General features: G+C 39.7%; 2 protein-coding genes and 1 pseudogene across 8 annotated transcripts; 1 reads left to right on the top strand and 2 right to left on the bottom strand.

Moving 5' to 3' along the window:
• Window positions 1-1285: 1285 nt before the first annotated feature.
• LOC307184517 (golgin subfamily A member 7-like) lies at window positions 1286-3083 on the top strand (annotated as a pseudogene). Its single transcript has one exon. The product of its transcript is annotated as a golgin subfamily A member 7-like (transcript).
• Window positions 3084-3381: 298 nt separating this feature from the next.
• LOC307184470 (uncharacterized protein C5orf47) lies at window positions 3382-22910 on the bottom strand. 3 transcript variants are annotated; one of them, XM_079917995.1, is made up of 5 exons: window positions 22559-22910; window positions 9908-9993; window positions 8052-8142; window positions 6529-6567; window positions 3382-3587 (listed from the first exon to the last, which is right to left on the bottom strand). In XM_079917995.1, the coding sequence occupies exons 1-4, from the start codon at window positions 22848-22850 to the stop codon at window positions 6548-6550; spliced, it is 489 nt and encodes a 162-aa protein (XP_079774121.1). In that variant the 5' UTR covers window positions 22851-22910; the 3' UTR covers window positions 3382-3587; window positions 6529-6547. The 3 variants fall into 3 exon arrangements, with proteins under 3 accessions (XP_079774121.1, XP_079774122.1, XP_079774120.1); XM_079917996.1 differs by lacking the exon at window positions 8052-8142; XM_079917994.1 differs by lacking the exons at window positions 3382-3587; window positions 6529-6567 and having other exon boundaries at window positions 7857-8142.
• A 22714-nt stretch (window positions 22911-45624) lies between these two features.
• CPEB4 (cytoplasmic polyadenylation element binding protein 4) lies at window positions 45625-106281 on the bottom strand. Of its 4 annotated transcripts, XM_079915356.1 has the most exons (9): window positions 103789-106281; window positions 86591-86672; window positions 68005-68055; window positions 57133-57306; window positions 52417-52506; window positions 51934-52052; window positions 50425-50539; window positions 48728-48909; window positions 45625-46251 (listed from the first exon to the last, which is right to left on the bottom strand). In XM_079915356.1, exons 1-9 carry the CDS (start codon window positions 104911-104913, stop codon window positions 46024-46026), a joined length of 2166 nt encoding a protein of 721 aa, XP_079771482.1. In that variant the 5' UTR covers window positions 104914-106281; the 3' UTR covers window positions 45625-46023. The 4 variants fall into 4 exon arrangements, with proteins under 4 accessions (XP_079771482.1, XP_079771483.1, XP_079771484.1 ...); XM_079915357.1 differs by lacking the exon at window positions 68005-68055; XM_079915358.1 differs by lacking the exons at window positions 86591-86672; window positions 103789-106281 and adding an exon at window positions 79751-81645.
• Window positions 106282-130694: the final 24413 nt, after the last annotated feature.

Here is a 130694-nt window from a genome sequence, read left to right as displayed (position 1 = left end):
AAATTTAAAGATTTAGAGGAAATATCTAGAACATTCATTTTAGTAAGAGTCTTCATTACTCCACAGTTCTAGAACAGTGAGACCAAGCTTGTATCCAGCATTAGACTCATTTCTAAAATCTAATAAATATTGACACATTTGATAAATTAAAACAGACTACTTCACTATGTCAAGTAGTATAACTCACATAAATATAAACTTACATTGAAGCAAACCTAACATCCTCATTCATGTTCATCACAACACTTTATGCAGCATAAATTGCAGTGTAAACAAGTAAATGTCTCATTTTACAATGATTTAAATTGTATTAAGCTAAAATTTGAAGCTTTACCCAAGAATTTAGCAGCCTGAAAATTTGCCCAGTGCATTCCAAAGAAGTTGCATGACCCTCGCTGCCGGGGGACCTTTGGACACTGCATGGCAAGCAGGGCCCATTCACTCAGGCAATGTATCCTTCAACGGGAAACAGATGGATTTGGTAAACAGTCACAAGTACATGTTACCACAAACCCTAGTCTGTTCTAGGCTCATGGAGTAGTTAACTTATAACTAGAAGAAACAAAATTATGAATTATTTTACAATCCTTACATCTTGTACCATTTCATGAGAATTCTGTATTACTGCCACTGTGTAATGCCATTGTAAGAGAAATGAGGAGGCTCACCCTCTCAGTACCCTCAAAAATAATGGATGTCACTGTCATCATCCTGGATAAAAAAAGAGGACCTTCACCTCAAGGAAAGAAGCAAGGAGTGCACATGGAGCTTGATTAAGGGAAAACCTTTTGTCTCCTCCCTCCCACATTTTCAGTTCCAGCCTTTGATACAATTTAGGGAGAGAGACTGCATCAGCAAAAAGCAGAACTTATGTAGGTACTAGATGATTACTACTAATATTGAGTAGAATATAAAGGGACTTCACTGAAAAACACTTCTAAATTATTTTCAGAGTTCTGAATCTCTCATTTACTGATATAAAAATAATGTATCTTAATTAAGGGCCTGGAAAGGAGAATGTCTCCTCTGATCTTTATCCAGAAATTTCCCTAAAATACTCCACTTTACAATACAGACTCTGCATAAATTTACTAACTTTCCCTAGGATAAAAAGATGGCTTAAATAACTATTAAACACCCCAAATAACTGTTTGCTATGTAAATGGTAGGTCTTTATCATAATTGAGAAATTTAGAAAAAGTGAGGAAGCCAAAAATAATTTAAATGAATCCAAATTTAACTTAAAACAATTAAATCTATATGAAGGGATGAATAAAGCAGTGGAGGTGTAGGCGGTGCGACAGCCGCTGGAGGGCAGCGGAGGCGGGTTCGTGTTTCCCGGGCCGAACGGGGCTCTGGGGTGCGCGGGGCCGGGCCCGGGAGCGCGGCCCGTCCTGTCCTCGCCATGAGGCCGCAGCAGGCGCCAGTGTCCTGGAAGGTTTTCATTCAGTGAGACTACAGCAGTGGCACCCGCTGCCAGTTCCAGGCCAAAGTTCCCCGCGGAGCTGGAGAATCGGATTGATAGGCAACAATTCGAAGAAACAGTTCGAGCTCTAAATAACCTTTATGCTGAAGCAGAGAAGCTCGGGGGCCAGTCCTATCTTGAAGGCTGCCTGTCTTGTCTAACAGCGTACACCATCTTCTTGTGCATGGAAACTCACTACCAGAAGGTTCTGAAGAAAGTCTCCAAATACATTCAAGAGCAGAATGAGAAGATCTATGCTCCCCAAGGCCTCCTCCTGACAGATCCCATGGAGAGAGGACTTCGAGTTATTGAAATTACTATTTATAAAGACAGAGGCATGAGTAGTGGAAGATAAACCATAGGATTAAAGGCCCGCCTCCAGCTGGGACCCTCACCTGTGCACCGGCCGACCGCAGAGTGTACCCCACCTCCTCTCCAGAGCATCATTCCTTCGTATCTGCTGCCAGAGCCACGGTGCCATTCACTCCAAGGACTGACTTTGTAAAATTCCACACCTGGAGCGACCTCTAGTCACTCAGCATCCACTTTGTGTCTCCAAATTGTGTAGGACTCTGTAATCTTTTGATTAGTTTTTGAGAAAACGCAATGAAGCATTTCACTTTTTTTATTCAAAGCCATTAATAAAACATGCAGTTGGTCAGCCCAACACAGTTTATTTCTTACCTGCCACCAGTGCCAGTGGTTCTCGTCATTCCTTGGGCTTCAGCAAAGTCGTAAACTAGCCAGTGCTCAGTCTTACTCCCCCAAATTCATAAAATGCTTTTCTCCAGGATTTTGGTGAAGGGTGGGCTGTGTCTGGTTTTGCTAATGCATCTCCCAGATTTCAGAGAATTACCAGTTTTGCCATGACTCAAAGCTTAAGGATCAAGTTCTGCTGTTCAATTTCTCAAACCAAAGCTCATTGGAAAAATAATGTATAATGTTACTTGTTTTATTATAGCAATTCCTGATTAAAGCAGTATTTAATGCAATTTCCAGGTTTTTGTTTTTTGGGGTTTTTTTTGAGAATTCTGTTATTACTGCATTACCTTGAATATTGGGAAGATGTGGTATGTGTTGCTTGTTCCTTATAAAAATAAGTAAGCACAATAAAGTGGATGCTAAACCATCAAACACAAATGTCCCTGCTGTGTCCCTGAATAAGCAAGTGTTAATAAATATTTTAATTATAGTTTTGTTATAAATATAACTTAAGAGAAAAAATTGATAGGGATAATACTATATATTGCTAATTTTTAACTATCCCTACTGGCAAACCTTATGATTCCTAGACTTTCCTCATATACAGTATTCAGTGCACAGAAATATTATGATTGGTTCAAGTTCAGTAAGTTAAGTGATTTCCAACTAAAAGTCTCAAGTCTGGGTCACTGTTTCTAGTTCTTTTTGGCTGTGTGTTCTTAGTATTGGGATTTCCTGTGCCCTTCATCTTTGGGGTTTGAGAGCACTGTATTTGGGAGAAAGTTAGGACATATACTAGGAGAGAATGAAACGGTTAAAAGTTTTACTTTCAGAGATATTGTAGGTGCTAATACTGGATTTAACATTTCAGATTTAATTTCTTTTATGGGTCTGTTAGTTATTCAGTAAATCCCATAGGTCTATGTAATATTTTAATTGTATGAAACTTGTTACTTTATAGCCTATAATAGTGTCTGTCTGCCTTTTAAACCCATTGCAATAACTTTGCTGAAATATTAACACATTAGTAAAACTTTTCTTAAACAAACAAAAAAAAACCAGCAGTGGATGCAGACTCACTAATAAAAGGGAAAAGTTGGCAATTTTAAATGCATGCAATTATATTGATATGCTAATTTAAATTTTATGTAAAATATTAATTTGAATGAGTATGGAATAAGTATTAATTCTAAAAATAACACTTGTATGCATATAATAACAATATTTAACTAAAATTTTTATTAATTTGCAAAGAAACACTACTAATTGATAAAGAACATAGTTTTTTCTATTCAACTATTAAAGTTCCAATTCCAACAAAACACATCAAAATTAACATATAATTATAATTCAATTTAAAGTTCCATCTTTAAACTCTTCATAATCTTCTTTGGTAAACAGATCCAAAAATAGGTTAACCCTAAATAAAAGATGACAAAATTGAATCTTGTTAATACAAAATGTCATAATCAGTAGTCACTGCAAAATTTTAACATTTCTAAAACTGCAAAGCAACAGTTAGCCACTCCCTGCGTTTACTGTTTGGATTTTTACTTTCTCTAGTTGACCATGAAAAGCTTCTGATGGACTCAATATGTAACTCATATTTTCTTCTCCACTCCAACTCCTGCCAATACCCTTGGTGACTTCAACAGTCCCAATTACAAGAACTGTGACACAAAAAAGACTATATCACAGGCCTTTATCTCCAGGCCTCTCACAAGCACTCACAAGCAAAGTCACTCAAAAGCAAAGTCACAAGCACTCACAAGCAAAGTCACTTCAGCCACTCACAAGCAAAGTCATTGCTTGGATGGTCACTGTCATCACTTGGAACTTCTACTTTACTTCTAAGCACTGGAACTCCTAAAATATTCCCAACTGATATACATATACTTCTATACCCCTACTTTTTTGTACCCCTATACTCTCACTGAACAAGGTCACTGTCCTTTAAACTGTTGATCCCTTGATCTCCCACAAGCTTCATTTGTATCCCCCCAAACTGACAATCATTTCTCTCATTACTCCTAATTAAGCCCCTAGAATCCCTCTTCGAGGGACTGAGACTTCCTCTTCATCCTAGACGTTGCCTGACATTCTGTTCTCAGTCCTCTCCTCTCCCTCCAACCCCGCATTGAGGTTTCATCTGCATCTACTGCTAGAACTACATATGACCTTTATGCAGTATAGATATCACACTGGATCTGATATGACACTTCCAATTGCTTACAATTTTCACCTGAATACCTATCGTCTAAAATTGTACGTGCCAAAATAAAACTCAGTAGCTTCACAAAACCAGTTCTTTCTCTTGACTTCCTTATTTCTTACCTGCTCATTCTCAAACCTTAGTATCATCTCTCATACTGCCCTACATCTAGTCATCTGTATCCTCTCCACTCTCACTAAGTGCATTTCACTTTTCCCTTGGACTGCTGTTACAATCCCTAGATTTTCTTGTTCACCTCTTATCTTGCCTCTATTCCAAACCTTTTTATAAAATGACACTGGATTCTTTCTAAAATGCAGATCTGATCAACCCACTGCTTTAAAATGTTCTATACTGATGATATACAAGATATTTGCGTAATTTCTAATTATCTTTCCATAAAATACTTATTAATTACAAAATGAAAAACAGTAACTATATATAGTGGAGAAATGGACATCTTAACCAATAGATCAAAGTTAACATCCTCAATAAGGGATAAATGAAAATCACATGACTCCAGATGTGATGTTCTGAGAAGGAAGTAACATTACTTATATAATGTTCCAGCCAAAAATGCAAAATATGAATCAAATCATGGGAGGTATCAGCAAGTCCAGAGGGATAATCTGAAAAATAATTGGCCTGCATTCTTCAAAAATGTCAATGTCATAAAAGACAAAGAAAGGTTGAAGAACTGTTACAGATTAAAGAAGACTAAAGAGACATGACAATTAAATGCGATACATGACACTGGACTAGACCTGCTAACAGGAAAAAAATCCCATTAAAGACATTATTGGCACAAGAAAAAACTGGAATACAGACTATAGATTACATAAAAGTTTTATACCAATGTTAAATTTCCTGAATTTGATAACTGTAGTGTAGTTATAAAAAAGATATCCTGGTTCTTAGGATATACACACTAAAGTATTAAGGGGCAATACTTGATACACATAACACACAGAGAAAGACAGAGGGGGAGTAGGATAATGATAAAGCGAAGTGGCAAGATGTAAAAATCGGTGAACCCAAGTAACGGGTATTCTGGAGGTCTTTGTATTCTTCTTGTGATTTTTATGTACATTTGAAATCATTTGGAATAAAGGGTTACGAAAATGTTCCATGTTTCTTCATTGCCTACTGAACTGAGTACATATCCTTGGCCAAGTATCCATGTGAGACCATTTGAAATACATTCTCAGTACATTGTATACCTTTCTTCACTATGACTACCTTGAAAAGCTTTAATCAAGCTGTATATTCCTAAACATTTTCTGTGACTCCATGAATTTTCTCATGTCCATGTCTTAAAGTATACTCCCTTCCCCCACATTCCCACTTATAAAAGTCTAATTTCTCTGTTCCAAAGCCCATCTTACTTACCTTTTCTACTACTTTCCAAACCCCACCAAACTGGGTGTAACCTATTCCTAAGAATTGAATGAGCCCAGATGATTAGTAAATCAGGGCACAATTGAAAAAAAAAAAGTGGGGGGATGACATGCTCAGTTTAAACCATGTGGCATTTAAAAGTAACTGTAGAACAGCCTAAAGAAATTCAGAGGCACATGACCAGAGGTCAGAAGTAGGATAGAGATTTAAGGGTCATACACCCAGAAAGAGTAACTGAAGTTATAAAATGGGTGAGTTATCTCAGAATAAATATGTAAAGAGACAGCAGGACCAACAATTACTCCTAGGGAAGCATTTGTTATTAGATGGTAGCAAAAGGGACAAATAAAAAATACATAGAAAATATGGTCAGAAAGGTAGAAAGAGAACCATGACATAGTCTTCAGGATAATAAGAAGAAAAATTTGAACAAGTAGTAGTAAAACAGTATTAAATGTGACAACATGTTCAAAAAGAAAAGAGAACTAAGCAGAGACATGAAAAAGAAAAAACATAAAACTTGGACCATAGAGAGAGTAGTTTCAATAGCGTTGTGAATATGAGGCCCAAATGAAGCTTATTAAATTTCAACAAATATTTAATGAGTGCTTTCTATGTGTCAGACACTGGGTTTAAGGAAGGAAACAGGCTAGAATTAGCAATGGGTATACATTAAAGGTTGGAGATGGTAGGATGTAAAGGGGAAGGAAAAAGTCTACACCTTTTCATTGTTATCTAAGTGGATTCTTACCAGAAGATGACAAGAAGATTCATTTTGTGTAATTTGAATCTAGGAACAACATAAAATATAAGGAAAATTCAAGTTGGTCTCTGGCATTGGCTTTCCCATTAATAAATATATAATAAGGAACAAGAATTATAATACATTTTTAAAATATAATTATTAGTTTCCATAATCAGGTTAAAAATTGTAATAAAAATAATGAATTACAAGGATACCTTTCATTTATAAGAGGCTATTTCTGGAAAACACAGCATATTATTTTAAATTGCTAAATAATCCTTACAAGATCATATTACAAGATCATTGATATTTAATAGAAGGTCTATTGCTGAGGCACAAAAGAACCCGACAAGTTCAAGGTAATGGCCAGAGCAAAATTAGATGTGATCTAGTACATTTATTAGAGTAACTGGATCTGGATTAACACTCAGAACAATGTCCAGGGTTTGTGCACATTTCTCTGCCTGTTCAAACACCTTTGTCACCTAAGAAACCACTGACAACTTTTTTCCTCTTAAATGCCCTCTGCTTCATTCTCCTTCTTAAATGGATAAGAAAAATAAAACAGAGTATCACTAATGTGAACATTAGTTCATGTACCATGATTGCAAACAATTTATGCTATTATGGATGCAATATTACAATAACAGTAATGAGTTTCCAGTGTTACACTGCTTACAAAATGGCATTCTGTTTTAATTATCTTACGAAAATATTCTTCACAAAATCAAATTATGCAGATTTACTGACTGTCAATATAAAAGTTGTCCTTGAGTGATTGCACTAAAAACTTCTAGAAGCATTCAGCATGGTAATATATGTATTAGGACATGCATGTAAAGGAAAGAAAATGCCTTATGATTTAGCAATTCATGTTACATAAATTTTATCCAACTTAACTGTTTGAGCATCCAGAACTTCCAATTACTTTAATAAACATACTAGATTACATCTAATGCTCTGGCCACAATATCAACTCACTGATGCAGCTTAAAACATGGTTTAATTTATGAATTGTTTTCCAGGAATGAAATAATGACATCAAGGCCATAACTCAAGGGCAGATTTTGCTAAATGCATTAAATTGGACTGCAGCATAATGAAAAGGAAGTGACTGTATGAAGCAACACAGAATTTATACTTCTATAATACAATTAAAATGTTTTTCTTCATCAATATGGATGAGTTTTGTAATCTGTATTAAAAATTTGGCGTTTTAAAAAAAAGTTGGCATTAAAATTCAAATTTAATAGACAAGCGTGTTCCCTTGACTCAGTCAGTTCCAGTCAACATTCACCTTCTTCACTCTTCCACACACACATACACCTGTGGTCTACTCTACACTTAATGCTTTACAATGCATTGACTTTTCATTACAATGAACAGTGATAATATGGTAGCCTTTTTTCTATAGCTCTATACATTGAATGTGACAATTAGGAAAACTACTGGTCTAATGTAATCCAAAGGTAACTAAACTATTAGAGAAGCAAGTTCTCTTTAATACAATGAAAATTGTGTTAACTTACTTTCACTACATAATTTCAGCCTAAGTCTGTATTTTTCATTTTCTTCAAGCATTTTAGAAATGACTTTGTACACTCCATTCCATACTGAAACCTTAAAAAGGTAAGCACAGTTAAGGAACACTGGGCAGAGAATCTGGACTACATTGTGATGTAGGCAATTGGGAGTGAGCCAACTGTGTTGCATGCCAGTTTTGATATTATCATTATAAAGCAATATTACACTTAGAGATCTAAAAATTAAACATGATTGTTTTCCCATATTCAGTGAATTCTCTGATATCTTTTTCCAACTTCCTAGCATTTCCTCTCTGCAGTATTTAAATTAACTGTCCTGGTCGAAGGCAATGTCTTTCAAAGGCAATATCTAGTAAGTCCTATGGTTTCAACATACTCAATTTTGTTTTGAAAGGTAGTAAAAATAGCGAATTTCTATTCCTATGTCTATGTCTAAACCACTGGACAATGATATGATTTTAAATGTGTTTTATTCTACTTAATAATTAAACATTTCTCCTAGGACATACCAAAGCAAACTTACTAGAGAACGTGAATATACTAGAATAGGAAGAATGGAGACTATAGAAGCAGATAGATCTAGGCTCAAATTCTGGCTTCACCACTTAACCAGTTGCTTGACATTGGGCAAGTGTTTTAATCTCATTTAGGAATAACTTCAAATACTGGATTATTAGAATTAATGAAAAATATAGGTAAAGCACTTACCCCAGTGTCTGGCACAAAGTAGTTACAGGTAAATATTGGCTATTGCCCAAGAGGAATTGGTTCTTAGAAGAAAAATTTCTTAGTATAGTGGGAAGAGTAAATGCTCACTCAAAATACACTTGCTGCAAGGATTAGTCACTTTGAATGCTATTTTATACTATACATGTATTAGAAATCAAACAAACTCAAAGCTCAGAAATAATATAATTTTATGTGTCATTATCAACTAACAGTTTCTTTAAACTGAAGTGTAAAATATATAGTGGTAAACAAAGATTAGTAGAGTAACTGATCTTGAACATGTTTAATTAATTTTACTTATTTATTTATTTTTCGCTGAGTTGGGTCTTCATTGCTGCGCGCGGGCTTTCTCTAATTGCCGCAAGCGGGGGCTACTCTTTGTTGCGGTGTGCGGGTTTCTCACTGCGGTGGCTTCTCTTGTTGTGGAGCACGGGCTCTAGGCACACGGGCTTCAGTAGCTGTGGCTCGCGGGCTCTAGAGCGCAGGATCAGTAGTTGTAGCGCACGGGCTTAGTTGCTCCGTGGCATGTGGGAGCTTCCTGGACCAGGGCTGGAACCCGTGTCCCCTGAATTGCAGGCGGATTCTTAGCCACTGAGCCACCAGGGAAGTCCCTTGAATATGTTTAAAACACTCAAAGTTACCATGACATCTGGACAGCCAGACATGAAAATGGTTCAGCATAAAGGTTCATGCTTGTCAGCTTTCCTGCTAGAAACTTGTACACCCCTTGCCTTTAAAAGAGCAATATGACACCAATAGAGATGCTTTTTCTTTTCTGTGAAATCCATGATTTTCTTATGTAACACTATCTGAGTTTGTTATATTCTATGGAACATATATTTTCATGCTTTGAAAAAGCTCACAGTCAGCTACATTTTGATTAAAATGCATTTTATGTCTTCAGACACTGGAAGGACTACTCTTTATGGTTAATAAATATTTCCAAACCCAGTTTCATTACTGCTAAATTAATTCTATTTTCTCATCTCAGTAAATTAAATTTTTCAAAAGATGGCACTATTTTTAATGTCTTGAGTATCTTCACACGTTTGTATTTAGACAGGTTAATCTAAAATTCAAAATATCACTCATTCCCCTTTACAATAATATACCTTTTTCTTTTTCTTCACTATTTTGGAAGCTTCATTCACAGGTATGGGGAAGTCAAACTTTTTAGCTAAATTCTTCTGGGTTAAACCTAATTTAAAAAAAAAAAAGAGAGTCACAAGGTAAAATATCAAGGTCAGCACAGACTTTAAAGGATTCACTATCCTGAGAATTGACAATTATAAATGTCTCTTGAGCTCTCTTTGGGGATATTTACACTTGTTGGTATATTTCAGATCACTAGATAATACCAGTTTACCAATTAGCTAATACTATATTGGGAAAAAAGAAAACTAAGGATAAACTACCTTGGGGGTAACTAGGAGATCTCCTTCCTTTACTGATTTGAAAGGTGAGCCCCCAAAAGGACAGCAACAGAGTAAATAAATAGCAAAAAACACATCTTGCCCCAGGCTATCTCTATAGTCTTTCTTCTCTGTTCAACTCCAGGTACACATTATGCTTCCAACTGCACAGGAGACCATGTGGTTCCTCAAATACATCTTGTTCTTTACCCCTCCCAGTCTTTGCACATGCTGTTCTATTGGGCTAGACCACTGTGTGCATGCATGCCTGTACACACACATACAGACATACACACCTGCCAGGCAAATGTCTACCTGCTCTTCAAGACTCAGCCCACACATCACCTCCTCTCTACAGCCTTCTCTCAAACACCCACAGCCCCACAAACAGCGGGGTAGACAGCACTGGTTCCAGGAACAGGTTCCAGGGACACTTTGTTCACAGCACTCAGCACACTTTTATAGCATGTGTTTATACAGTTTCTGACACTAGGCTGTGACCTCCTGGAGGGTCAGTGTCACTGTGTGCCTTATTCATCTTTCTATCTATGCTACCAGACACAGAGTAGGTACTAATAAAGGTTTGTCAGAGTGATAAGCTTCCTGACTCTACTCACTAAACCATGCTGCCTTCCCAAATATTAACTGTGAGAAGAAAACCTAAGGGATTGTGTGTCCAAAGACAAACCTGTACAACAATGAGCATGTGTTCCCTGAAAGCTTTTATATTTATTCTCCTTTTCTCTGTAACACTCTATATGTACCCCAACCCTTCCCCACCTCATTCCTGCCCTACCACCACTCTATACCTGGCTTTCTTCTACTCCTCCAATACTTAGCTTTCCAGGGGTGGAGGGCCTTCTCTGATTCTACAAAGCACCCTATGCTCAGTTATCATAGGAATTATCACATTGTTTACTTGAGGAGTATGTTCTATTCTTCATTAGAGGTCCAGTACTGTATAAATTAGATACACAATAAATATGCTGTTTGTTGAGTGAAATAGAGTATGTTCTAAAATGGTATGTCCCTATTTAAAATGATGAAGGGGAAAAACCTACAACCAAAATTACTCTACCCAGCAAAGATCTCATTCAGATTTGACAGAGAAATTAAAACCTTTAAAGACAAGCAAAAGCTAAGAGAATTTAGCACCACCAAACCAGCTTTACAACAAATGCTAAAGGAACTTCTCTAGGCAGGAAACACAAGAGAAGGAAAAGACCTACAATAACAAACCCAAAACAATTAAGAAAATGGTAATAGGAACATACATATCGATAACTACCTTAAGTATAAATGGATTAAATGCTCCAACCTAAAGACGTAGACTGGCTGAATGGATACAAAAACAAGAAGCATATATATGCTGTCTACAAGAGACCCACTTCAGACCTAGGGACACATACAGACTGAAAGTGAGGGGATGGGAAAAGATATTCCATGCAAATGGAAACCAAAAGAAAGCTGGAGTAGCAATTCTCATATCAGACAAAATAGACTTTAAAACAAAGACTATTACAAGAGACAAAGAAGGACACTACATAATGATCAAGGGATCAATCCAAGAAGAAGATATAACATTGTAAATATTTATGCACCCAACATAGGAGCACCTCAATACATAAGGCAAATACTAACAGCCATAAAAGGGGAAATCGACAGTAACACAATAATAGTAGGGGACTTTAACACCCCACTTTCACCAATGGAGAGATCATCCAAAATAAAAATAAATAAGGAAACACAAGCTTTAAATGATACATTAAACAAGATGGACTTAATTGATACTTATAGGACATTCCATCCAAAAAAAAACAGAATACACTTTCTTCTCCAGTGCTCATGGAACATTCTCCAGGATAGATCATATCTTGGGTCACAAATCAAGCCTTGGTAAATTTAAGAAAATTGAAATCGTATCAAGTATCTTTCCCAACCACAACGCTATGAGACTAGATATCAATTACAGGAAAAAACCTGTAAAAAATAGGTCTTCCCTGGTGGTGCAGTGGTTGAGAGTCCGCCTGCCAATGCAGGGGACACGGGTTCATGGCCTGGTCCAGGAAGATCCCACATGCCGCGGAGCAGCTGGGTCTGTGAGCCATGGCCGCTGAGCCTGCGCATCTGGAGCCTGTGCTCCGCAACGGGAGAGGGAACAACAGTGAGAGGTCCGCGTACCGCAAAAAAACAACAACAACAACAAAAAAAAAAACTGTAAAAAGTACAAACACATGGAGGCTAAATCATACACTACTTAATAACCAAGAGATCACTGAAGAAATCAAAGAGGAAATCAAAAAATACCTAGAAACAAATGTCAATGAAAACACGATGACCCAAAACCTATGAGATGCAGCAAAAGCAGTTCTAACAGGGAAGTTTATAGCAATACAATCCTACCTTAAGAAACATGAAACATCTAAAATAAACAGCCTAACCTTACACCTAAAGCAATTAGAGAAAGAAGAACAAAAAAACCCCAAAGTTAGCAGAAGGAAAGAAATCATAAAGATCAGATCAGAAATAAATGAAAAAGAAATGAGGGAAACGATAGCAAAGATCAATAAAACTAAACGCTGGTTCTTTGAGAAGATAAACAAAATTGATAAACCATTAGCCAGATTCATCAAGAAAAAAAGGGAGAAGACTCAAATCAGTAGAATTAGAAATGAAAACGGAGAAGTAACAACTGACACTGCAAAACTACAAAGGATCATGAGAAATTACTACAAGCAACTATATGCCAATAAAATGGACAACCTGGAAGAAATGGACAAATTCTTAGAAATGCACAACATTCTGAGACTGAACCAGGAAGAAATAGAAAATATGAACAGACCAATCACAAGCACTGAAATTGAAACTGTGATTAAAAATCTTCCAACAAACAAAAGCCAAGGACCACATGGCTTCACAGGCGAATTCTATCAAACATTTAGAGATAGAGCTAACAACTATCCTTCTCAAAACTCTTCCAAAATATATCAGAGGGAGGAACACTCCCAAACTCATTCTACGAGGCCACCATCACCCTGATACCAAAACCAGACAAGGATGTCACAAAGAAAGAAAACTACAGGCCAATATCACTAATGAACATAGATGCAAAAATCCTCCACAAAACACTAGCAAACAGAATCCAACAGCACATTAAAAGGACCATACACCATGATCAAGTGGGTTTTATCCCAGGAATGCAAGGATTCTTCAGTATACACAAATCAATCAATGTGATACACCATATTGACAAATTGAAGGAGAAAACCCATATTATCATCTCAATAGATGCAGAGAAAGCTTTCGACAAAATTCAACACTCATTTATGATAAAAATCCTCCAGAAAGTAGGCATAGAGGGAACTTACCTCAACATAATAAAGGCCATATATGACAAACCCACAGCCAACATCATTCTCAATGGTGAAAAACTGAAACCATTTCCACTAAGATCAGGACCAAGACAAGGTTACCCACTCTCACCACTATTATTCAACATAGTTTTGGAAGTTTTAGCCACAGCAATCAGAGAAGAAAAAGAAATAAAAGGAATCCAAATTAGAAAAGAAGAAGTAAAGCTATTACTATTTGCAGATGACATGATACTATACATAGAGAATCCTAAAGATGCTACCCGAAAACTACTAGAGCTAATCAGTGAATTTGGTAAAGTAGCAGGATACAAAATTAATGCACAGAAATCTCTTACATTCCTATACACTAACAATGAAAGATCTGAAAGTGAAATCAAGAAAACACTCCCATTTACCATTGCAACAAAAAGAATAAAATATCTAGGAATAAACCTACCTAAGGAGACAAAATACCTGTATGCAGAAAATTATAAGACACTGATGAAAGAAATTAAAGATGATACAAACAGATGGAGAGATATACCATGTTCTTGGATTGGAAGAATCAACATTGTGAAAATGATTGTACTACCCAAAGCAATCTACAGATTCAATGCAATCCCTATCAAACTACCACTGGCATTTTTCACAGAACTAGAAAAAAATTTTTCACAGTTTTTATGGAAAAACAAAAGACCCCAAATAGCCAAAGCAATCTTGAGAAAGAAAAACGGAGCTGGAGGAATCAGGCTCCCTGACTTCAGACTATACTACAAAGCTATAGTAATCAAGACAGTATGGTACTGGCACAAAAACAGAAATATAGATCAGTGGAACAAGATAGAAAGCCCAGAGATACACCAACGCACATATGGTCACCTTATCTTTGATAAAGGAGGCAAGAGTATACAGTGGAGAAAAGACAGCCTCTTTAATAAGTGGTGCTGGGAAAACTGGACAACTACATGTAAAAGAATGAAATTAGAACATTCCCTAATGCCATACACAAAAATAAACTCAAAATGGATTAAAGACCTAAATGTAAGGCCAGACACTCTAAAACTCTTAGAGGAAAACATAGGCAGAACACTCTGTGACATAAATCACAGCAAGATCTTTTTTGATCCACCTCCTAGGGAAAGGAAATAAAAACAAAAATAAACAAATGGGACCTAATGAAACTTCAAAGCTTTTGCACAGAAAAGGAAACCATAAACAAGACGAAAAGAAAACCCTCAGAATGGGAGAAAATATTTGCAAATGAAGCAACTGACAAAGGATTAATCTCCAAAATTTACAAGCAGCTCATGCAGCTCAATATCAAAAAAACAAACAACCCAATCCAAAAATGAGCAGAAGACCTACATAGACACTTCTCCAAAGAAGATATACAGATTACCAACAAACACATGAAAGAATGCTCAACATCATTAATCATCAGAGAAATGCAAATCAAAACTACAATGACATATCATCTCACACTGGTCAGAATGGCCATCATCAAAAAACCTACAAACAATAAATGCTGGAGAGGGTGTGGAGAAAAGGGAACCCTCTTGCACTGTTGGTGGGAATGTAAATTGATACAGCCACTCTGGAGAACAGTATGGAGGTTCTTTAAAAAACTAAAAATAGAACTACCATACGACCCAGCAATCCCACTACTGGGCATATACCCTGAGAAAACCATAATTCAAAAAGAGTCATGTACCAAAATGTTCATTGCAGCACTATTTACAATAGCCAGGACATGGAAGCAGCCTAAGTGTCCATCAACAGATGAATGGATAAAGAAGATGTGGTACATATATACAATGGAATATTGCTCAGCCATAAAAAGAAACGAAATTGAGTTATTTGTAGTGAGGTGGATGGACCTAGAGTCTGTCATACAGAGTGAAGTAAGTCAGAAAGAGAAAAACAAATACCATATGCTAACACATATATATGGAATCTAAAAAACAAAAACAAAAAAAGGTCATGAAGAACCTAGGGGCAAGATAGGAATAAAGACGCAGACCTACTAGAGAATGGACCTGAGGATACAGGGAGGGGGAAGGGTAAGCTGGGACAAAGTGAGAGAGTGGCATGGACATATATACACTACCAAACGTAAAATAGATAGCTAGTGGGAAGCAGCCGCATAGCACAGGGAGATCAGCTCAGTGCTTTGTGACCACCTACAGGTGTGGGATAGGGAGGTGTGAGGGAGGGAGATACAAGAGGGAAGAGATATGGGGATATGTGTATATGTATAACTGATTCGCTTTGTTATAAAGCAGAAACTAACACACCATTGTAAAGGAATTATACTCCAATAAAGATGTTAAAAAAATAAATTTAAAAAAATAATAAAATGGCATGTCCCAGTTTGTGAGAAACATGCCACTGATTCTGAGTGGGGCGCAGACATAGCACTAAAGAATATTAACTCACATGGTGAGAAACTCATTCCCTTTCAAATTCTTTTTCAATCTTCTGATTACAGCCAGGAGAAAGTCTGAGTTTGTAACTATTATGTCATTAAGACTTTTCTAAGACTTGCTAATCTCTCTTTATGACGGCAGCAACCTCCAGCAGGCAACCTATTTGGCTAGAATTTAATATTGTTTTACCTTTATTAGATTGTTTTTAATTAATTTCTATTTATGGAAAATGATACATGTTTTCCACTGAGGTAATGATGTAACGTGTTCTAAAAAGAAAAGTAGTTGGGAGGAAAAACATGCACCTATTTAAATAAATACATTAAGTAAATGATAGTGCAGATGATGTGCAGATAAAACATAGGAAAATAACTTAAGTTTGGGAAACTCAGCTCTTCATATACCCATATGTATCCTTCCCTCTAAGTACCTACAACCTTTGGAATACTATACCAGCATTACTTCCAAATGTTTTCTGTTTGTTAGTCTTACATAACCTAGACATATACTCCTTGAGGTCAAGACAGGAGCCATCACGTCTATCTGTATTAGTTGGGAATATAAAATATGTCAAGGAGTATAGCGGATGGGAAAAAGAAAAAAGGCAAAATTATTTCTTCCACTTATTTTGTGTACTTTACTGAGGCTATGGCTCCAGTGTATACCATAGATTTTTGTCCCAGCTTATGCTTCAAACCTGCCTCTCCTCCTCTTTCCACACACTCTGACCCAGTCAAAACACACTTCTCCTTCTTCCCAAATCATTATCCATCCCTGATCCATACTCAATGCTTCACTAACATGTTTTTCCTACCTGTAATCCCCTCCTATCTCAGGAATATGTGTAAATTTCATGGAGCTACTTCCGCCACCACGAAGCCTTCCTTGATTTCTTCATCCCCAAATTATTCACCACCTCCAAAGCATTTATTTGTACCTCCACAACAGCATTCAACATCCTCTACTATATATAAATTATGGGTATGTATCTCAAGTTCTGTGAGAACAGGGAACCAGCTTGACTGATTAGTCTTGTTTGAAACATTAGAAGAGTTACCTGACTTGGCTGCCCCTGGATTTCTAAACTATAAGACATCTCAAACGGCTTAAAAGCTTATCTTCCAGAAGTGTCTGTATCTCTGATAACTCGACTCCACCATTCAAAAATCTGCAGTGATTATAAAATTAGAGTCCCCAAGGCATTCCACAATGTGGTCCAAAACTAATTTTTCATTCATTCAATAAATATTTAGTGTATGCACTATGTGCTAGACACTGGGCTGATCACCTTCTCTTCCCTTAAGCCATTCCTGCTGAGTGTGCCAACATATACTGGGCACCTACTCTATACCAAACACTGTGCTAGGCATTCTGCATGCATTACTTCATTTAATCTTCACAGTAACTCATTAAAGTAGGAACTATTATCCCCATTTTACAGAAAGGGAAACTGAACATCAGAATAGTTAATTAACTTAGCCAATATTACACTGCTAGTAAATGAGAAAGCCAAGATTATGACTTTCTGACTTCAAAGCCAATGCTCTTGATAATATCCACTGTCCCACTAGCAATTTCTCCATTCATTACCTTGATTTCTTCCTTCTATGTCTCCCTTTTCCTGAACTACCAAAGCCCTTCTAAGTTGTCTCTCTTAGAGCACTGATGTCTGCTAGCTTATATTTCCATTATTCACATTATTCATTTGTAAGTCCCTTGAGAATAAAATATTTGTCTGATCTATCTGTGTCACTAGCACCTGACTTAGTGCCTACAGTATGGTAGATGTTAAATAAATGTTACTGAATGGGTAAATAATTCACCTTTGTTTCCAACAGAGAGCCAGACAAAAGTATGCAATGAATGTCCACTTAACGTTAATACTAAATACATCCAAGAATGAGTAAAATCATTAAGCACTTAGTGATTTTACTCATTTTACTTAATGAGTAAAATCATTAAGCACTTAAGCACTTTCTGGCTTGATTGAAATATAAGTCTACCTCAGGACCTCCTTCCCTTGACTCTACTGTTGGTTTCACAAGCACAGCAGAGTGGTCACCAAAGTTAATGGCTCCATCATCCACCCAGCTGCCCAGCACATAAACTTCAGACTTGGCCTCAACCCATCCTTCTCCCTCTTCCAGCCAGTCATCAGTCCTGTCCATTCTGCCTCCATTGCCACTGTCTTAGTTCAGGCCTTCTATCTTTCTACTTTATTACTGCCTCAAAACTGGTTTCTGGCTTCCAATCTCTCCCAATCCCACTCCCTCCCCGTTATCCTCCCTCCAGCTCTGATCATGTCACCCCTGCCGCAAAGGAACGGCAAAAAATTCCAAAATTTCAGGACCAAACTTCAAAACAAACTGCATTATTGTTTGTTTCCCAGAAGAGAAGCCAACTAGAGGAAAGCCATTCTAGGTCAGCACAAACCAGCTACAAGAGCAGAAAGCTGGTTTCACAATCTCAGCTCTTTGCCATCCTGTTATTTCTACCTGACTTATGTGGGGATCTCCAGCACTAATTCATGCATCCTTTCCCTTCCCCGATGAGCTTCTTCACCTGTTTTTCAATGTTCTTCACTTCCAATCCACTATCTTAGTGCTGGACTATTATTTGTCTCTTTGATCTGTTGGTGCTAATGCAATACCAGATCCATTTTATTCTTTCCTCACTTCCTGCTCTCCCCCCTTTAAAGGTGAAGAGCTCACCAACACCACCATACTCTCTCCAATTCCTAGAGTAAATCTTTTATCTGTTTTTATTATTCAAAGGAGGGGGAAACCTAGTGCTAAAGTGTCTTATACTACCCCTAAAATTTTTTAATCACCAGCGCAGGGGCCAAAAAAGACAAAAAACCTGAGTGCCTTTTAGCAATGGGACCTTTAGAGGAGCATGAAGTCTAAAATAGTGCCCCTGATGAAGGATCTCTGAAAAGCTTATTCTCAGGAGTCAATCAAGTTACACAGAGTACAGTTTTATACTTCCAAATTATCAAAGTAAATTTAAGTAAGTTAAATTATCAAAGTAAAATTAAGTAAGTTCTGAAAGGATGCCAAAAAATATATTTATATATTTTTCAACTTGCGCTTCAGTCTTGCCTGCCTCCAATGCAATCTCCCCTATACAGCATGAACTAAGTAAATCTGACCCTATTACTTCTCTTGTTCAAAACCTTTCAAGGCAGAACTTCTGGGTAGCTCTAGACGATGTGATGGGGTTGGGGGGCGAGGCAGGGTATAGTAATCAACTTCCCAAAATTTCTCCCCAAACAACTTTACATTACAAAAATTCTACACAAAACCACACCCTCAGCATTACTTGAAGACAGAGAATACTGGAAATGAAAAATAAATGTAAGCAAAATGAGAAAAGTCATTACATCGTGGCACTATGATCCCATTTGCTCAAACCTCACCCTAAGCAGGGTTTTGTGGCCAGCAAGGAAGAGAAAGGAGGGACCCTAGAAAAGGTGGCTGCGGGTGAGCTGGAGCAACCAACAGCAAATTGAAATCCACCCTAACTCTGAAAATACTAGAAGATAACCAGGCAGATCACAGCACAGACTACAGGAAAGAATTTCAATGTACGATTTAAAGAGCCAGACGCCAAAAACGTGCACTTTAATGAGACTGATTTGGTTAAAGGGGCAAGCATGATTTAAAGGGATAAAAACAACTTAAAGGGACAGTCTTCCAATCTCTTGGCTTATGGAGGAGAGAAAGAACCAAAAGGAAAGCTCATAAATTAGGTAACAAAGAAAACATCAGTAACATCCATAAAGTGGAGACATTACAAACAACACTCTGATCACATGCAATAAAACTAGAGTTTACTAGGAAAAAAAAAAAAGAAAAAGTCCTGGAAATTTTTGAAAAATTAAATCTATTAAGCAACTCTAGAGTGAAAGTGATAATACAAACTGAAATTACAAAAAAATATATTTTTAAATGGTGACAATAAAACCACTATACATTAGAATCAGTGGGATTTAAAGTAGTGGTTAGAAGAAAACTCATTGCACTAAACACTTTGATCAATAAAAAGGAAGAAAAAAATTAATTAAATTTCTTGCTCAAAATAAAAGCACACAAGAACAAAGTAAACCAAAAGAAAGTATACATAAGGAAATAATGAAGTTTTATCTTTATTATTTACCTTTATTATTGAGGAAGAGACTAAAAAAACAAAATACCTAATTAACAAATCAAAATCCTGTGTTTTTAAAAAAGTTAACAAAATACTGGTGAACTTGATCAAGGACAAGGAAGAAAGTACATACATCAAAAAAAAATGAAAAGGGGGAAATAACCATTGAAACACAAGGAATTTTTAAAAATCAAAAGACACTATTTTGCAGACCTCTATGCAAATAAATTTGGAAACCTAGATGAAATGGATAATTTCCTAGGAAAATACAGATTACCAAAATTGACCCATTAGAGTTGGAAAGTGTAAACTGACCAATTTCCATAGAAGATACAGAAAAAGTTATTAAGGAATTATCCCACAAAAAGCACTAGACCTAGATGGTTTCACAGAAGAATTCTACCAAATCTTCAAACACCAGATAGTCTCAATGTTCTATAAATTATTCCAGAGCACTGAAAAGGAAGGAAAAGTTCCTAATTCCTTTTATGAACTAAGTATAATCTGATACCTAAACCAGATGAAGAAGTACAAAGAAAGAAAAACTACCCTGTCTCAAATTCCAATGCAAAAATCCTAAACAAATTATTAGCAAAGAGAGTCTAACACTATATTAAGAAAAAAGTACATCATAACCAAGTGGGATTTATTTCAGGAATGCAAAGTTGGTTCAATCTTAGGAAATTCATTTGTATCATACACCATGTTAATAAATCTAAGGAAAAAATATTATCTCCATAGATTTAGGAAAGCCTCTGACAAAATTCAACAGCCAAACTTAGTAAAAACATTGAATAAAATTAAAATTGAAGAATACATTTTAATGTTTTAAACATATACCCCCTTAGTCTTAAAGCCAATACCTTATTTAATGGGGAAATACTAAAGGGATTTCCCCTAAGATCAGGAACAAGGCAAGAATGCTCACTATCTCCACTATTTATTCAACATTCTATTCATGGTATTAGCCAGTGCAATTAGACCAAAAAAAAAAAAAAAATCAATTGCAGGCATAAAAATGGGTTAAAAAGAAATAAAATTATCTCTACTTACAAATAATATGATAGTATACCTGGAAAATCATGAGCATTAATGACAAAACTAACTCAAATAATAAATGATTTCAGTGAAGTACTAGGATCAAAAATTAACGTACAAAAATCAGTAGGCTAAGTGAAAGAAGCCAGTCACAAAAGCGCCAATATTCTGTGATTCCATTTATATGAAATAGGCAGAATAGGCAAATAGGCAAATCCAGAAATTTGCAAATTTGGTATTTTCCAAATTTGCCTATTGTCCAGAATAGGCAAATCTATGGAGACAGAAAGTAGCTTAGTGCTTGTTTAGGGCTGGGGTTGGGGGCAGTGAAGGGGCACGGTGAGTGACTAGTTGCTAATGGGTACAGGGTTTGTTTGAGGGGGTAATAAAAGTGTTCTAAATTGATTTTGATGATGGTTGCACAACACTGTAAAAAAATATTGAATTGCCCGTTTTAAATGGGTAAACTGAGCGGATTGTAAATTACGTCTCAATAAACTATTTTTTCTTCCTTTTTTTTTTTTTTAAGCACAGGTAGAGGGATGGGCTCTCAAAAAGAGGTAGGACTTTTCCAGGTGATGGAAATGTTCTAGATCCTGATTGTGGTGGTGTACTATCAGGTGTATAACTTTGTCAAATCTCCTGAAAGTTGTTGGGTTTGTTTGTTTGTTTGTTTGTTTTAATCAAGAGGCTTTATATACACAAACAATGAACATCTGGAGGACATTACGTAAGAGGAAACCCCACTTACAACAGCAGAGAAGATCAAATACCTAGGAATAAATTTAACAAGATACATGAAAAACCGATAGAAGGAAAAATTTTAAAAACATTCCTGAAAGACACAAAAGTAGAGTGAAAATGGAAAGACATCCTCTCCTCTCTTTTCAAAGAGGAAGTGACATCATTAAAGATGTCGGTTCTCCTCAGGCTAACTTATAAATTCAGTCAGTCCTGGAAGGAATATGGACACACACGCCAAGGCCCCCATCATTCTGAAGGACTTCAGTGGCTCCGTTCAAGAGACCCCCTCTCGGATTCGGAACTCAAATGACCTTCACTTGCACTTCAGCGCCCTCTCGGGGCAACACCGAAGCGCAGGTCGGGATTGTCTCTCAGCCCCCGGACAGACAGGAGGGCGGACCACTGCCCGCGGCCAGCGCCGAGGCCTCTGAGCGACACTACGAGCCCGGAGCGGCCCACCGGGAGGGAGGCTGACCGGAAGCTGACAGGGAGGCCGCGAGCTGAGAAGCCGACCGCCCTGAGACTCGGACCCCAGGCAGGACGGCTGCCGAGGAGGACGGAAAGGCGGGCTGACCAGCCGGCACCCTCCACAGGCCGGGGGCCCCCTCCCGAGTCCCCGCCCGCCCGGCCCTTCGCGCCACCTGCATGTGCCTCCTGCCGAGGCCGGCTCCGCGAGCTCGACGCCCGCGCCGGAGAGGAGGCCGCGGGGGCCCTGGGCGGGGAGCCGGGGCACAGCTCCCCGCCGCCAGCGGCCCCCGGCACAGCCGCCTGCGGCTCCTCCCGGCTGCGGCCGGCCCCGAGCCCGGGCCTACACAGACCCTGAGCCCGGCGGCCGCCCAGCTGAAGGACGGCGCCGCATTGGTGCGAGCCGAAGCGAGTCACGTAGACGAAGCGCGTCCGGTCCCGCTCCTGCTCACGGCTCGCCGCCGTCATCGCTGCCTTTTTCGCGCAACCGCCGCGCAGTGCCCTCAGCAGCCAGCCCAGCGCTACTGGGGGCGGGCGACGCGCAGAGGAGGGGGCGACCTGGGGGCCAGACCACTGTGTGTGTGAAGGGGGGACGGGTAGAGCTGAGGGGCTGGACCACTGTGCACTGTGTAGGGGGTGAGGGGCGAGCTGTGGAGCAGGACCCTGGGGGCGTGGGGGGCGGCATGTGGGTTGGGGAGAGATGAGGGATGAGGGAACAAGTAGGGGAGTGAGAGAGGCTACAGAGACCGGTCACCCTGTGGGCAGCGGGAAGAGGGGAGTTTGGACCACTCTGCACGGAGTGGGGAGCAAGAAGGTGTTTGGTTGGGGGGTGGATGATGGACCACTCATCTGAAAGTTGGAGTTAGAGTTTGGAGACCAGATCACTTAGGGGTGGGGAGCAGACCATGACGGGCAGATCTCTCTGAGAAAATGAACTGAACCAAGAACAGGATGGGGGGAGAGGGAAGAGACCAGGTCAAGTAGCTTTACCATGGACCATCTCTAAATCCATACAGCATTTTACAGCAGAGGATTTGGGGCTCCAAAATGTAGAGTGACTTCCCCAAAGTAATAGACAGTGACAGAGACATACTCTCTTAAACTTCAAGAAATTGGATTATAAATATGCGCAGAAAAGTGCACGAATCATCAGTATACCTTTGGATAGATTTTCACGCAGTGAACACACCCACGTAGTATCCGCTGAGATTAAGAAATGGCGCACTGCAGAAGCACATCACGTCCTTGCCCAGTCCCAATCCCTTTGCCTTCTTTCCTGATTTCAAACAGCATCAATTAGTTTTGCCCATTGTGTTTGACTTCTTTTACTCTGTATGTCTATGAGACACAATTTGTTGCATAAGTTTATACATCATTTGAATATACTACCATTTATTCATTCATTCCACTGTAGAGGGAAATTTGGTTGTTTCCAATTTGGGGTAATCATCAATCAATAGTGCTTCTGGGAACAACTATATATATATAGTTGAATATATGTTATAGGATATGTACCTTAGTGTGGAATTGCTTAGGGTATTCATATGTTTAGCTTTAGCAGCTACTGACAGACAGGAACCTGAAGTGGTTGTACCAGTTTTCACTCCCACCAGCAAAGTATGAGAATTCCAGTTGCTCCACAGGTTCACCACCCTTTGGTGTTGTCAATCTTTTTCATTTCAGCCATTCTAATGGATGCGCACATTAGGACTCTCCAGAAAAAGAACCAATAGGATGTGTGTGTGTAGACAAGTCCATAATCTTCAGGATAGGTCAGCAGGCTGGAGACACAGGAAAGAGTTGATGCTGCAGTTCAAGTCTGAAGGCCTTCTGCTAACAGAATCCACCCTTCTTCAAGAGACATCATTCTTTTTCTGTTTTTTCTATTAAGGCCTTCAACTGACACCATAATGAGGTCCATCCATATTATAGAAAGTAATCTGTTTTACTCCAAATCTACTTGTTTAAATGTTAATCTTATCTAAAGAATACCTTCACAGACACACGTAGCATGTTTGACCAAATATCTGGGTACTGTGGCCTGGGCAAGTTGACACATAAAATTAACCATCACAATGTGGTATTACTTTCTTATAATTTGCATTTTCCTGATGATGTGTGAAGCTGAGCTCATTGGCCACTTGGATATTATCTTTTGCATTTTAATCTCTTGCCTATTTCTCTTTATTTTTTTGGCTGCACTGGGTCTTTGTTGCTGTGTGCAGGCTTTTCTCTAGTTGCGGTGCACGGGCTTCTCATTGCAGTGGCTTCTTTTGTTGCAGAGCACGGACTCTAGGTGCACAGGCTTCAGTAGTTGTGGCATGCAGGCTCAGTAGTTGTGGCTCTCGGGCTCTAGAGCGCAGGCTCAGTAGTTGTGGCACTTGGGCTTAGTTGTTCCGCAGCATGTGGGATCTTCCCAGACCAGGGCTCAAACCCATGTCCCCTGAATTGGCAGGTGGATTCTTAACCACTGCACCACCAGGGAAGTCCCTCTTGTCTATTTCTATATGGGGTTCTCATAATGTTCGCATTCATTAAGAGGAGTTCCTTACATATTCTATATATTTGCTATTTGTTAGTTGTATATATTGCAAATTTTCTTCTCATCTGTGCTTCACCTTCTTATTCTCTTTATAAACTCAATAAATAAAAAAGTTTAGGGGCTTCCCTGGTGGCGCAGTGGTTGAGAGTCCGCCTGCCGATGCAGGGGACATGGGTTCGTGCCCCGGTCCGGGAAGATCCCACATGCCGCGGAGCGGCTGGGCCTGTGAGCCATGGCCATGGCCACGGAGCCTGTGCTCCACAACGGGAGAGGCCACAACAGTGAGAGGCCCGCGTATCACAAAAAAAAAAAAAAAAGTTTAACTGTAACGTAGTCCAATATATCAATGTTTTTCTTTAGTATTATACTTCTTGTGTTTGGTTAAATAAACCTTTGACTATTCCAAGATATTCTCCTCTGTTATCTTCTAGGAGCTTTACTGTTTTATCTGTACATTTAAATACTCAATCCACCTGGAATTGATTTTTTATGAATAGTATGATGTAGAGGGACAAGATTAATTATTTGTCCGTATGTATATCCAGTTGATTCAGGCTAAAACTTCCAATATAATATTGAATAAAAATGATGATAATGAACACCCTTGTCTTGTTTCTGATCTTAAAGGAGAGTTTCAATGTTTCACTATTAAGTATAACATTTGCTGTAAGTTTGTTTTTTGTCATATCATTTAACAGATTAAGGAAGTTCCCTTCTATTTTTAATTTGCCAAGAGTTTTTGGTAATAAATTGGTGTTAAATTTTATCTGATGCTTTTGCTAAAATCTATTGAGACAATTATTTTACTTCTTTATTCTGAAAATGTGATGTATTACATTGATTGATTTCTAATGTTAAAACAAACCTGCATTTTGGAATACGTCCAACTTGTTTGTAACATATCATCAATTAATATGTTTGACATACCTCTAAATTTGATTTGTTCGTGTTTTGTTTAGATTTTTTACTTCTATGTTCATGAGAGAGAATGGCTTCTTCCTTACGTATTTCATGGAATTCATCATTAAAGACATCTAGTCATGAAGTTTTCTTTGTGAGTAAGGTTTCTGGTAATCATAAGATTATTCAGATTTTCTATTTCTTTTTGGGTCAGCTTCAATAAATTGTGTTCTATGAATTTGTTCATTCCTCCTATCCTTTAAAACTTGATGGCAAAAAACATGTTCAAATATGTTTTCATTATCTTCTTAATGTCCCTAGGAGCATTGTGATATCCCTTTTTCATTCCTGATACTGTTACTTTATGCTCTCTTTTTTTAAATTTGATCTCAACAGTAAGTTATCAATTTTATTAATCTTTTCAAGGAATCAACTTTGACTTTGTTGATTCCTTCTATTGTTTTCTAATTATTTTTATACTATCCTGTGATGGATACCTAAATCATTGATGTTAAGCCTTTCTTCTTTTCTAATGCAAGCATGTAATGCTATACATTTTCCTCTGAACATAGCTTTAGCTGCATCCCACAAATTTTGTATGTCATATTTTCATTACTAGTCAGTTCAAAATATTATAATTTTTATAAGACCTATGGGTTATGATAAATATATTGTTTCACTTTCAAGCATTTAGGAACTCTCTACTTTTTGTTGTTTATTTTTATTTTTATTCCGTAGTGGTTAGTGACCATACTCTGAGTGATTTCAGTCCTTTGAAATTTTCTGAGACTTGTTTTAGGAGCCAGCATGTGGTCCACTTTTGGGAAATATCTGTATGCATTTGTAAAGTATGTGTATTCTGTAGTTGTTGTGTCTAGTGTTATATATATACAAAATTAGATCATATTTGTGAAGTGTCTTATCTGGGTTTCCTATTCCAAGTATACTTGTTGATCTTTCTTTGATCTATTTGCCCTATCAATAGGTCAGATTGTTCTATCAGTTACTGAGAGGGGTATGCTAAAAATTTCCCTCTACGGCTCTGAATTTGTTTGTCATTTTGGTTATATCAATATTTACTTTATATGTCTTTAACTGTTGTTAGGTGCCTACACATTTAGAATCATTTTGGTAGTTTGACTCTTTTATCTTTAGGAAGTGTTTCTTTGTCTCTAACGCTGCTTCTTGTCATATATTCTTGTGGTTAGTGTATCATGGTGTTATCTCTTTCATTCTTTTACTTTCAACCTTTTTTCATTCTTATGTTTATAATGTGTATTGTAAGCAGCATATAGATTTTTTAAAATTCTAGAATATATTTTAAACACCATGAGACATTAAAATTATTATTGTTTTATATAGTCAATACTCATTTTTATTTTCTGATATAGTTACACTTTTCATTGTTTTCTTTCATTCTTACATATCCATTCTTCCAAATGGGGTTATTTTCCCTCTACCTAAAGAACAACCTTTACACATTACACTAGTATAGTTCCACTGGAGATGAAGTCACTTAGTTTTTGTTTACTTGATATGTCTTTTTTTATAACTGTATTTTTTTTTTATAACTGTATTTTTAAGCAATCATTGCTGGGTATAAAATTCAAGGTTGCCAGCTATTTTTTTTCAGCACTTTGATACATTCTGTCTTATGGCTTCTACTATTTCTATTGAGAAGTCAGCTGTCAGTCATATTACTGCCCCACTTGAAAGTAATACATTCGTTTTCCCTCTGCCTGTTTTTCAGATTTTCTTTTTGTCTTTGCTTTTCAGACATTTTACCATGATACAACTGAGCATGATTTTCTTTGCATCTATCTTGCTTAGACTTCATAGTGCTTCTTGAATATGTGATTTGTTATCATTTATCAGTTTGGGTGAATTCTACTCTAATCTTTCCCTTCTTTTCTGAGACTCCACTACACATTTTAAATCTTTGTACTCAGTTCCATTTATCTCTTTTGCTCTTGTCTGTAGTCTCTGTCCTTGTTTCTCTTGAAGCTTCTGTCTAGTTATTTTCTACTGATCAATATAGCAGTTCACTAATCCTCTCTTCAGTACCATCTAATCTTCCATTAAACTCCCTTACTGAGTTCTAAATTTCAATTATTATAGTTTTCATTTCTAGAATTTCACTTCCATTCTGCTGAATTTTCTTCTTCAGAATTTCTTCAGAATATTTTCTAGAAATGTTGATCAGAGTTATTTTCAATACCATTATGATAACTATAACAACTTTTTTCTCTCTTGTGTTTTGGTTATCTGATTTTTTTTAATCCTGGTGTGATAGGGAATTTTTTTAACCAAATGCCAGATATTGTATAATTAAAACTGTAGAGTTTATTGAGGGGTTGGGATGATGTTATCTTTTACAATTTACTTTTGATTCTGGCAGGCACTTAAGGTAGGGGGAGCTCATCTTAATCCTATCAGAAATTGAGTTGTTTATAGCTTGGCTTCAGTCTTTACATAGGCGAGTGTATATCTTGTTTGGTCTTACTCTTTAGTGCTTAGCTCTTCAGGTCTCCCAACTTAAAGTCTCAGGCCTTCGCAGCGCTCCACCCGCGATCAGCATGGATGGATACTGACGGGGTGACCAGCAGGATGACAAGAGAGCCTGGTGGGTGAAAGGGGTTCACATAGCCAGAACCTTCTCACCGTTCAGTTCTCAGCCTATAGGCCCCTCCTGAGAGCGCCCACCCTGGGACCCTCTGTCCAGAGCAGCCCCTGTCCCCAGTCCCTCCCTCATACATGGTCTCCACCATGGCCTGAAACTGTCTTTCTCATTTAGTGGTTTACTTGTTTATTGAGTGCCACCCTCTCCCCACAACCCCACAATTGCTACATGAAAGTGAGGACCTTGGCCCTTTTGTTCCCACAGCATGTACCCAGGTGCCTAACACAGTGCCTGAAACACACAGGCCTTCCACTTTCATTTGTTGTATTAATAAGGAAGTACAGGCAGACCCCAGAGATATTGTGGGTTCAGTTCTAGACCACCGCAATAAAGCGAATATCGCAATAAAGCAAGTCGCACGAATGTTTTGGTTTCCCAGCTCATATAAAAGTTATGTTTACACTATACTGTAGTCCATTAAGTGTGCAATAGCCTTGTGTCTAAAAAATGTACATACTTTAAAAATACTTTATTGGTCAAAATTGCTAATCATCTGAAGCCCTCAGCAAGTTGTAGTAGTAACATCAAAGATCACTGATCACTATAATAGATATAATAATCATGAAAAAGTTTGAAATATGGTGAGAGTTACCAAAATGTGACACAGAGATAGGAAATGAGCAAATGCTTTTGCAAAAAAAGGGAGTGGATGGAGTTGTCCAAGCAAGGTTGCCACAAACCTTCAATCTGTAAAAAAAGCAATATCTGTGAAGCGCAATGAAATGAAGTGCAATAGAATGAGGTCTGCCTGTAACTAAATGAACGGGCAGACAAATTACAAAAGGGCAAGAGTAGAAGGAATGAACGGCAAAAATCCCACAAGAACCATCTCTTCCACACAAGACCTTTGCAAAGAGCAAGCTTCCTCCTTTCCTGGGTCTTGCTCTCTTCCAGCCCCACCCCTCCCTGCATGCAGCCTCCTGCATATCTCCCAGAACTCACTTTCTCCCTCAGAAAACTTCACCCTGCCCAGGAGGAGCTTATCCCTTGGTCCCTTCTTGTGTCTTGGAATCCCAAGCAATGCCTTTGGTGTCCGCCAGGCAGGCGGTGGCCTTCTCCGCTCTGTCCTACCTGATGGGGAGGATGGTGGTCGGACTTGAGTCCTAAGAACCAGGGTGGATGGGAGTGTCCCAATCCCAGTTGGGTCTCTCTGTCAGCACAGCTGCTTCTCTTTATTAAGTCACTTAGCGAAGATAAACATTCATTTTCTGTGGCTACATACAGGTCAAAACTCTGTGGAGGAAGAGCTGTTTATTTCCCCTGCTAGCATTAGAAGCCAGATCTCTAATTCTCTCCTGTTCTCCACCTCACCTTGCTGGTGCCATTTCAAAAGAAGCCACCCCTGTCCTTAAGTGTGTTTCCAAGGGATGGTACCAGCTTCCGCATATCAGCTCCACCAGCTTCCTTTGACTTTAGTCTTCTGATAACAGGGGGAGAGAGTGTGCTTGTTCATTCCACAATTTACCTAGCCAACATTTCCTCCTACGTAATCAACCCTTTGTACCAGGGTGTCCCACCTCTGCCATTCCACTGACATGACAAGGTCATTCTCCACTTTTGACCTTGCTCTCCCGATTTAACCTCACCATGGCTCCCCGTTGCTCTGAAGACAAAATGCAGTCCCCTTCATGGGCCTCATAGGGCCCTTGCGGAGCTGGCCCCTGCCTGCATCTTCACCCTCATCCCAGCTCTCCCTTGGTCTCCAGCCCTACCCAACCTCTGTCAGTTCCTCAAAGGCACTGAGTCTGATTTCACTATAAGCCACCGCGAGCAGCGTTTCAACTCTGCTCGAACCCTCTTCTCCTTGCCTCAGTTGGCTACTCCTTCTCATCCTTTGGAACTCAGCTTACAGCCTCCTTCTTCACAAAGCATCCCCCTCCCCAGGTGTTAGTTGCTCCTTGTGTGCTCCTAGGGCACTGAGGACCATCCTGGAATAAAGTTATTTCAAATTATAATCACTCGTTTACAGGTCTAACTCCGCAGCTAGACCCTGGGGGTAAGGACCATGTCTATTTTGCTCTTCTTGTGGTTATTTGCTTGCTTGTGCCTGAATCCCTCCAGACAATGAACTCGATGAGATCAGGGCAATGTTTCTGCTCACCATCATATCCCCAAGGCACCACAGCATGCCCAGCACATAGTAGGTCCAAAGGTGCCCACAGCCCCATGTTTTTCTCCACACCATACCACCAACTAACTTTAACTGAATGCTTTCTGTGCACCAGATTTGTGCTAACCGTTTGTACGGAGCGTGTAGTTTATGTCTCACAATCACTCTATGAGATAGGAAGTGTTAGCCCCACTTCACAGATGAGGAAGTAGAGGCACAGAAGAGGTTTAGCAGCTCAGCCAAAGTCACAGCAGAAAAGTCTTAGAGCAGGGAATCAAACCTGGGTGGTGTGGCTCCAGCACTCACGCCCTTAACCCCTACTCAAGACTGGCCCTATCACAGCATCCATCCCACTGTGCGGTGGCCAGCCCTCTCCTCCCCTCCACGGAGCTTCTCCGCGTGAAAACAATTGAGAAGAGGGAAGAAATGACTGAATGGCTGACTCATTAAAGTAAGCAGCCCTTTTAGTTGCTCAGTTAGCTTCATCCACCAGGTGGCAGTCGCACCTCCCAGATAAAATCATCTTTCCCTTTATTTCCCCCCATTTCCAGAAAGAACTCAATTTTTATATTTACCAAGGAATGAGTAGTCTGAATTCAAACCTCGACTCTTTTCGGTTGAGCTTTTTGAAAATGGTGCTTGGAGAAAGTGCGTTTCTAATCCCTAGGCGCCGTGGAGTGCGTGGCCCCCGGCTGCTCCGCCAGGCTGGTGGAGAAGTTCAGCGCCTGCCTGGGGGGTGCCCTGCATAGAAAGACCACCGGGAGCAACTGTGCGAGATGTCTTTTCAGCCAGCAGAAGAGATGATTTGCTCCTCCCCCACCCCTCATCAAACTGCTGCAGGAGCAGAAAAGCAAAAGATGCATATTCCTAGTCGTGAATTCCATTTGGCCAGCAGCAGGCGGGGACATACGGTCCCCTGAGGAGATAGCCACAGATGACTGTCAGAAAAGGGCCTTCCCACCTCATCTGCGCCTGAAATGTTGTTCCTTCCTTCTCCACTGGCTCTGCCACACGCTTCTGGCAGCTTCCACTGTGTTCCTGAGAGTGGAATGGGTTTGGGGACTGAAATGGTTCTTGCTGCCAAGCCCACCTTGACTTCCCAAAAGCTAACCCCAGGACTTCGAGAAAGAAAGAAGCCCAGGCCAATTCCATAGCAGGAGGAGGGAGGCAAGGGAAAAGGTATACTTTATTTTTTATTTATTTATTTGCGGCACGCGGGCCTCTCACTGTTGTGGCCTCTCCCATTGTGGAGCACAGGCTCCGGACGCGCAGGCTCAGCGGCCATGGCTCACGGGCCCAGCCGCTCCGTGGCATGTGGGATCTTCCCAGACCAGGGCACAAACCCGTGTCCCCTGCATTGGCAGGCAGACTCTCAACCACTGCGCCACCAGGGAAGCCCAATATACTTTATTTTTAAATGAAGAAATTGTGATATGTTTTAAATGCTTACATCGAACAAATAAATGCTGTTAACCCCCAAAATACAATGTAACAGAATTATGCTTTTCTCTAAGAAATCCCAGGAGTTACTTTTAAGACTGGATTCTTTGTGTTACAAGCAGAGGAATGGCCCTGAGCTTAAAGGGGTGTGATGGCTCGATTCTGTTCTCCTACTTGTCATTAGATCTCTATGGCCATTGTTTAATGTCAACTGTCTCCATTTTTGGCCTTTGTGAACGAGAGGATCTTGGGTCCCAGGGGACCTAGCCTAACACTGAGTTTGTTGGGACCAAATGGATGGGAGGACCCCACCCTATGGGGAATTGAGAGAGAATCCTCTAGGCCTGGTAGCAGGGAAACTCAGCCCATTCCCCCTCCCCTGCTGCCTCACCATCACTAAACCAACACAGAATTAGAGCCTGTTCAATGCCACTAAGTGCCACTTGTTACTTGTTAAAGCAGGATCTCTTGTGCCCTTTCATACAAGCCAAGCATTTCAATGAGACTTCAGAGGACAGGAGGGGACTGGGGTAAAGATTGCCCTTTGTAATCGACACCCTCCTTTCTGAAGCTTCTGTGTATCTGGGTAGGATTAGGACGGGCCTTGTTTCCTTCTGCTTTCACAAAGGTTTTGCCTTTGCCGAAGTGTTCCGAGGGAGTGGGGTTAGTACTGCATGGTAACTTGTATCTCCTCCAAAAATAGTGCAGCATGTGGGATTTTGCCAAAACCCAAGTCATTCTCAGATATCTTCCTCACTCCCCACATTTCCTCAAGCCAGTGTCATCCACTGACATCCACTGACATTCACCGTCATCCACCATTATCACTCACAGAGACCACTGCCACCCCCTCCTAAATGGTTCTTCTGCTCCCACTCTTGCTCCCCTGCAATCTATTCTCCATGCAATTGCCAGAGTGATCACTGATCACTTCCCGTCCCTCTGCTGCAGCTACTCTTCAGTGGCTCTCCATCTAATTTAAAATAAAATTCAAAATTTTTACCCTGGCTAGCAAGGCCCTGCCTTATCTGGCCCCTTGACCTCTCTGAGCTTATCTCATGACCCCTCTGTCTTGTCACAGCCTTGATATATCAAGCTCAGTCTTGCCTCAGGACCTTTGCATATGCTGTTCCCTTGCCCAGAACACTTTTCCCTCAGATTTTGCCATGGCTAGTTTTTCTCGTATTATTCAGATCTCAGCTTAAATCTTACCTGTCAGAGATGCCTTCTCTAATCTCCCCAGTTCAAGTAGCCCCTTCCCAGTCTCCACCATATTATCCAGTTTCGTTTTTCTCATAACATTAACAGTAATAACATTTTCTTGTTTATATATGTGCTTACTTGGCGATTGTCTGATTTCCTCTTCTGAATATAAATGCTAACAAGATAGGGACTTTCATGGCTTTGCCCCCATAATATTGCCAGAGTATAGAACAGGGCAAACACTTAGATGAATGATTGAATGAGTAAGAAAACTCCTTGATACGATTCTCCTTTGCAGATTGCCACCTTTGGCTAACAGAGAGCAAGTTCAAAATTCAGATTAGTGGTTCTGTGAATAATTATAAAACCTTATCTTTGTAAGGCATTATCTCCTGAGATCCACCCAACAACTCCCAATGCTGGGTGTGGGCATCACATTTCACTAGGGCTCAGATTACTGAAATGACTCACCAAAATCACATCGACACACACACACACACACACACACACACACACACACACAGCTTAGGGCTCAAATCCACGTCTTTGTCCCCAGAATGTAAATGCCAAGAGGACAGAGACTTTATGTGTCTCATCCCCACAGTATCCTCAGAATAATGTGCAAATATTTGTTGACGAAATGAATGAATAAATGAATGAGCAAACTCCTGGACAGAATTCTCTCTCTGGGACTAAGGCAAATTCTAAGACATAGCAGCTCCCAGCCTCTTGCTGTATCTGGCTGGTCTCTTCTAGCCTCAGGAGAGACCAGCTCTTTGCTCCTCCCCCTACCTCCACCCGGGGGCCTGGGTCCCCCAGTCTCCAGTCCACCCAGCCAGACTCTCTTCTCTCAGCACCCACACTATCCCTGTCCTTGTTACTCCAAGGCTTCCACAGGGACTTGCTTCTTTCTCCAGCCTCCAGCGTGGTCTGAGAAGCTTGTTAGAAGTGCAGAGTCTCAGGCTCCCAGGGGGGCTGAACCAGAACCCACATTTGAGCAATATCCCCAGGTGAACTTGGCGCCCGTTAGCATTTGAGGACTCTGAGCTGCCTTTATCGAGCATTCTGATCTCTATTTTGCTTGGGAAATACCTTAGGCTTGGGGCCCCATTGCAGCACAGCCATCCTCTTAGTGGCAGTTTTGAGAGCCGGCCTGGGAAAGAGAACTAACGTCAGGATCCTGTGCGTCACCCACTCAGCAAACATTTATTAAGCACTTACGATGTGCAAGGCGCGTGACAAGTCCTAAGGACACAATATGATTAAGACAGCATTTGTTTCCCCTACCCAAAAACGCAGGTACACAAATTACATAGCGTGATAATTAGTGTAATAAATGCTACTCAGAAGGAGCGCTTGTGATAACAATCAAGTGTGATGATGGTGAGTCGCGGCGGGGGGAATCTTTAGAAAGGGTGATTCAGGAAGTTCCCTCGGAGGTGATGTTTAATCCAAGTCCCAAAGGGTGAATGAGGAGCCTGGTCTGTTCTGAGTTGAGTTGAAGCGCGGGAGAAGGCAGAGCAGGGCAGGTGGATAATTTCTCACAGGAGGAAAAAAACGAGAGCGAACACCCTGCCCGAGGAAAGGGGGCTTGCGTTGGAGGAAGGAGAAGTTCGTCCGCTGCGTGGCTGGGCATGATGGAGACGGAGAGAAAAAGGAGAGGAGGTTGAGGTGGGAGCCGGGGCTAGATCACGCTAGGCGTCCGGGCCTGGGGAAGGGTGCGGATTTTATCTCCAGGGCCAAGGGAAGCTGTTGGAGGGTTTTAGCAAAGCCTGGCAAAGCCAGATTTCTGTTCCACTCTAGCTGCAGGGGGAGAATTGCAGCAGGGTGAGTGTGGCAGCGGGGAGGAGCCGCCAGGAGGCGCTGCTGCAGCCCGAGGGGCACTGGGCGTTCACATCACTTGATCCTCACCATCCCCTCCGTACAGAGATGGGTGGGGTAGGGTGTAATATCGCAGAGGGGAAGGGACTTTGCCGAGGTAGTTGCTGCCAGTAATGGCCAGATGTGGGGCAATAATGGTGACGATAATGAGAGTCTCTAATGTTTATAGTTGTGTGTGTGTGTGTGTGTGTGTTTATGACTGCCTCATTTAATCTTCACCTCAACCCGATGGAGGTATTATTATTTGTGCCTTCTGATGAATGAGACCACAGACACTCAGAGGTTACCTACTGTGGCCAACGTCACTCAGCCAGCGGTGGCAAAGAGACAGAAATCCTGGGCGTCTCACCCCAGAGCCACGTCCTTAACCCTGGTGGTTCCTGTCTTTGGGGTTTGAACCCAGCTTTGCCTGACTTCAAAACCCATGTGGTCTCTACGATCCCACTCTGTGCCTGGGTCACTTTGCCTACAGTTTGCCACTCATTAGGGCAAAGGGGAAATAATCGAGGAACTGAAAATCGTATTTTCTCAAAAGCAGTATAATGGAGCTGTCAGCTGAGAGACCCAAGGTCTACTTTCCAGCTCCACTCCTCTTTTCCTGTTTCTTTCCCTAAAGAGAAAGATTCCAGACAACCAGGGTCCCAAGACATAGCCCCTTGGAGTTCATGCTCATGCTGGTAGCACGGACTCAGCCCCTCTGTTGCAGAGTGTGGTCGCCCCATGGGAGGATCCCTGTTCCTAAGATGGGAAGGAAAATAGCAGGAACTGAGCACAGCAGCAGTGGGCACTGGGCCTGGAGTCTCTGCTTTCTCCGTCACCATAGCAACTCTGCCGGGGTGGATCTGGTTGAACCGTGAGAATAAGCAGGAGGTGGGAAAGCAGCATCAGAGGGTTCCACCTGCTGCCAGTGACCCTGCCGCCCACTCCTGCCCCCCCCCACCTAGTACAGGGACTTGCAATTCGTAAGGGTGTAGATAATAATAATAGCACAACAACTGTCATTATGATGCTACTAATTACAGGTAAACATATTGAGTACTTACTCTGTGATAACACGCACTAACTCCTATCAAAAAAAGACATGGCTGGAACCCAACTTTCGAGAATTATGGAGCTCCACTCTTCATATGTAATTCAGAAAAGAAACTATTATGATATAAAACAAGTATAAGGAAAGCCAAAAAAGATTCCAATTTCCCCCCTTTATGGGGGACTACAGCGTCACTACAAAATCGCCTCGCCCTGGGAGAGAGAGAGATGAGATTGCGATCAGGAGTGTGGGATGCTGTGTCCTGGTTATGGGGTGTATGGGGGTGGAGGGAGGTGCCAGTGGCTTCTGGACACTAAATTGCACCTGACAGTTGCATTCCACTGCCCTTCTCCTCCCATCCTTCCCATTCCCTCCACGCCCGCCTTCACCTACCCTCCTCCCCACCACCTTCTGACACCCCTCGAGGAGGGCTGCTGATCCTGATTTAAGTCGGACTCTTTAGGGCAGTAAACCTGCGTCCCCACTTGCATCCCTTCCAATTTTAGAATTTTGCATTTGGTCCTTGATTTGAATTCTTTGGGTGGCAAATAAAAAGGAAGTTACTGATGACTGTGTTTGGCTATGGCCTTAGTATCTCCCTCAGAAGAACCATTGTGCTGCAAATCTATGTTCCAGATTCTAAGTTGGTTCTTCCAGGCTCCACAGTGTCACATCTGTTCAGGAACAGCTGTTCAGGCTGCAGCAATGATCAAAGCTCTACATTCCAGAGCTCCGGTGCTCTAAAAATGGCAAACACTTCTTCTTTCTTTCTACATATATATAAAAATCAGGAACATAAATTCTCTGTAGAAATCTATTTTAACGATTCTGACATCTCAGCCCAGAAGCAAAATACTCAAGGGCTGTTCTGAAATTCAACAGGGCACACCAGTAAGAAAGCCTTTCCCCCGCTCCTTTGGATTTTCAGGACTATTTTTGTTCTGATTACAGAGATGGTGCAGAGTCTCAAAGGATGAGATTCATGAGGAGGCTTGATTTCTATATAGAACGTGTTGTTCAATTATAGTTCTACAGAAGGAAGTAAAACCCTTTCTCTTTGGTGGGATTTTCCTTGAATCTCAAAGAAAATCTGATGTATAGTTCTATACCTGTGTACCTTATCTGTATCTGTCTGTCTTGTCTGTCTGCCTACTTACCTACCTACCTATCCACGTAACCATCCATTCTCCATCCGTTCATCCAACCATCTGCCCATCCATCCATCCAGCTAACTAGAGATCCTTCCTTGGCACCCACGTGATAATGATTGGTTGGACCACTTCTTCGTCACCCGACAACTTAGCGGGCAACATAACAACCACAAGGAATAGCCATCACCTTATCTTTAAAGACATCCTTGTCAAACAAAATAAAGGAAAATAATTTTTTGATGGGTTTCTAAAATGGTATGTATCCTTTCGGTATAACGTCTTGGTGATTTCTTAGTCAATGCAGGGCGGGGAATAAAATTTTACTAAAATTTCTTTCTTGTTGGAAACTTACAAGGGGTGAGGAGAAACAGCACCTGGGTGTGAACCCTGATTTTGAAAACTGGTTAACCTTTCTAAATCTTGACCATGTTTAAAAGGAGCATGCTAGCAGTACCTGCCTCATAGGACTGTGGGCAGAGGCAGAGAGGCACGATGCCTGCACCTGGTAAGCACTCCATCGATGCTAGTAGATGTTATCATTATCATGATTATTATTCTCACTGCCAGAGCGGCTTGTGTTTCTGGGATCTGGGGGTTCACAGTACTAGAGAAAAGGCCCTTCCTTCTTCCTGCCCCCCAAACTGATATGTGTCTTTTCCTGGTGGTGAAGTCAAAGAGGGAGGATATGCACTCAGGAGTCTGTAGTCCCTTGAAGTGAATAGAAATGACATTTCAACTCCCTTGCCCCTACTCCTGGAAATGTATACCCCAGTCTGGCTGCTGAATCACATACACACATTTAAGGGAGGCCAGCGGGGCAGACAAGAATTGTAGAGGTAAACAGGAGCCCCCTTTGGCCTCATAGATGGAAGCGCTTTGGCCTCCTTACCTGGCCTCCCCTCCCCACCTATATGACCTCGAGCAAAATCCTTTAAACAAGAACCAGTTCTTGGGGGAGCAAGTGACCTCATGCGTGGACTCCAATCAAAACTCACCTTCTCTCTAGTGAATTGCTTCATCACCCTCTCTCTATACTTTCAAATACGAGAGCTTGCACCTAGATTAGGTTTAGGAATGACATTTTTTGTTTTGAAAACAAACCTAACTTAAAAAAAAAAAAATCCTGTCCATTGCTATTCCAGGGGCAGTGAGGTTTATAGAGGAAGAAGGGTTGTGGTAGGTGGGGACTGGAGTCCAGGCTTCACCACATACTAGCTGTGTAAGCTTCCAGGTCACCCAACTGCTCTGGGACAGGACACAGTTCTGTATTCTGTTCAGTGCCTCACGGGGGGAGGGGGGGAATGGGGGTTAACCTGCCAAAGTACGTAAGTGCCTGATGCACCACAGTCAATCAGCAGTCGCTAGCTTCCTCTTCCAGAACCAAACCATCGATCGTCCTCGCGGTCATGAAGCCATTCCACATCCCCTCCCCCACCCCACACAGTTAAACACACAAGGGGCCACTTGTCTTTTCCTTCCAATATGAGAGGTGAATTATGCCTCCATTCGTTCAAATAAGGAGGCTCAGGTCTTTCCTGGATTCTGTCTAAAACCTTTTACGGTTTCACAGACTTAGGTTACTGCCAGTTCCCTTCCTGCTAACAAGTTTTAAATGCCCTCTTGTGTTCAGTGGGGATCCTTCCTGGCTATGTTTGGTTCTTCTCTCTTTTGGTGTTGGGAGTAGGGTCGGAGAAGCATTGAAAATAGTCTCTTTAAAAATGGTGACATCTGCTTTGATCGCAGTGACATTTTGATGGTGTCAAAGCCCTGCTTACTGAAATAGAACTGCAATGAAAAGGTGAAGAAAGTGCAGGCTGAGCTTCTGGCATTGTATTCACTGATTCACCACCCTCCGCCTCCCACTTACCCACAAGCAGGTTTTTACCGACGCTTAATCAGATTATCCGCAATAGCAAACACTGCGGGTTTGGGCACACGTTGGATTTTGACGCTGCTGTTCATTTTTAACTTCCTTGAAACAAACTGTACTTTGCCAACTCTGGTCACCACAGTGAATCACAGTAAGACAAAACAATGACACCCAATTTGACTAGAAAAAGATTCCAAGTTAAAATACACCAACAAGACTCAGCAAGCCAAAACAAAACGTTCTCTAATAAAAGAGACCGAATGGGTACTGCTAGATAAGGGGCTCATAGTAGGGTAGAAATATTCGTTTTCTGAATTCTTAAGTGTATTTGAAGCCTGTGGTCCCTATTCTCAGAGCATGGGGTGTGGGGTGTGTGCTGGGGGAGGTTGGCAAAGGAAATTTCTGATGGAGGCAAATGATATGCGTTATCAGAAAGGTAGACAGTGCACCACAGATTCAGAGTACAGGTTGCTTGGGTGACGTGGTATTTGTGGCACTCGTGAGAAATAAGGGCCGATCTGAGTCAGCGAGGAGCATAATCAAAATAGCATTGCAAGGTGATAGTTTCTGCTGCAGAGTAAACTCTTTTTCTCCTGGGGTGGGAGCAGAGGGAAGAGGGAAGAAAGGAGGTGAACTGGAAATGGGACAGGGGTCAGAGGCTAGGCAAGTATGTCGAACCCAAGTTCAATGCAGACCATGGCAACAGCCAACGATATGACTCAGGCGGGGCAGGAACAGGAGCCCTTGCAGAATACAATCCAAAGTGGGGTTCTAAGGCTGACACCAGCAAACGTACTACCAAGTAGAGCAGTGCACCCAAAGTATGTGCCATGGGATCCTGCATTACCTGGAAGCAGAGTCTACGGTCAAAGCAGCTCAGGGGGAAAACGCTTGAAACAAAGCAACTAGGTTTCTTCACTGTAGAACTTCTCAAAGCCTTAATAAGTCAATTGCCTATTTTCCAAGAAACAGGATGCTTTATTTTCAGTGCTAATTTAATGACAGAACTTTTTATTTTTTTTGTCCTTTTCTCGCGGTAAGGACTATCTTAATGCTCTGAAGATGAGAATCTGGGAAACAAATATTAAGAGTTTCTTGTTTATTATTCTGTCATTACATACTTCAGAAAAATAATTACCCTTTCAATGTGTTTAACTCACTTCATTGACACCTTCAATGTTCCTTAATTTTTAAAATCAGGAACTTATTTTCCCAAGGACTTTCTTTCTCTGACTTTAAGTATTTCTCAAACTTAAAAAAAAAAACTTATTTTCCTTCTGAACTGTGTATGAATACAAACCCATTACCAAAAGAAGTTATGACATAACTTCATTGTTAAGGACCGTTAAGAATGTAGTAAAGAGCTTTCCTTGTTGGGTGAGTTTAGGTAAGCTACCATTGAATAAAATAAGAAAATGCAGCCCTTATAACCTCACACAACCTTTCCAGATTCACTATTCCATGACTTAAGACACCAGAAGTACTACACCTACATATTATTTCAAGATACCAGTTACATCACTTATAGTTGATATATCACTTGCCTAAAATAAATATTTCCTCAAATAAAGAAACTAAATCTACTCATGTTTTTTTCTTCCTCCCTCTCCCACAGTGCTGAAACCATGCCAGCATGCCCAGGGATACAGCAGAGGTGGCAACCAAATGTCACCCACATCTCCTATGTCCTTGGGGCTTTCTCAGGGGCCCTTCACTGAACTCTGAACTTAAGTTTTGGCTACTGCCAGCCAAAGCTTCTGTGACCTAGTACTCCTGGGGGCTCCTATGCACTGCTGGTTCAGCGTGAACTCTCAGAAACCCCTACAGTTGGAAGAGTTGTATATTGGGAATATTTAGACAACTTAGAAGCAAAAGACCTCCAGAGTCCGTGTGTCTCAGGACAAGAACTGCTTCTTCTAGTCTTAGGAATACAATACCCAAGGTAAGAAAGAGCAGAAATTAAATTTGACAAAGCAGGATATATTCAGTGTTATGTTTTATGCTATAATAAACCCTTAAAAGCTTGAAAATGCACTCTAAAATACAAATGACTAACACATCACAGTATTCAGTCGTCCACATGATTTATGGACCAACCCAAAGATACTACTTTCAATTCACATGCTCTACTGATTTTAATCCCAGAGGCCACATCCTGTGACGTCAGGATCTAGGGAGGAACTGGGTGGTTAAAATTCCAGAGAGACTTGTTAACAACCCAGATCCTCTTGTTAGAGTGGCCAGAAATCAAGGTTCTTCACTGACAAAGACCCAAAACTAAACCTCTCAAATACTCATCTTCCCTATTAAGTAAACACGTGTTCCCTTACTTTCATTGGACATTTGGCCTTAAAGCAGATGACTGAACGCTCGGATCCTGGGCTTAGGCCTCACACACATGCTGAAGGCTACAAATGAAAAGACTTCTGCAGGGCAGCGTGTGAACTAACAGTGCAGGCCAAAGACGACCACCCCTGACATTTATGGGTTTACATAAGCAAGGCACACTTGCCAGGAGTACTTATATGACCGGACATCTTTTCATTTCAGTTCCTTCTGCTTTGGCCAAAGAGTACATTCCTCATATTTTTAAATGTTATATCCCCAACCGTGGAAGCATAATCTACTTATGTTGAAAATAAATAAGTATATTAAAAGAAAGCTGAGTTAAAAGTTTTATTCATTCAACATCTCACATTACAAATATTTAAAAATTATATGCATACTGGTATAAATAGTCATTTGCAAACTATTTAATAACATTAATTTTCCACTAGCACTTCAACAAATGAACTCTTTTAAAAAAGGAACTGTGTTATATAACTTAAGAGTAGAACATACAAAAATAGGAACTTAACGTGAAAATGACTTTAATAAAAAATGAATTACCCTTATTTAAAATGCTATAATAAATACTACAACCTCCCCATACACAGTAAAAACTATATGGAAATTCAGCCAAGTAGTACAATTAACTGACATACTTAAATAACTTTTCCTTCTGATAATATGAGCAATACACTGGAAAAAAAAAATTAGGGATTAGTAAAAACTAGACACCCACTTGCTAAAAGTTTCACTTCCAAAAAATATAACAAAAATCTGATGAAAATTATAAAAACTAATTATACTTTAAATTTTAAAAATATAAAAAATAAAACAGTTGAATACAATATTGTCCCAATTCTTACAATGCTATCAATCACAGTAGCTTTAAAATAAGATAATAAAATAAAGCAAATGACCAAAACCTCTTTTATTCCATTTTTAAAAATAATCTCAAATTTACATTAGTAGAAAGATTGAGTTCTGATTCTTTTCTTTAGAAACACCAGCAAGAAAGAGGATTACTCTTAACAGTAGAAAATGACATTTTTAAATGTCTGTAATTAAAAACAAAGAATTACACTGCAAAGATCTTTCAAAAGTTTGAAATAAGTATTGCACATAACTTGAAGTTAACTTGCCACAATTCATCACATTCAAGTTTTAAATCACCTTTTAACAGAAGATTCAACTCTTCAAAACAAAAAGGGTGAATTATCAAGTCTTTCCAACAGCACTCTCATAAAATGCTAAATTCATTCACTGCAAGTTTTATTTTGCATTCTGCAGAGGTCTGTGTATGGAGAAGTATATATATTTTACCGAAGCTTGGGGACCAGAAGGGGAAGGGAGAGGGTTCCTTTACATAGAAAATAATCAGAAACACTTTATTTTACATTGCAAAAATAACCATGTAATTACTCTGTAACTACATTGTAAGTACATGGCTGGTGCCATGCTAGTGCGCTAGAACTACATGCTTGGTACATTGAAGTGATACCCTAAAATCTGTAAACTAATTACATGTTAATTATGTTTTGAGTTACATGGTAACTCCCAACTACAATCCCATGTAATCTGAAGGACATGTAATCAATAAAGTCCAGAGTAATAGATAATAATTGTTTATGCCCTGTAAATTGAAGTGTAACCAAATAATCTGTAAACACGCTTGTCACACAATCACAAGTAAATATTAGTAGAATAACAATTTCTTACATTAGTCATGCATACTAACATTACACACCTGTCCCACGGCAGGCTATTTTTTTTTCTTTATATATAATTTAAAAGAGCAGACATCTCTGAATCAAACACTTAACACCAATTTATTAATATTAAAAATGGCTAAACATTCACCAAAAATGTCTGCGTTATGAATAATTTTAAAAACTTAGTAAGAAGCTGTAGACAATTTTGTTATTTTAAATTTCTACCCTATGCTTATGCATTTCATTTTTTTTTAAGGAACTACAGTGTTATCTGTCATTTTCATGCGAATTTTTTTTCATTAATTTGTGACTTTACATAGACTATTTCTTAAATTATAGGTACACCAATAGCTGGTGCTGGGGAAGGATGTTTAAGCAACATGCTTTCTCTTCTCTGCAGACTCTAAAATAGCATTGCCAGTGCACAACATTCATAATTTAAAATGTATGCAGAGCACTGAAATGTATAAAAAGCAGAATATAAGAAAATAAAATTTATTAAAATTATTTATATTAAAAAATGAAGTATATGAAGATCTCTCAGTAATAAAAGTACAAAAAGCTACTCTTTGCAATATGAAAAATTGAGGTATTGCATAAAGAGATATCCCGTCAGTGAAAAGTGTGCCTAAAAATGTTCACTGTTGGAAAAACAAGATATACAAAAGTAGTGCATAACAAATATACATTATGTGCATGACAAAATAAGTTAGCTACAAAAACACTGTACCGAAATTCAGCAGGTCATGTACAAAGGGAGAAATTATTATTCAAAGCTAGTTCTTATTTCTTGTTAGCTCATCACACCTGTTTACTGAGTAGGAACAGCACGATAGCACACCCCAAGCCACCTACAAGCACTGAAAAGAATAAGAAGAGGCAAATGAACATTCCAATTAGAATTATGTCGTTCAGGAGAAAAGAAAAAAAAGTCCCTGACCAGCTACGCAAGAGCACCCTCCATTCACATGACCGCTTTCAATATTTGCAGGGGATTCTTTCAAAGCAGCTCCCTTTCTGTATCTAACAGACAGCAAATGCCTCCATTTTGACCTTTGGAACTTAACAGGTATATAGTTCATTAAAGCCTGGATTAAAAATAAAGGACTGCTTTTCCAGATCAGTAGGGGTCATCAGCCAGGTGGTTCCACCGCACTCCTGGGGCAAGTCTTTGGTTTTGAAGGATCCAAGATGGTACTGTTAGGTAGCACAACTAGCAAGATTGCCATTAGATTTTTTTTTTTTTAATGTTTTGCACACTGATGATAATCCTTTTCATGGTGGATAGGGCATTTCATAAGAGAATGTCCATAAAAATAAAAGTTACTTCCATGACCAGGGCTTCAAGAGACTATTTTCAATTTACCCCTGAAGCATACTGTTCAACACATCGTAACGCCTTTCAAAAGCTAGTTTTATTTATAATAAAGCATGCATTACTTGATGAAGTTGGCACTTCAAACACTGACTATGTCCCATGCTAAGTTCTGAAACTGTAATGTTATTTTATTTTATAGGAAGAGTAAGATAAACAGACGTACCTTTGCACAGATTTACACAGTTACTTAGTTCAACAGTGCAAAACACTTTGCAACTACTTAACTTTTTTTAAACTTTTTTTTTTCGTTTTCTATGTTACAACTAAATTACAGGATACCCAAAGTAACTTTAAATCTAAAAGTAAGCCAATCGACAGCCAATTTGAATATTGGTTTTGTCTTCCAGTTTGGGCTACACACGGTAGTCTAACACAAAATCAAAAATGATATCCTTGAGGTATCTCTAGATCTGTTTGTTTTTTTTTAACGTCAAAATGGAGAGCAAAGGCTGACACCTGATGAGTGTTAGTAAATTAGGATATAGAGTTTATATATAACATCAAAAATAAAATTTATATATTTGTTCTTTAGGAGAGGAAATGCTAGTTTTCCCACCAGTTGTCATTAACTCTAGCTTTGGTAGGTTTCCTGGGGCTGTGACCAGATAAGTAAAAGTTTAAAATAAATAAGTGCACTCCCCTCAGAAGTAAATGTACCCAATTTTTATATTCTAAATTTAAAAACCTGTTTAAAAGAAAATAAACCTAGCTCTGCCTACTTTACTATTTTTTTTTTCTGATGTGGTAGTAACTTTGCGGCATAATGAAATCACATTCCGCCTCTAAACCCTTAAAATTAGTTATAATGCTGCTTCAATCTTGCTCATGCATTTGTGTTTGCTTTAACACGCTCTCTCCTGTTAATAATTGTTAACTTCTTCCATTGCTGTTAAAAGAATAAGAAGGGGACGGAAAAAAAGAGAGAGGCAAAAAATATGAAAGAAAAGAAAGAGAAAGGCAAAAGCACTTCCCTGGGGGAAACCCCGCGTCAGGAGAGATTGATAGTGTTATTGTTATGTGGTTATTTTAATAAAAGTATTCTTATCTGTTACATTATTAACAATAATTTAATTAAAAACCCAAAATACTCTATTGTTTCATTTCTCTTTTAATATTTCTCTCTCTCCTCTAAGAAAATGTTGCGGGAAGTTTGGATCCTCTTGGGCTCCAGCAAAACAAGAGAATGAAACTTCCATGCAACATGATGGCAATACGAAAAAGGAGTTCATACATATTGTTTTCAGTGACACGAGAATCTACAAAATGCCTATATTATAGGTCATTCTTTCCATTAGACTTATTGTTAAGTTACAGACTGCACAAAAGGACATGCCAGCATGAAGAGGTTGAGGAAGGGGGCAGAATTAACAGAAGAGTGCACTTATTCTGAGGCCTGAAAATGAGCACTGTAGTTATCCTTTAGTTCCAGCGGAATGAAATATGTCGAGGACGGTCACCGCCTTCCTTCACCAGGGGCTTGTGGAATTCCCTGCCAGCGCGAGAATGAATAGCAGCCCAGCAATATTCACAGTAATACTGCAGACAGGTAACATTAGCACAGAAAAATGGAGCAAATTTTCCCCCACAACGGGCCCCCTGACATTCATCACACAGCTGATCGTCCAAGACATATGGCTTAACTTCCACCTGCAATCAAAAATAAAACAAGGGTGTTTACATTTCTCAGTGAATGGACCAGGCAACTCTTATACCGTGTACGTACATTTCCATCCACTGTCTGAATGAGTCTGTGCCAAGGTACCCCAAAGGAAGAGTCAATAATTCTTTTACTGAAATTAGCTGTCATCATTTAAGAAATAAACTGGTAAGGCTTTTATGCCCATTGTTTTACATTTTTGTCTTATTAAATAAACAGTTTTCAAATGAAAAGCAAGATCCCAGCAGAAAGTTAAGAGTGAAGCCAAGTTAACGTTTACGAACATTATGAGGTTAAACCCACAGGAGAGTTTTCATAGACACAAACCGTCACTTTAATTAGTGGATCTGGATTCTTGTCATATGTGGAATTATAACTTACACAAGACCAACTGAGAGATTCCCAGTGCCACAAAATAGCACTTCAATGTACAAATCAGAGGGAAGCTGCCTGCCTTCTGCATCACAAGCCTCTGAGCTGTAATAAGGTTTGGGTCATGGTTTCTATTTACAGTGTACACATCTTGGGTTATAATCACAAACCTCGAACTCCAGGAAAACAAGATGCAGCCATAGTACTCATAATCTAAAACCTTGCTTTGTTCTTTGTCAGGAAGAATGGTTTACTTCAGTCTAAAAGTCAGAGGTGAATTTATAAAACTGGGTCTGTTCCAGTGTTCAATAGGCCAATGTCATTTGAGCCTCTCAAGCATTAAAAATAACCTGGCTATTAATTCTCCAGTGGGAAAAGAGTTGGTTATTTTTAGTCTTGGAGAGACTCATGATTGAAACTCCCTTATACCAGGCTATGACTACCACTGGTGCCATCCACTTCTGACAAGGAATCCTGAACAAGGTTAGCTGTGAACAAAAAGAGAAGAATGATATGGAAGGCAGGAAGAGCAGATGTAATCAGAGGATTAGGCTTCTGGCCCCGAGGCCATTCCATAACATCTACAGAACGGCAGGAACACTGGTCAAAGAATTGGATCCTGGAGGAAAACAAATTACGTCTGAATTTCTAATGGCTAACCTTACAATTCTGAAACCGATGATGGAATGAAGCGATGAGGTGGGAGTGTCCGTTTACTCAGATGTACATATTTTTTAGTGTGAATAAAAAACAAGGAGGCATGTTAACATATACTGCAACTAATCCTGCCCCCCTCCTCCATGTTTACAGTATAATGTATACCTTTCTCCTTAATATATTCACAGTATGATGATCACTACCATGGGAAACTTTCAGCTGCCACCGATGTGGAATGTACATGAAATGGAACATAAGCAGTAAGTGTAAACCACTAGTGACTTGACAGTTTCTACGTACTGAATTGAGAAAGGCACAATACAGTCAATCAACAAAGACTTTTCTGAGCACAATGCCTTGGAGTGTTGGATACCTAAGTCAGCCCTAATGAAAGTGCCAGTCTGCCACGAAATGAGGAGCTGACACCAGAATGTAAATCAACACATTGCTTTCTTCATCAAGAAGGTCTTTCTATGAAAAAATCTCAACTGAACTATAAACACTGTGCTTATTAATGCAGCAGATTCACATTCTGGTATAAATTCCTATGTCACCACAAACTCCTAACAAACCATTTACCAACTGGCAGTCGGTTCACAAGCCGTATTTTGAGTAGTACTGGTGTAGGATAGAGTTCCATCCACCAGAACATAAATCCATGAGGACAGGGACTTCTTGCCCTAGGCACTAAAATGTTTGTTGAATGCATGAAACACAAAAATAAGAAATTCGTGAATGCAAAGAAAAAAGACATATACTGGAACACATAGTCTCAAATACAATACATTAAAAAACAGAAGAGTTAACTTTGAGGGTTTTTTTCCAGGCTTTTGATTCGGAGGATAAACACAACAAAGAGGAATATAAAGTGTGAAAATAATGCTAATGAACTACTACCTAATTTCAGGCAGTAAAATAGATTACAGATGAAAGGATTCTGAGTTCTACTTAATCTGTTACAATGAAATATTTCTTATACATGCCGTCCTAGAAATGAATTTACTCAATCATTTGTTACATAGGAAAATAGGGCTTGCTGAGGTATTTTTGATATCCCAGGTTTAAAAAAAAAAACCGTGAGGAGATCTCAAGGGTGTTCATGTTTGTATAGTTGATATAACATAGTACAAAGGATTCGGCAAATATGCACTGAATGACTAACTGAATTAAGTGAATGGATGGAGGTGATACCTTAGGAAAGATTAAATGGACTCGAGCAAAGTGACTGTAATGTTCTGGTTAGGCTATTCAAAAACTAAGAGACAGAAGAAATTCATATGAAACTCTTAGATGTATCCCAGAGCATGCATCTAATGGGTCCTACGGGAATAACTATCAGCTGTCAGTTTACTGTCACATAAAATTCCCCCACTCCAAGCTCGGTGATGACACAGACGGCCATTTCTAGAACTTGCCAGAATGTAGTCCAGGACTTACCCGTTTATCTATCTCTCCATGCTGCAGCTGCACGAAGCGGGCACTGATAGCAGCTATGTAACTCTGTTGATTAGAGAATGCGACTCGCCCAGCTCCTTTTGGGTATTTCAGCTCAGGGTCGGTATCAATCCCAGCATAGCACACGCCTCCATACAGCCGGTCCATTATCATGGCAAGCTCCACTACATACGGAAGGAGCAAATGGGACATGTGAAATCAGGAAAATTCATCTGGCTCTTACATCAAAAGCAGTTCATCTGTCTGTCATTACAATAATTATTAAAGTGAAACTAGTTATTATAACCAGTTGTACATGTGTTCATCTTTAACCTACTGTAACTAAGGGCAGGGACTCTGCTGAGTATTTCACATATGTTCACTTTTAATCTACACAACAACCCTATGAAGTAGGTAGTAATTTTCTGGGGAAACTGAGGCACAGAGAGGATGATTAATCTGTGCAAAGTCATGGATAGTTAAGTGATTGTGCTGCACTTGGCACCCTGGTCTATCTGCTCTACGCCACGACGCACCATATATTTACCAGTTAACAATGTACTGCTTAATATAAATGATCATTTGAACACTAGAAAGCTGATTGGCAGGCTCTTTGGGGGTCCTTTGAGCATATTTCCAACAAAATCCTTTTTACCTTTCCTTACCGTGTAGCTATTTGCCAATTTTTCACATAGAAGCTTGAAGTAGTGCTTCCCTGGTGGCGCAGTGGTTAACAATCTGCCTGCCAATGCAGGGGACACGGGTTCGAGCCCTGGTCCTGGAAGATCCCACATGCTGCGGAGCAACTAAGCCCATGCACCACAACTACTGAGCCCGCGCTCTAGAGCCCGCATGCCACAACTACCAAGCCTGCGTACCACAACTGCTGAAGTCCGTGCGCCTAGAGCCCGTGCTCCACAACAAGAAAAGCCACCACAGTGAGAAGCCCGTGCACCACAGTGAAGAGTAGCCCCCCTCGCTGCAACTAGAGAAAGCCCGCACGTAGCAACAAAGACCCAACGCGGTCAAAAATAAATAAAAAATAATCAATAAAAAAAAAAGAAACTTGAAGTAATAAATGCATCTGCTTCTCCATGAAATGTTACAATTTTGAAACTGCATTCATGTTCATTTTATGTTCTTTATCTCACTTATACTATTAAACCTCAAATTACTTGAAGTTGGGGATGAAATTTCTTCTGTAAGCACTGCTCTGAAAACACAATGCACTGCTAAGAACCCTGCTGTATTTCAGAGCTCAGTAAGCAGCTGTTGAGCACATGGGGACGTGGAAAACAAACAGCAAACATCTCGATACCTAACCCATCCCTGAAGGGTTTTTTTCTCTCAGATGATGATGAGAGCGATGAGCATTAGCATTACGAGACCGTGCGCTAAGCACTAGGCATCCACAATCTCATTTAATCCTCAAAACAACTCTCCATAAAGGACATACTTATAACTCCACTTGACAGATGAGGAAATTGAGAATTAGAGAAATTAATTTGAGCAGGGTTACTCAGCTATTAACTGGAAGCAGAGCACATGAATTCAAGCCCAGTTACTTGGATTCCAGAACTCTCACTCCTAGACATGAACTCAAATGCTTATGGAGAATTTATCCTGAAAAATCTGTATATTTCTTATGCTAACGGATAAATAGGGTTTGTTTGTTTGTTTGTTTCTTTGTTTAATCATACCAGCTCGCAATGGTCGGGGAACACCACCAACAAATATAGTTTTTCGTGGGTCAAGAGGCTGTGAACCATCCATCACAAAGTCACTGTCACTGAGATTCCAAGGCCGAATCTGTACCTAGAGAGTGTGCAAACCAGAATGTCTCATTCTCAACACAGACAATTTATGGAGAAAGGAAGTTTAAAATTATTGCAGAGTATTTTACTTTTAAAAGCAATAATCCATGTCATTACAAATCAATAAAACTGGAAAACTAGAAAAGACTTACAAGTAGCATATTCCAACCTTTCATTTCACATTTAAGAGTAGACTAACCAAGGTGGAAAGTTCAATTTAGTTGCCTATTATAACCCAAATCACTTAACACTAACATGCCCTTAATTATCTGTAAGTTAATTAACTATTTTACAGCTTATTTGGGCCCCTCTCCTACGCAGCACCCCAGTAGCCATATAATTTAAATTTAGCACGGTATTGGATGTTGATTAGTATTCAGTGCTATGTGAACTAGGACTGTGTGTCCAATCCTATGTCCAGGAAATGCAAACTACTCCTGATACTAACAAATCTGTTACATTGTTTCAAAAAGCATTTCAAAATAAAAATATTGATATCTGCAGTAAGCTTTTTATGATAAAACACTTCAGTGTGTCCATTACAATAACCAAGGATCAAGTACCTCAATTCAATTGTTTGCGTGTATAAACTGTTACCAATGCCCACACCAAAGGCTAAGGGGTTGATAGTGGGGTATTCCCAACAGGTACACCAAACTAAGTCCCAAGGCCAGAAGGTCCCAAATTTAAATACCTAAATTTAGGGACTGGCAGGGAACAAGCAAGTCAAATAGAGTCTAGCCACATAAGAATTCTGGGACAACCCTAAGACACTAAGAGGAGCTCCACAAATCAATGTTTGAGCTGAGCCCACTGGCGCCTCCATCCTGAACTGGACCCCATCACTAGGTACTGGCTGAGCGATACCAGATTGTTGGTTTGCCAGATTTGTCGAAACAGGCTAGTTGCCACTATTCCTAAAGACTAAATTTTATAATAAAGAAAAACTTCTTCAAAAAGAAACAATATGCAATGTACATTTATGTATATACATAATTCATTTTACCTGGCGAGTACCATATGCAAAAAGTTAAGGATAGTATTGGGTAAAATCTTGATCAAAGAGAGGAAGGAGAAAGACAGATCTATTTGTGATTTGAGTTCTGTCATTCAGAGGAAATTCAGCTACTTTATATTTACCAAATGCATTTCCAGGTGAAGTCTTTTAATAGAAAGATTCACCAATATTTTAACTAACCAAAAATTCAATGTCAAAATAATGTGCACAAATATACAGAATGTCAATGCTAGGAACCTGACAAAAACAAAACTTTTTCATTTCGATTCTACTTAAAACATGTCAATTAACAGATACATAAAGATGTCTGTGGGTTTTTCAGAGCTAACAAATAGAGGCAAAAATGAGAAGCTATTTTCATGCTAGACTGCACTTACTGGCTTGTCTTTGATAGTGGGACTTGATACACAAAGGTAGAGTTTTCCATCTTCTTCAATACATGCATCAATGAGAGCCTGAACAGAGCTTTCATCTTGAAATAGCAGGAATGCATAGCCTAATAAAAAAATTTTTGAAAGGTTTATATTTTTCCTATTTTTAAAATAATTCTTCGAGGGAAAGGAAGCATAAAACTAAGGAAGGGAAAAGGTGTAGAAAAAAATGAAAACAAACAGAAACCCCTAAAAGTTAAATCTCACCCTAAATCTGATAATATCAACATAAAGTTCAGTTTGGTATTATCTTGAAACCTCTTTTAGAGTAAAATTAAATCTGAATTGAAAGTACATACTAAATACAAATTTTAAAGACATATTTGGGAAAATGTAAGTTTAACAATGAAAAATTGTACAGTGAAGGTAAACATTTATGAAAAGAACATAAGGAGAAACTATGCATGTATATTGAATATTGAAAATTACCTTTAGGAGGAAAATAGGATTTGCTCTCTGCTTTATGAGGCCAATCCACAATCAAAGGGCCAAAGCGACGAAAACTAGCTGTGATCTCATCTAATAAACAACAAACCAAAAAAGTAGATTTAAGTATTTTTATGTTCATTTTTGGGAAATAGTTTAGAAAAAAAGTTTCCTATCTACTATTTACAAGAATAGTACACCAAGACCTCCCACATCTCCTTCATCTGGATTCCCCTTACTGTTAACATTTTGTGTGTTTGTCTTCCGCCTCTTCCCCTTCTATCTATGCATGAATCTATCTATCTGTCTATCTATCTATCTATCTATCTATCTATCTATCTATCTATCTATCTATCATCTTTTTCTGACATGACGCTCTATTACCCCCAAACACAACTACTGGTACCTGCTCAAAGCAAGGTCACTCCCTTATGTACCGCCAAACAACGCTGCTTCCAATCAGGAAATCAACATTGATAAAACACTCCCAATTCACAGACTCCATCCCAATTTTAAACTATCACAATATATCTCTTTTTTCCTTTCTGATCCAGAATCCTATCCAGAATCATGCTACATTTAGATGTCATGTCCCAGGTCATCAGTCTTTTTCAGTTTACAATAGTTCCTCATTCTTTCCTGTCTTTTACATGCTTAGTAGCTTTAAAATATACAGACCATTCATTCTGCAGGATGGCTCTCAACCTGGGTCGGTACTGTTTCCTCATGACCTATGCATTCCAAACAGGAAAACCACCATAATGATGCTATGTCATCCTGTCCTTTCACTAGGTATGTTAATCTTGTTCAGCTAGTCAAATTGATACCTGCCTGGTTTCTCCACCAAAAAGAAACCATTTTCCCCTTTGAATCTGATTAGTATTTTGTGGGGGAATATTGTGTTATCCATTAATATCCTGTTCCCTCATTAGACTTGGCATCCACTGAAGACTCCTACCTATATCAACTACCACAATGATTACTGCCAAATGCTGATTACCTATTTCTATCAATCCTTCTACATTTACTAGTTAGTATTATACAATAAGGAAGAGTTTTCCCTTCTCCCCCATTTATTTAGTCATGTATTTATTTATACCAGTATGGACCTATTTTATTCAGTGGGTTGTAATCTGATTCTCTCCTCATTTATTTTGATGTTCAATCTGTCTTCAAAATTGTCCCTGATTTGGGGCTTCCCTGGTGGCGCAGTGGTTGAAAGTCCGCCTGCCGATGCAGGGGACGCGGGTTCGTGTCCCGGTCCGGGAAGATCCCACATGCCGCGAAGCGGCTGGGCCCGTGAGCCATGGCCGCTGAGCCTGCGCGTCTGGAGCCTGTGCTCCGCAGTGGGAGAGGCCACAACAGTGAGAGGCCTGCGTACCGGGAAAAAAAAAAAAAAAAAAAAAAAAAAATTGTCCCTGATTTGGCCAGTGGGGGTTCCTATGTCCTTTTGACCTATCCCCCCATCATCCTTCAAGGGCTTCCATACTTCCTGGCCCAAGAAGATACTCCACGCTTTCATCTTGTTCTTTCTCTGCCCTACCCTTAGAATTAGCCGTTTCTCCCCCCACACCCCAAGAAATCCTCATTCCTTTCAGTGACAAAAGATATTCAGAAACTGAGATTTGGGTATTCCATATAGTCATTGCTAGTGGTTATTTATTATTTCTAATTCTTCTCAGAGGACCAAGCTAGGAAATATATGAATATACACACAGATACATTTACAACTGTTTCTGTATCTGTGTACATTTATAAAAATGAGTTCATACTGGCAATTGCAAAGTCCACTCCAACATCCCGTGTTTTTCTCTAGCCTTCCCCCCTCCCCATGTTTGTAAATTCCCTTCTCGCTATGAGAAACTAAGTTCTCATCATCCTCAATATGTTGGCTTCCTTGCTCAAAGTAACCCATCTTTCAGCTAGCTGCCCTGGCTGTCTCCTCTACCTTCCACCTCTGCACCCTAGCCCTTATTGCCCTGATTTATTGGGCACCATGCACACTGCTGCTGAGGCCTCCGAGCAGGCCCCTCCATGTGTATACCTACACATGCCCTCCACTTGGCACCCTCTTCCCCCTCACCAACCACCTTCCTTGGACACCAATATCTCTGAGCCTTATGAAGAAGGTAAAGGAAGGGCACGTGGGATGGACAAGGAAGACTTGATCATATTTTCCTATTAATGTAAACGATACCAGTTATGCTATATTATATATTTGGAGAACTAATGAGTAGACTATAGGAAAATAAATTTCCAGGAAACTTCTAGAAAGAGTAGGTAAGCATATGTAGGTAAGACCTGGGAGTAGGGCAGGAACAGAAAAGAGAGATGAGAAACACGTTCAAATTTCAGTCTGGTAGAACTGTTCTCATCTCCTCCAGATTGTGAAACAGTAGTCTGTTCGAACAGCTATGATGCCTGTTGCTATGGTACCATTTAGCTCGTGTGAGACTGATAAATAGGGGAATGATGTCAGTGTAACCTAGACATTATACGGGTTCACAAATGACTTTTCCTAAGCAAGGTGAGCTAGCATAGTGGGAGAACCATAACCTTCAGCAGGAAAGGAAAAAGCCCCCAGCTTGTGTGATGTGCAGGTAGGAGCCCCCTCAGCTCTATTATAAGAAAATAAAAAATGAGCACAGCAACCAAGCCTCTCTGGTCAGAGAGGTGTCCCCCCAACCTTGCAGGGCTCTTATCTCCTGCGAGTTTCCATTCCTCATCTGCTCAGAGGTCCACTTTCATCTGCATTGCCTCCAAGCTAGCAAGCCAGCATTTCTGCTCTATTGTTTTTGTGCATTTTCAATATTCCTTGAGGCAGCCTCTAACCATACTGAGCTGCTTGCCTGAACTGTCCAAGTTATTTCCAAGGTACTAATTCTCTTTTTGTTAGTGCTTCTGGTACAAAATTCATTAGGTTCTAAGTGATCTGCCTCTAGCCCCTTTTGCCCCATAAACTCTGTGATTCTTAGTGCACAACTCTGCAGAACACAGTATTCTTCATGAATAGGTATTTCACATTTTAATAGAAAGGGCTGCCTGCCTAAATTGCTACCAACTTATCAACATACATGGTCTTGAGGATAAAGTAAGATGACTAACACAATTCCCATTAATTTTGCTCAGTTTAAACCACCTCCTTTGCCAAACTGGTCAAATTTACCTGTGCCTCTAAGAATTTTAGGAACGATACATTTAAGATTGCTTAGTAATTTTCCTAAAAGATACAGACTAACTAAGCCAGAGAAGGAGCTTATCCCGAGCAAGGTCAGATAAAATTCAGTCTCCTCTTTCTGTATATAAGCACATAATTTCCTCATTGAAGTCCATCCAGGGCTCAGGAGTGTTAAAGATTTGACCTCTAAAGGCTCATAAAACCTAGAATCCATAATGCTAAGGAAAGTGACGATTCCAGCTAGAGAAAAGAAAAGGTCACACCCAGGAGCTTACTGGAGTGAACAACATCATGATGAGGTGTTCAACCCAGGATGAACACTTTGAACAGAAGCTATGCCTTCTGACGACAGAATGGAGATTGAGCCAGTCTGGCCTGAAATTTCAGCACAGCTTCCTCCAGGACATTTTATCATAGACACACATACACAAAAAAAACCTGTGTTTATTTCAATCTTTGGCTGTTTTGAAGCCATTGTTGTTTCAATCTTCCAAAAGACTGATCATCTTAAGGAAAATGTAGTGGCTCAGTAAGTTTAACCTCAATCTAAATGGGAAGTTATTAAACCTCATTATTAGACCTTATAGATTTTTAGAGAAAACTCTTCTATCCTCCGTAACATTTCTTTCCATTTCCATTCAGGAAACCAAGACAAAATAGATTAGGAACAAAGAGCAAGCAAGGATATATGGTTGCTGTATGGTCGCTACTTTGACTTTTGTCAGGGTCACTTAGACCCACAGGTGAATAAAATACTTCTGGACAATAGTCCTCTATGTCTTTTTGCATGACTGGCTCCTTATTCAGGTCTCAGCTCAAATACCATGTCCTCAAAGAGGATTTCTTTAACCACCTAATCTCACAAGTCTCCCTTCTGAGACTTCACTACATCACATCAACCTGTTTTCTTTTCAGTACTTATTCTCTAATATTTTCACACATTTTTTATCCCCCTTCCCCCGGTAGAATGTCAACTCTATGCGAGCAGGGGCTTTCTATCTTATTTACTACTTTAAACAATCCTAAGAACAGTGCATAACATTCAGAAAGCATGTAAATATTTGACAAGTGAAAAAATACTCAGAAAATGATACGACTCCAGGCTATATTTTTCAAAAGTTCAGGCTTATTCTAAGATTTTAAACAATTAACTGTACATTTATAGAGCACTCATAAAAGGTAGAAAATAGGAAAATGAATAATTGAATTTGGCCAAGGAAGGACACACAGACAAAAATGCAGTTAGCATCTGTGTTTGCCCACAGCAGAATCCTTGAGAGGTTTTCCCAGTGATGTTTGCTCTTTTTGATTTAGTCCAGCCACTTGCTTCAGCGGGTTCCCAAAGTCCTGCTCCCTTTCCTTCCGTGAACTAACCTTACGTGTTGTGTTAGGAAGACAGGACAAGAGAACAATGCAATCACAACTGAACACCTGGAGCCAGATAAGACTGTTATTATAATAACAGCAACCATTTCCTATGCATTACCTACTATGTGCCACAGTCTGGGCACCATGCTATAAACGGCTCTTTCTAAATATACCTTCATCGATGTCAGGAGGTAATCCGCCCACAAACACCTTGCGAGAATATCGTTCTACTCTTTCTCCATTCTGGTGAGTGAAGCAGTGAGGTGAACCCAGGCCACTATGAAGAGGTTGATCCCCACGGCCATCATCCAAGAATCCATCTTCCATTGGAAACAGTGAAGACTGACCTGGAACAGAAAGCAGGAAAAAAAAAGCTAACAGAAAATGTTCCTTGCCACTGATTATCTTACACAAGAAACAAGGAAAACAGCAGATCCAATAAAACTGCTGCTTTTATTTTTCTCACTGAACAACAAATCACTTAGACATGCTCTTGAATTTCCATCACCTTAAGGTCCCAATTGAGTCAGGGAGAAAGTACATGGCTCAACAGAGGGCTGCTCAACCATCCCACTGGGATCTGGAAACTTGAGTGAGGTGTAAGTACAATAGGAGACAGCACTCTTTTGAAAGCAGTTGGCAGCAGACTGCACCACCTTGGCAGGGCCCCACGGCCACTGGCAACCTACACATGTACACTAAGGATTAAATTTGACCATCAGATGCTAGATCACTTAAATTTCTTTAAAACATCATACAATATAGCCTGCCCAATTTCCTCTAAGAATGTCCCTAAAATGAACAAGTTGATTTTCAAAGTGAGCACTCAGTTTACCTTAACTAATGGCATGCCATCAAAATCCACTTGATGCTGTTATCCAATTTTGTTGGCTAGTCTTACAGAATTTAAGATTTTTAGGCATGCTAAAGATAAATTTTCTTTTAGTTGAGTAAATATCAGCTGGTACAGGTAGTGTCTAATTCTAAAAACTAGTCATTACGTTTGCTGTTAGAAAATACTATCATACAGAATATAAAAACAGAAAAGACCAGAGATGCCAATGTGGTTAATATTCTTCCCATACTTACCTGTCAGTAAACTATGAACGTATAAATCATAAGCAAAGCAAAGAGCTACAAAGAACTGTAGAATCTCTCAAGCACTGTTTTGTCACTTTTCAGGCTGCCAATTTACTTCTAGGTACTACATGAGGAATTCGTTAATGGATTCTGCAGAAATATATCTTAAGTGCTCTTCTTTTACTGAAACATTCCAATATCCTTTTGTCACCACACTTGTCTTCCTTTCAACTTTCATTATTAAACACAATTGACAGTATATTTGTTATGAATTTACCCTATAAAACCACAGTTCAAAAGAGTTATATAATGAAGATAAAAAGTGACTCTAAAATTGGAGGTTATTTCTGGATCTTCAAAAGTCACTTATATTTTAAAGCTACGTTATTTAACTGTCTAACTTACTTTCTTATAAAAAGGCAAAACTATAGTACAGGAGGCAAAAAATAAAGTTTATTCAGGCAGGCACTCTAGGAAATGAGTCTTTGAAATTTTCTAAAATGTGTAGAGCTTTCCCCCCCAATGTTTGAAATTTATAGGATTAGTCATCTAGTTAGTTAGTCTCATTTTAAACAAAATGCAGTATTATGCTCAGTAATAAATAGACAAATAAATAAAAATTTTTGAAAGCAGATTTAAGCTATTCAAGCATAACTGAACCTCCAATATAATCAGGTATTTTGGGACCAGTCACACTCTATTTTCCTTTTTAAAGATTCTTAATTTTGTTCTCCTAAGAAATTCCTTTCACAAAGGAAAAAGGGAAACAAATCTTCAGATATAAATAAGGTGAGTTTGAAATTATTTCAATTCAAACCCAAATCCTACCATTCTGACTCCTTCAAATTAGAATGTCTATGTTAACTATAACATATAAAGTATGTATTGATCACAGCTATGTTTCATTCCCCCTACCCGCTTCCCAACAAGGGTTAGAAATTGAGCAAACTTGGGTCCTCTCCAAATACAACTGATACATTCAAAAGTTAGAAACAATAATGTTACCTCTCCTTCGCCCATATGTCCTTGCTGCATGTCAAATGAGAAAACAAAAAAACAAAAAAACAACCTTTCAAACATTGTCAAAAGAATCAACTGTGATTTCATCTACCAGCTTTAGAAACTGAAAAAAATTGGCTGTATTCCTCATTTCCTGGTAAGCATCTCAAAAAAAATATGGAATTTGGATGGTGAGAGGTCAATTTAATGCATTCCTTCTTTTTTAAGTTCTTCTTTTACTTTTTTAAGTAAAAAGTGTATTGAGCCTTACTTGTTTTAAGGGAAGCTTTCTGCTCTGTCACCCAAGGTCCAAACTAGTATGAAACTAAGGGATATGTAACATGATCTAAAGCAACTCCTACCATATTGATCTTAATTTCTCCCAGAATTCCCTGCTAACTAGCCATTCAGTAGATATTTCAATATTTAATTCATGACTTTTTCGCCACTACAGGATAAACAGCAGTTTTATACTATTTCTCAATTATTCCCTAATAAAGAAACTCATAACAAATGAAGTCTTTAGGAAATTTATAAACTTCCTTTTAGCCAGCTTCTTGTCCCTAATCAAATCTTCCACCATGGCCCAAATGATGAAAAGTAAAAAGTTTGGCATTTTATCACAAAGTAGGTTCCAACCAAGAAGAGAAGAAAAAGAATATAATATAGTATAATACAGTATAATATAGACTTATAATTATTATATGTATATACCTGAATACTCAGAAAATGGCAGTATAAATTTCAAATCAGGAAACTTCTGAGAAAATGTCTTCCCTCAAACAAACTGGAACTTGTATGTGCAGTTTGTCCAAATACCCTAATTCTATTCAACAAACATTTCTTGAATGCATGCTTGATCTTGCTAAACACTATGGATGAATTGCACATGGGTCTGACTACATGGAACTTAAAGGCCAGGTGGCCACATAAGCAAATAACGGTAATGTAACCATTACAGCAGTAGGCATGTTAAGTGTTAGGTGCAACGGAAGCAGAGGAGGAGGAGAAACTCGTTCTGATTAAAGAGACAGAGAGGGGAGGGTGTGGCTCTGAGATGGACCTTAAAGAGAAAACAGAGAAAGGGCATTGCAAGACCTGGCAGTGGCATGAATAGGGGTGCTGTAATGCTCAAGGAAAGATGCCGAGAATAGCAGCATACGCAACAAGTGAGGTCTCTTGACTGGAAAGGAAGTGTAAACAGGAAGCTGGGATAGGTTTTCCAGTTAGAAATTATAGCACATTTTAAGAGATCACTACACTAACTGGTCAGGGTTTTCATTCTTAGCCCTCTCGATAAATGCTAAGTAAGTACAGCTCAGTTATAACTGAGTTATAACTTAGAAGTACCATGTACCTATTTTCCAAAATGAAATTATGTCTCATACCAAAATAATTTCTATCATTACTAGATAACATTGAATTTCACCAAAGTACTTAGGCAAATGGATTAAAACCAGTAAAATCTCCCTCAGCTGTTAGATTTTCACTTTAGTAGTTCTTAAATTTGGGGTGGCAGTGGATGTATTTTCTCACTTAGTGAACCTGACAGAGGTTAGAAAGACAAAAATATCACAGAAGTAGTTGCTTAAGAACATTCTATTCATACAACTGCTTCAAAGACAAGGGAGTTTGGGGAAATTAATTATTTGAGTATCTTGGTTCTGTCAATCTTAAAAAGTTGATTGATGCTTCTTGGATTTCTGAGAAAACAGATATTTGAAAAGAGTGGGCTTTTAAAAGCTACAAAATTAACATTAAAAAATCTCATAGCTTCCGCTATTTCAAAAATAAGTAGAGTTTCAGGAACAGTAAAGGCTATAGATCAAAAGCAAAAATCAAATACTCTCCAAGTCTTCAAACGTGTACTTTCAAACTTTGATTCTGTACCACAAAATTAAGCTGCTTAATATAAAAGAATTCATGATTAAATTCCACGATTAAATTCTAAAAACTATATTTAGAAACATTTTCCCACATTTAGGGAAAACAGGTTACAGGTGTACAATGCTTATAGCTACAAAAACTGCCTAATCAAATAGGCAAATTAATATAAAGTATTACCAAAAAATAAAAACAATGACATTCTGGAGCACAGAAAATGAGAATGTTTAAATTTTTTATTTCCACTTATTATAATGCTATACATTATTTTAATGTAGATTTTGACATATGACATATATACAGGAAAGTTGACAAATCGTAAGTGTACAGTTCAATGAACTTTCCATACCATGAACACACACCTATGTAACCAGAACCCAGACATTAACAGAATGAATGGTAAGTGGTGCCACTTCATCTATGTACAAAAGCGGTACTTAAGCACAATTCTCTCACCTATTTCAAATTATACTTGGTGAAACATATTATGATGAAATACTTATAACACAGAGCTTCACCACTTTCCTGAGGAAAATGTCAGATTTCCAATCTTATGATTGCAAGTGTTGCACATTATTTGATGTTTTTCAAATACTGGAGGAAGCGGCAGTTTAAAAAAAAAATCACTTTAAATATGTTTAAAGAAATCTATATTTTGAAAAACTTCTGGCTAAATCAGCTAAAATAAACCCTGCTTAGAATTTTCTGTGAATTACCAAAGAGTATACACTGTTAAAAGTTTTCAAAAATGCATACTATTATTAAATAAAAGCTTCTAGTTCCCATCAGAGTTAAGATTAATACTATTTATATGTTTATCTTTTATATTTATTACTTAGTTTTGATTTATATAATTTAATGTTCAGTATTAAAATGATTCAAGCATTTTTTTAATGGGCTGGAAACATTATGGCTATAAATTTTTATAACTTCTGGATGCATGTTGTTATTAGATCTATGATAAATACTTTATTTCCAAAGTGTCTTTACAAGATTGCTTAAAAATGCCCTATATTCATCAGTAAATTCCCTCTAGTAAAATTTCAGTAGTCTGGCATTCTAGACTTGCAAAAAGGTACAGAAAGACTTACCGGGTCTTTTTCAATACACATTATATATGTATTTCATTATAAAACTGAAAATATCATTTATTTATCTCTTTAAAAGTATCTTTTTCTCATTTTATAACATTTGTTAGGCACAAAAGGAACAAATTATCCATAATAGTGATATGTTCATAACAAAGAGTGCAGCCAGTTAAAAAATATGGCACATATTCATGTGTTCATATTAAAGCTCTCTAAAATGCAGTTTGCATGAGGTGCCTAAGTGTGTATTGTATGATTCTTATTACGTGAACTTAAAAATAAAGGAAATATAAACAGATATGTGGGAATATACACAAATGTTTTTTCTAGAAACAACCACAAGAACCTTTGAGGATACGGACTGGGATGGGGCAAGAAGGAATGATTCCACTTCTTGTTTATCCTTTTCTGCACCATTTAAATTTATTACTACTGTGTACACTATATTACTACATTTGCTAATGGACCCTTTTGGGTTTTCTTCTTGGTACTTACATTAAAAACAAACAAATGATATATTAAAGAAAAGCATCCTTTCCTACACGAGGGCATCTAATCAACTCTGTAAATAACAGGACTTTATGACTAGCTTTTAGTGGGCAATGAAAGACTGATCCTATTCACACTACCTCTGGCCTACCTCAGGCTCTCCATCTACCTCTCACTGCCCCCATGTTGAGAAGGCAGATAGCAATGCTACTTGGAAAAACAAGGGGAGAGGGCTCAGATTAAAAGATGTTATCAAATAACTGACTTTTCCAGTAGCACCAAAAAAAAAAAAAGTATGTGGGGGAATCAAATTAGTAAGTCAGTTAAAAAGATATAAATCAAAGGTTGGAAGCTAAAAGGAGTTAATCTGTTAACAAAAGAATAAAGGTGGTAGAACCCAAAAGCAGAAAATCATCACAAAGACCAAAGCATACAATTCAACAGAGATGCAAAGAATCATTTTAAAGGATTTTATAAATCACCTCCTAATTTATTAACGGGCTCATTGTCACATTACTTTAGATGTATGCTTAAGAGAATTTCCTATGTCACACTGGCTTCTGTTTATACCAGCCTGCTGGCATTAACAATATTCAAAGAATGTTGATAAGGTATAATAAAGATACGAGAGGATTATTTATAAAGAGCTATCTTACAGAAGGGCAGAGTATGAATGTAATTCTAGTTTCTGTATATCCCTAATCCTCAGTTTCTTATTTATAAAAATGGAGAAATGAAGAGAGAATCATAAAAGATACCACATGTATATATGATGGTCAGTCAGACAGACGCTCAGTAAATAGTTTTCTTCCTCAAAAGTAAACTCATATGTATAAATTCTTAGATTGGTGTTCAACAGTTACTTTCAGCTTTCCATTACTATTCCAAGGCTAACAACTGTAGAGCACTTTAGAGTTTATAGTCTGCTTTCATATTGTCTTTTTCAAGAAAGGATCTCTCAACATGCTCCTTACTGTAGCAACTAGAACCATATTATATACATTTTCAGCAAGTGACTATAATCTACATTTCTCCTGGGTAAATTTTCCCCTCCCTTTTCATAGATTTCTGCCCCGCCCCCATCCCCTTTAAGCAAAAATCTTCTCCCTTTCCTTCCAAAGAACTATAAATTAAGAGGTGTTGTTCTGTGCTAACCTTTAAAAGATCTCTTACTGATCTTCTCTTCTGGGAGGAGCAAACGTTTTAGCTGATGATTCTAAGGGAGAGACATCCACAGAGACTAGGAAATACACACATACATGCACCTGTTTGAAACTAATTTACTGGATTGGCCAAAAAGTTCATTCAGTTTTAAGTAAAAATGAAAGACGCATTTTTCATTTTCACGAAGAACTTTACTGAACAACGTGTTCACTGACTGAATGAACTTTTTGGCCAACCCAATATTTTGCTGTTCTATAACTTTCCCTGCCACAAGGTTCATTTTTGAAGCAGCTAATCCTAAGGGCTAAAGCAGTGAAATGGGAGGTTAGGGAAAAAAGTACCAGGCACGAGCACTTTTATACAGAGATAGTGGTGGTTAAATATTAGTTTTCTTGGATAAAATAAAGCTTCAAGTTGGGTAAAAAGAATAGTAATCATTTAATCTGATATCTATCTCAGAGCTAAACCAAGACACACCAGAGGAATATAAGGTGAGTCTGGCCTATGCTTAGCACTCCTTTCGGACTTAGCTGAGAAACTGAGTAAGTTTCAGGCTTGCTTATCATAACATAAAATGGATATTCTAACTATCTTCCTACTATGTATAAGATTAACTAGGAAACGGCATCTGTTACAGGATGAATAGTGTTCCCTCCTCAAAATTCATGTGCTTAAGTCCTGACCCCCAGAACCTCAGAATGTGACTGTATTTAAAACAGGACCTTTAAAGAGGTGGTTAAGGTTAAATGAGGTCACCGGGGTTGGCCCTGATCCAATGACTGGTGTCCTTACAAGAGATTAGGACACAGACTTGCACACAGGGGAAAATCATGTAAAGACAAGGAAAAGACAGCTACCATACAAGCCAAGGAGAGAGGCCTCAGAAGAAATCAACCTTGTTGACACTTTGATCTCAGACTTCCGGCCTCCAAGACTGGAAATAAATTTCTGTCTAAGCCACTCAGTCTGTGGTACTTGTTAACAGTAGTCCTAGCAAACTAATCCCATATCCAGAAAGTATCTAGAAAATTGTTTTGTTTTGTTTTGTTTTAATACATTTAAAATCCAAGGATTTTCCCCAAGAATGCCCCTCAAAAATATCTCTACAACTAATAACAACAATAATAATTCCCTAGAACATGCAATTATTATTTGTTGAATTATACTGGCAGTGTCTTTTAAAAGTCATGAGTGGTAATATGAAGGTAACTGCATAATCTGAAAACTGATGACTGAGCATAGCCAAGGGGAAAAAAGAAAGCAATCTGAATCTGATCCACTGGATAAGTAAGCTCTTTTTATCTTTGTACATGCAAATTCCAATATTATTCCAATATAAATTGCTGAAGCTAGTAGACTAACTACTCTGAATCTTTTTTTCTTTTTATTTATTTAGGATTTAAACCCCACTTCTTTCCAAAACGCTTTGTGATTGCTTGAAAATTTGAAAACAAGTTATACAATAAAAATCATGTCAAAATTCAAATGTCGATGTGAGAACCGTCTTTCACATTTTTATTCAAACAAAGCAAGAATGGTTCTCAACTCAACAGAGGCTTGGAAGAAAAAGCTCTGAAAGTTATAGTTGAAGCAAAGTAGAGTATAGCTATATAATCACCTTTCTAAAGGTTTTTAAAAGCTTGAGTAGACTATTTAGGTGGACAGGAAAGAACAGCTCCTGATGGTTCCTTAAAGTCTTAAAATTGAATAATGAATATAAAGCAACACAACATATCTGGCTTTTATTTTCAGTTTTAAGAAAAAGCTGAATGGATGTAAGATGCAAAGGGACTGTATTTAAAAGTAAATAAAGTTTCAGGTTATCGCTCTTAATAAGACAAAGAAAGCATGTTCGTTCATAGACAATCATAATCCCTTGTTTTGTATTTTTTTCCCTTGTAAATCTTTGGCACTAATATTCCCAATCCCCCCAAAATGACATTCTAATTATTTAATTTGACTACATGCCAGGTGCTATGCTAAATGATTGCACATGCACTTAAATCTCCACCACAGTCCTGTGAAATGGGTAGCATTTGTGATTTTTAAGTTTATCTTCATTAAACATAATGAATGGATTATACTAGATTTTCAATATGGGGATCCCCAAAACCTGAGCTATACTGAGAACAAAGCTACTAAGAATCAACATATGAATGAGATCAATTTATCTACAGAAGCAATCCACCATAGAAGATGGTTCATATATTTGACTGAAGAGAATGGGCAATGCCTAAGCCTAAATCAAGGTGACTAAAGGACTGTCTTAACATTCCTCCACCTCCACCTTGCTTTAATTTCAAGATTTTTAAGCAGTCTTCCAAAACCTGCACTTTGCTATCAGAGAATGGGTCTATCAGTAAATTCTAGCATCTGGTCTACCCAGAAGTTGTACTCCTCATTATGAATGCATAAATTGGCACCCGGTCCTAGTTGGCTTGTTATTAAGAACTAGCACTCGATCAAATCTGACAAAATCAAGTTCCGGGACCTTGCAAAGCTGAATACTGGATCTGAGAGCATGGCAGCCATAACCCCATATTCTGGGTCTTGCCTGAGGAGCCAGCAAGTTTCCCCTCTTTGACATCTCTTTGCTCTTTATCATCCTATCTTTCAGTCTGAGGTAATGTTAACCTCAGTCAGTATACTTCTATAACAAAATTTCCATGTCTACAACAGTAAAAACCATCTAGTCTCCTTCTAGAATCTATGGGCCAATAAAATTTCAAAACATAAACATTCAGAGGGGAAAGTTACCTTTCTTTTTTCTTTGCCAAGTAAGGGTTGTTAAAACATAATCTATTCTTAAAGAATATTAACGGGGCGGGGGGGAGGGGAGGTAAAAGGAAAGAATCTCATAAAAGACTCAAAAAATATTAAGTGAATTGGGCTTTAAGGAAAACCCACTAGAGAGTGTTTCTTTTTCTCATCTCAACAAAGATGACCCCAGGGGCAACTGATCTAATTTAGCGACTTCATGAAGCAATTGGGACAACAAAGAGTTGATCACTTTGCCTAAGATCACACAACAGTATCTCAAATCTTGGTTCCCTGCAATTTCCAGCACTTGACTCTGGAACTCGTTCCACAGGAAAAGATGAAACCATGCTACAATGGCAAGCCTTATATTACCCCCCCTTATCCTGATGCCACCGTCACCACTGTGTTTGGTTTTCGGTCTACACACATTTACACTGAGATATTATATTTTGGCATTATTTCTGGCAAATGTAGCATGAAAAGACGAAAGACTAATGAACAAGTGAGGTTTTTACAAACCATATAGTCTCCAGAGGATCTAATGCACCCAGCAACTCTCATAAATCAAATCTCCTTCTAACATTCTTGGCTCAACAATCTTACATTCTACAGAACACTGATTTTAAACACTAAGCAAAAAGAAATCCAGTCATAAAAGCAATTTTTAATTCCTCATTCATACTATAGCATGGACAAGCAGTAGGATTTTTTGGTTTTGCTTTGTTTGGGGAATGAGCAGAATATAGTTATTTGGTCAAGAATAATTCACAGAAGTGGTGGGACTGAAAATGAGTTTTGGCAAATGGAAGGCATTAAGAACACACAAATTTGAAATCCATATTCAACAGTAAAAGAGTGGAAATGAAGTAAACAAGACTTCCGTATTCCACCCAATTATTTTAAGCTATAGTACTACAAAAAAGACAATTTTTAATTCTTTAATTCCTTCTGTGAGTAGATGGCCCCTCCTTCCGTGTGAAATTTAGTTTGCTTCAGAATATGCACATAAAAAGAGAACTCAACAGCGCAGTGGTAATATTTAGAATAGGCAAGGAGAATTTACCGAAGGCACTGCAAAGGCTAATAAAACTTCATTTTTCTTGTTGTCATTAGACAGCAAACAGTGAATGACCTTGTCCTTTGCAGTGTCAAGCCCTGTGGTCTCAGGCTGTTTTGTCTGACTTTCGATCTCTGATTATCTCCCCTTTCTCCTGGAACACTTTTCCAACTACATGGAAATGGTTTTTATGTTGACATTTCAAAGGTCACTCTACAGAAGCTAACATTGGATTAAGCCATTCTTTATGTGTCATTATGGGAGTCTCATTTATTCTCATTGTCACCAGTTTCAAGACAGCAAATTAGCTGGCTCTCAAAGTTTAAAAAAAGTTCCTGCTCTAATTTGGAGGAATAATAATTATCCATAAAATAGGTGATAGATTAATAGCAACTTGCATATTCATTATAGAGCAAACTAATGTCATTTCTCCACCTGCTGAGGCTTAACTACTGTATTTTCTACCCAGTACTAACTTGTTACAGTTCTTTGAACTTCACTAAGGTGAATCAATTATCACTTACCATTAATAAGCAGAGAGCTATCGGATCCTGGATATGAATAGTTTAGACGACCTGAGGGTAAAAGAAGGCCGTTACTAAATTTATTTTTTTTCATAGATGGTTTAAATGTATTCAACAACAAAGCTGAATTAATTGTTTAATAGGTATTTAAAAAGCCGTATTATGAGATAAAACTTAGCTGTGCTAATAAACACAGAGTCAGTTGACATATCAAACAGCATATTCACAAACATTCAAAAAGGGAAAGTTTCAAAGTGGGAAAATAAAATGCCCCTTATATTTAACTATTCGGTTATTCTAATTTCCAAATCCCCATCCAAAGGAAATTTTTTATACCATTATGTTCTCATACCAACTCATAATAACAATCTTCATATTTTTCCCCATAAATGTGCAATTTTTCTTTCATGTGTAGTTTTTCATAGCTTTTTAAAAGTATGTAGTTAGCAGTAGCATTTTTTTATATAATTCGTAACAAAAGTGCCAGTCTTATGCCTACATGTACAGACACACTAATGGGTTTAAATGCAAATTTCGGGGAGTAAGTACAGAAGGTAAAGAGGCACATTTCATTGTACTTACACATGAAGAAAATATCAAAGCACATGGCACAATGCCCAGAGGCACAATAGCATTCAGCAAATGCTGGGTTAATTTCCTTCAAATTTTGAACCTAAAATGGGCACCCAAGACACCCTCCAGAAAAGGGTTTGCGAAAGTCTAAAATTTTGGGAGGATGCTCTACCTTCCAAATTGGTAGCCACAAATAAAGGGGGGGGGGGAATGCATTTCTGTTTTGCAAGAGTTTCTACATGCAAGTCGAGGTAGCTAGACTACACATCATGTAACTAGTTCTATGCTATAAGTTACAAAACTCACTATGACAACATTTTCATGTCTCCATATTCCCCATGCCCTTCATAAGAATGGTGGAGAACCCTCAAGTCTTATTCATCTAAGGAATGGATAGGGGAGCTTCACTGTTAGTTACCCACCACTGTCTAGCACTCTATACATCAGAAGCAGTGTGAGAATTTAAAATTGACTCAGAATTACAAACATTCCAATTAGGAAACCAGCAGTCTAAACTCTGACTCCACAGAACCACAACAGACTCTCTAAGACAATGAAAAGGTGGGTAAGCAGAGGCTCTCCCAGGCCTGGAGGCTGGGGCAAGCCTTTCAAGATGCCAGGAAGACTCCACCTAGTTCCAGAGAACACTGCGGGAGCCAGATCTAATACGTGGTCCTATCAATCCACCAGCCACACATTTACAACTCTTTAAAAAGGAACTTTAGACCACAACTATCCTTCAGTCTCTCAAAACCCTACTTCTTTGAAATAGTCTCCACAGAAATAAACTCATGCCATGAAAAGAGAAAACTGCTCTCTGTGGCTAACAGCTTTAATTAATCCACGTGCAAACCTTGGAGTCTCATGTGAAACAAAATCTGAACTTAATTTTTCTACCATTTAACACCAAATACAAGGATTTAAAAAATTAAGTTGTTAATTGCTCCACTTAAAATTTCAGCATGTTCCTACTTAGGGAAGAGAGGTAGGGATGAAGACGGGCAAGGAGGAGGTGAAAATTAATTTTAATATTTCAATTTCTTCCTAAAAATTGGCTTCATTATTTAATGCTCATATGCACACAGTCAAGTATCCAAATCCAGTGAATTCCAGCTGAACTGCTTTAACTACAAGCCCAGATCATATGACCTGTCACAAGTATTATCTTTAAAAAAGCATAGACTTGAGATGCTGGAACAAGAACATGACCTTAACTGTTAAAAACTTGGGAGGGAGGGAGGGAGGGAGTGCTGTTTCTGAATCACTTGACTCAAATAGCAGCTGATTTTCCATGATGGAACATTTGCATTAATTTTGTAGCTGTAAAACCCTCTGGTAAATGAATTAACAGCTATCACTCATACCATTTTTATTTATCATAAAACATGTTTTAAAAAGATGATATAAGTCAACACAGAAACAAAAATATTTAACAATATTAACTGAAGTTAAGAAAATGTTTTGCTATTTCTAAGAAGATACTCTAATTGGGTATCTAATTGAAGATACTCTTAACACTCCAACTGAAACCAGGGCTGTTCCATATGAACTATAATGCTTCTTACTTGATACTAAGGAAGGATAATTAACGATGAGGATCCAAAAAACAAATTCCCAAACTAGCTGGCCCAGTTTAACAAATCAAGTTCCACCTTATCAGAAACTCACCTTTGGGGTACCTTTTAAGGAGAGAGAGAGAAGAATATTTCAACTTGACAGGCACGAAAATATCCCTTAACTCAGTTCTCTCAGAGTCTGCCTCAACACACACCTCCTAAAGAGATGCCACCCTCCACCCCCAAGGTAGGTAACGTTTGAGACTTTTTCTGATCCTTAGACTTCTAAATGCAGTAGTTCTAACCTTCAGCTAAGACAATAGAGCACTGAAGAATCAGTGGCAAAATTCACAGTTTAACTCTCAAAGTGATACTTGTTTTTATTTTTTGACCTGTTCTCATGAGTCCTGTCAGGCTGGAATTAGTTCTGGCCTCTGAGTAGTAAAGATACCTGTAATATTTTGTTAAACCAGCAGCAATGCCTTCTACTTCAATTTTAAAATATTAGCAGTGACATTAAGAAACCTTTGAAAAAAACTTTCATAATGCTTCCCTATCCTACCTGCCCTTTCCTTCTATAAATTTCTTCTGTAATTAAAATATCTAGAGTCATCCACTCATGACATCTATTATGGAGAATATATATCACTTCCTTTCTGGAAATTCTCTGAAAGCTCCCATTATAAGTGCCATGGGACAAGTGCCTTGTCTTCTACAAGCCTTTCACCTTCTCCCTGTACCCCTTTTATTTCTGCTCTAATATTCTCTCTGCTCTACGGATGCTAATTTTCACCGGCATTTTTGCATTTTCTATTCCATGGCTAGATTACTGACAATCCCCTCCCTCCCTCTGAGACAGTGGCCCTCTTTCTTTGTTTCCAATGGAGGATATTTTCAAATCTTTTTTTGTTTGCTTGTTTGTTTTTCATATTTTTTTCCAGGGCGCCTTTCCCAAAACGGAAACCCCTTGTTATATTAACTCACCAGATTTTATTTCTATCTATATTGCAACAGCCAACCTTCTCACATAATCATTTCAGCTACTGGCTAACTTTCTTATCTCTTTTAAGTAATAGCCCCCTTTAGGAACTAGAGCTTTTTTTTTTTTCCCCCTGATAGAACACAGCTTGTGGGATTTCAGTTCCCCAACCAGCGACTGAAGTTGGGCCACGGCAGTGAAAGCCCAGAATCCTAACCACTAGGCCACCAGGGAACTCCCAAGAGCTTTTTTTTTTTTAAAACGTAGGCACCTCGAGTTTCCTGTTTGGGCACCAGGTAAGCATTTAATTAGTTCATTCCACTGAACTTAAAACACCAGCACTTCACAAATGAATAAAGTGAAGTAAAATAAAAATCCCTGCGATATCTAAATATGAATAGAACCCAGTGTTTGTGGGTTTTGTTTCATTGGTTTTTTTGATAACTCATCTATCTATAAACATAACTCAGGTTTGGGCACATCTAGAATTGAATTCCTCAAGGGAGAAGGAAGGCATTAGGATTTCAGGCAAGTAAACCTATTTAGTGGATAAAATTCAATCTTTGGAGGCTCTTGGTATTGATTGTGTTATAAATGCAAAGAAATACTGCCAGCTCAGCAGTCCTAACCTTAAGGGACGCAATTGACAGGAAAAGCAGTCATCTCTGGAGGCCAGCTGTGGCATTTGGAGCCAGAAGCCTGGCATACATCATGCAAAAGGCATAGACTATATTTGGTGACATGACTCAACCTAGCCAAATATAGGCAACTGATACAGTGTGACTCTGGGGAACTACACTACCAAATTCTACAGCCTAGAAAAGATTCAGACTCGAACTAGGCAATTGTATGCTAAGCATTTGCGAGTTGGAAAGAACCAATATTTATCAACCAGAATGACTAAGAATTGCTGGGGGGAGGAGGTGCTCAAAACAACAGTGTATATTATCATATTCTTTTAAGACACTAACTAAAGTAACTGAGTTAATGAGATGGAAGAAGAAAAGACTAGAAGGAAATACTCTAAAATGTTTCCATTATTTTCAAAATTAGGTAAAGTACCCTTGTTTTCTAAAATTTAACCCAGATACTATTGCTACCGATGATTCAGCAGTAAATGATACAATAAATGTTGCCATTTCAAACACACAAGCAACGAAAAATATCAAATGGTCTATAGCACTATTAGATTTCATGCTATGGCCTTCTCTTTTTCAGTCATGCCAGCATTGTTGGGGTCATGGTACAGGCCAAGGAATGATAACAGGGGATAACTCTGCAAGGTTGTCTAAAATATAGCCATGCAGTCCAAAGAAGTGACAAGAAGCATGAAATTCTGGGTTAGTATTTTTATTGACTCACAGTATAAAAATCTAGATACTCCAACAAAAAAGGAGAGGTTTTCAGTGGACATCGTTAAAAATTTCTCATAGGGAAAGGATAGGCATGGACTTAGGTCCATTTCTAAAACCGATTAAAAGGTTTATGCACATGACACAACACACACACACACACACACACACACATACATACATACATACACACATATACATTATTTGTTATTGTTTAACTAGAGCTGCTTCTCCTGATTTTGCTCCTGCTAATTTTATTTAGCTCATATCTAAGTAAGCCAAAGCTATACTGCCATAAATAATTTTTTAAAGGAGGTGCTGTAACTGCCTTTCTGCATCTGCTGTTTTCACCAACACTGCCTGAGACTTGCAGCAAGATGGCGCTGTGGGGGCCTGGATGACGCAAGCAAGGTCCAAGAAATGTGGAATAAATTCAATTTCTGAATACCAGCTTTATACTCACACAAACGCAGAACACATATCAATATGAACTAATAAAAATGTGCTTACTATGTTCTATCATTTAATGATACAAGGATAATCATTTTTAATAATTTCTTCCAATGACCTAAAAGTAACTCCCCAAATCATAATCAGTAACCTTATTCTACCCCCTGACCTATCTGTGATACAACCGACTTCCAGTAAAGATGTTTCCACTCAAAACTACAAAGGAGACACTGGCTGGGGCTGACATCAACTGGATGGAGAGTCTTGCCCCCTCCAAAAGAGCCATTTAAATTACACAGTTTAGGGTACACAAAACCCCTCTCCAGGACAGATTTGACTTTCAGTTTAAAGACCGGGGCTTGTAAAAATACTTGAATTCTCTTGCCTACCTCTCTAGGTTCATCTCTCACAATGCCATTTCCCGTCCCACATGAGGTACTCTGCACGTTCAGAACTACGAGCCCATTAACTTTTACTTCTGGGTCCCTCCCTCTGTCTGGAACGCCTTCCTTTCTCTCTGGCCCCAGTATTTCACCACTCAAGCCTCCGCCGTTCTGTCCAGGTAGCTTCTTTCTTAGGCCTCACATCCTATGGAAAGTCCCTGCCTCAAGCCACGGGCTCCCCGGTTCAGACAGCCTTGTGGGCTCCATAGAGCACGCTTTACACTTATTATACTATATATATATATATATATATATATATATATATATATATATTTTTTTTTTTTTTTTTTTTTTTGGCGGTACGCGGGCCTCTCACTGTTGTGGCCTCTCCCACTGCGGAGCACAGGCTCCAGACGCGCAGGCTCAGCGGCCATGGCTCACGGGCCCAGCTGCTCCGCGGCATGTGGGATCTTCCCGGACCAGGGCACGAACCCGTGTCCCCTGCATCGGCAGGCGGACTCTCAACCACTGCGCCACCAGGGAAGCCCTATGCTATATTTAAATCACCTATCTCTAAGCTCTGTTCCTAGTCTAGGGCAACAAAATCTTTGAGGGTAGATTTCACGTCTTGCATCCCAGAGCTTAGAGCAGAGAAAGGTACTCAATAAATAGCTGTTGAATAAGTGAATAAAACAAAGCTAGCAGCTGGTGGTCTCTCTGCAATGAAACACCCAGTGAAAAGTGCAGAGTTGGACCAATCCCATCTTGTGAGCTAGGTCAAATTACTCAGTTTCTCTGAAGTAAAACAGAGATATTTCTATTTACATGTGACAAATTCATGAGATAATTTTTGCAGAAAGCCCAGAAAATTCTCCCAGTATAGAGTATATGCTCAATTAATATTAATTCCTTTTCTGTCACTAACTTATAAGCCAAAGATAACCAACAGTTTTCTACTTGTGAGAGAAAGAAAGGAAGGATTCCTCTTAACCAAATAAGACCCAAACTGGAACCTTGGAGAAGGGAGTGGCTATCTGCGGGATTTTTGGCTTCAGAGAAATGAGAGTTTGCTAACGTTCTGAGTTACAAACAAGGATATCACTCTTCTCTGGGGGAGAGAAGAGAAAAAACCTAACTCTTTACTTTTATGATAGCCAAACAGGCAAAGTAGCAGAAATATTTTAGGAAATGTGAAAATTCAAAGGAACTTAAAAATGTTCCTTTTAACAGAAGCCAAGGAGGATCTCTTCTGTACCAATAGCTCAGATCTAATTTTTCAATTGTGATCGGATAGCTGAAAACCAGAATGTATAGTGGCCAAAAGAAAAAAAAAAGAAAAGAACCTCTATCTTTAAGGTAAGTAAAGCAATGGGATTTGTTTCTACAGATTGAGGAAGGGTTCGGAATAAAAGAAGGTTTCATAACAAAAGATGGTTTGCTTTGACTATAACTCAGGGCAGGTGCAAAGATGGAAGATCTAAAAGCATCTAAGAATTTCAGGCAGAAGGGAATGTCTAGAGAGTCACTAGCAAAGAGCTGACCCAATTAAGGAATTTGAAAGATTTCCTACTGCCAGTAAATCTAACAACAAACCAGCAAGCAGGAAGGCAGGCTATTTTTATCCCTGCCAGAGGCCTTCTGACTCTGGATGCTGCATTTAGAGGACAGAGCAACAAGATAACTTGCCTTAAGAGGATGTTATGATACCAGTGATTAATGGCAATATTTTAAGCTTTAAAAAATTAGGCATAGTTTTTATCCACAGTAAACCAGCCAAAGCCAGTTAAAAAAAAAAGAAAGATAATATAATGGAAAGAAAAGTGGAAAAACAGACCAATGGATAGTAGAAAAGCTGTAATAATCCAGAAAGAAAGCTAAGGCAGTAAATTAAAATTCTACCTTGCAAAAAGGTTGATTAAAAGAAGCATGTGTTATAAGAGACATATTTTAAAAGAACCAGTGAATAAAAATAAATAATTGTAGAAGTGGCCAGAAGGTAAAGATGATGTTGAGCAATGGCTCTCTGTACTGACATGAAGAAGACCAAGACAAACTTAGGAAATCCCTAGGTACTATAAACTAAGTTACTTGCAAATGATTGAGAACTTTAGAGATGAAATAAGCCATTCTTAACACTGGTTACTTAAGTGCAAACCCCAAAAAGCCATCAGCAAAGTCAGTAGTTGGCTTTCTGCATACATATCATCAACCCTAATCACTTACTTAATATAAATTCTGATGACTTTATTGAACCTTCATGAAGAATGCACTTGGATTTCATGCCTAATCTGATTTCATCTTTTGTTGTCTCAAAAGGCCAGTTCTTATTTTCCTTTATCAATACTAAAGGCACTGAGTCTTCCTCGTATTAATTAGCCCTCAAAACTAAAAAACAGGCTGTTCAAAGATAACTGCGAATTATTTGGAGAATAAGTTGCATGAGGCCAAGAGTCTTAGTTTTTATTTCCTGATATATCCCAACAGCCTGAAACAGTGCTTGATATTTATTTGTTTTAAGAACAGCCTCCCACAGCTTCAGACTTTACATACATATCTAAAGTGGTTCTCAAAGTAGAGTGAGGCTGAGGTTGAGGAGGGAGAGAGTCTATCTGAATCACTTCCAGAACACATATGCTTAAGTCTCATGACAGACCTGTGAATCAGAATCAGCGAAAAGAATAAGCCAGCTTGGAAAAGTTCCCTCAGTGATTCTATTTTGACCTCCACCCTCCAAGAGGCACCCTTCAATAAGAAATCAGCAGGTGTGAGATCTGAATCTTTTACAGAAGATTATGATAAAATACAGATTTTAAATTCTGTCCCCAGTCTCCTACAGAGAAATTAAGAAACCTGAATGCCTGCTCTCTGTCTAAAGTATACTAAGACAAACTTTTTTAATGTTTGTTTCCCTCACAAATGCTACACAATAAATACCTAAGCTACTGAGCCAGAAGTCAGAGGCTATGTGTTCCTATCTTGATTCTCTAGGCACCAGTTAGTCGAGTGACTTTACAAAAGCGGTTGTATCTCTCTGAGCTGCAGTTTCTGCAACCGTATATTGGAGATCGCAAAACTCACATGGAAGGTTATTATAAGGATTTAAATTAGAGATAATTCTCAGAAGTGGCAAAGAATAAAAGCCAGAGAAATGGTATCAGAAGTAACTGCCCTTTCACTTGAAACTGGTTGTTAACACTGTTTCCTATACAGAATGTCCAGGTCCACCTCAAAAAAGAAATATGTAGCTCAGCATCAAATGTGTCCTGTGGTCTACTACTACTCGGGACACGGAATACACTCAAATGTGTGTGGAGCTGGAATACAAGCAGAAGCTAAAATGTAAGGTACTTCCAAACCATGTGGTTGAAGAAAGCCATCTCCCCCTCCTAACAAGGGCTACCATGTTACTCCACTCCAGGGTGCACCCCTCCTGTCACAGGGCTCCCCCTGCCCCCTGGCACTGTGCCAGATGTAGCCTGACAAGTCCACACTCCTAGACATGCCTCAAAAGGCAATAAGATGGCTTCAGATGCCAGAGACAACATTCCAAAATGCTACTTGGTGGAGATGATAATCTAGGATAAGGTAAGCGACTCCTCCTCACTCCTCTTTGTCCTCGTCCCCACTATTTCCTCTATTAAATTCCTTTTTTTGTTATGTTCTTTTTTGGTAATGGGGGACATTCTAATGGTAGGAGTTTAAAGCGGAACAACTAGAGAAGTTCTCTACAGCAGTGTTTCATAACCTTCCATGATTATTAAGACCTACTTCAATCAAAATATTTCAGAGAGGCTCCCCACCATATCAGCTGAAGCCCTCAAGCCCCACGCCAGTGGATACTACAAGTAAAACAACCACAACAAAAACCCTTAATAATAAAAGGCTACTAGGAATTCAGCAACACCTTTAAATATATTTTCATTGTATTACATCAGCATCCATGTGCTTTTGGAAGATAATCATGCAACACATACATGACAAATCTATCATCTAACTAGAATGCTTGGTTCTAATAGGTTCCTAGACCCCATCAAGTAATTCCCATGGCTGAAGAGGCCCGTGGTCCACAAATTGAGAACAGAAACATTATATCAAGCCAAGTTTAAACAACTGCTTCCTTGACATAGTATTTTTGGGCCTATCTCAAAAAGAAAAAATGCAGTCTAGAAACAAAGCCTTCACTCAACTGAATAAATTTGATTGATTTCTGGTTCTATCCCTTCTTACAAGCTACTCAATATTAAATGCTGCCACACCCCAACTCACATGAAATCCATGATACTTTCAGTCATTCAACTATAAAAACCTTCAACTTTGTCACTGAGAAATACCATGCCAGAGAGACTGCGTGGAATTGCTGATAGCAACTTAAAGATCACTAAATTCAATCCCTCCATTTCCTCCTGCAGGGAGAGAAACCAGGATCTAGAGGGAAGTGACTGACTTAAGCCATGTAACTGTTAATGGCAAAACCAGGTCTTAATACACTCCTAAATGCTTCTCTTTATTTCTAACAATTTGGGAAAGTCTATTATAAGCTAACAACTTCTGATCTTTTACAATAAAGAGATCAAGTGGCCAATTTAAATATCTCCATTTAATTAACCATGCCAGACATTTATTATTTGGAATACTATAGCCAGTAGAAGTTAGACTTTTTTAGATTCTTTATACTAATTAACACTAATTACTCATGGCTGCTCTTCAGAATGAAGATCTGCACTTTAGTGCTGGTTTCTCAAGAATTAAAAAAGGGTCCTCTAATTGGTTGATTCCTCCTTCTCTTCCCAATGCATAACAACTGGCATCAGCCCAGTTGGATTCCGAAGAGATTATGGAACTGCTCTCCCTTCGGAATTCCACTAATGTTCTTAATTGACTGGTTACCAGGTAATACCCAGAATAAAACAAAGCCTTGCTTTTAGAACAGAGTGTGCTAGTGTGGGACTGAATTCAGACTCGGTCTATCAGACAAGATAATGAAGCCCAGAGGCAGCCTAGCCATCTCCATATCTGATTTGAAAAGTAGTAACTAGTTTAAAACTAGCTAAAAGGTATTCCTTTTGCAAATTTTTACTGCTGAACAGCAACAAATGCATCAAGTTTTTTCTCTTTTCCCTCCTGTAACTTAGGTAATGAGGATAGTGGCAACATGAGGGGAAAAAACTAAGGAGTAGTGAATAAAGAAATTCACAAATCAGGTATACACAGCTGCTAAGTAAATCAACTGCCTACAATATTCAGGTAGAAATTCCATGCCTGTCAGGAAGAAATAATTTTGTGGCACAATTGTGCAACTATTCTGCTTCCTGTTGTTAAATTGAATGCAAAGAGAATCTTGCATATTTTTATGACAGCTATGAATCAGGTGGCATTGCTTCCACTCCCTTAAAGTCAGCAAATAACATATTCCAGGATTATATAACAGGATTAAAGAAAGTCTTAAGACCTTCACAGACAACTCACCATTGTATTTACTCCATAATCAAAAGGGCTTTCATTATGCAGATTATTAGCATATAGGGCTGTCCTAGTAGCTGTCAGGAAATGAAACAGCAAGTCACCTCTCTACAGAATTTTATAATATAGAAGGAAAAAACAGAAAAATAATAAGTGACACTATCAAAAGGTACAATATATTATTAATTTGGACATGGTGCATGAACAAAACGGATCTCTATAAATGTTCTGGACCTCCTTCTACTTTTTCACACGGTAGGGAGGTCCCTAATATTTGACACTGACAAACTGCTGACAAAATCTGAAAACCTTACTACTTGAATTTATTCAGATTTTATTTCTGAATGGAAAATATTTTTGTCTGTCCACATGGTAATATCTATACTTACTAAGCTGTACACAGTACTTAGTGTGAAAATGTACAAGATCACACTCAAAAGCACTCACTAATTTGCTACCTGACTGCTGCTTGTTTTTTGATTTGGTATTTCTAAGTGTTAACTGTCACATATAGTTTATTCCTTTACCAATCCCTGCCCTGAATGTGAGTCTAACAAAATCAAGTTACAACAGCCATAAAGTACGTGAGCCTTAATACAGTTGTAAAGGAAAAAAAAAAAGTTAATGAGCTAAAAGCACCTTTGAAAGAAATCGTTAGGCTCTTCAACCTTCTAATAACATAAAAAGTTTACTGTCATTTTCCCCTCTGCCCCCCTTTACCCTCATCTCTCACCCAGGTAAAAGCAGAGTTGAAACAATGTTTTAAGATACCTACTCAGTTTTCCTGGGCTCAAGACTCTCTGTGCTCAATGTTCAGGATTAAGATAAGGGACTGCTTGAGTAATTATGGGCCCCCATCACCGATGACATACGATAAATTCCCCCTTTGTGACAACTGCTCGCATGATTTTCGGAACAAATAAGAACAAGGGTCAATATTCTATCACAAACACATGGAGGGCAGAGGACAGAGGATCACTACTTTGTACTTACCAGTACATATTATATAAAAAAATCAGGCAGATGAGGATCTGGCCAAGGCACAGGAGCATTTAGTATGAACCAAGTTGGTTTCACTTCAGAGCCTAGAGTAAGGAAGACTTCAATCCAAGGCTACGAGCACATCCGTGTTCACAAACATCACATTTTGTCCTCCCAGGCATTGCCCTTTCCCCTCCTCCCCTTGAAAAATTTAAAACAAAATAAAACAAAACAACAGCAATCCTCAACGTGGAAAAGTATAGTCACACAGTTTGAAACTGACACCTCTGTAAACTCTGCCTGCACTGTGCTGTGAGGAATCAGAAAAATCCTGACCAACAGTAAACCGAAAAGGAGACAGTGGGTCCGAATTACGAATACACCCTGCACCAGTAATACACAGAAAATCATGCCCCACCACTTTGCCCCCTTCTTCCTCACAAAGGAAGTTACCTCAACACAGAAGCCCAGGTCCCATCCTACGGCACAACTAAGTCAAGCAAAAGAGAAAGAATGTTTAGGATGTTCCATTTCAGCAGTCAGGAAAGGGAGAGTGGGGAAGGAGAGGAAACCACCTCACTTCTAATAGCCACACGCGAAGTTCAACTGTAGCCACGTTTATGAACTGTATTCTTTGCTGTGTGCCTTACTCCATTACTCATGAAGCTTCTAGGCGTAAGGCAATTTTCTGCTCCCCAGAGACTGCAGCCACTCCCCTGCTATGCTGCTTTGAATTACTTGGTATCACCCAAGCAGAGCAAGAAAGAACCAGCCGAGTTCAGGAAGGCTCCAGCCAGGTTTGCAGGGCTGCTGCCTGGAAGACTCTGAATCTTCAACACTTGTAATATTTAAAGATCCCCCAATTCACCAGAAGACATTTGATACCACATAATGGTAATTTGTTAAGAAGGAGAAATTTGATTATGAATCCAAGTAAAATTTAGCCGTTTTGCTTTATCCGTGTCTTCCTTATGGTACTTTGTATCATGGCCCATTAAATATCCCTTGAAGAAAAACATCCATCTAATCCTTTAAAAAGGTGACTGGGGAGTAGGGTGCAGAGCAGTGCATAGTTGTCTCTCCTCAAATTGCCACAGGCAAACTGATTTAAATAGGAAAAGGTTAAATACTGTAAGAGATTACATCTCCCCACAACTATTTCAAATAAATCATTTAAATAATATTACAGCAACAGAACTTATTCGGTAAAAGTCCCTTTCATTTTTTAGAACTGTATTTACTCTGAAACTCAGATTTATAACTGAATGATATTAAATTTAGTCCTATTGTCAGCAATTCTCATGGAAGGTTTCCAGAGCTATCTCAGTGTACACAAAGTCAGTATACAATATCTGTTCAAAACATCTGTATCGGTATACAACATCTGTTCTTGAAAATACTGAGCTAAGTGACTGCAATTTGGAGTATAGGAATATTAAAACAATTGTGGATCGAAGGAAAATTTAAGGTTTTCTGGTTATTATTTATGATATCTTTTTAAAGCAGCACTAACTTTATTCCTTCCCCTACTGTAAAGATATAGAATTTAAATAATTATCCCAACAGTCACTCTCTCCCACAGTGACATAAAAAATCTTATAGAAAATTAACAAAACTGGCTTTGTGTACTAAACTTTCAACTGAGTTTCATGATTTTCTTCTAGAGATTATTATAAATGGTTCTGCTTAGCAGCAAAGAAAAGAGGCACAGATGGAATCATCACTTGCCCACTCGCTGAAGCATTTGTTTCAAACAAATTCACAGCCATGAAAAATAGTTTGGAGAGGGCCCCTAATTTAATGTGTAGATAAGGAAAAAAAAATCTCAGAAGTATTTTAAAATGCAAGGTCACAGTACCTTCAGCAGTCTGGAATTAAATGCATAGCATTTTTGGAGTAGGTCCAGCTCTTAAAATAAGTTCTTATTAAATTAATGCATGAGGCAAGTGAGGCAGTAAGGTCTAACACACTCCCACTACTTACTTGACTGACATATGCAATAGGTTTCTCGGGCACAACGGGAATATGTAAAAGACTGGCACTTTAAACAACTTGCATTTCTGAATGCAATCATCATTGCCCACATGCAAATTAAGTATTTAAAATGCCTGAAACTCAGAGGGACTGGGGTAGATATGCTGAGCTTCCCCTTCCAAAAACTGGAAGCAAGATACTTCCTATAACAATATGAAGAGTGGAAGACTCTAATTTCACAGTATTCTGAGGAAAAATAAAATGATATTCTGATTCATAATTTAGTTAATTAATATCTGAAGAACTATATAATGTTTTGACAATTTACAGATTGCCTTTGTTCTCTCAGTAATTTTGCTGTCTCATTTGGCTTTCTAGTGAAATGAAGCAAACTGGATATTAAATTGTTTTCATATATATGATTTAAAACACTCAACCACTACTATGAAACTCTGAATTGTTCTACTCTGACATCTGATAATTTTCAAATACTCGTTTTTGTCTCTTTATTCCAGTGCTGTCTCCCTCTGCTTCCATTCCATGAACTACTGCTTCTTGGTTTATACATATATTCCTTTATTCCCTTCACATACAGGAAAGAAAATTTAAGAAGTCTCCTTAATTTTTAGAGGTTTCTCCTACTGTACACTGAATGTAATACCACTTCATGAATCTTTATTTCACTGTGTCCAAACTATGCTTCATAAGGGCTGAAAACAGATGCACTCGCACGTGTTTTTAATCGATTTCATGCTGCTCCATTTCTAAACAATAAGTAGCAATTTCACAGGCAGGAAAAAACATAAATAACAGTAAGATACAATACTTCCCAAATAATCATCTCAGCATCTACAATAGTAAAAGATTTTCCTGTCCAGGTGAAGAAAATACTTGATAAGCCTAATAATTATAGTAGCAATGCACAAGCTGCCATCTCAGAGATCAAAATTCAAAAATTAGTCTACAGAGCAGGCTCTTAGCTCGTAAGACTGGGTGTGCAGTGAGGAAAATGAAATTGTTCTCTGGGGAAGAAGTGCTACAGACTGTCACTGGTGTTAGTTATGGAGAAGGCAGTACATAATTTCGTGGATAAAAATACTACATACAGACATGCCAGCTGATCAGTGAAAGGACATGGAGATAAGGCAGAGGGAGGACCCTTTTCTTCTCCAAGAAGTAAACCTCTGTACATGGAGAAAATGACAGTAGCCTTAAAATTCTTATAAAAACTATTTTTAAATGAACTGTAAATATATATATATATAAATTATGAAATGAAGGCTATTTATTTGCACATTTCTTTAAAAAAAAAGGTTGCTAAACAAGCCAACTGGAATCAACAGCATATTCATAAAAGATAAACTCAAAAATTATATTTGAAAGTTCCTAGGCATATTAACATCTTGTCTGTTGATGGCAAAAATAAAATAAAATTTTAAACCCACTTCATTAAGGGAGATTTTTTTCTTTTTTCCCAAAAGGAAAAGGCAAATTCAATTTGGGGTTTCTTTTTTTTTAATTTAAATAAATAATACAGCCTTAACGACTTCATTCAATTGACAGGTCTTGTATCAATTTTAGGCTTCATTATTTAAACACATACACACAAACGACATATCTATGAGGAATTGCAAATGAAAATAAAAATAAATGAAAACAACAACAATAATAAATAAATGAAGTCATTCATAATATATTTTATAGTTATTTTTAAGATAAAACTAACCCAAATATAAAACCTGCCTCCATATGATAGTTTTTTAAAAACAATTTTCAAATTAATTTTTTGAAAGGCATATTATTCTATACTAGTCTCATAGAAATAATGCCCATTTTCTGTTTTATCTGTTTCTAAGGAAGCAGAGCACATGAAGAGGCTATTTATTCATTTTCAAAATGGACAGGCAGTTTTATATACTTACTTTAAAAGGACAATGTGTTAGATTTTTTAAAGATATTCAGCTTTTATTATCACCTTTAAACAAAATTTCACAATAGAACCACTGTTAAAATCAAACACAGTTTTCCTAAAATAGCTATCTAAATCAGAGGCGAGTTTGACAAGAAATAAAGTATTCCCCTGAGCAAAACTGCATTGCGATAGACTACAATGGTATAAAGTTCATCATCTTGGTTTAAAAAAAAAAAAAATCAAGCATAACTGCAGTCTGGCATTTTAGGACCATGAACTCATCTGTGAATTCCTTACTTCTCTTAGAAGGAAAAAATACACAAAGTTCATTTAATATGCTTAAGTCTCCTTGGCACTCATACTGAAACCGGTTTTCTCATTTGATAAGCATGAAAACAGAACTTAATAGATGTTTAGTAATACTCGATACCATTTATTGAGTGTCTTCTCAATGAACTGGCAGTATGCTGTATTTTATAGACACATGATATCATTTAATCCTCATAACTACCACAAGACTATAGTGGCAGAATGGCAATTTATTTTTTTATTTTTTTTTTATGGTACGCGGGCCTCTCACTGTTGTGGCCTTTCCTGTTGCGGAGCACAGGCTCCGGACGTGCAGGCTCAGTGGCCATGGCTCACGGGCCCAGCCGCTCCGCGGCACGTGGGATCCTCCCGGACCGGGGCACGAACCCGCGTCCCCTGCATCGGCAGGCAGACTCTCAACCACTGCGCCACCAGGGGAGACCCAGAATGGCAATTTAAATCCAGGTCTATGTGACTGCAAGACCCATGGTCTTTCCATCATGCCACACTTCCTCTTTTATGTCATAATTTCACAAAACATTTGTGTTCCCACGTTAGGTCAATCAGTTAATTTTTTGTCACCAGACTTAACTTTTAATTAACTTTACAGAATCAGCCTAAAGAAACCTAATTTAGGTAAAAAGTGGTAAGAATAAATTTAAAAGGGAATATAGAATAAAGGCAGAAGTTTACACAATGAGCCACTTAGCAAACTAGAAGAAAAAATAAACCTGAGTTGTCCTCACTGTATCCGATAAACCAAGGAAATGTTGTTAATCCTATTAGAATAATGTGTGCAAACTCTTACATAAATACTAGTTAGAAGCTTACTTCTTAGAAGCATCACATAATAAAGTGTTTATACTGCTGCCATTTGTAAACTGTTTTCTCTGATAAAAGACATAGGTACTTATCATGAAAATGAGTTCTAATTATTATCCCTATTATCTAGTACATAAGAGAAGAGGCTCTCAAAAAAAAAAAGTTGCTGAGGAAATCAATTAAGGAAAAAAAGTGTCCTTTAGAAACTTTTTCTGTACTTAACTTTTAATTCTGAAACAATCATAGATTCACATCAAGTTACAAAGAGTAGTACAGAGAGATTCTGTGTACCCTTTTTCCAGTGTTCTCAACTGGGAACATCTTACATAACTATAGTACAAAACCAGGAAAGTGAGACTGTATAATTCACAGACTACTCAGATTTCTCCTTTAGCTACTTTATTTTGAAGTGTGCAGTTTTTCTGGTGCTAGACAGGGCCTTAGACTCTCCTAATTTTTCTGATGGGAAAACAAAGGTTCGAAGAGGCTGAAGGACTAGCCAAAGTCAGAATGCTAAGAAGTGACCAAAAAAAAAGCCAATTCTGAGAGACCTCTTTCCTCAGAAACAAAGTATGCAATCAGATTACAGGCCATCAGAATTCCCTGAGGAATTCAGTCAAGCCCTTCAAAATAATCCCACTTCAAAGTTAGTTCATCAGATGGACACATTTTTTCACATATTATTTTTCATTTCTCCAGACCTCAAAAAAATTCCTCATAAAAAAATTTATTGTTATAGGTTTGCTGAAAAATAGTTTTACTGCATCAGTAATATGATAAACCAAACTCAAAGGAAAACTAGGCCAAGCTGGTTACCACTTGAAGTCACAGGCTCTTTGCCACCTTTGATCCCAGCACAAAGCTGTGTTGGCACAAAGCAGGCTCAGAAACATTGGATGAATGAATGAATGAATGAATGAGCGAACAAACAAACAACTTGTGACAGGACCAAATATATCAAACAACCCAAATGTCTTTAAAAAATAAATAAATAAACTCTTCAGTCTAGTAAAACGAGATGTTTTGCAGAAAAATATTTTATTTTGTGGGGTAGTTTTCACAAAATCAGAGCTAGAATGGCCCTTAGAGAACATCTAATCTGCTCATTCTCAACTCTGGCTACACAGGAACATCACGTGAGACACTAAAAAATATCATAAGCCCCACCCCACACTTGGGATGGGGTCCAGGCACCTGTATTTTTAAAGCTCCCCATTATTAAGTCCCTTACCATAAGAGTGGTTCTAAGTCCCCTATTAAAGATGAAGGAATTGAGGCCTAGTCAAACTGCAATATCTTATTCAGGGTAAAAGAATTGAGACCAGAATCCAAGTGGGAATAGCACTATTTTTTTTTAACATAATACAGAAAAAGTATTTCAAGAACTACAAAGCTTCATTTTAACTTTGAAACTGTTGGCCATTTTAAAAAACATGAAACTAGGCCAAAAAATCTATCAACATTTGAACTCTTCCTAGTGTATAGGCACTGTCATTGGTGAACAGACATAAAGGTTTTGCGGCACTTAGCAGGTTTTGCCTGAGAGATAAAAAAAAAAAAAATTAGGAGTATGGTTCCCATCTTTCCAGTTAACTGCCCTCCCTTAGCAATAACTCTTGTAGGTAGTTCCCTTAATTGGTATTGTGAAGGGCTTACAGCGGATGTGCATAAAATGTTTGTTTTTGAACAAAAAGAGGTACATGTATAAAATTGATGGAACTGACTGGATATAAAATATGAATCTATAATATTTGCCATATTGCTCATCATGTTACACAGATAATACACATTTTAAACTATTTACTAAAATCAAATAGTTACATTTGGAAAATTACCTTTAATCGAATCATTTTCAGCTCTCATTATGTCAATGAGTGAACTCTCCAGTGAGTGCATGTCAAAAGTCCTGGGACGATCCTGTAAACACAAACAGCCACAAACCACTTTTAAGACAGCATTTAATTATAAAAGAGGATAATAAGCTGTATTTGATGGGACACATCAAAAAGTGGCAATTTTCCTCCCTCTCTGTATAAGGCACATTATTACTACATTTTATTTTTAACACTTCCAAAACACCAAAACCACAAAAGTTAGGTACCCAGGGCTCAGCAAAGATTGATTTGATTTCTAATAATAATTTCAATAAAAGCATAACTTTCATGAACAAAGCAAAAACAAACTAATTTTCATATGATTAAGAATATTAAATAAATGTAAAAATAGAATTCATAATCTTTCTCTGTCACTTAAGATTGCAGTCCTGTGGCAAAGCTTCCCAAACTTGCTCCAGCAGTAATCTACTAAGGTGGCATCTACATGTGCTATTCAGAATAGCTATATTTACTTATAAGCCAAGATCTGAAAATAATCATCAAATGTCTGTAAGACCACTAAGTGGTCTTACAAAGTATTCTTGTGCAAGTATGTGCAAAGTATTCTTGATTTTTCTGCCATTAAAGGAAAGACAGGGTGTGGAGAACACTGCTGGTCTAAACCCCGGCTTAACGAAATGCACTTCATGAGTGGGTGAGGAATCTGAAAATATACAACCACCCCAACTGCTGGGGCATTCTTCAGGACAAAAAGTACTAGAGATAACTAAAATTAAAGTTTAACTTGACAGTGAAAAGCAGATGAAAAAGTTTTCAAGTTAAATACTGAAGGAGAAGAAGTAATACATGTTTCTGACCCACCTTAAGAATAAATAAACACATTAACACATATAAAGACCACAGCAAGGGTATTAAAGAAAAGGAGGTTTCCAAAGCCCTCTTTATTACATTTTCTCTCTCATTACTTTTTTTTTTTTTTGGCGGTACGCGGGCCTCTCACTGTTGTGGCCTCTCCCATTGCAGAGCACAGGCTCCGGGCGTGCACGCTCAGCGGCCATGGCTCACGGGCCCAGCCGCTCCGTGGCATGTGGGATCTTCCCGGACCGGGGCATGAACCCAGGTCCCCTGCATCGGCAGGCGGACTCTCAACCACTGCACCACCAGGGAAGCCCTCTCTCATTACTTTTTAACTCAAAGCTTTGGCTTTTTAAAAGGATTCGCCTCATTTTATCCCTTATTTTTTTTTCCACGCTTGTTGGGATCTCACTTTTCCACCTTCCAGCTTCTCTAGAACTTTAAGGTTGATAGGGCAAAAGTAGTCCTTTTGATCATCCTGACATTTCTCCTTTGGCCTTCCATAACACTACTCACCCTGTACTATTATTATCCTTCCATGAAATAGGGACCACCCCACCTGACCCCACCCACCACACAGATATCCAGTAATATTCACTGAATTGTTTTAGGATACAAACTTTTTTTTTTACTTCTGCAACCTGAGGGGTCCAAGGGCAGTTACACTGGGATATAATCCATATTTAAAGTAGAGAGCATTACAGGTTTTTTTCCCCGGGGTGGTGGGGGATGAAGATGGGAGGGGAGCAGATGCCTTAACATGCTCTTCGGCTCCAAACTGGTATGGCTCTTCCAGAATATCTTTCCCACTTTTCCTCCTGATCCTTTCCTCATTGTCCTCATCTTCTCAATACGGTCCATAGAGAGGCAGGAGGACAGGTGGCCAGAACGAGAATTTCTTAGGTTAGTGTTCACAAAAAGGAAAAACTCTTCTGTTTTTATCCTTCCTCATCTCAAGCCCTGAATTAAATCAAAACTTTATTGCACATTCTTTCGGAAGCCAAGTGGATTTGAGGCATAACTGGAGAAACAAGTTAAGACAAAATTCCGCTATCTCTTTCTGCAGTAGCTGGATTTGTCCTCCCTCCAACAATCTATGCACCACACTCAAAATCAGGCCAGCCACTATCTCTTCTCCACAACAAAACCAGTCTTGGAGACACTAATGCTCAGTGTCTGTTCCCTTGCCTATGTTCTCTGTCAGTTTCCCAAGGGTAGGAAGTATGTCTTACATCAAAAGTTCCCAATGTTTGTAACTCCCAAAGGGTGATGGGTGTGCCAAGATATCATCTCCTCAACCCACAGGACTGCCCAGAGGGCCTGATGTGGCAGGAACTCCCTGGCAGATGATTTCTATTTCTATATTATCATTTTCCATGTGTGCCATGATGTGAAACAGGTTGAGAAGCCTTGTTCCACATATCTGTATCACTGTGCCTCACACAGGGCCTGGCAGCTTAGAAAGCCTGCATTATGTTTCCTCAATTGAGCAATGAATGAATTCCTTCAAGTAATTTATTTTAAATGTTGGAAATAATTCTTTTCTCCTATTTCCTTATCTTGAGGTTTGTTTTTATACATCCCCTTTCCGGCTATAGAGTTGTAGGGGGTTTTCTGGGTCAAAATGTAATGGTGGTGGGGAGAGATGAAAGAGGAGACCTCAGCCTTTTTTTTTTTTTTTAATGCAACTAAAGTAGTTAGCAACCTGTGAACTTCCAGAACTTGCATTTTGCCAATCACTGAATGACAAGAGCACCCAAGAGAATCAGTCGATAAAGAATATTATGCAGTGTTTTTGTTTGTTTTATGACAGCTGTTTCCATCCAGTAAGTAAAGAAGCCTCCTTTTCACCTACAATTTAGCGAAGCCACTTCATACCGCCCCCCACAGCCTATCGCCTAGAATATAAAGATTTTTGCTAAAATAACCACTGACTTCTAATTGGTACATTAAAACTAAAATCCTAAATGAATATTTAAATTTTCAGTAATGCTTTGTGGGATTAAAAAACAAACAAACAAAAAGCCCTCTATCCTTTTTACACTTACACTAGCTTTCCTTTCATTCATCACGGTTTAATACAAGGATGATAAATAAATACCAATATACAAACTCTGATCAACTGGGACTGACTCTCAGATGCAATGTGTTGAGAAGAATTTTCAGGCTCTGAATGGAATTAGAAGAAAACAGTGTCTCAACAGACACTTGTAAGTGCAAGATACAGACCCAATGGCACAAGCACCACATTTTTGCCAACCCTGGTCTAATATGTACTCCTCCCCACGATCCAACCTTATTCGCAATTACAATTATTATAAACTACTTTACATTTGTATAACACTTTGTTTCTTATGATGCTATGGTAATTCAGAGTTTCAAGCCACATATTTTGTCAAGTAAACATTCTGTTCTCAGAGAGGGTCCAAAGTTTATCATTCTTGATTTCTCCCTCACTGACTTTTTTCTGTCTATTTTAAGTATCTAATTTTACAAAAAGGACCAAAATGTAAATGTCTGTGTCATTAAGAAGTAGGTGGAGGGGTACAGACACAAATAAACCCAAGGAATAAGAACAGCACAAACAATGTTGGTTTTCCTGCCCAAGAACCAAAGTGACAAGTCAAGAGTGCTTTGATTTCTATATTTCATCCTTTGATTTTTCCTTTCTGGCTTGCTAATTGAGCCAAATATCAAAACCACTTACCTGTTTTCTAGAATCCATTTCCCAGAAAGTAAACTAACTATAAAATAGAAACCTTGTTAAGTGACAGCTCTTCTTGATTGAACTTGAGCTGATGATCAAAATATGAACATCAGCCTAAATCAGTGGAACCGAGCATTAGGCACTAGGAAGCCTGCAGTGTCATGTGAGCTTGGCATTTTCATCCTCTAGACCCTTTTCCTGATCCGAAAAAGGAAAGAGTTTGATTAGATCTCTAATATTCCTTTCCCACAAACAAAATACACTTGTATTCTAGCTTTCCGATATCCTAAGATAGTCTGTGCTCTTTCAAGATTTGCAGTTTAAATTATGATGAGTATGGAAGGAATCAAAGATGTGAACAAGAATGACTGATCAAAGTTTATCACTTCTTGCCCACAAAAAGGTGGGGGGGGGGGTCAATGACTGATTAATAAGAAAATGAACTTTTATAGTCTTAAAAGGACAGTCACTGCGTTTTCATTATGCTAAACATAATGCAAAATAAGAAGCATTTTCCAAAAAACTTACTTAAAACAATTTATTGAAGGGGGATGTCCTGATTTCCAATAAAAGTTCAAAGACTCTATTGTAAAACAAAAAATCACTCATCTGCTTCAACCCACTGCTGCCAGTTTCTCTTGGCAGACTACAGAAATAAAAAGCAGAAAAGCAGAGCTACCCTTTACTGAGCATCTACTGAGTACCTGACATTATTCTAGGTACTTTTTAAATACTGTCTTAATTAATGTTCAAACCTCCTTTTAAGTTAGATTGTATTATTCTTTTTTTTTTTTTTTTTTTTTTTTTTTTTGCAGTACGCGGGCCTCTCACTGTCGTGGCCTCTTCCGTTGCAGAGCACAGGCTCCAGATGCACAGGCTCAGCGGCCATGCCTCAAGGGCCCAGCTGCTCCACGGCACGTGGGATCTTCACGGACCGGGGCACGAACCCATGTCCCCTGCATTGGCAGGCGGACTCTCAACCACTGCGCCACCGGGGAAGCCCTATTATTCTCATTTTAATGACAAAAACTAAGACTAGAGAAAATCCACAGTTTACTGCACAGACAGGTTACTGCCTAGTTCAGCAGCTTAGTCAGGATGCAAGCCCAAGTTTCACTCCAAAGCAAATGGGCTGCCTTGGGTAAAGTAATGGTCATGGCAGTCAAAAGACCACATTAGTTAAGATATATATTAGAATAAATGAGATACTCTGTCTGCCATAAGGGTCCTAGGGGCAGGAATGTGCTGGCTAGTACCTGGCAAACAGCAGGCACTCAAATATGACTCAATAAATGAAAGAAAGAACAAAAATTATGTATAAGAGTAATATAGGATAATATCGGAGATACTAAAAACATAAGAAGAGATAAAGAAGCTTTATCTTCCTTCTTCCTGTTGAGATGACAGATAGATGTGGTCCACAAATTAAAGACCTAACACAAATGCATCTCTAGGTTAACTACGGCCAACCACAGGAGCAGAAGTGGTAGTAATAGCAATAATAATAGTACCAGCAGCTAACGTTTAACAAGCTCTAATGCTTTACATGCATATTCTCATTTATTCCTCACAAAAATCCTATACAATTAAGTGTTAAGTTATTATTCCATTTCACAGATGAAAAAAGTGAAGTTTAGCATGATTAAGTAACTTTACCAACATCAGGTAATGGAGAAGGCAGAATTTGAACCCAGGCCTTCTGACTCTAGAACATGTGAGCTTAATAATCATGAATGAAAATAAAAGACCATCAATTATTTTCAAGGCTCAGCAAAGCAAACTTGATTACAATGTGTAGACCTCTTTTTATTCTGTAAAAATTAATTGTATTTAATATATTGAGTTGTAACTTGTTGGTTTCAGTTTCTGTCATCTCTACTTCACAGGACAATTTCTAAAGGAAAAACCACACAAGCCACTATGAAAATCAAAGTTGATAAAAATAACCTTCTGACAAAACAAATTAGTATTTCAAACAGCAGGACCTGTCCTTTTAATATACACCTGAATAATCCTGACTGCCACAGCAAAATAGGAAGGCCTACGTAAGCAAAGAACTGATGACACGTCTTTTTATAACATCCCAGAGTAGCCACAAGAAGGACGTGAACCTGTTGGGTCTATTACAATCAGGATGAACAACCAGATTGCAATTATGCCACAAACCAAAATTATCATTTTTGTAGCTTTTAAAAAAAAATCCAGATGGATAATGTAAGCCAGTGTTTCTCATACTTAAGAGTATATCAGAATCATCTGGAGGTCCTGTCAAAACAGACTACCGGGTCAACCCGCCAAGTTTCTCATTCAGTAGGTCTGGGTAGGGTCCAAGAATTCACATTTCTAACAAGTTTCTAAGTGAAGACAGGGACCACACTTTGAGAACCACTGAGTTAAGCAATTCCATTCCACAGGTTAACTTCATTAGATACTTGGGGGTGTGAGTTGTAGCTTACATTCTGTTGACAGCTGTGATGCAGTCCAGCTTAAATATTCTACATCAACCATTCTAAGGTTTCCTTATGAAGAGAAAGGGCTTTGCTCTCAAAACCCAAATCAAAGCCCTCTCTTCCAAGCTCTAAGATGCATAAATTGGAAAAAAAATTACAATTCAGTTCAGTTTCAACAGAACAACCGCCTTGACCACTCCACTAATTGTTCCTGTCTTCTTATACTTGAGTTAGTATGTTTTAGCATTACTAGACCTGGTCTAAAACACAAAATGTACTTAATTGAACGTGCCCACATTATTAAGAACCAAAGCCAAAATTCAGCTACTCCCTTTACTCATTGCCTTCCTATAAAGACATACATTACTGTGAGCATCACTTCTCAGACTGCTAGGTATCTGTATCAGCTTATGGAAGTTTCTCTTTCCGGCTTAAACTTTCCCTGGTGAAGAAGGGAAAGGAAAATATTTTGGTTTGAAAGGCAAAGTCTATGCCAGTGTATAGCTGCCAAAATAAATAGGAAGTCTGAGATGCCAGCACAGCCCATAATTAATCAAAGGTAACTCTGGGAGTTTTAATCCAAAATTTGCCAAAATGTAAATATTTTTCTTGGATTAAGTATTTAAGGCCACAGATACCAAAGCTTGGCAATATAGTCAGCTTTCAAGATTCCACTACCAGATGACCCTTCCATCCCTGTGCAGGCACAAGTCTCTTTTTCCCCATATCCCCCTAGAACGCTGACAGCCCACATATTGACAAGTTCTGTTACGGCTACCCACCCCCTCTGCCACTGGACTGCGAGCTCCACTCACCTCCACAGCCACAGACTGTAGCAACTGTGCAGCATCCAGTAAGTCCCTCGTCATCGTTACCATCATCATTAAAGTGGCTAACATGTCCCTCCTGGCTCTGTGTTGTGTCTCAGATGAATGATGTATGATTTATGTACATTAGTTCCTCACAACCATCATGTAAAGTGGATACAATTATCACCCCCATTTTAGGCAAATGAGTTCTGAGAAGTTAACTACTTGCCCTCAAAGTCACGAAGTAAGTGGTGGAGTCTGACTTCAGAGCAGAAGCTCAGAAAAGTGGTCCATTTAAATGAGCTTTGTCATGACCTAGAAATTCCAATCTATCAACACCTGCAAGGTATGAAATCCTTCACTGTATACAGGGTCTGAATGCAGAGAACAAGTGTCAGAGGTTAAAGTGAAAGAGGTAATTACCTGAAGTAGGAGAAACCACATTTAATAGCATCTCATATTTCTTAGCAGGATCCCTCTTCAGTCAGTGCTTTCTCATTAGGACCACTTTATAATGAGGCAGAGTCTTCCAGATCTTGGGCTACCAAGTGCTTCCTAATAGAATAATAAACTATAACAAAATGAATCAATGTCTTTGGGGTATTACCCTGACTGGATCAATAGCTCCATTTCCTTCCACATGAACTGATGAATCTGATCTCTCCAGAAAGCCTTTGAGAAAATTTTCTTTTATCCCACCTTCACTAAATAAACCACATTCAAGTTCACCATTAGAAATCCTTAAAGTGGTAAATATTTCTTGTCACCACTTGACTGTATTAAAAACAGAACTTGGCATTCTAGACTTGATTAGTCAGTTCCTAAATCAATAGACCCCTTCCTCTTGTTAACTATTTGCTCATTTTCACCTTGCCTGGCAGAGGGAAATAATTAAAATCTAGTCCAAGACCTGCGTGTAAATCACCACTTAGAAGACAACTGATCTTGACACTGCATTGTCTCTGAACCTTGATTTCATCACGGAAATAAGGATCTCACCTCCCTTATAAAACTGGGGTGTGGAGAAATGAGACAAGGTCCGCACCACACCCACCAGCTAGGAGATCCTCTCAATAAACATTCCCTCTGCCCCTTCTCTCTCTGGTGAAATGGCAAAAGAGCCCGAAACTAACATATTAAATTAGGTATTGTTTGTATCTGAATAATTCAGCTGTTCTCTGCTATCTCCTATAGCTCATTTTCATAGAGAAACAAAAAAGGGGAAAAAAAAGATATTTCCTCCCTAATAAGCTATTCGGGGCAAGAGGTCATTAGTTCAGGAAAGTTGGTAGAGCTACTAAAACTAGGCCCTAAGGAATGAAGTCATTTAGACCCTCTGGCCATTCCTCTATCTTTGGCTGCTTACTGGCAGTCAGCAGTCCTCTGCTATACATCTGCTGGGCCTGATCAGGGTCCGGAGTCAGCAGAGAGAACGGTCACCCAAATACACAATCTTTATTCTTAAACTGAGGCTTGTATCCTATAACCCATAACATCCATAATGTCTCTTCTCTTTCATGAGCCTTGACAGCAACCTCAAAAGGCAGCCTGTGCCCAGTGTCGGCCTCTGGGCCCTCACAGCTCCCCCCGCCACATCCTTAGCTCTCCAGTCTCCGGAGCAGAAGGCACTTCTCAACACGCAGGCACAGAGCAAGAGGTCACCAGACTGTACAGTTCACGAGGACGAGCATGTCTGCCTTGGTCATGTACTCCTAGCACACAGTCCATTGAAAGCATCAAACATTTGTGGGTTGAAAAACAGCAAGAGATGAAAAAAAATGTGATGCAGTCCAAAGGCCTGCAAAAGACCCCAAACCTTTAAATTTCCCTTTGGAAAAACAAAAACACATTAACAAACAAAAACACAACCAAAACGCTCTCAGTCCTGTCCTGTTCTCTCTCCTTTTGGAGATCCTTCCCCCAAGTCCACAGAAGCCTGAACCCAGGAGAAGGCTGAAATGAAGAGAGGAAAACTGAACAATCTCCTCCCAAATTTGTGGTCATCAGCTGATGTTTTGGTGTCTTGTTGGATCTCTTTTTTTTTTTTTTTTGACGGCCATGTGACCACCAGCACCCTTCTTGACCTAGAAGGGAGATGCGGCCAATAGTGGTTTCTTTAGAGATTAGCATCAGGTTGAGCGGTGAAACAGGCTGAGCAGGTACAACAGAAATGTGGGCCTTGCTTCAATTTCTCACTATCTTTCTTTAAAAAACAACTAGAAGATATTTTTGTATGTTTTTAAGGGGGGAAAAAAAGACTATCTTTTAGAGACACATACTAAACCATTTACAGATGAAATGATACAATACCTGGGAAATGCTTCAAAATAACATGAAAGCAGGAAGAGACAGTTAGGAAGATGGATGAAAGAGGACTGTCCAGGAGCTGATCATTGTTGGAAGCCAGGTGACATGTATGTACATGGGAATTTGCTATACACTACTCTATTATTGAATATGTTTAAACTTTTCCATAATAAGAAATGAAAAAGACTTGGGGGGAAAAACTTTATCCAAAGAGGAAACAAACAAACAAACAAAAAAACCAGTTGGTCACTAAACTTTCCAGCAATGTTCAAGAAAATGGGAGCATCATCTGGGCTGACTCCCACTATTAAGTATTGAGTTTATTAAACAAAATTATAGTTCAGATTATAAAATTCTTCTTTAGAGTTAAACTCAAATTACCATACACCAGTTACACAATGGTTTTCACCTTTTAAGAATCTGTGCTATTTGCAAACTTTTGAATTAATATTTCTATTTGATGATTTTCTTATACCAACAGAATCTTTTGGAAGCCAAATATTAGGCATATTTCATTTTACTTCAAAAACACTGGACAAAAGAAATGTGAAAATGAAGGATCAGGAAAGTTGAGGAGCTTGCCTTAGGTCACACAGCTAGTAAGTGGCAGAGCCATCGTTGAAACTCAGATCAACTCAGATCTGACTTCCATATGATAATTAGGAGGTTTTTCTGAGTAGCAACTGTTCTTACATTGTTTGGTTCTTTTTAAGGTTCTTAGAGACAGTAAGGCTACAGCAGTTATTTTACTGACTAGCACCAGATGCATTCCTCAAAAACACCTGGGAAAACTATTATTAAAAGTATGTTGCATAACATTTAAATATAAATATGGCTTTAAAGTGTATAATACTGAGGAATTAACTATAACTTATTTTAGAGCTAAAAGAAAGCAATGACTGGGATATATCTGGTAAATATGCAGCAAATAGAAAGTGCCCAATCTAAATACTCTACAATATGAAAAGTACTTCTTCAGCTTAAGACTTTAAACTTTAAAAATTCAGTTTGCAAACATGAGGGAGGACCTGTAAGTGACTGATGGAGTTTTTTTCCTTGACATGTAATGAGACCTAAATTCTGTGACCCACAGGCTAAAGTTTGCCTTTTGTAGTACCATTTTGTCACAGAACTTAAAAAAGCACATGTTGTGTACAGGTGTATATTTATAAATGTGACCATTAATAAAATATTTGGAACTGTCATTTACACACTGTTTCTGTTATACCTAAAGTTGAACCTGTTAGTTTGCCTTGAAGTTTAAACAGTTCATGGGTTAAAATGAAGTATAACTATTGGGCTAGTTGCTAATTTGTTTACAATGATAAAAAAATGCATGTTCAGTATCATTCAAAGATTAGCACAGGTCAGAAATACATTATGAATCAAATCAAAACAATTTTTATGAGATATCTACCTATGCCTAGTCCATAACATAGCAGGTACTCAATAAATATATGCTAAATAAATTAATTAAAATATAAAAAACAGAACTTAATTCCAGGATAAAAGCTAAAATATATTCAATTCAAATCTATGGCACCTTTTCCTGTCTTTTAATGAACAAAATCATAAATTCTTCATTAAAGTACAGTCTCCTTCTAAGTGTCCATCGACAGATGAAGGGATAAAGAAGATGTGGCACATATATACAATGGAATATTACTCAGCCATAAAAAGAAATGAAATTGAGTTATTTGTAGTGAGGTGGATGGACCTAGAGTCTGCCATACAGAGTGAAGTAAGTCAGAAAGAGAAAAACAAATACCGTATGCTAACACATATATGGAACCTAAAAAAAAAAAAAAAAAGGTTCTGAAGAACCTAGGGGCAGGACAGGAATAAAGACGCAGACGTAGAGAATGGACTTGAGGACACAGGGAGGGGGAAGGGTAAGCTGGGACGAAGTGAGACTTATATATACTTATATATACTGCCAAATGTAAAATGATAGCTAGAGGGAAGCAGCCGTGTAGCACAGGGAGATCAGCTTGGTGCTCTGTGACCACCTAGAGGGGTGGGATAGGGAGGGTGGGAGGGAGACGCAAGAGAGAGGAGATATGGGGATATATGTATATGTATAGCTGATTCACTTTGTTATAAAGCAGAAACTAACACACCATTGTAAAGCAATTATACTCCAATAAAGATGTTAAAAAAGAAGTACAGTCTCCTTTAATGTATACAAAAACAATCAAATGTTCTAAATTTCTTAAAAATAGGCAAAATCTTTCAAACTACTGAAAGATGCAGGCTGCCAATGCTAATAAATGTTTAGGTATATAAACAATTATTAAAACTTCTCTTCAAGAAAACTGATAATTCTGCTAAATGTTTTATCTGTCCTGGGTTGCATCTAGCTTATTTAAAAGTAGTACTCTGAGAAGTGGAGCATATATGATAAGACAAGCAAAACTAAGGACTGCTCAAAATCTTTCATAGATACCCAAGCTTTTTGTAGTTATTTTAATTTCCTGATTTTACTCAATATTAGAGATTTTAATTTTATTTTAAACAAAAAAATGTAAGCTACCTAATACAGCCACATATTTAAAGTACCTTAGAATAACCCTTCACTGCCAGGTCTGTGTTCTCAAATTTAAGTGACTTGCTCAAGGTCACACAGCTAACTAGAGTTCAGATCAAACGTAAGTCTGTTTGGATCCAGGGCCTGTGCTTCAGTCTACTATATTTTTGGCCTCACACAATAACCTTTCTCAGTAATTATCCAAGTGTTAGCTTCAGAAATTGATTAAAAATAGGATCTATATAGATCTTTTATCTTTCTATTGAGAATTTTCTGAAAACCTTAAAGTGTAACTCCTTCTGTTCCAATATTATACAATAGGATGAGAATCTACGCTAACTTTGAAGTAAAAAATTCTATACTGCTATAAATTTATCATGGTAAAAATATACTTTAATTTCCTCAAGAACAATTTTGTTTGAACAATTAAATACAAAATGACTTTTGTCAGGAAAAATTAAAATGAATGCTCATGTTACAAGCTCCCTGCCTTAAATAGAAATATATTATCTCATCTGTGATGGGACCAAAAACTGAGGTAAAATATAGTGCTGAAAAAATGTGATAATGGAACCTCAAGCTTATTTTCCTTAATAGAAAGAGCAAAAAAGTCGTAAGGAAAATAGATTTAGACTGTAAAATTCAAAATAGGCATATGTTAACTTTAAGACTACTTTTCCATTTCTTTCTCGTGAACACCAACAAAAATTATTCTCAAAAGCATAAACTCATGAACTAAATAACATCTTTCTAGTTGCAACTAGCAACAAGCACATTCACTAGGCTTGCAATAACCAGGTTTTTCCTGAAAGATGTTGGAACAGTGTGTTGATCATATTCCATGGCTTCCCTGAAGACACATCAAAAAATAATCAAAAAACTACCCTGCCCAAGTTTCAAGTCCATCAGAAAAGCAATTAAACCTAGTTAAAAGGCTTTCTACAAAAAGGTGTAAAATGGTATCTGGTAAGCTTTTCCCAAACTTTTCCAATATTTCAATTCTGCTGGAACCAGAACCATCCAACCCATACCTTACAGTTAAAAAAAATTACTTTCCCATCTTCTAATATAGATTAATACAAAGTCAAAGAAAATGTTTCCTATATCCCTTGGGACTATATGAGAAAACAAAAAATGTAACAACGTTGCACTTTAGGTAATTTTAATATTGATAATTCACCATGACTTTCAGACCCGAAGCGATGCAGTAACTTTCTGTTTTCAGATATAAGATGCCATATATAATTTTGAGGATCAATAAACTGAAAACACAAGGAGAGTTATTAAAGTAACATAAATTATTTGCCTGGTTAAGACAACTTAACAAATCCATGGTGACCAAGTAAGAGCAAATGGGCTCCAAATCCTAAAATGTCTCCCTATCAATCAAGTTTTAGGATCATCTTTGTAACAGATTTTGTCTCCCCCCTTTCCTTTTTCTTTTCTTTTTTTTTTTTTCTTTTTGGTCTTCTTCTTGGTTCCTAGCTAATGGAGATGGGGGCATAACTGAGCTGAATATAAGAGAGTACTAGGATATATAGCATACAATTCTCCTTTACATTCCTGTAAGGACAGAAGATCTAGGCACCCCTCCAAAGAACTGCTATATTCAAATTAATTACTGGCAGGTGCCCCAATATATTATTTGGTTTGGACATCAGGATTCCAGGATGTGTTTGGCAGGATGGGTAGGATTTTCCTCCCCTTAATGTAAGGGTCAAATCATGCCTTTAGTCACATAAACATGGCCCTTGTTTCTTCATTTTGAAATTAAGACAATAAAACTAAGCCTCATAGGGTTGAGAAATCCTATACACGAAGTGAGATAACATATGTGAAAGCACGTAGCTCAGTACCTAGTATATAGTACGTACTAAAATCAAACAAAAAAATATTGATTTGAATATTATTTGTTTAATATTTTAAAGTTGACAAATAAATATATTCTATTATTTTCCACTTTTCAAAACTTTATAATCAGCTTTTAATCATCAGGTATCAATGATTCACTGTAAAAATTTTTCTCTCATCTTACACGTTTCCAGGAGGCATTTACCGCTGCCCCCATCTGTAACATGTCTATGTGAAAAGACACTGTAGTATAATGGTTAAAAGCCAAATCTCATGTGTGAATAGTAATAATAACAATAATAATTTCTACTTCATAGGATTGTTGAATGAAGTAAATGAGTTAATACATGTAAAACACTTAGACTATCAAAGGCATGTTAGCTATTATTAAATACATATTAGTTTAGTTGTATCTGAAAACTGGATTTCAGGCATGTTATCTGCATCCACATAATGAAAACTTTAAGCTAAGCAAAAATAACTTAGAAACAAATTTTAATACAAAGAAAATCCCAAAATATAATGCCTGTCATATCAGTTATTTAAAGGATTATTCACATATTTGGAATCTTTGCTCCTGCTCCATAAACATGGGTAAAAGAGAAGGTTAAGATTGGCCCCCAAAATTAATTTAAAATGTCATCATGAATTTTAATTCACTGTATGTATCCAAACCTAAATTAAACAAATGTAAAAACCATTCTGATTCATTTCAAATTAAAATAAACACTGCCCAGTATTAGTTACATTTCAGGTAAATTATTTCCTTTTAATATAATAATTCCATGCTAGCCTTTGATTGAATGCCAATATTATAATATAGCCATGTAAATTCTATCCTGTAATTTCTGTGGTAAATTTTAAGATCTCTCTATAACACCTAAGGAATGCTTTCTAAAAGCAACGGAAATTGAATTACTAATCTATAAAATGTCTTTCCTAAAATTAATAGTGTTTAAGGCAATAAATTTAAATAAGATAGCAGTGTTTAGAAAAAAGTATGGACTGTGATTGCAGCAGTTTAAATTTCACAGTAGCTTGCTTTAGAATCATAAGGAACTTAGGAATCACCTAGGTCACCACCACCCCCAATTTTATGAAGAAACTGAGGTCCCCAAATGCTATGACACTGATAGGGCCAAGACCACAACCTAGGTGTCTGGGCTCCCAGTCAAATAAATGTTTCTTCAAATCTTTTCATATCAGATTTAACCAAGTAATTCATATCAACTCAAAACAGTATTTTTTGCCAAAAAATTATTCAAAAGAATAATTCTCTAAAACACACACACACAGAACTGCATTCATTTAAGTAAGCACCACGGTACTCAGTTTACTAACTTCTTATATTTTCAAAACCCTATTAGGAATTTCTTGTCATAAAGATCCTTTTCAAATCACTTATTTTTATTGTGACTTACAACTCAACCCAATGCTTGCTCTCAGCTCCCCATCTCCCAACCTCTCTCTTTCTCTCTCTTCACTCTCTCACACACAGAAATATACACACTCTCCTAAAAATGGTGGGGATGGTGAACAGAAAGCAACAACTTAGTTTCTAATCCTACCAAATTTCAGCCAGGTATATTGACTCATCCATTTTCCATTCTCAGCATAACAGACAACAATTCTAAGGGAAGAGTTAGTTTCTAACAGTATCTTTTAGTATCAATCTTAGTCTACTATTATTTCATACACCAGCTTAATCTCTAAGAAACCATCTGATTAAAAAAATTTCACATGTTAAACACATCCCATTAGCTCCATAAAAATATTAGTAATGTGCATATACATATAGTTTATACATTTTCTGAAATTTTTATTTTTCCCAAAGCAAACCTTTATCAAAAGTCAGTAAACTGAGAATGGAAAACTAACTATGAGGTCACATAAATTCATTCTGTCACTTTATAAGTAGCAAAATAGAAAAGAAAAGTATTTTTAATTCTGAGCCAATCTTAACCCAGTTAAAATGTTGAGAATGCCGTCTTAGATTTTTTTCAATTAGGAATATATAAATAATTCATAAAAGTTACCTTTGCATTAAATTTCCCTTAAATTTATGTTCAAAGGAATATCAAAACCAACTTTTTATAAACAGACTTCATGGGATTGCCAATGTCTTCAACAGCCTTTCACCTGACCACTAAAGCATGATAATTGCTCTCTTCAGTTTGAGTAAAAACCCGTTCTAAAAACAAAAGCCAACAGCTTTTTTTATACCTGGGCAAAAAAATTATTGAAAAAAAATTTTTTTAACTAGATTTCACCAAATATTTTAAGATACATCCTAATCATTATACCTGAATCCTTAGAGAAGGGATATTTAATTCCTTGGAATGACACAGGGTTCTCTTAGCAAACTTCCCCTCCCTCTGAGCAAATTATTAATTAAAACAGATAATTCTACTTGTGTTGACATCATATATGGAGACATTGCAATTATTTTGAAATCTGTCTGAGCCTTTGCCGAAAGATCTCTAAAATAACCCTCTAGATATAGCACATGTGTATGCCTACACATGTATGTAGCATTTTTTAATCCTTGCTTTTTAACCTAGAGTTTGTACTCTTATCAGCTGTGTGCTCTTGGGCAAGTTATTATATCTTGCTGATACTCAATTTTCTCATCTCTAAAATGGGGATAATAACAGAACTTATCTTGTGGCGTTTGTTCTGAGGACTGATTCAATGTTAGCTTAAAACCCATATAAATTTCCTAAACACATATAAATGATCATACCCCCAAAGTATACAAATTTAGTGGGGCATCTGACGTTCAGTTAACTATGAAATTCCCTTTATCCTATGTCTATCAACTAGACTGGCTGCTCATTAATTAAAAAACATGAAACAATGTGACTCTTGCAGAATAAGGATACACTGGTGGCAAGAAAGACAAGTGATCTTTGCCTGGGTCTATTTTTAGGAATGGTTTAATTATCTACACCCCCAGTATTAACACGGGAAAATAAACAAATGGGTGAAAGGCATCATAAAAGACTCACTCTGAGATCAACAGTTTCATAGTATGCAAAAATAATTGGGGATGAAGAAAATATTTAGATCATTTCTCTAGCAGTCCTTACTGACACAAGGCAGGCCAGAATTTGCAAAAAGGTTTAACAGGAATTGATGAATTCAAACTGTTCAGACCGCAGGGTTCAGAGAGGTTTCAGGTTTAAAATATAACCAGTGAGAAAACTATAATTCAATAGCTGGTTTTCAGTGAATCACTACCTTACAGCGGACAAAAATTAATTTGCGAGGTTATATAGTTATGCAAACGGGTAGAAAATGCTCATCAGTTTCCACAATGAAATATATTTATATCTACATTATTTATTCTCACTTAAATAAGTAGGGAAAAACCAACCACGATTCTCTTGTCAGGCTAGAAAGGTATTATAGTTAATAATCATGACATCACTAGCTACCTGGTATTCATAATTATGATAATTTATACGATCATCTAGGGGAAGATAACAATTAGAAATTTACCAAAAAAAAAAGCTGAATATTTTGTTCCAAATTATACTCCTCTCCTGCCAAAATCATGCCTGGTAATTAACTCATTTTCTAAGAAGAGCTCTGATATGAATACAGACAATTCAAACTCTCTTCGTTACATAGATATTACACCCTGCCGTTTCCTTATTTCATCTTAATCTATTAATGGAACATAATCTTACCGGAAAAGGAAAAATGTTGTCAGCCCTGTTCAAGCTATCTTCCATCCAGGATTTAGGAGCAAAGGCAGAGCTGGGGCGAGCGTACTTCTGGAGCTGAATATGATTGCTTGCAAAATTTTTCTTCAAAGGCGAGATGGAGTTCAGGGGCGTTATTCCTCCATTCAGCCCTCTGCGGTGATCTCGGCCTTGGGAACCTCCCCAGCCACCATATCCACCACCTCCTGGGCTCCAGGAAGAAGACGGTGTAGGAGAGGGGCTCTGGTAGCTGCTCCATGGAGAGGGGGGCTTGTTAAGATTATTCGCCAAATGAGGCAGCTGGTTAAAAGCAGCATTTCTATGTGTGAAAGGTGGGGGATGGGGACTGGCAGGAGACCTCCTTTGCTGCTGATGCTGGCTGTGATGATGCTGGAAATGAGGGTGATGGGGGTGGTGCTGTGAGAGAGGCCCGATCTGAGGAGAGAAACTGCCTCCAAAGCCAGGGCTGACATGATGGGGAAAATTTTGAAACAACAGAGCACCGTTATTAGCCGAAGCAGCCGGGACCCCTCCCTGGTGAAAGAAACTTGCATCTTCATTGATGATTGTAGAGGAAGAAGGCGCTATCGCTGCTGACCAGTTACTGAAACCAGTAAGAGACGACGCGCTAGATGTCAAGGGTTGGGTTGAAGTACCTAGCCCCGTGGCTTCTTGATAATCAAACCCTGTCAACACTGGTGATTCGATTCTTATTTTCTCCTTCCCGTTGCCGTTTTCTGAAGAATTGTCCCCTTGATTTTCTTCAGATTTTGCCTTCTCAGTTTCAGGCAGTATTCCAGCTTCCTGACCTGGACTGGGGGAGAGCTGCTGCTTTTCTAAAGGGTCTTGCTGTTCCTGTTGCTGACTTTTTGCCTTTTCTGATCCCAAGATCTCATCCTGAATGTTATGGGTAGCCGGGGCAGGAAAGAGCCAAGCGGACCCGGCACTGCTGCCATTGGCAGCTGTGTTATTATTTATAAAAGCAGCGGGGCTGGGGGTGGCATTTTGGTGATGGTGTGGAGGCTGCAGATGTGGATGGAATCTGACTGGAAAAGCAGATTTATTCCCAGTATTGCTTTGCACTAGCACTCCAAACCCGTAATCCCCCATTTATTATTTTTAGGCTCAGAATCTTATGATAAAAAAAAACAACAACCTGATGTCTCACGCCTTTGTATCCTCTACCCCAAATTTAAGTTACTTGTTTGAAATGTCTTATTTTTAGCTAGCTCAAAGATCGCAGCTTATCACCCTAAATAGTTCAGATTTGGAATTCTGGTCTCTGAAAGAAAAAAACTAAAAAAAAAAAAAAAAGGTCTTAAAACATTGACATGAATCCAACTTATTCTAGGAGGGAATAAAAACGAAGAGGGTAAAAATCAAGTCTTTGGTTAGTAAAATAGGCGCTTTCTTTTTCCAAAGGAAAACGTACATGAATGACAAAAACACAGCTTCTCAAGCATCTATGGATGTAGAAGAATAAGCATTGCGCGGAGTAAAAATATATATATATATAATTTAACAATCACATATGGTCTTCTTCAGCAGTTTAGATTCACTCACATAAAAATTAGAATAGGGCTAAGGGGAGAATACGTTCTTTTCTTGGCAGCTTGGTTAAAAAAAATCAGGAATAATTTAAGAACATTATATATTATATATTTATATATATAGATTATATTAGGTTATTTGGGGTGGGAGGCGAATTCCTGGTTGCGGGAGAGGAAATCAGCATTGACTAATGGAAAGATGATTGCAGGGAAGTTTCTGCTGTTCCTGGTCCTGTTTCTGATCTTTCACGGGGTGCAGTTTTGGCCTCTGGGGCTGTTCCTGAAGCTCTGGGTGCAGATCTTGCTGCGGTCGCTGTTCCTGGGGCTCCCCCCGGCCTCCTCTCCCCCATGAAATGGGTTGGAAACACCCGTTTCTCCCTCTTGGGGGTGTCGCGATCAGGACGTATTAGAGAGACTCGACGAGGACAAGCTGGCGGCCCCGGGGTGCGGGGACCAAGGGGTCGACCTGGAAGGTCCTGCGGTTTCGGCCTCTACCCCTCTCTGCGGCTCCGGGGTTTTTTTCCCTCATGGGACCCAGGGGCGGTTTGTTCAGTTCTCTCAGTTCGATTCTCCGCAGGGGGGAAAAAAGAGGAAAAATAGGAAAACCCCACCAGCGTAGTTACTCTAAAAGAGAAGGGCCTTCCCCCCTTTGCTCGCTCTCTCACTTTTTTCCCCCAGATTTTTTTAAAAACTGTAATTTAGAAGGCTTTTGTTTCTCCTCACGGTTGCTGGGCCGTCGTCGCCGCCGCCGTCGCTTTACCCCGGTCCCGCAGTCCCCGCTGTCGTAGTTGCGGACTCCGCCTGGCTCTTCTTCTCTCCTCCTTCCTCCTCTGCTGTCGCCGCTGCCGCCGCCGCCGCCGCCGCTGCCACCGCCTCCCGGTGCCCGGGTTCAGCAGCCGCGGCTGAGTCCTTCTCCTTAGGACCGAGCCGAGTGAAATGACAACCAGCTGGAAAGACCGAGAGACACTTCCGGTTCGAAGAGGGAGGGGTGGGTTAGCGCAGACACCCCGCCCACCTGCCGAAAAGCCAATCAGCTGCTAGAATTCAGATTAGGCCACACCCCTCGGCTCAGGCGCCCTCCCAGGAAGGTCGAAAAGTTATCTCGAGAGACGCCCCTTCCGTCTGCGCCTCGCCCAGTGAGGCCTGGCGCCTGGAACCCGCTCCCCCGATCCAGAGTGAGCGCAACTGGTCGCCATCTTTAGTGTGGGCAAAGGGCTCCTGCGCGGTTTATCTCGCCTAACCACGCTCTGCAGGAGGAGTATAGCGGGACGCGTGGAAGAGAACGGATTCCTCTAGCACTGCGGTAAAGAGTCCAGGTGTGGGAGATCGGTGGGGCAACCCCTGAAACCGCGGATGAACGGGAGGACTGCCCATAGTAAACGTGGTTCCCCAGGCATCACGTGCTTTGACCGGAGCTCCTCCCCAGAGGGATCTGGAAGAGGAGGCGGGTTTTCCCGGCAGCTGTGCGGTGCCTGGAGTTGCGTATGTCCTTGTGCTGAATGTAGACCTCACGCGGGACTCTCCTTTCACCTTCCATTCCCCCACCCCCACTCCTCCTGCTTAGTTTAGGCTCCCGTCTGGTGCAGTCTCAGGCACAAAGATACAGCTGCTGTAAACGTCTGTGGCTGAGCCCTCATTCCCATCCGGCTCTAGTGCACCCTTCTCGCTTACTAGAGGGACATTTCCAAAACGAAAAGCTTGTTAGGGTCCTCACCTGCTCAGACCTCTCTGCGACTGCCCACTACCTCCTTGAAAAAGACCAAACTTTTTAGTCTGGTGTTCAAGGCTTTTCCACTCTGGGGGCAGTATATCTTAACACCTCGTCTGCCTCCAACCGCCTCACGCCAAGGTGCTCCAAATATAATCTCAGCGCCTTTTAACCTTCCCTTTCCTCACTTCTCCACCTGGTAAACTCCTATTTAGTTTTAGGAATCGGTTCAAAAGCTGCCAACTCTGTCTTCCGAGCTCTCTCTTACGAACGTCCATGGCCCAGTGTACATCTCATGCTTCTTTATCACCCTCTATTGTAATGGTTGCTTATGTCTCCTGGACCTGTGGTCCACTGTGGGCTCTTTGAGGAGGGAATCTTGTAGATAGGAGTCATCAGTGAATGAATGCTGAAGAAATGAGTGAACAAACCAACTACAATGAAATCTTTCCTGAATGACAGTCCCTTTTCCAAATCTGAATAATTTCATTCCTTATGCCATTTGGTTTGGGACTCACATCTCTCAAACTTTAATCATTTAGATTGTTCATTTGCTGCTCAAGGGCTCCATGTCTTGTTCATATTTGTACGTTCTCACCACTATGACCACCATCAGGACCTAGATTAATGCCTTGCTCTCAGCACTCGCTCTAAAGATGTTGAATAAGTGAGTGTTTTCCTTTAGTAGAAAACGAGAAATGAAAAGAAATCAGAGGAGAGCCACGAGTGACTATGGCAAGAGTCGGGAATAAAAAAGGGAGAGATCAAAGACTTTTAAGAAGAATCTCATGAAAAAAGATGGCTTCCATTTCATTTCCCTAGCCTTTCTTCAATGACCCCAACTTCTGCTGTTTAAGTTTGTCAGTCCTCCCATACTTCCATGTAGAACACCTGTTTGGGACCTTAATCGGTGATTTTTTTGTCTTTTCATTGTGCCATGAACATGAGTCTTGTCTCTGTAACTCTACTTTGAGTTCCTTAAGTGTTAGGGATTGGGTCTGATTCTGCTGTTTATTCCCCACAACTGGACATACCTTGAGACTTAGCTGGTTCAGTTAGGTGTCACTTCCTCCAAAATGAGTTCCCTGACTGCTCCTTTTTGTAGCATCTTACAGATTCCTCTCATTTACTCACTGCTGGTTGTCAGTGAGTTAGTTTTTTCACGAGCAGAGCTTGTGTCTGATTTATCTGTGTGTCCCCAGTGGCCATCAGAGGGTCTGGCACAGAGCAGACTCAGGACATGTTTATCGAATGAATGAATGAATGAATCTTCAATGTCCAGTAGATGGTTGAGAGTCTTTTGGGGCTGCCAATTCTTAGTGACTAAACTGGCTGCCATATTTGAAGGAAAGAGGGCTATCTTTAGAACCAAACAGGTAATTTGAATTCCAGATCTGCTACATCCTAGTTGTAGAGCTCTGGGCATCACCACTACAAGCCCCTGGTTCCTCATAGATAAAATGTGAATGATATTCCTCCCTGGCTAGGAGGTGGTAAATTACGTGAGATACAAGTGAAGTGCTGGGCTCATAAGAGGTTTCAAAAATGTCAGTTCCTCATTAACATATGAAGCGCAGAGAACCACTTCTCAAGTGCCTTTTGCCTAGAAGCTGCATGCATGAGTGAATCCAGGAACCTATGTTGGTTTGTAGAGGGAGGAGACACACCAGAGCCATAGTCAGGGTGCTGCTAGGTCAGCCTGATCTTTTAAGGCTATATCAAGCATGGGCAGTAGGTTTGGGCTGGGCTGAAGCTAAAATGATCTCTGCAGACATCAGGTTCCTGGCTAGGGATTAGGAGCATGGGAGAAGGAAGCGGGAAGCAATTCTCTAGAGTCAGTTGCCTACTCAGAAACCCAGGATACCCAGCTCAGGGCTGCCCTCCTTGAAAACATTCTGGCCTCAGAAACTGTCCCAGGTAACCATGACAACAATTCAGCAGCTCTATTTAGGATTTCCAAAGAGATCAACAGTTGCAGATGAGTGCTGGCTTGAACACTTTGCTGGCAGAAGAGAGCACCTCCCATGAAACATGCTCACTGGGAAGCCTCCAGGTTGCAGAGAAAGCAAGCTCTCCCTGGACATTAAGGTGCTACCAGATTTTTTTTTTTAATTAAAAAGATTTTTTTTAAAACCCTCCCTCCCTGTCCATTAAGGGCTGACACACCTTCAGAAAAGTTGTAGGCTAGTGAATGGACCCTGCTGGCTACAGCCCAGCCCCCTCTGGGGTTTGAGGTCAACCACACCCCAAAGTCGGAGCCTCCCAGGAAGCAGGGCCCTAATATTTCCTTCATCAGCCTCTCTTAAAGCTTGGCAGGCAATATAAATCTCACTTCATAATCACACAGAGTGAACTCTTCCCCATGCTAGCTAATGTCCTCCACCACTGCCCTTGAAGCACACACTGTCTTCTCCCAACAGCACACACCCAAGCTCCCCAGGGGCCTGTCTAATGACTTTAGCAATCAGGGCCACCACCCATCGTTGCCCAGGTTGTGCACTGTGCAACTCCATAAGGCACCACAGACTATGATGTGAATACCCATCCCCCTGTTGCACAATGCAGTGGCCCTGCTTTGGTTCATTTCCATGAGACACCGAGGCACATTATGGAAATATGACACTCATACACAAAGCCACCAGATACTACCATAAATTACATGAACACATGCTCATCACACGGAGAAATATGTAAAGCAGTTGATCTTTTTAGATTTGGTGGCCCAGGAGCTTTCTCTAATGGAACTGAAGGACACCGTGTCCTTGGTGTTGTTTTGGGTAGGGAGCTGTAGTGAGAAGACAAGTCCGGGCACGTACATGGTCCAGTCCCCTAAGAGATTAATACCCAGCAGTTATTTTGCTTAGCAGCGTTAATAAGGATTCTAACATAGTAGAGGAATATATATGTTACGGAAACGAAAAACATATAATATTAATATTCAAAAGCAGGTCTTGTGAAGGTAGGGGAAGAGGGAAGGATGGAATTACTTTTGCAATATCCTCTTTTCCAAAACTACTTGAAAGCTCACTACCAGAAGGCAAGACAGACAGAAAGAGAACCACGTCCTGAAGGCAGGTTTTATTAAACCCACCTCTGATCTTCACCCTGTTTCAGTGTTGGAAAGCAGGCACATTTACTTAGAAAGCACCATTGGTTTTTTTACAGTTAATTGCTGGGTTACATTTTCTCCTTTTGTTTGTTGTTTTATAACCTGCAAAAGCCCTCTGCATTTTAAATACTGTTTTCTTCCTGCTTTCCCACTTAAGGTGTTGTCATTAACATGGAGTCCATAGTTAACAATCCATTTTGGTGGGGAGCGGTGAAGTCAGTTCTTCCAACGCAATGTCACTGAACAAAAGGTTTGGAAAGGTCCAGGACAGAGACGCGCTTCACTTGATTTCGCCATATCCCGGCAAAGATTTAGGTGAGCTGGAATGGAGGGTTGACCTTCCAAACTGTGACATGTATCACATGGGATGACTTGGATTCTTTTGTGGTTCCAGCCACATATGTGGATGGGCTGTTGACCTAGATTACCCCTGGCTGTTTTGATTGGACACACTTCACTTCCCTGTATCAAAACCATGGCCAGGCTGCCAAACAGCCACCATCTCACACTCTGTGGCTAGACTAGAGGATCTTCACCTACGATGCTGGAAAAAGAAGAGCTTTTTGGAGCTCACAGGGAAGCTACAGAGATCAGAGATCTGGGAGTCAGAGACCAAAATTTTAGCCCCAACATAGCCTTGAGCTCACAGGCACTGGTCCAGTGTGTCCAATGATTTCCTTTCAGCCAGAATTTTTACTGCCAAAGGAGTTTCACTTTGGAACCCGTAAGCAGTAAAGTTTCAGAGAAAGTCATCTATATAAAAAAATACTAAAGATGGTTCTTTCCTTTTATGTCCAAATTTCTTGCTCCCCTATTCTTGGAGCATATATATATATATATATATATAACTAAAGAACAATTATAAGAGTTGATTCGTAAGCATCCAACCTCAAACTTTAGCATGCAGTCCCCATGGGAGCCCATCAAATGCAAATTCCCAGGCCCTGCCCCCACGATATTCTGATTGTTTTCTCATAGTATTTTCTCATAAAGTTATAAGGTACTAAAGATTTTCTCATAATAATGCAAAAGCACAGAAAATCCAAATGAAGCATGCCAAAAAGAAGTGTCTTTCTCACATGAAAGAAGTTTGCAAGAGTCCATATAGCGCTGGTGGGGTAGTTTCAAGAAGTCATCAGAAACCAGGGTTCCTTTTATTTCATTGCTTTTCCCTCCTCAGAATTCAGCTTCTACCTAGGATCTAAGATAGTTGATCTAGCTCCAGCTATCACGTCTGTATTTCAGACCAAAGGAAATAGAAGAAGATGAAGAAGGACACAACCGTTCTTTGAGGGAACTTCAGAAGACATACACATCACTTTCGTTCTCTTCTCATTGGCCAGAATTTGGCCATATGGGCACACCTAATGGCAAAAGAAGTTGGGAAGGATAGTCTTTATTTCATGCTTTATGTATTAAGCTAAAAATGTATATTCTATTATCAAAGGAGCAAAGGGAGGTGGATATTGGGGGTGGGGCATGTAGACCAGAGAGGTTTCATGACTACCTGAGGTCTTATAGCCAAGTCAATGCCCTCATTTTGCAGTTGAGGAAACTGAGGCCCAGGGAAGGGCCTTGTCTAGTATAACTCAGTTATTTTGCCCAGGTATCTTGACTCAAAACTCTTCCCTCTACTCGGTGGTCCTCAAATTTTAGTAAGCATCAGAGTCACCTGGAAGACTAGTTAAACTGGAATTTCTGATTAAATAGGTATGGGATAGAGCCAAGAATTTTCCTTTTTTTCTTTTTTTTTTCATTGCCCTATTACTTTTATTTTTTTAAATTTTTATTGGGGTATAGTTGCTTTATCATATTGTGTTAGTTTCTGCTGTACAGCAAAGTGAATCAGCTATACGTATACATATCCCTCTTGTTTGGATTTCCTTCCTGGACCGGCTCACTGAATTTTTCTAAGTAGAGAATCTAATGACCTTACTCCATTGCTTAAATACTTTCAAGTGGCTTCCTTATGTATTCAACTCTATTTTTCAAACTTGAGTGATTTTCATTCCAGCATCCCAGTTTTTGCCATATGGATGTAGTTCCTGCATTGTCATTCCTTTAACATTTTTTATAAACTGGTTTATCTTTAAAAAAACAAACAAATAAATATGCAGTCAAGACAACTTGATTAGCCACCCGAAATGCTATAACCAAAAGGTAATTATCACATTTAAAATAATGAAAACAAAATAATGGTATTGAATTGCTCCTAGATCCTGTGAGTATATCACCGGCCCTAAGTCTGAGGCTTTCTTTCTCTTTGTTAAAAAGGAAGATTAATAAGGTTAGAGAGAGGTGCTAAAGACTTACTAGCCCAACCTGGAAAGGTCGTCTTTACCTAATGAGAAGGGCTGAAAAAGAATGGAAAAGGAGCGAAATTTCTCATTGTGTGATTCAAGATTATATACCGTCTTGTCTGTGTACCACCTACAACTATCTCATATACCCCACTGGGAAGGGACCCATTCTCTGGAAGGCACTGCCAGACTCCTGAGTGTGGCACCCCATGCACCTGGTGAACTGGCACCTGCCTAACATTTTAGCATCATCTCCTGCCACTCTCTGAGAGCACTGTTCCAACCATTCTGAAAAACTTGAGGTTCCAAGTACTTACAATGTCATGAATACTATTTGCTGGAAGTAACAGAATGCATGAGTAAGAGTGACAAACAGTAAGTGGTGATTTTTCTCACACATCAAGAAGTCTAGAGGTGAGCAGTTGCTGATGCTGGCTGGTCAAGTATGACAGGGCTGTGGATCGGAATCTCTGGATGTTCTTGGCCTCACCTTCAGGGTCTTAAGATGTCTGCCACAGCCCCAGTCATCACACCATGACATTCAGAAGCAAGACACAGAGGGCTTCAAAGAGCTGAGAGTTTCTGGTCACGAGCTTTCCTCTGATCAGGGAGGAAAGGTCTACCTCAAGGACCCTCCAAGCACACTTCCTGTTATATGTTTTTGCTCAGGATGGGGTCACATGCCTTGATCTAGACGAGATCTGGGCCCACCTTCCCTGAGACCAAAGGATCCCAATGTGAAACAAACAGAATCAGAATTCTGCTAGTGAAGGAGCAGGAAAGTCTTTGGAGGAATCAACAAGCGTGTCCTATGCTCACCGCACAACTTTCTTAGGCCTTTCAGTGTATGTCTGTCTGCCAAGAACAGCTATCTCGTTTGCCAGGGGAGATGGGACTCAAGCACCCTCACTGCCTTCTCTGACCCCCCCAGCAGAGGTGGGCATCTTCTTCCAGGTTGGCACAGACACTTGGCCACATAACTATTTATGTAATTGGCTATTTAGATCCACCCACTGGAGTTGCTCCTCCAGGTCAGGCACTTTTCTTTCTGTTGTGGAACCCCTAAGCCCGGCATTATGCCCAGCACACAGTAGGCCTTTAATGAGTGTTTAAGGTTGAATTAATCAGTTTTCTTTCCTCTTGTTATACAAGTCATAAGGAAGTCCGAAGTAATAAATGTTAGGTTGACTTTAACAACAAGCCTTGGAAAATTTGGGGAATCTCCTAATAGCGTACATCAAGTTTCTATTGGCATAGCATAAAACTTCTACCACACTGCTGATCTTTTGGTGAATCAGTGGCTTTATAAACTTAGTAAACCATTTCAGTCTTGTGTAAAACACATTGTACAGGGTAATAGCTTCATTTGGCCAAGTCATCTTAGGTGCAGTTCCACGATTGCATAAAGCTAGTCTTTATTGATATACCCTCCATGTTAAACAGCCTGTTAATGAAGTGTGCCTTGAAGCCATTGAATAGTGCAGATACACACACGTACACACACACACAAAGTTATCACCACCTGAAAACAATGGCAGAGGCAGTAATTGTATAATGTTAACGAACAATATCACATACAATTGGATGTGCCAGTTTCTAACATAGCTGAGTTGATTCTCAGTAATGGGTTTCTTGAAATGACCTGGTCCCCACAGAAGTACCGTCAGGTTCAACAGCCCATGTAAAATATAATAAATGCATAAATAATTTAGCAAGGGAAATAGGTAGCATTATGGCCGCACTTCTGTGCTTCTCTTATTTAAAAGCCTGGCAGCTTGGTAGTTAGAAACCACTATGTCCAGGGGTGTTGTAATTCACCATTTGCTTGGAGTTGAAATGAGGCAGAGGAGAGCTCCAGGCCCCTAGCTCATTTCTTATTTAGAGGCAGGGTTTTTTTTGTTTGTTTGTTTGTTTGTTTTTAATCCATTTGGCTATTTAAATTCCAAAAATAGAAAGAGGAAGAAGAAACACGCTTCAAATTTAGAAGTTTAGAGGCTAGTTGGAGTCCTCTTAGGCAGGCCCTGGGATGTGTTTTTTTAAGCAAGTGAGTTTACAAATTAGTTTCATTGTGTGTGTGTATGTCTTTTTAATCCATGTATGGCAACTGATGAGGCAGTGTTTTTCAAATTCTAGTTCTTTTTGTTATCTCAGACACATAATTTTTGCTTTATTGTTGTATGACCTATCTTATTATTCACCCACCATTTTGCCCAGGTATCTTGACTCAAAACTCTTCCCTCTGCTCGGTGGTCCTCAAATTTTAGTAAGCATCAGAATCACCTGGAAGACTAGTTAAACTGGAATTTCTGATTAAATAGGTATGGAATAGAGCCAAGAATTTTCCTTTTTTTCTTTCATTGCCCTATTACTTTTATTTTTTTTAATTTTTATTGGGGTATAGTTGCTTTATCATATTGTGTTAGTTTCTACTGTACAGCAAAGTGAATCAGCTATACGTATACATATGGACTCAATGTTTTAGAACTTAACTAAATGAGTTGGAAAGAAAAATTCTGTTATCACCAATGTAAATAGAAAAATCAATACACCATGCCATAAATGGATGCTGTCATTTATTTTTTCCTAACCCACACTAAAATAAATGAGTCAAGCAAATGCCTAGTAATAGAAATAAGAGTTCTTCTGTGCCATCTAAAGACATCTCAGAAACCGTCGGTGGCACTTTTAGGGAAGCCTGGCTTACTGGTTGAGTAATACGTACCTTTCGAATCAGGCAAGATTGGTTCAAGTCCCACCTCTGACATTTGCCAGCTGAATGACTCATGAGCAGGTCTTTTTGTCTCTCTGAGCCACAGTTTCTGCATCTGGAAAGCGGGGATAAAAAATTGTTGAGCAGTTAGTTGAGAGGATTATATAGGTAATACATGTAAAGCTCTTAGGATGGTGCCTACCTATAGCAAGTGTCCAAGAAATGTCCCCTATGATTATTATTCATTTGTGATTGGGGAGATGTGGGTCATCACAGAGAACCAACCACCAAAAAATTCAGTCCAGAACAGACAAAATGTGCTAGGTGTCTACCATATGACAGGCTCTGTGGTAGGCCCTGGGGACATGGAGGTAATTCTTGAAGTGACAGACGTGTACAGAGCTAATGACAGTGCTACATGGGAAGTGCAGGGAGAGGTAGGTTCCCAGGTTATTATGGCAGGCCAGAGGAGGACATGATGAGAGTCAGTGGCAGGGAAGAAAAATGAGCAGATCCCCAAATCAGGCCTTTCCTGATAGCTTATGGGGGACATACATCAGTACTAGGAGGTACCAAGTAAATTGGATTTCTGCTGGGGAGGAGAAAGTGCATGAAATTCAGACATATATACAGCAGTGGAGACATACCATTTACTTATGGGCTTAAGTGACATTAATGAATTGGTGAATATCATTTTCAAAACTAAATGGTGGTCAAGCAACTTGTAAATGGAATTTTAATTTTCTTTCCTTTCATAGAGGCCACAGTGATTCACAGATACTTTTTAATTTGGCCAGCCGGATGATTTTTGTGTTTTTTTCATTATTATTATTACTTGGTAATGTAAAAACTATGCAGTTTCATAGGAAAACCCAGATTTGTGTTCTCTCTTTAAAAAAAGTGGAAGATGTAGCCATCTGAATCCATTCCCCACATATGGCAAATTAGGGCTGGCATTGAGTAGCTGCTGCTCTTGTACGATGGGGCATCTGCTCTACAACACTCCCAAGGCGACAGTGCTGCCCTAAGACTCCGGCAAGTGGGGGCCCTGCCCTTGACCCCATGCAACCAAGGGATGCCTGCACTGCCTCGTCTAGACCAGGCTGCTGGGCCCTGGCCACGTGACCCAAGCCTGCTTCCAGAGCCTGCAGAGACCTCTTTCCCAGTTAGTTCTCCCAAGGGCGAATAGCACTGCTAGGGAGTATACCCCATGCCCAAGGGGTGGCCAAGACAAAAGCTGGAGGGAGGGAAGGGACTGAAGCTTGAATGTGCAGGCCCTGGTGTCCATCCACCTGTACAGAGTTCCTTGCTGTGGGGGATGGAGTCAGGCATGGGAAGAGAAGAAGAGCAGACGGTGTGTTGAGTGGGGTGTGGAAGCCCTTGGCCTGGGGACCAGTTCTCCCCATCATGTTCAGGTAAGGAACCCTGAGGAGTCTGAGAATTCTACATTGAACTTGGCCTTCCAGGTCATTATAAAGGTACATTTGTCAGGGTAGGAGACTAGAAGTTACTTCAATTTGTTAACTCGATTTATAGCTTGTAAAGTATTTCGTGATCTGGTAGATGGACTTCCATTTAAACTTTTTCCCAGGGCCTGCAAAATATGAGGAGTGGGCCTGCTGGTGGATTTCACTCCTTTCTCCCTGCTGCCTGACCCCCATTAGTGCTGAGTTTGTGGTTCCCAGTAGACTGTGAGCTTCGTGAGGGTGGGAAGTATACCTGATGTTTGCACTTCATCTCCTCACCCCTAGCACAGTCCTCGGCTGGGGTACCCAATTCATACTGAATGAGTGACTGTCTAACCTGAGAGTTGATAGTTCAGGTTAGTCCCCTTGGAATTATCTTCTGTCATAGATGTCCACACATCACAGATTATTTAAAATTGTCTCCTTAGCAACTTCATTAATTGCTAGAAATGATTTTGGTTATTTGTTTTTCTGATGTAAAATGAATTTACGTACACGGTAACATAATCTGAAAGGTTTTGTAAAAAAAAGTAAAAAGAAGAAGAAAAGAGCATCACACATCACCCTCATTCCACTGGTAAAGCCATTATTAACATTTTGATATATTCATTTCAGTCTTTTTTCATATGTTTCTTTTCAGAGTTGAGATCCTACCCAGAGATTGATGACAATAAGCTGCCATGTTCCAAACTTCGAGCGGCTTTCTGGCTGCTGTTTGTCACTCCCCGTGATGCCTTTTAAAAGATAAATTGCATGAGAAACTTCTAGATTTCATGGAGAAATATTGAAGTGAGGAGCATTACAAACATTTTCCCAAGAGGTGAGTGATGTGGTTCTAAAGTGTTGTGCGTGCGAGAGTTTGTGATTTACCCTACTTAGCGATCATTCATCATTTTTATCAACATCATGATCACTGTCAAGGGTCAAATATTTGCCGTCTAGTTTTTTACAGCCTTCTTCTGTTCAGCTCGATGTGAAGAATGCTGCCCACACTTGGCCCCCTCTCTTTCAAAGCCAACAGACTGCCATGCATACATGCTTGTTGTGCTGCCAACCGTCCCCAAACCCTGATCAGGTGATGCCTAAATACCATGCACCACTGAAATGCTGAGACTGTCCAGTGTAACAGGGGAGAGGTGACTAAATTCCAAATTGCAATAAGCATGACAAGCCTATAAATAAGGGTGCCATGGGGACACGGAAGAGAAGCTGCCTTACTCAGCCTGAGCTCCAGGGAGGGCTTCCAAGAAGAGGGGATATTTGAGAGCTGTCTGGAAAGCTGAGCTGGGGGTTGGCAGCTGCAGAAAGGAATCGGGTGTTGGGTTGAGGCCCCTTGAGGGTGTGGCTGGTGCAGAGGAGAGGACCTTAGCAACATTTAGTGACTCTGCACTATGTATCAGGGGCCATGCTGGGTCCTCAGAAGACAGAAATGGCTAGGCTGGTGAATGAATACATGAACAGACCTTCGGGTGACATCCTACCTGATAGGATACTTCAGAACTACATCCTGATAATTAAGCCCAAATCCAAGGCATTCTACATGATCCCTAATTAAAGTAATGTAAAATGTCCTCTACAGTTCGGCAATATCTATTAAAATAAAAAGTGTGCATATCCCACGATCCAGAAATTCTATTTCTTGGTTCCTACTGTAGAGACAAAACCTGTTCAAATCACTTGCTTGTGTAAAAGGGTATGTATTGCAGCACTTTTTGTCAAAATGAAAAACAGTTGGGATCAACCCAAATATTTATGCATAGAAGAATGGCTGTCAAAACTAGGCTGAATCTATCCCATAGAAATGTATGGAAAGTTAGAAAGAGTAAGATTGATTTATATATACACAGTAAAGGCTATGAGACAGATAGCTGAGGGAAAAAGTTACATAATACGCATACAATATATCATTCACGTAAAAAAATTCCACACACAAAAACCACCATGTTTTCTATAGTTACAGAGACATGAGAGTTTTTATTAGTTCATAGATATACATTTTATATAAGCACACAGATCACTAATTAAATGCATTGATTAAGGGCTTTTTAACTGAAAACGGTGGCTGCCTTTGAGGGGTTCAGAGATTGGAGGAAGTGGTGATAAGAGATACGGGCCTTACCTTTTAAATCTTTTTACAAGGAGCGTGTATGCTGTGAATGACTTCTGCAATTAAAGGTTAACTAAAATGGTGAAAATGTTCTTTCAGGGTAAATCAGTACCACTTATTCAGAATCGAACTGAGCAACATGAAACAAGACACTAAATTGTTCCTACCCTGTGACCCAGTAATTTTCCTCTTGGGAGTCCAGCCAAAGGAAATAACCCCAGAGAGTCACAAAGATTTTCATATAAAGGTGTTCAATGCATTATTATTTATCAGAGTGAAAAAAAAAGGGAATCATCTGAAATGTCCAGTAATGGGTGACAGCTTAAATGGTAAGTTTGCATAATGGAATGCTGAGTAGCCATCAAAACCTGTTGCAGAAGAATTTTGTCGACTTGTAAAAATGTGACCAAAGTCATATTAATATAAAAAGGTGAAGGTAGAATGATCTCAAATATGGTATAAGCACAAATACACATACATAAGACCCACGGGGGTGAGCTAAGGGACCCAGGAGAGCTATTTGACTGCGCCTCATGTTCACCTAAGGTCCCAGATTTAGATTTTTGACATCATCTCTAAATGCAGTTCTATAAATAATCATAGGGATACTCGCACATAGTCACAGATATACTCTTGCTAATATCATGTGACTCTGATTGTTGCCTGTAAATATTTAAAATACAGCACAGTTTTTTTCCATCCTGCTTTAGCATTTGCTTCACAAATAGAGGAAGCCAGACTGGTCTCACTGGCTGAGAGACCCCGTTCTGCCACAGGTACAGAGGATCAGAAGGAAATACCCCGAACGGGAGTATACAAGCTGGTTGCCTCTTGGCAGTGGGATTTAGATTTTTTTAATGGCTAGTTTTCTGTTTTTCCTAAATTTTCTACAATGAGCATGATAAATTAGGAGTTTGGAGTAACATATACACACTACTGTATATAAAATAGATAAACAACAAGGACCTACTGTAGAGCACAGGGAACTCTACTCAATATCTTGTAATAACCTATAATGGAAAAAATCTGAAAAAAAAACATATGTGTATAACTGAATCACTTTGCTGTACACTTGAAACTACCACAACATTGTAAATTAACTATACTTCAATTTAAAAAAAAAGCTCCTAGAATAAGAGTTTTGAAAACAAACGGGAGAAAAACAAAACAAAACAAAAACACAGAAGAGGAAGCGTCCTCCTTTAAAACACAAAAGCAGCGCCTGGCTGGAAAATGTGCCACATCAGGATGTCCCCGGGCGGAGTCCTCGGCAGGCTGGCACCAGGGCTGGACAGAAAGAATGCGGCTGGACCCTGCTCCAGTGTGTCACGGGAAGGCCAGCGCGACTCCGGCCCCCGCCCCTCCCCCCCCGGGTCCTGCTGGGTGAGGCCAGAGCAGTTCCGCAGACCAGAGGCGCAAGAGGATTCGGGTTCAAAGCCGGACCTGGGGTTTCGAGGTGGGGGAGATTGTCCCGGCTCCTGATCAACCAGGCGAACCTGCGTCCGTGGCTCTAAATCAGAGTGCGCAAGAGCGGGGAGGAGCAAATTTGCAGGAACAAATGGGACACTCAGGTCGGGCCGATAAATAAATCCCTTTATCAGGGGACTTCAGAGCGGAGGATTTATTTGCATAGCCGACAAGCTGCACACTGGTTGGCAGGCATAATAGGGTGAGAAAGACAAGAATCACTAGATTACGGTGGAATCTCTTATTAATAGATTTGGGCCTTAACTCTTGACAGGTTCACGGTGTGTGTGTGTGTGTGTGTGTGTGTGTGTGTGTGTGTGTGTGTGTGTGTGTGTGTGTGTGTGTGTGTGTGTGTGTGTGATTGTGATTGTGTGTTATAGTCAACAAAAATGAACACTCCTTCCCACCACCCTCCTCCCCCAGGCTTTTACTTCTCACTAACAAAGCGGGTGTAACTGGTTCCATCAGTCGAACAAACACAAGGCCATCAGTTCTTCCCCTGGTGAGGAAATCGCTCCTGCGTCCTCACCGGAGGAACACGTGCTCTGATAGGTCAGGGAGCACATTGAGTGTCTGGTGGTGAACAGCTGGGGCCAGGAGCCAGCACCCTCATTAGAGGAAGCTGCTACTATTTCCAGCCCGCCTCTATTCACTGAAAGCAGGTCATTACAAACACAGCGCGTTTTTGCATATTAGCCAAATTAAAAGAATAATATGTTCTCTCCTTTCATGTGCTATACTGATAAATCCCAATTTATGAATGAAACATGCTGATTAGTTAGTTAAAAAATAATTAGTCCCAGAATGTGTTTCGGAGTCGGAGACTTAATGAAAGCACACACAAATACTGTTTCCCAAGTATTCAGTACATGTCTCTGAAAGAAAAATATTCATCAGATGCATCTATGAGAGACTAATGATGAAGTAGCCTGATCTTATTTTTCTTTCTTTCTCACCATGTGGGTTAACATTTGGATGTTATTTGGTGCCTGACAGGCTGGTCACTTTAGAAATATGGGTGATGGCTGTTCTCCTTGATTGAATCTCGATTTTCAGATTGTCAAGAGAAAGGGTCTCAGCTCAGAAGCTCCATCTTGTTCTGGAGAGAACCTTCCAACCCTGCTTTGGAGCTTTCATTTCTGGGTCCAAAGGTTAATTACAGAAAGACTGGCAGTGGAGAACCAGGGGGTAGCATCCAGTGGGGTCCATTAGAGTTTCATTGTGTTCCCACAGCTGGGAAAACCAATATTGGGTTTCAGACAAAATCTGAGTGTTTTGGCCACTGAGAATCAGAAGGTTCCAGACACTCCAAGGACATAGGGGCATAAGGATGACCGCCAAGCCAAGGACCTTTAACCCAAATACCAGCTGACCATTCCTAACCCTGGAGGCTGTACACAGCACAACTGCACCGTACCATATACTACAGCTTGTACTACAATGTATATTATAAAAACCACCCTTGCAAATGCCTTCACTTGCCTATCCGATGTATGTGGTACAGTAAGATGGTTTAGCTTCCATTTTTGGACCAGATCATGGTTTCTTTGATTGAACCCCCAAAGGAGTATATGTTTGCATTTAGGAACTTGGCTGTGTGGAAGTCACACCGAGATGCTTTGGCCATGAGAGGCCTGTGGGAAGAGAGATGAATCAGGCTTCACCCCATAGTTACTTCAGGGCGCAGGCCATTGGGAATTAAAATGTTGTGTTTTTTTTCAAATATGTATAGTGCAATTTACATAAGTGAAACAGTCCTACTCCCCTGCAGGGTATGGGCTAAGGGAATAAGATTTGGTGTCAGACAGGTCTGGCTGTCCAAACTGTTATCATATTCCTCTGAGTTTCCACATGTGTATCTGTAACTTTGGGATAATAATAACTAACACCGATATAACACTTGCTATGTGCCAGAGGATTTTAGGTGATGTGACTTCGCTCCTCTAATCTTGGCAATTCATCTCCCTCTGACAGGCAGCAGGGAACATGTAGCAGACTACAATAAATGGCAGCTCCATTATTGTCTTACCGCTGCTCTTCAGTTTCATCCCCTGTGACTACCCATCCCACGGCCTCCATTTCATTCATTCGTTCAACAAACATCTCCTGACCACTCTGGGCTTCTAAGGGACCAGAGATAAAGAAGTCTCAATAGCCCCCTAACTGACTCTCTCTCCTGTCTCTGCTCTTGAAGTTTGTTTGCCTAATGACCAAGCCCTCACAACTCAGCTCAGGCATCTCCTCCTCTGTGAAGCTCTCTCTCAATCCACCACGAGCTGATATTCACCCAATTCCATGTAAAGACTGGAATCTGTTCTGACGGGTTAGGCGACCATTCTGCCTGGTACGTTAGTACCAGTTGTAAAATATCTGGAAAATCCCCCCGACCTCCCGGCCCATCCCTCTTTCCCTTACTCCACTCTGGGGTCCCACAGCACTTTGCATGCATCTCCATCTTTACTTTATTATCCCGCATTTTCATTGTTGGTTTTTCCTCTCCTAGCTCCCCTACCTGACTGTGAGCCCCTGGAGGGCAGGGTGGAGTATCACTCATCTCCAGGGCTGGCCACTAGAAAATATCAATAATGGAGAGAGAGGGAGAGGAGAGAGCAAGACGGATAGAAGGTAAGAAACATGGGGGGAAAGGGAACTGGTATATTTTTGGCCCATGTGCTGATCACCATGAAGAAGTGACCACAGGCTATAAAGCTGTCTTTATAGACACCTCCCCCAGCCATCTGCCCCAAAACTCTGGCACGAGAAATCTCTGCCTTTCCTATAAAAATGTCAGCTCATATGCAAATTGTATATAAATGTTGAGTATTATCTGAGTTTTACATTTGGAAAGGGAAAAAAAAAATCTCTTGCTCTTGCCTGTGTCTGTTTCATTGTCCGGCCCTTTGAGGCGCTGGTCTGTGAGTGTCTGTGCCAGTGTGTGTGGCTGAGAATGGACGCTTTATGTGCAAAGGAAGCGAGGCTTTTCTTTGGCTGCTTCTCTGAACCCAGCTGCCAGTCACAGGGCTGGCTGCCTCGATCCACTTCAAGCAAGTCTCCCGTCTGTGTTTTAGCTCTGTATTGAGGAGGCTGCTGCCTTTTCAGGCAGGCCTTTAGGATATCCCTTGAGTCAGGAGTGTCCTGGGGCCATGGAAGGCCCACAGCCCAAGTGCCAGGTAGCACAGGGCAAGGGCACAGAGCCCTGATATGCCTTCTTCCTCGGGAAGCTGTGCTACAGTGGAAAGGAGTCAGGCAGATAGCACCAATGTGGCTCTAAGTCTTCAGCTGAGTGATCTAAGACAAGCTCTCTGACCTCTCAGTTTCCTCATCAGAAAAATGGGGAGAGCAGAATTGCCACCTCGATACGGTTACTGTGAGGAATAGGTGAGATAATGCATCTGATCACATTTGGTGAACGGAGAGGTTAGATGCACATGTCAATTCATTATTAACAGGAGGTTCAAGTTGAAGTTCTAGCTGAGGCACCAAGGTATGACAGCTGCTGCATTCCACAGGAGGGGCAAGGCCAGCCAAGAGCAGAATTTACAAAAGAAAATTCCAAAAACCAGTCAAACCCTTCTCAAGGCTCTCCACCACTTTGGAAGGTAGGAAAGGGGTGGGCTGTTGAAATTTTGGGAAGGTTTTGTGATGCCTTCTTTGGAGAAGGAGTTTGTGCTTTCACCCTGAGTCTTAGCCCATTGGGGCTCTCAGAGAGCTTGTTTTGTGTGCCCTGCAGCTGGAGGATGTGGTGGGCCTGGGCCTGACCTGTGCTCAAGGGAGCTACAGTGGCTGGTGGCAGCAGAGAAGGGGAAGAGGGACATGGCCCTACGATGGCAGGCCAGAGATAGGTGAAACGGGGGCCAGGTATTGGGGACTGGGGGGTTGTCACATTCAGAACCACAGTAGGAATGTCAGCCTGGGATCTTTGTGAAAGAGATCCTGTCCTGAAGGAAGTGCTGGAAGGGAGAGGCCGAGATGGGGAATGGCGGGGACTGGCCAAATGGAAAGCCTGGACTTGTCATCATGGGTGGTCCAGCAGGGATATCTCTAGAAAACCTAAGTGCGAAACTGTCAACTTCAAACATCTGTCAGACTCAGAGAGGGCAATGCCAGCCTTTGACAGTACCAAACAATTGAGAACTTTCCTATCCCCCTTACTTTCCTTCTCTATCCGCATGTGATCCTTGGAGGGACCAGAAACTAGGTTATCATGCTAGTGGGGGAGCAGAAAGACCCAACCCGCAGGATCCTGCTGGCAGCAGGCCCTGGTGGAAAGAGGGGAGAAGAAGTAAGTAACGAATTGAGGCAGTTGTCCCTGACTTAAAGTGACCACATGACCTTTTATTACCTAACAGCGATTAGAAAACTCACGGGACTGCTCATAATCTCATTCAGGAGTGAGGAACAGATTACTTGCAATGAATAGGTTTAAAGGGAAATGGGAGACAAAAATCAAGTTGTTTTTATAAGAATCCTGCTCGTTCAATGTATTGGATACATTATTTTTCCTAAGCTAGCACTAAGCATGTGCTAAGTACTGTGCAAAGCACTTTATAGTTTCAAAATAACCACAGAGGTAGGTGCTATTATAATGTCCATTTTGCAGGGGAAGAAACTGAGGTTCAGAAAAGTGAGATAATCTGACACAGGTTGCAGGATGGATGGCGAGGGGCCGGGATTGGGAGCCAGGAGTCAGGCTCTAGACTGCCATCCTGCCTTCCCACTTCTGTGTCTCAGTAGGCAGATCAGACAAGGGCTAAAGTTGTCCAAGTATACGCAGCTAAAAATACTTCAAGGATTCACAGGAATTTTCACAATCCCTTTGGGGAAGGACTTCAAGGAGGCATGTTTTGGTTAGAATGACTTGGTTTTAAATCTCAAGACCCACTCAGGCTAGCTTAAGGAGAAAGCGGGGAGAAGAACATCGTCATAAAGATACAGGGACATATTCTGGAAGCCTGTTCGGCCCTCTCTGCCTCCACCCCTCTCCTTTCTGGTTCTTATATCTCTTCCTTTACCCTCTGCACAGTCCTTAATCCTTTTGCAGATTGTAGCTGCCTCAACTCTCGGGTTAAGTGTCCCTCAGTGCCAGGCCTGCAGAGGACAGTTGGCTAAATCCTGATTCCAAGTGCAGAGAAAGAGTCAGTTCAATATATACTGTGCCTGGCATAATCTTAGGCACTTGGGATTTAACATTGCACAAAATAGGAAAAAAAGAAACAAACCAAAACAAATGCTGCCTTTGGTGGTGGTGTCCCTTCCAGTGAGATTCTGATTGGTCTATCTCAGGTCAGCTGACCTCTTCCCCCAGCCCAATCGAATGTGCCCAGGGGCGGGATCACAGAGGATAGCCTCCGTGGCTGGAAGCCCAGCCAGGAGGCTGACTTGGGTGTGGAATCCAGGGCATCCGGTTCTTGAAGCCAACCCAGCCAGAAGATGTCAACCTGCCTTGGATCTGGTTCTAGCAAGGCTTCAGCCCTCCATAGTGGCAGCTGCCCGCTGCTAGGTCCTATTGGCTTTCCCTCTCAGCAGGGCCCCTCCCTCATCAGCTTTGTCCCCAGTCTCTTTCATGCTGGGATTGACACACATTGTCCCCCTTTGGTGTTGGATGAAGCCAGATCTTATTTTCCTGTTGCTTTTTGTCCATCTCTCCTCTGTGAGTGAAGGCCTTTAAGGAGGAAACAGGGTAGTCTCCCCCTGCCCTGGTGCAGACAGCCAGGGGAGGCAGAGGACAGACTATATACTGGGGCTCTTGTCCCCCCAGATGGTCTCCTCTGAGGCAGTGACACTGCTGTGTACAGCTGGGCCTGGCTGTGGGCGCCTGGCTGAACCGGGCCTTGTCAAAGTGCCCTCATCCTTCATTGTCCCACAGGCAGGGGTGGTGATGACCTCAACTGTTAGGGTCCTCCCCTGCTTCCTGTTTGATGGCCACCGTGATCAGCTTGGATAATACCAGCCACTGCTTTTCGATTGTCTGGGTTCTGGGCCTCCCGCCTTCCTACCATTTCTACAGCCTGTTTTTCCTTTCTTTCCTTTTATTTATTTATTTTTTTTAATGTGAGCTACTGCGCATTCAGTAATGGAATAGATTACATCAGATGCTGTGTTTGCCAGCCTCAGTGCTAAGCTACGCATCTCACTGCTGCAGCAGAGGATGATGCCAACCTCGTTTATATTGGGATGCAATTCACAGGGCAGAATCCCCCCAGACAGGCTTCTGTAGGATCCCTGAGTTTTGTCAGTTGAGAAGCATGGTACTGTCTTCTTGGTGGTTAAGAACGTGAATGTCTGAGTCAGAGCAGACCAGGATTCCATCCTGCCAGAGCCGCTTAATATGCATGACCCTACGTATGTAACTTAACCCTCAGTGCCCCAGTTTCCTCGTGTACAATGAGGTTAATAATGGTTTCCTTGTTGCATCATTGGAAGTTGAAATCGGGATAACGTATGGAAGATGCTTAGCACAGTTCCTGACAAGCATGGTAATGACCCAACACACGGCAGCCATTGTTAATATCTTCATTACATCCCTTCTCAAGCTCTGTCCCCCCAATAATCCCTATGGCCATAGAAACAGTGTGCTGGAACCAGGCTTTGGAGTCAGACAGATCTGCAGAGCTCTGACAATCACATATAGCTCCTAATCCTGTGAGGATAAAGTAAGTACATAATCATAATAAGCATATATAAGTGCTTTACACAGCTAACTCACTTCATCCTCACAACAAATCTGGGAGGTAGGTACCATTATCGTATACACTTCACATATGAGGAGACAGGCATTAACAAGGGCCTTAAGTCACTGGTTCAAGGTCACAAGTTGGTAAATAAATAAGGCGGGGAGTGGGTAGAGTCAGCATGTCTAGTCACTCTGTCAATTCCACTCTCTACCATAGGAGTTCAAAAAAATGTGAATTATATTTCTACATGTTGCAGATGTAAAATGACAAGGCGACAGAGCAGAATGGATGCTTGAGACAATGTCTGTGTGAATCTGTGAATCATTAGGGAATATAGGCAAGCCAATGATACAACCAAATGAGGTTAAGAGTGCCTACTGTATACCAGGTGTCCTCCTGAGGGTTTGGCGTGTGTAGCTGCAAATTAATTCTGAGAACCACCATGCGTGGTAGATGAATAGGCCCTGGTGGCTCATGTGAATTCTGTCCACACATATATTCGAGGTTCCTAATCTCAGATGAGGCTTGAAAACCACTTTTCCTTAGAGCTGGGGAAAAAAGTGACTGGCTGGTCCAAACCAAAGAGCAAACAGGATGTGCAGAGATTCGGAAGGGCAGCTTCATCATGGCCAAATTTCCAACCTTATTTTCCACGTGGGCCAGAAAAATATATGCGCAGAGCAAAGTGATCTCCAGGCTGAGAACCTGGAGGTGTCAGTCAGGGGCTGGCAGGAAACAGATGGCATGCTCAAATTAGGCAATTCGAGGAGCGTTTAATAAAAGAGCTATTTACAAAGGTGTGGGGGAACCACAAAGATAGCCCAGTTCCCCGGGACTGGTAATAACTGAGTTCTGTCACCTCCCCTAAGGCCTGAAGAGAGAGGGGGAAAAGTGGTGACCAGAACCGTGAGACAGAGTACTGTGTGGAGAGTTCCACCTGGCAGGAGCTGTGGCCTTGGGTAGAGGGACTCAGCCAACCCACAGAGGCCCAGCAAGGCGGAGGCAGAGGAATAAATACCCCAGTCTCACCTTCCTCCCACCTTCCCATCTCCTGTTCAGGCTCCCCATTGTTTGAGCCTAACCAGGAACCAGAGGGTAAGGGGCTCCATTGATTGAATCCACCAAGGTCAGCCTCCCAGGGGCAGGCACAGAGCAGGGTGAAAGTGGGTGGAGTATGGGTCTGGATGGGCACAGGGAAGATTTCTGGGACACTGGTTCTCAACTGGAACCACAGAGAGGCCGTTGCCCACCCTGGGACTGGAGATTCAAAGGCAAAGAGAAGTTTTGGATCTTAGGGATGGTGGCCTGTTCCAGGGAATGTGGAGGTGGATGGCTGGTACCTGACTAGACTCGTGTTGGCCCAGCTGGGAGCCTGACATCACCTTCTGTCCCTCCACACTTTGGATGGAGTCTCTCAACCGATTCGAATTGAATCAACTGTTGAATCTCATTTTTCTCTATGGCTATATTCTCTTAAAAGCCAGAAGTAGCCAAAGAGGACTTTGCAAACAGGATGTCTCTGACTACAAACACATTTGTGTCCTTCAAACGTGGCATACATTTCCCTTTTGTGATGTCTCTCATGATGTTTGTGTGCATGTGTCCCACTATTTAAATACAGACCCCACAATGGCATGTTTTTTTGCTTGTTTGTTTTTTGTTTTTTGCAGGCCTCTCACTGTTGTGGCCTCTCCCATTGCGGAGCACAGGCTCCGGACGCACAGGCTCAGCGGCCGTGGCTCACGGGCCTAGCCGCTCCGCGGCATGTGGGATCTTCCCGGACCGGGGCACGAACCCATGTCCCCTGCATCGGCAGGCGGACTCTCAACCACTGTGCCACCAGGGAAGCCCCTGGCATGTTTTATTCATCTCTGTATGCCTGGTACCTGACACGAGACTGACATACTGTAGGATCCCAAAAATATTCGTTAAATCTTTATGTCCCTGTAGTCCTCAGCAGATTCCAATTTAACCGGCATTTATTACACCCCTACCACTTTCTAAGCACTGTGTCAGGTCATTTTCATATCAGTTCTCTAATTTAATATTCCCAACAGCCCCTGTTATTCTCCCCATTTTTACAAATGAGGAAACTGAGGCTCAGAGAGATGAAAGAGGCAGAACCTGGATTTGAACAGAGTTCCACTTCCCTGGTCTAATGCTCTTTCCTTTCCTGCTCAGAAGGTGTCCTCTGATTGGTCATTGAACAGTAACCTCCTGCATATGCATGAGCTGACTGCATGAATGAGCTCAGCGGAGCCTATGTGTGTGTATGTGGTTTGTGAAGCTCTGAACATCGCTGATGGTGCTGACCTGTTCACAGTGCTCATCCCAGGTTGATGGCTGCTGCCAACTAAAGCACTCATGGATATCCTCCCTGTAAAGTCTCCCTAAACCCACCCTGCAATATGACCATGAGATCAGATCCGATGGATGCTGCCCCTGAACTCAGCTCCAAGTTGGATGCAGGAACCTGGCTCTCTCATAATTGGCTTGCTCCCATTGATTCAGAGCACATCTATTTCTGACAGTTTCCTCTTTCAAATACTGAAAACATGAAATTGTCAAGTGCCTACCCTTCAGTTGTTCTGCAACGGAGCTGCCAAAATTCTAATTGCCCAATAAAATCCACCTGTCTTAGAAGATCCCCAAACACACCCCCACCCACCAAAAAGAGAACAAAAGTTAAAAGTTGGTCCTTGTTATACATATTCCATATGCCTTGAATTTGCATATAGTTCTCTCAATCCTCATAGCATCCCTGAAGATAGCACTATTTATTGTTAACTGTATTTTACAGGTGATGGGCCTGAGGCTTCCAGATGGTGAGGTGTTTGTCCAAAGTCACACAGCTAGGAAGTGACAGAGTGCGGACTCAGGGCGGATCTGGACTTCTGTCTCTTGCCCGTGGATGAGACCAGCCCGAGGGACCTTTCTGCTGCTTTTAAACCTGCTGGCCTCAATCACAGGTAGTATCACCTCGATTCCTGCTCATTACCTTCTGCCCTATTTTACTGAAGATTCAGGGCAGATTTGAATCTGGCCTAGAAAAACATCTTCCTGACCCCTCAGAGAGGGAGAGAGAGAGAGAGAGAGAGAGAGAGACACGAAGGAAAGTGTTTCTAGGCTGTTCTATAGAACTGAAGGCATTTCCATGACAATGCCTGCCAGTCCTCAGAACACTTTAAGTGTCTCCTCCTATGGCCCTATCTCCCCTTCTAGGCAGGGGGCTCTTCAAGGGCAGCGTCTGCATCTGATCCTTTTGTCTCCTCTCACACTCAAAGTCTCAGTGTCCATCCACATTCACCGAGCACTTTCCACATCAGACACTTCCATAACTGTAACCATCTTTCCTGTTTGTGGCAACCCATGTGGAATCGATTGTACAATTAACCCATTTTACAGATGAGGATATTGAGGCTGGGAGTAGGGAAAGAAGTTGCCCAAGGCCACAGAGCTAGTCAAGGGCAGAGCTGGGAATTGAGCACCAGCTGTGTAGCCCCACCGTCAGTGATCTTTGTGCAACATCAGCAGCTACATCTGCTGAGCAGGTGCTCTGTAAATGTCCTCCTTGAATGACAAAGGAAGGAGGCAAGGAAGGAGAAGAAGGAGGGATATTGAAAACTGTTGAAGATAGCAAAATAAAGAGAAACAACAGAATTTTTCAAAGCAGTAAATTGATGGAAGATTAGAGAAATGGGTCTAGGGTCTAACTTCCTTTCTTCTAAGGCCACGAAAAGACAGGCACACCCCCAAGATCAGAGAAAGGAAAGCACGGAAGCAGCTGGGATTTGAGCTTC

Source organism: Stenella coeruleoalba, assembly GCF_951394435.1.
Source record: "Stenella coeruleoalba genome assembly, chromosome: 3".
Taxonomy (NCBI): domain Eukaryota; kingdom Metazoa; phylum Chordata; class Mammalia; order Artiodactyla; family Delphinidae; genus Stenella; species Stenella coeruleoalba.
This window is presented reverse-complemented; position numbering and strand designations above follow the sequence as displayed.

Coding starts and splice junctions, on each gene's coding strand:
- LOC307184470 (XM_079917994.1), bottom strand. CDS start 22,850: ATGACGGCGGCGAGCCGTGAGCAGGAGCGGGACCGGACGCGCTTCGTC. Junction 9,994..22,558: donor TCGGCAGGAGGCACATGCAG/GTGGCGCGAAGG, acceptor TTTTTAAATTAG/GTTTAACCCAGAAGAATTTA. Junction 8,143..9,907: donor TAGTGAAGAAAAAGAAAAAG/GTATATTATTGT, acceptor TACCTTTTTAAG/GTTTCAGTATGGAATGGAGT.
- CPEB4 (XM_079915356.1), bottom strand. CDS start 104,913: ATGGGGGATTACGGGTTTGGAGTGCTAGTGCAAAGCAATACTGGGAAT. Junction 68,056..86,590: donor TGAAAATGATTCGATTAAAG/GTAATTTTCCAA, acceptor TTTTACCCTCAG/GTCGTCTAAACTATTCATAT. Junction 57,307..68,004: donor TAGCTCTCTGCTTATTAATG/GTAAGTGATAAT, acceptor TTTCTGTTCCAG/GTCAGTCTTCACTGTTTCCA.